Here is a 144,179-nt window from a genome sequence, read left to right on the forward strand (position 1 = left end):
TGATTCAAAGCTCTCTGAAATTGATGGAAGCCTCTCCATTGACAACCATGGGCTCTGGGTCAAGCCCCAAGTGTTCAAGTGTGTTTATACCTTTTAAAAAAGAAGGAATTCACTCTCCAAGTGTTTCAGTCCCTCACATTTATTGTCAGCAAACCCCTGGTAAAAAAATGCCTTTCTCTGCAATGAGACTCTCACTGAAGCCAGTAGGAGCTATATATACAGAGAAGGAGGACATAAGTTGAATGTAAAACCAACAGCGTACTGGAAAGAATCTTGATTTTGAAACTGCATGAGACAAAATTCAGTAATAAAGTGAGTGTTTCTTTGTAAGAAGTATAAAATAAGTTTTGTATACCTGCAGGTTAAGAAGAAAATTTTCAATGAGGCACACTGAATCTTCATAATATAACGTTAAAAAAGCCCACTGCTATAAATCTAATACCATTATAAACATCTTCCTTAAACACTGTAATTATATCCTCCAAGTTTAAGTACCCAAATGTTAATTAAATATGGCCACCTAAATTATGATATGCAAAGACTTTGTTTACTTATTAAAGGAATTTAATACTACTCATAGGTGTCTTTGTTAAATGCAGATTGACAATCAAGTTAAAGAATAAAACTTCATTTATTTTTATGCTACTTTATAAATTTTCTGCCCAAGCCCTCTCAAAATAGTGTACAGTAATTGGATTAAAACTACTTTCAAATACTTTCCACCACGTCTTTTACATTAAAACACCTTGCAAAGCCCACAATGTCTATATAATCATTTTACAGTGATTATAAAAAAAATACTACAGAATTAAGAAAAAAGTGGATTGATATGGATCTTCCTCCTCAACCAATGGAATCCTAGCACCATACAAAATCTCATGATTTAAAACTGAGTGCTGGCTCTCCTTCTCTCTTTCTTTCCTTTTAAAAACCAAACAAATTATTTTCCAAATCATGACTGTTAATACAGATTGGTTTCAAGAGTGTTTTTTAACAGTGATTTTTTTTCTGCATTTTGCTTCAAGAAGAAAAAATATGAAGTAAAAAAAAAAGGAAAAAGATACAGGAATTAAAGTCCTAAGGTCAATTAACAGTGAGTCCCCACAGAAGCGAAAGTCGACATTTCGCGACGGATGGTGCTGAACGGGGAGAGCTCCAGCTCTGTGGTGTACTCGTTGTCATTGTCATCACTCGTCACTGTGGAAGACTTCTGGATGCATTCATCACAGCAGCAACAGCAACACTCCATAAAAGCCCGGCTGAAAGGTTTACACAGGCAGAACAGGAGAACTGGGGTGACGCAGGACTTAAAGAACAAAAGGAACTGACTAATGAGATGGAGGAGGTCCATAGTCTGTTGAGAGACCCCTGTGGACATGTAGGCAGTCACAATGTTGCAAATGTTTTCAGGAATGATGCAAAATCCATATAAAATGGTCAATGCCACCACTGTGCAGTTCATCTGACTTTCCAGCTGAATTTGTCGCTTGTTCCCCCTCGTGCAGGCTTTTTCTGCCCTCCTGATTTTCCTCGCTGTCACCAGGGAGCAGGTAATAGTGAACAGGGTAGGCAAACAAAAATAGCAGCCGAAGTACCACCAGAGCCGCGCCCCATCGTAGGTGAGCGCCAGCACGTAGATGGTGTCGGGCAGCGCCGTGGAGATCTTCACCACGCAGCGCTCGCCCGCGGGGCTGCCGCTGTACTCGGGCTCGTCCCTGGCCAGCTGGCGCAGCACCACCTCGGGCAGGGCCAGCAGCAGGGCGCCCACCCAGATGACCGCCAGCTTGGCCGTCGTGGAGGCGCAGTTCTCGATCATCTCGTAGTACATCTGCACGTTGGTGGCGGCGCGGAAGCGGTCAATGCAGAGGGCACACAGCGTGAACGTGGTGACTCCCAGAGACGCCACCTGGGAAGGAGCAAAGGCAACACAGGTTAAAATAAGGGTGCTGTCTGGGGGAGAAAAAAACAATGTAGAGGAGAAAAGGGAAAAGAAAATGTGAAGAAAAAGTGGGGGAGTGTAACTACTGACAGTGGCCAGATTTTAGGCTTCAGTCACTGCTAGAGTCTGTGTGTAAGACAAGCAAGCACTCTCTCATTCTGGCCTGGGAAAATCTTAAGGAGGAATCCAAACATTCCTTGGGAGGTGAAAAACTGTTAGCAAGTGGGGTTTTTCTAACTTGTTTGCTGGCAAAGATGTTTACAAAGAAGTGTAGGCTCTGAATGACCAATCATATTCATTGTACCAAAGTACTGTATAAAAAAAATTTGGAGGAATAAAGATTGCTCTCATGTGCTGTAAGCTGAGAGTCATGTCGTTATTCCCATGCCGTCCATAAACCATAACAACAGTGGAGGGGGGAGGAAGAGAAGCAGTTGAGCACCGTGGTGCTGAACACCATCAAAAGAAGCATCACAGACGGCACTTAGCTTCCAGTGTTTGCTGAGCTACCATCCAGCATGCATTCCAAAAAGAGTACATGCTTCTATTTTTTCACCTACAAATTCTTATTCCAGCTTGGTGTCAACCTCTCCTGGAGATCCAAGCAAGCATCTGTGCAACACTGAGTGGAAAAAAAAATAGAGAGGAATTGAATAAAATTTAAAACTAAACTGCTTCCTCCCCACTTTTTTCTAAGGAGTGTTTTTCAGAAAGATTGGTTCCACCACATGGGTTGGAATTTTAAGACAAAATGGGAGAGATAGAAGAGCCTTCATTCAGCAGAACTTATGACCACATAAGTTCATCATGCATGCAGGGGATCAAAACATTAAACTTTCCATATCTACAAAACTTAGAAACCCTGGGGATGAGGCAACTACTGAATTGAGATGGAGCCAACAACTATTTTTGTGGACTTGAGCTTTTAAGTGAAATTTTGATGGGATGTAGGCGCATAAAGTCATCCGCTACCATGAGTTCAAAGAAACTGTATTTGGAATCCTCAGACTTCTAGAGCCTGTGCAAAACTAATCTTCAACATAGTAGTTAGGCTCTATATAACCAATACTCAATATTTCATTTAGAAAAAATTCAAGGAAAACCCAGGCTTAATTTCTGTGGGAGAGTATACTGTAAGCCAGGAGAAACGGAAGTTTCATTCTTTAAATGATTTAAAGATGAATTAGAGAGAGTTGTTAATGATATACTGTGAGGAACAAGTACAGAGCAATGCTTATGTCTTCTAGCTTTAATAATCATTATTCTATGCATGAACTGAAATATTGTGCTGTCATGAAACATCATTTCCTATCATTTCATCCTGTTTATAATTAAATTTCCTTAAAGAAATTTGCAAGAGGACTATATACATTTTGGCTAATTCTATTAACAATAAATTCAACTTCAGTTCAAATTTAAAGCAGAACGCCCATTAACTTCAATTGGAGAAAGACTAAGTGCCCTGTTAAATTTTAATTCACTTATTTTCTTGGATTTGCATGTGTTATGCTGAAAATGTGTTGATGCAGAAGGATCAAAAAAGTTAAATAATATTGCTAATAAATGTAAAGAATGCTTACTTTTATAATAAATGAACCATATCTGTGCAATTACTTGGGAGTAATATTAGCCAGTTCATTACAATTTTGCTTATCAAAATTCAGTGTGCAATGCTATATTTAAATTTCATATAGGCCAACTTCAAGAAACACTTTCTGATTTCCAACATAATATTGAAATAATATTGTTTATGCATCTCTGCAAAAAGTTCTGCAAAGATAAATAGTGCAATTATGCATAATTATATACACATATCATTAATTTTGGCCTTCAATATTTAATGGCCATATCAAATTGCTAAAACTGACTATCACTGAAAAATATTAGGCACTTGGGATTAGAACTGTAACATGCTGGCTTGGTTGGAGAATTCGTGGAAGCAGCTTCCTAAAAGATGGAATAAGTAAGATGCAATCTCTTACTAATTAACTTGCAGAAATATTTAATAATTACAAGGCACTACTGTAAACATTTTTAATAGACAGTCATTTATTTGGAAGTTAAACTGTCTGACAAGATTCAAAGAAAGCTTGGTAAATATAGCAAAAAATAAAAACATTTAGAGAAAAATAGTTACAGGGAGATCTTAATGAACAGTGATAAACTTCGCTAATGAAATATGATTTTCCTGTATCACAGCTCAGAGGCAGATTTTTGAATTCAAGATTAGCAACTTTGTTTCCAAAACATTTAAATGTGTGTGCACTCTTCAAGTCTCTTACTGATAGCAAAACCTTTAGCCTTAATATGCAACATGAATAACAAAAGAGTCAGGACTCAGCTTGCTACAATTATAAGAGACAGGGAAATAACTGAGATCTGGATACGAGCAGGGATTGAAATAAAAATCAGCAAAACAGAAGAAAACCTGAGTCTCTGTACATTAAGATGTTCCCTTTCAGCTCTGGCGTGAGCCTCCCCCATCCCACTGCAGACACTTGCACTGCTTCAGCATTTCATTGTAAACAGACTGCTACACAGTGGCCGAGACATTAAAACTCTGCAGCTCTTAGGGCTGGACTAATGAAAGCAGACATGTCTGCCATGAACAAACATAACCTACGGGGCTCCTGTCACATTAATTGACCAACAACTTGGAGGCTTAAAACAGGGAAATAGAGCAAGAGGAAACAACTAAGAATACTGGAAGGCTGCTTGGAAAACTCTCCCATGGATTTACTGATGAACTGAGCTAAACAAAGCCGGTGTTTCCCTGGAACAAGCAACAGTTTCCTATTTTCTGTAGTTTAGCGGAGCTAGCGATGCCATGGAAAAGCTCCCAAAAATCAAACAAAAATACTCAAGCAGATGATCATGGATTCACTCCAGCTGACTTGCTTAAATGCAGTAGAGCAATTCAAGAGCTGGATTGCTTACTCCACATAGCAGACTATAAGCAATAGCCAGAGAAATCAATGGGTGCTGCTCAAAACCTATGGGTGAGAACTGGGACATGCATTCTGCACGTTCACACAATTTCAGGTTAGATGTGTTTCTTCAGACCAGTCATACTAATAATTACAGTTAAGCTGAATGTGTGGAAAAAAATCACAGAAGTTTTCTCTTCTAATGTTATATTGCCTTGAAATAACTACAGAATTAAGATCATTAATTTGACAGGGAGAAGGAAAAGCACAAGTTAACAAATCATAAAGTGGTACAAAGCCACTGTAACAGTTGAGTGTCTGATATGCTGTTGCAATCTTAATTTCACCAACCTGGCAGGAAATGAGGCAAGGTAAGGGCAACTCAGGCTCAGTAGGTGTTGATCATCACTTAGTTGTCTGGTTTATTTCCATATTGTCCACTGAAGATTCTCCTGTTAGTCTCTAGACATTCATGATGACATCATTGTACAACTTTCTCTCACTATATGAAATCAAAAATGTCCCCAAATTTCCAACCGAATGACCATCAGTCTGCTTTGAGGAAGTGGTGAAGGAATCCCTGCTTTAAGGAGGTACCCACACCATTTGGGCAGAGGACTGCAGTTGAAGGGATTGCCAGAAATAGCACACACACAGAGGAAGATGTTATTGTTACAAAAGAGTATATTTAAACCCTGTTGCTCTTTAAAAAGCCTTGACAGGGTTAGTGGGCACTGTGATGCCCCTTCAAGACACTGCATAAAGCTTTGGTCATTAGCTCACCAGCTAATTGTGTCAAAACTGATTTGGGGAACAGAGGCCACAGAATGCAATAGCAAACTCATGAAATGCTCAGCATAATTGCTGTTCTCCTGACCATCTTTCCAACATACAGGTTCCCCTTTCACAAACTTCAACAATTACCAAAATGTTCCCAGGCCTTTCCTAGCCTGCCCTACTTCTCCTGGCTGTGATCCCATAGCTCTTGGCCCTGGCCTCCAGGAGCAGAGCCTCTGGCTGACCAGCAGAGCAGTAGATATATTACAGTGAGTTATGGCTGTGGAAATAAGACTCAGTTTTGTCCCACTAATTTCTAGTCAAAAGTAATGAAAACCAGAAACAAAATCAGAAAAGGTGACTTGGGTGAAAAGACCAAATTCTGTAAGTGAACATAAAAGAGGTTGGGTTATTTCATCCAGTAAGACAAAGAGCAAGAAGTGATATTACTGCTATCTACAAAAAAATCTATTCTGAGATACAAAAGTTACTTAAGCCAAAAGACAGTGAGGGTAACAGAATGAAAATCAACCAGCTATGATCAACCCCAGGTTGGAAGTGAGAGTGCCCATTCTGATGGAGAAGTGAGTGGAAACGGTGTAGACTAAGTTTATATTGAAGACGTTAAAATAAAGGTGTTATAACAAGTGGACCCTTCTACCAGCTGAAGCAGAATTTTTTAAAGAATATATTTTATGTTGATAACAAAGAATTTTGTAAAACTACATGGCACTTATCTTTCCTTTGCTACAAGACAAGATGAGTATACAAAACATTTTCCCATTGTAATAGGAAAGCTGAACTACAGAAGAGGTTGATGACTACTATCCAAGCCACCTCTAAGCTGTCAGTGACACCAAATACACTCTGTATATCCATTCCTGTTATATCCTATAAATGACTTTTTTATTTCTCGAGCTATTATAGTTTATCATTTTCTTATGGCTGTTCCACATCCACATTAAACTTCATAGCTTTCAAACATGTTAATGCAACATACCAGGGGGACTCCTGTAGGTTTGTCAGTTTTGCCTAAGATAAATAAATAAATTTAGCACAGAGTGCAATACTTTTTTGTGCTACTCTACACTTACAGTACAGAGTCCAGTAATAAGAACAGACTACTGCAAAATAAAAGATCAACCCATTGCAAACAATTATGTAATATTTATCTAGATTTCTGTTCTTTTAATAAAATGTCCCACTCCACTCCCCCCCAAAAAAATCCAAACAAGACAAAACAGAGAAAAACAGTCATAGTACAAAATAACAAAAATATATTTGTATTTCTTACAAGAAGCACCATTAAACATTAATGGCTGTATGCATTTAAACAGGGAAGAGTCACTCAGTGAAAACACTGCTGTGGTGTGGCAAGAATAATTCACTGGCTAAGATGATCTGGGGCCAGGGTACAGCTCTAACATTAGCAGTTACCTTCTGCATCACAAATAAAAATCTACATCACCTATCTAAAAGATGAGATGCTAATTCTGAAATCTACTGTCACAGAGATGATCCTACACACATGGAATAACAGGTACAACACCGTTGCTTCCTTTGAAGTACTATCAACATTCACACCAAGGAGATACAAAGCACACATGCTTTATGTGATATTTCTTCCTCAGTATCTCCTAAGATATACTTCTCTATATCATAAGATATACTGCTTAGAATCAGAATCCACTTTCATGTGCCACTCTTGAGTTCTGCTGGAAGCGAAAGCCAACAGACCATCAGGGTGCTGGAAATACTCACTAGTACACCACATGCTTATCCAGGGGCTTGGAAATATCACAATACACAAAAGGATTCCATTTTCATTTGTTTTCCTGTTTGCAATCTACCATGCTACCAAATAGGTAATTTTTTTCTTTTTTCTGTGTCACTCTCTACTGAGGATCAAGTTCTCACCACACTACACAAGGGACTCCTGCACTAATTCTTAATAGTGGCCACACAGAACTACTGCTAGAAATCTACTTCTTGCTCTTTTTGCAGGAAAAATCCTGTCATATGGAGTAATGACATGCTAGTGTTCAGCACAGAGTCAGTTGTGCTGGGATCACAGATGCTGCCTTTTCCTCTCCATACTCATGTAACTTAAATATTACTGACCCAATTTTAAACTTACTCTGACACAAATTCATTTCCATGAAAAATGCCACATGCAAAGTTTAGCCAAAAGCAAAAACTTAGAAGATCCTAAGGACAGGATTTGCAGAGGAGAGAAAGGCTGACAGAACAACCAACTCTTGGCAGTTACTATCATCGTGCCACTAACACCTAAAGGGCAGAGATATGTTAACACTCCTGTTTTAAATAATTATTTATTGTGTGATAAACACTGAAGATATTCTGCTCAGTTAGAGATACATCTAGCCATTGTCCTAGAAAACTCTCAGGATGAAGCTTTGAAACGGCAAACATCTCTGAGTGTCTTTGCCCGTGACCCAGACGACTCACTGGAGGTTCAGGAGCACAGCTCTGACTAGAGCCAAAGAAGAGACAAAGAAAATGCCGCACATCAAAAGACACGGAAAAGACAGATAATACACAGCTTTTATAAACTCCCATAAAAAATGTATTTGCTTCCCTAAAGTGAGACTTAAAATAGGGATCTCTTCCGACAGCTTTGGAACAGGCAGAGAATGGCCACTTTCTCTGTGCTTCCTACATACCTCTGTCAAGTCAAAGGAGAAATGGGACAAAGTCTCACCTCAAATTGCCCTGGAGGATCAGTTCCAGGGAAAGAGAGTTATTCGTATTTTGGCCTAAATCAATCCTTATGCTTTCCACTAAGAATACTGATTGTGATAGCTTTCCTGAGCTGGAACTTGCTCACCAGAAACAGGAGTGATGCCATAAATTCATTGGCAAAAGCACATGCAGAGATTGGGCATCACATTTCAAAGGCTTTTACTGTCAGCCTGCTCCAGAATCATGCCAGTCTTGTGTGTATGATATGGTCCAGATGAGGACACCACAAACTTTGTCCTGTTCTTTGTGAGATGTAGGGCAAAGGCAGAGGGCTTCATGTTTACTAGCACCGAATGCAGGGCTGTGTACCACCCACTGACCTCAGCAACTTCTTGCTCTGTGCTGGACTGCACAGCATGCTAAATCAGCCTCTCCAAACCTTCATGCTAGACCATTCCTCAATTCTAAATCCTTACTTGGCTATAAGTAGCTTGATTCAATCTGTTGGCGTAGAATGTGACCCCTTCAAATGCATAAAGCTTCTCATGTAACCTCCAAAAGCAAAATGCACACAACTCAATCATAGTTCCTTCTTAAGCCTGAAAGAAGGTTTCTAGTCCCACCTGACAGAATCCATTTGTCATTTTGTGCAAGCTTCTCTGGGCCTTAAAGAATCTATTTAATCTCTTCATTATTGGTTTTCAGCATTAAAATAAAATAAATAAACACCCACAACTTCATATGACTAACAATTGTAAAATATTTAAAAGCACTGTAACAGTACAGATTTTGTCTACTTTTATATTTCTTTCTATTAAGGCCTAGAATAAATCTGTAAGTAGGGAAACTGGAACTATATTGTTCAAAAGACTATGTGTGCTTTGAACAAAACCAAAAGGATTCTACATCAGCAGGAATTAGCCAAAGTCATTGTCTTTCTATTGTCATTTACCTCATGTCTCCTGATTCTAAGTAATACTGACAAAAGGAGACAAAAGACAAAATAAACACAGTGTGCAGGTAAACACTTTAGACATGCATGCCAAAACCTAGACTTCTGAACCATGCAGAAAAATGGCAAAAATTGACCAGAGTATTAAAACAGCAGAGGAGGAGCATATCTCCACACATCCTTACAGGCAGAGTAGCTGCATCAGTTGTTCTAATTTCCTTCTCAATTCCTTTTCAGTACACTCAAAACTAGTAGTTAGAATTGGCCATACTGTGATACAATACATAGCTGAAATGACTACTTAATGTACTCGTCACAGAAGATCTTTATTAGGTAAACTGTCCTTTAAAGTAAATTTGTGGAGACATTCCTCTGCTGGAATCTCAGTCTTTACCTATACAAATGTGCAGGAAGATATAAAACATTTTCCCCAGACTGTGTGTGCATATGTGCTATCACTAGCAACAGATGCTTTGTTGGAATTCTGCACAATATCCATTAAACAGCACAAACAAAAACCAATTGGCCACAAGAGGCTGAACTAAGAAAACTCAAAGTATTTCTCTGGGATCACTTGAAACCTTCAAACAACATGAAGCATGCTTGAATTATGTTAAAATGCTGTGATTACTGCATCACTTGCTGTGGATAACCAGCCATTCACTGTTCTCTAGTTCTGAAAATTGAAAATACAAGCTGAGAAGACTCAGGGAAATAAGGGGTTTTGATGCTTGAGATATTTCTGGACCTACAAACCTGGGTGAGACATGTAGCTCACTAAACAGCACATGGAAAAAAAAAATAAAATTGAAAAGAGATGAAAAGAGACACTTAAAAGAACTAAACACTTTGAAAGCTTATAGAAAACGCAGACAAGAGGTAAAATTGTGCCCATCTTCAGGAAGATGATTCTATTTGTATCCACAATGGTCTGGAAACCTCTCCTGAAGATAGCTATCTAAGCTCTCCTCTCAAGGAGCTAAGAAGACTTCACATGTGTGGAGATGGGCCTGCCCAGGTGAGTTCCAAAGGAAAGGAGGGTGTTGTTCAGCTGTCAGATGAATGCGTTGCTGTAAACAATCCTTGACAGAGCAAGGAGCAGCAGCTGCACATGGGATGGATTTCATGACATGCTACACATCTGCATTGCTCCTGGTGGTGTCAGTGTCACTGTGTAATGATGCCTGTGAGGTCAAACAACACTTGGAAAGTGGCGAACCTTTGCTCTAACTGCCCTCTCTGTCTCAGCAGGGTCAAATCCTGATTTATAGGACAGTGTCCTTCTTTCCAGGCACCAGGTAAACTGTGAAGAGTCACAATCCACTCGTGTTCAGTATCTGCCACTCAGTGCCAGAGTTTACAGAGTGGGAAATCCAGCATTTTACTTGCTTCTCTCAGGGTGATGAATATCCTTTACATACATGAGTATTGTATTTAATGACCACTGAACAAAAAATATACAATTCTTGGAGCAACACAGAACCCTAAGGCTATACCTCTTTATATTTGTACCTTAGAACTAAGTTAATTATATTTCCTCAAGGACAAGGAAAATGCTTTATTTTTAGACACCAGCAATAATTAAGTCTAAGACTGGGACCAAGCTATTGGTTCATCCTGACTGGACTGGTGCCAATTCTTGAATAAGACCAAATCTAGACATCCACAGAACTTTAAAGTGAAAAAATAAGGTAACATTAAATAATAATGGGATATAGCAGCAGCTGAATATTTTTTAGGATTACAGTTTGAATTTCAGCAACTATATTTCACCTAAACTACTTTCAGTTTGACCAATTCTTTAGTGCTCAAAGTTGCAAAGCATAAACAACTAATTTTGAGGAGCACCGTGGTCACACATCATTTAAACTACCAATCTTTAATTAGATTTGACATTACAAATAATTATTTCAACTTTGCATGTGGATGCACCAAAAAGGGTTAGGAAGCATGAAATGTCTCATGAAAGTGCTTGAAACACAAACTAAACTATCTATTTTAATTGAAATGGTTACTTTTAAAACACTACTACTTATTTTATTGGTTAACACAGCAGCCCCAGAATCCAATTCAAGAATTTTAAAGCATTCAAGCACTATCAGTTTTTCAATAAATACATATTTACTACATCATGTCTTCTTAAATGCGAATCAATTAAGTGTACTGAGTTTTTTACATGCAGTGGTATAGTAGTGGCCTAGAATTCAACTAAGCATAGCACAGCTCCACCCTTTGTCCAACACCACCAGTAAAAAACTAAACAGGTGAAAGAAGAAGTGGCAATTTTATGGCTACACAGGTCACACATCTTTCTTAACAATTTAAAATACTGTAGTATCATTTGACAGGTAATTCTGTGTTACTGTGTAGTAATGTGCTGCTGAAACTGATACTCTCTGTATTAATAACAGGTTGGGTATTTGAAGGTTTTTTGGGAGGGGGGTAGAGGGTTGCTTTTTTGTTTGGATTTTTTTTCTAATAGCTCGTTCTTAGGGCAAGAGAACTACCAGTTGTTTCCTCAGTTCTCAGTTACAGAATAATGTTGGACATAAGGTTTTGGGAACACAAGAGAGGCAGCCAGAACTCCAGGCTACCACCCCAGCAGCAAGCCTCAGTGTTCAGTTCCAGTAAATAAATAAAGCAGACAACCTGAGCACTGCCGGCAGGACTGCGGCCAGCTGTCTGAGAGCTTCTGTGACAGAGCCTCTGAACAATTGCCAAGAAGCTGCAGTTTAAACGGAGCTGGTGTTTAAAAAAAAAAAAAAAAAAAAGCAGCTAAACAAACGTGAGATTTGAACGCTGAAATAAAAGTTAAGAGCCCAGACACTGATGGTCCTTTTTACAATCACCTCCTTACAAGCGACTCCCTCAAGCCCTTCATCCGCTTTCCTGACTCATCTTCACTTAACTAAAATAAACAAAGCAAAAAACCTGAAATCTAATTTTGAGAGGATCACTTGTTTTTCGGGGTCACAGGGAACAAGGAAAGTTTGGCAGAAGTCGCGCGAGTGGCGCGAAGCGCCGGACGCACTCAGCGGGAGCCACAGAAGCGGCGCTGCCGCTGGACCCGCTGCGGGCACTGCCGACCCCGCTCCCTCCGTCGGAAGAGCACCAGGAAACCCGAACCAAGGCACACCGGCACGTCTCGGACCGGCAGCAACGACGGCGAGCAGCGCCGGCCCCGCACACGGCTCTGGCTTGCGGCGGGGAGCGGAGCTCGGGGGTCCGCGTATCCCAACCCAAGGACATTACCTCGATGTACGGGACGATTTTGCAGGAGAAATCTTCTAGAAGCCACTTCTTGGTGAGCTCCTGGAAGATAACCAGCGGCAGGCAGAAGAAGACGATGAGGAAGTCCCAGAAGGCCAGGTTGGCCAGCAGGGAGTTGGAGATGCTCCGCATGTAGTAGTTGTGGCAGACGATGCACATCACTGCCATGTTGCCCATGATGCCGATGCCGAAGATCACCACGGAGAGGCACATGACGGCGTAGGCGCCGTATGACTCCTCGGTCAGCGGGTAGAAGGGGTTGCGGATCCGGGCGCGGCGCCCCGTGGCGTTCCCGCGGCCCCCGGCGCTGCCCTCGCCGCCGGCCGAGCCGTTCAGGGGCAGCCAGCGGGGTCCGCCCGCCGCGCCCCGCCCCGCCGCCGCGCCGGCTCCGGGCTCGCTGCTCCGCGCCCGCCGTCGCCCGGTGCCCGCCGTCCCGCGGGGCGCGCAGCTGCCGCCGGGCCCCGCCGCTCGGCCGTCGGCCCCGCGAGGGAAGGCTCCGCGCCCGGGCAGCGTCGCGGCCGCCCGCCGGCCCGGGGCGAGGGGCGTCGCGGCCGGCGGCGAGCGGGCGCGCTGCGGGGGCGCCGGCGGCCCAGACGCTGCGACGGCGTGCGGGGCCAGGGCGCAGGCAGCCCACGCGCCCAGCACCTGGCAGAGCAGGGCGAGGGGAGCGCGGAGGGGCCGCATGGCCGGGAGGCGGCGGGGCTCACCCGCTCTCCTTCAGACCCGGCGGCCGCCTCGCTCGGCGAGGCTGGGAGCAGGAGACATGCCCGCCCGGCTCCCGGGGCAGCCTGCCCGGCCGGGGCCGGCCAGGAGTAGCCGCGACGCCGCTGCCGCCGGAGCGCGGCTCCCGCTGCCGCCGGGGTCCGCCGCGGGCAGCGGCCGGCGCTGGGAGCGCGGCGAGCGGAGCTGCGAGGAGCCTCTCGTCACCGACGCCCGGGGGAGACCCGGAAAGTTGTGCCGGCGTCTCCGACGCGCCGAGTTAATGTAGCAAGTGCAGTGCCGGGAGAACTCCCCTCCGGCGCTCCGCCCTTTCCCGGGACCGCTGCCTCCTCGCCAGCAGCCGCACCGGTCTCGTGCTGCCCATTTGCGTCCTCTCGCCTCCGCGGGCAGCCAGTGCTCTACGGGTCAGTGAAGGTCCCTTGAGGAAGACACCTCCCCTCGCCGGGCGGTCGCGAACACTAACTCATCTCCAGCACCTCGGGGAACACAGGTTGTTGCGCGCAGCCCAAGGTGTTTCAGAGCTTTGCAAAACTCTTGCCGGGATCGATCACTGCACCCTCAAGCACTCGCACGCGGGCAGGGAACGGCGAGCACGGCCGGGGCGGCAAAGGTGCTGCCGGCGCCGGGCGGGCAAGCCCCAGTACGGACCCCTCGGGGCTGCTCTTGCCTCCCGAGTCGTACGGGCACCGGGTGAAGCGGGGCGGCGGCCGCGGCCCCCCGCGAGGGAAGGGGTCGGTGCACGGCGGGCTCTGCTCCTGCCGCCGGCTGCCCGCGGCTCCGGCCCCGCTCAGCCCGGTGCAGCTCGCTGGGCTCGCACCGGCTCCGCCGCGGCTCCCGGGGCGCGCCGGAGAGGCGGGCGAGCGGCGGCGGCCGCAGTGCGCAAGCGCCGCCCGGCGGCGCCGCGGGGCCGAGGCACCGCCCGCCGGGGCGGACGGGGCGAGGCGCGGCTGTGGGGTCGGACCGGGCCCTGCGCTCCCCGCCGGCTCCTGAGCTCTCCCTGAGGGGATGCGGCTCCGGGCGGGGATGCGGCACCTGCTGGCGTATCCCTGCCGCCGGCTCTCCGCAGCCCACCGGCGAGCTCCGGTCTCAGCCTCTGGCCGCCCTTCTCGGGCCGCCGGTGCCAGCGGGACCGAGAGAAGCGGCAGGCGAGGCAAGCGCCCTGCTCTGGTACCGGGAGCCTGGCCCCGGCACGGAGCCGGCGGAGCGGGGGTGGCTGAAGGCGGTGGGGGAAGCTGTGGGCACAGGGAGGGCAGGGGAGCCCTGAGGGCACCTTGTGCGGGGGCAGAGGGCACGGACGGCGAGAAGCGGAGCGTGTTCCCCTGGGAGAGCGCAGGGCGAAGCAGCGGCTGAGCGAGCGAAGGACGCGGTGTTCACTCATCATCCCGCAGTGCAACAGCTTCAGAAGCGTCTCCACTGAGCTTTCCTGCTATGGACATTTGTGTATGGTTTTATTTCTAGCATTTGTACAGTCAGATGAACTTCATAGTTCCTTCTTCTTGTTTCTCTGGGTTTTATTTCATTCAGGTGTCAGCTTGCCGAATTTGGATGCAGTAACGCTGTAAAATTTTAAGTACCCTTAAGGATTCTCCATTGCCCAAGCCAGTTCGCATGTTGTAGAGCTTTTGTGTGAAGTATGCCCAACTAGTTTAAGAGTTTAATATTTTCCCATAAAGCAGTTTGAGAAGGTGTTGTGCTATTTTTTCCTTTGAAAAATGTCCATGAGAGTTACCCAGAAAACACAAACTGGACAGAGTGTTTCCTTTTCTCAAACCGTTCTGTCACACATGTAGGTGAGGTGTAACTGTGGAAACCATAAGCTTCAGTTTCTAAGCTCATGGGAGTGTGTAGTAAGTTAGGCACTGCTATGTTGCATAGCCCTAAATACAAGTCAAGCCATTTTCTTCTTTTTCCTTAGCAATGTAAATACAATCCCATGGAAAAAATGACCAAGATAATTTTAAGAATTCCTAATAAATAATCAGTTTATTCTAATAAAGATATCTATGAATGTTAAAAATTAACTAAGAAGTGTTAAAACCTACCAGAAAAAGAAGAGAATGGCAAATGTATTTAACCTTTTTTTCCCTTACATTTTTCTCTCATTTGTTCCTTCTGAGCTCAGCTGGTGTATTAAAGGAGTTAATGATGATAATGAGCTTACATTTACAGCGCCTTTCTTCCTGAAGAGTCCCAAAGGGCATTACAAACAGATATGATAAATTCACTGCTTGTTTTTAAAGGGTACTGGGGATTGTTGCTGCTGGCGTTTATATGAGAGGAGCCGATAGGAGCTAGCAAACATACTGCCTTTCTACATACTTCTGCAAGAAATATGGATCATCAAGAGGAAGGTTAAGCAGTGTTTGGTTGACATCACTGATCCTGTAAGGGTGAGATAAGAACTGAGTTGTTCATAGGTTTTTCCAGTGTCGGCATTTCACCTGCTTTGTAATGGAGAAAAATTATTTCTGAACACAAAGAAAAGTCTTAAAAACTATTATCTTTGTCACATTGTTTTGGTTTATTAAGTATTTTGTTTGTTGCAAAGAGCAGCATGTACAGAAAATTCGGATTTTGTTGATTGTATTCAGCAAAGCTAAAAAGGTCTTTTGCTGGCTTTAAAAACAGTTGGTTTGCCATTATGATAGTCTCCTGTTTACTTTTGCTGCTCTGCTAAATACTGGAAGTTAGTGTTTGAAAATTACATTTTTCAAATATCTTTGGTCCACAATACTTATTTGAAATTTTGCTGCAGTCCATATAATTTCTGAGTTCTTGTTTGTGGGGTTTTTTGAGGCTGATGGTGCATTCATCCCATGTCTTTCAAGTAATTCTGTTACTTCTAATGATAAGATATTCCTTTAGGATAAAACTCCTACTCCATTATTTTCTGATACAGCCTACAGCTCATTCAGGCTTTCACAACTCTGCTGAAGAAGTTGTACATGTTTTGACGGTCTTTCTACCAATTCATGCATCAACCTAGAAACTATCTCGAAAACCACAAGCAGACTTTTATATTTATAACATGCTTAAGGAAAGAAAAAACAACCCAGAAACACCCAAAACATTTTTCCCTATTAGATGGGGGAACTAAAATTCATAGATGTTTTTGCAGCCAAAATCTATAAAAAGAACACCAATAAGCATGTTCCAACATGAAAAAAAAAATAAAATTGAAAAGTTTCCAAATACATTCATTCTGTTCTACGATTCTGCTCTGTTGGTGTTCTACAATTTTTCATCTATGATAAAAAAATCAATAGGCATTCAATGCCTGCACTGCTGGGTTTTTTTGACATCTCCAGTATTCATTACCTGAATAAGTAATACTGAACATGTTATTGTGTTTCAGCAAGAAGAGATTATTGCTGTTCTTTTTGCCTCTCCTTGGGGTTCATAGAATCACAGAATGGTTTGTGTGGGAGGGGGCCTTCAAGATCATCTGGTTCCAGCCCTCCTGCCATGTACCTTCCATAGACCAGGATGCTCAGAGCCCCATGCAATCTGGCCTTGAACACTTTCAGGGACAGGGCATCCACAGACTTCTCTGGGGGACTTGTTCCTCACCACCCTCACAGTAAAGGATTTCTTCCTAATACCTGATCTAAAACTACTCTCTTTTGTTTTGAAGCCTCTCCCCATTGTCTTATCCCTACATCCCCTTGTGTCTCTCTCTAGCTCTCTTTAGGTACTGGGAGGCTGCTTTAAGGTCTTCCTGGAGCCTTTTCTTCTCCAGCCTGTCTTGATAGGAGAGGCCCTCCAGCCCTGTAATTATCTTTGTGGCCCTCTTCTGGTCTAGCCCCAGCAGGCCCATGTTCTTGTCACGCTGGTGTCCCCAGAGCTGAGCACAGTGCTCCAGGTGGGGTCTCACAGGAGCAGAGCAGAGCAGAGGGGCAGAATCCCCTCCCTCAGCCTGCTGGCCACACTTGGGGTGCGGCCCCGAATACTGCTGGCAGTGTTCAACAGTTCATCCCTGAAGAAGAAAGGGTGTATTTCCCAAAACAACTTCTCTCTTTTTGGTTTTGAACTACGGTGTGCTCAGCTACTTTACACTCGTTTCTTCTTTCTCTTTTAGACACATTTTATAGGACAACTATTTTGTCCATAAAAAAGGTAGATTTGTTTATCCTGCCTTCTTCCATCTCACTGGATTTTGTTGTGTATTCTGTCATAGTAATCTGAGTTTGAAGGGAGCATAATTACTGGGATGTGGTATCATTGGGCTTTTTACTTCAGGTAGATAAACATACTCTAATCAGCAGGTGGAATTTTGTTGTTGAATTCAGTTTCTGATTTGGTTGGGCCAGGCTCTGTAACAATAAACAAATGCTGAAAATTTTGAAATTTAAATTCAAAAAGAATTTGAAGTTTAATGATAATAAGTTTCTTTAATTAGTATTTTGTGCATTTATTGACACCCATTAGGAAACCTTCTGATAGCTCCTGAGTATAGATTTCTCTTCCTGTCTAGTTTCACATTTTAAATTATAATGCTTTTCCCTTTAACCTTTCTCATTTGCTGAAGTTTGAATTCTATTTTAAAGGATAAATGTCAGTGCTTGTGTCATACAGTCCAAATAGATTTGTTTGATAAGTTATCCATGTTTTAACACAGAAGTTTCAGCAACTATTCAATTACAATTAGTAATAAAAAACCCCAAGTATATATGTTACATGGAAAACTGTGATGTGGTTGATACTTGCATTGCTGCTTTTCTGGTTTTTTTAATCCAAAAGACAGAATGATGTATTGAATATTTACCAACAGTGATAATTGGATTGAGAAGTCATTTTTTTAATGTGACTTGAGGAATAAGTTATATTTATATGATGTAGAACTGTAGGAAAGAGTATCTAGTATTAGTGGGTATCTTTGATAGAACATAGTTTGAGACAATGAGGGCAAAGCCAATATGTGATGTCCATCCACAAAAAATCATTCTATTTCAGTCTCCTCTGTTAGCATCATTCCTTTTACTTTTCCCAAGTTTCTGTACAGAAAGTGCTCAAACAGTAAAGGTCTAAATACTAAAGGTGAGATGCAAAGACTTCTTTTTTTTCTTTGCCTGGATATGAAATTTAGATCAGTGAAAAAAACCCCAAACCTTTCCTTCTTAAAAGCTTATCTGAGTTTTTTGTTCTGTAATTGGCAAGAGGTGTCAAAAGGCAATAAGAGTCATCTGGACACAGTTTAAACCTTTACAGACTTTGAAAGTGTTGGGTCATGTTCAGCCTGAGAGATTTTTCTTTAAGCAGCCACCATGGTGAAATTCTTTTGATCATTGCATTTCAAAGAATTCTTAGATATTTTTTAATTTGTTTGTTTGTTTGTGTGGGGTTTTGTTTGATTTTGCTAGCTGCTTTATACAAAATATTTTTTTCTATATTTGCCAGAGCTTGACTATTTCAACTCATTTGAACTGGAGCCATAAACTCTAAAAAGCACAAACTGGTATTCCAGGTTTCAAGTCAGACTGTTGTTGTGACATAGCTACTCAGCATGAACATTGCTCCTGTGAGTCAGTTCTTGCCCTAGTTTGTTTTTTAATTCAAACTTCAAGTTCAAGGGAAATTAAGGTCTGAACTGTGGTAACTTCTTAATTATGCTCCATGAACTGTGGAAGATCTTTGAGGCCATAACAAAGGTTTCAAAGCTGTTGTGGAGAAACTGATGGAAGAATGAGAGCTCCACCATTTCCAGTTGCAACCATACTGAGAAATTCCAAAGAATTTCAAAAGATTTTGGCAGCACTGCTGTCTTGGGATGGCCAAGATTGCCCAGCACAGCAGCACCTCCTCTCATCCAGCCTGCAGTCCAGGCAAGAGTGTGTGATCACATGTATCTCAGAGTGGCAGAGGTCATAGAGTGGCATCTCAGTGGCTGGTTTTAAGCAGCCTTGTGCAGCTATAAAGAGAAACTAAGAAAATGAGAGGAAGAGGAGCTGAGAAAGACTCTGAAAGACAGAGAGAGAATTCAAGAAGGTTGGCAGAAAGAAAGAACGGATTCTCTTGAGAGAATATGAGGAAAAGAAGAAGAGCTTAAAGAACAGAATGCAGAAGGGAGACACTATAGTATAGACACTGCCTCATCCCTTGAAATCAAGGAGCAGATATCTTGAGATTATTTGTCCCTAGCCCCTGTTGTTATCTCCTGGTGTTATGGTCCCTGTCTCCATTACGTGTGCATTTCAGGATTTTTCAGTACTTTGGTATGCTAAAATGTTTAATAGTTAACAAAACCTTATGTTTCTTTACAGGCAGATGATTTTCTCCTTTCCCATGCCACCTTAAACTACTAAATATGTGGCTTGGACATTCATTAACTTTTGTGTACAATGAAGTGCACTCCAAACAGTCATATGTATCATAACATATATTAAGTGCCCCTTCATTTCTAGCCTAAGTGTAAGCCATTGCTTTGACTGCAGAAGATGCTTGATTTTTCTGCTCTGCACTCTCCCTTCTCCAATGCAGCAGCTTGGAACTTTTTTTTTTTTTTTAGGTTTTTATTTTCTGCCACTTTAACATTACTCTCAGTCGTTTCATCTGCCAAGGTAATTTACATATTGTCATATTGTTTACCTTTTCTCTGAGCTTATTAATGAAGTTATTAAAATAAGAAACCACTTCATACCTTGAAGAATGCCTACCCACTGCCTACTTCCCCACAACTTAGTGCAGTTTGCTGCCATTTCTCATCAGCCAGTGTTTGTGATCCTTCAACCTGTTTTCAATTTACATGACAGTGCTTAGGTCCAAAGCAATTTGGATTCATTTTGGGAGATTTAGTAAGACACTGTATTAAATCCTTTATTAAAATCATGCTGTGTATCTCACATCCAGGATTTTTGTAGTCCTATCAAAAAACCAATCACGTTTCCTTGGCACGACATGTTCCTTATGAACCCATGCTGCTTATTGCTCATTGTACCATTATCCTTTGAATGTTTAGAGGAGTGTTTTGGAGTCATGAGTTTTGTTTCTTTTTTCTGCTTATTTTCTTTTTCCCCTCAGCAAATGTTCTGTTCTTTCTCATTACAGGATATGCTTGAAATTAAACTCCTTGTTTAATAAACCACACTTCTTCCCTTTATTGATGTTTGAGGCTATATTTTCTATGCTATATGACTTTTCAGAAATAGTTTTTGAGGGCTTACTCTTTTCAGTGTGCAGTCAGGGATGCCTTTAATGTGGGCTAATTGACTGGATACAATTGTTTTTCTTACTTTTGTGCTATCCATAGCAATTTTTTCTTTCTTGTCCTGATTTTGGCTAGGATAGAGTTAATTTTCTTCCTAGCAGCTGGTGCAGTGCAGTGTTTTGGATTTAGTACAAGAAGAATGTTTTAACACATTGATGTTTTAATTGTTGGATATTACTGCTTTCCCTAAGTCAAGTACTTTTCAGTTGGCTGGTACTCTGCTGGTGAGGGAGCTGGGAAAGAACATGGCCAGGGCAGGTGACCTGAACTGGTGAAAAGGATGTTCCATGCCATAGAACATCATCCCTGTAAATAAAATGGGAGAAGTTTCCTGGGAGCTGCTTGAGGTTGGGCTGGGCATTGGTCAGTGGATGGTGAGCAGTTGTCTTATGCATCACTTGTTTCTCTTGGGTTTTTTTTCTCGCTTGGTTTTATATCATTATTATTACTGTTGTTACTATTATTACATTTTACTTTATTTTAATTAATAAAATGCTCTTATCTCAACCCACAGGCTGTACCTTTTGGTGATCCTCTTTCCCATCCCACCAGGGAAGGAGACATGGGGAGTGAGTCAGGGGTTCTGTGGTACTAAGTTACCAGCTATGGTTAAACCATGACACTTGTTTTTAGGGAAACCTGCTTTCAATGAGAACAAAAAATAAATACCTATATGTGGGAAACATGAGTTTTGCCCACTTCTCTCCCACCAAAGTAGCCCTACATTTGAACCATGTTTGCATTTATTTTGTATCTTTTAACAATTCCCTTTGGTATCATTAACTTGTTCTTGGCTTCATCCTGAGAGCCATTAAACGCTTTGACAGAGGCCTATTGAAATTGTAAGAACATACTTCCTTTTCATTGCTCAAGTTGTCCTGCAGGAATTTGGATATTTCCTGTTTTGGGGAATATTGATACATTAGGTTAAGCACAAGATTTTATGCTTTACTGTTGCTCATACAAGTTCTCTTCTGCAGTTCATCTTTTCCCTGAAGAGTAGGCCACTGTACGTACTGTCTTCATAAGTAAACACAACACCCTAGGGAGAAGAGTTATTTAAAACTATGATAAATGTCATACACATTCTCCCTTTCACGGCTTATTTGTTCTCTGTTCAGGACAGATACAGAGTCTGTTAAAGTTGTAGACAATTAATTTTTATCACACCCTTACTTGTCAAATGTCATATTTTGGCTTAGGGTTCTCTTTTCTATTTTGGTTTGCTTTGGCTTTTTATTTTTCCTATGTTTTTTTCTTTTTCCTCTCTTCCACTTCTGTATTCCATGATGAATTGATAGTTTCTGAAGGGTGACAGGGAATAAGGAGATCAGCTAACTGCATCTCAGCAGCTGGTGGGTTACTTTTCATGCATTTTTATATTATGACCTTGTGAGAAACATTTCCACAACCTCTTATAAATATTCTGTATTAGAAAAATTTCTGTATTTGTTTCAAAGGCTGAAATCCCTGCCTGCTATAGCATTGTTCCAATTTGCAGCATCTATTAATGAGGACATAGTATAAAGTGACTGGTAATGTCAGCAGGTCGTTAAGGAGAAGAAGCAGTCAGGGATGCCAGCTCTTTTGTCACTGGTCTTAGGAATCACAGATGTCCAGGACCACAGAAGGCATCTGAGGGTGTTGGTAAAAGCTGCCTGTGGTGATGTTAAATTAGGCTGTGCTGCATAAATAGCATCAGCACTTGTCTCTGTATAGGTGTAAACCTTGATTTGCTGCATGAGTTAGTATATTCTCTTAAAATCATCAGCGAATACCCTGATTTAAGCAATGACCTTTGGTACCAGAACGTGTCTGTCAAATAAAACATCATTAGGAGGCCCTTGTTATTTGTGCCCAGTAATAAATTCTAGGATACTTTTTACAAGACTGAAAATATCTTGACACTGAGAGCATGGCCATTTCCTGTAGCAGAAATGTCTTTACTTGAGTGGTAAGTAAATTACTTGTACAGTGGGACACTTTTTTGGCTGTGGCTGTTCTTTTCTCACCAGGCCAGCAAAGATACAGAGAGTTAAAGTAAATTTCCTTTTAGCTGCTTTGACTCTAAAGCTTCTAAAAACTGCTTTGAGGTTCAGGGATGCTCACAGAAGTAATGCTCTGGACTGTCATCTGCAGCCCTCTTTCCTCCTGAGGGGTGTCATAGAGCCATGCTAGATGATTTTTGGTAATCAGCAACTTTCTTAAATCAGGGAAAACTCACTTGCTTTGTTTTAGCTGCATTTTAATATGTGTAGTTCATAGCACAAGGAGACCAGAAAAAAAAAAGGTCAAGGATCCAGTCTGATCACTGTAAAGAGCTTTAGAAAAGTGCTATTGACCTCCCAAAGAACTTAATTCCATGGAAGCCTGAACAACAGAGAAAGCCATATGTTTTCTGGAAGAAAAATATATTATTGGCTGGAAGAGGTTATTGAAATTTTTTTTAAAATGGTATTTTAAATTTCCAAATAAAATAATCTTGATTCCCCTTTCAAATGACTGTGGTTTGAAAGAAAGCTAATGGCAATTATTTTTCTCTCTGCCTTTAGTTCTAGAATGAAAGTTAAGGGTTATTAAATCTAATTGTGAAATGAGTATTATCTCTTTTGATAAGGTTTTTTTTTCATAGCATCCATTGTGAAACCATATTTCATGTGGGTGCTGGCAAAATGTTAGCTTCCTGTGGAGTGAAACACATGCATTTCATGTGGAACACATGTATCATATATGAGCCTGGCTGAATTGTATCTTGCTGTGAGCTAAGCCTTCTGCCACATCCCCTCCCACATTTTAAAGGTAAGGAATAACAGCAGTGATTTATGAGAAGAACTTTCAAAATTTATTTAATTAATATTTTAAATAGGAAAGGGCTGGGCCATTATGTTTGTGAAGATCCTTCTGTTTTCAGGCTGAGCTTGTCTGAAAAGCACTCATCGTTCAGCTCAAGTCACTCACTGGAACATTGCTTAAAATGAAGGGCTGCTCCTTCTAACCTCTTGCAAGGAAGGCTTTAGCCAGAGCCAGAAAACAGAGCACAACCAAAGCTGCCAGCTTGTTAGCGTGAGAATCCCGCCTCCATAGAAGTCTTTGGATTAATGACTTCAGACAGACAGATGTGAGACTCAGAGGCCATGTGTGGGGGAAGGGGTTTCTTGTCAGAGGGCCCTGGAGGGTTCTTGGTGATGAGAGTGGCTTTATTCCCTGAAAAATACAGAATGTTGACTGAGCAGCTCTGAAGGAGGGCTGGCAAAATGGAAGGAAAAATATAAATATTGCAGGTATCTTTGTGCTGGAAAGTAATGCACAGCAGCTGCTCTGAGTCCATCCAAGAAAACAGCCTCCTTTCTCTGTGTTCACTGTAAAAATCTTAAGCTGAGTTCTCCACATGTGAATACAGTAGTGTTACCAATGCATGTTGCTAATGGAAGTGATCCGAGTTTCCCATGAGCCATCATTGCAGGAAAACCAATTTCTGTGGGGTAGATGTTATAAGCACCAAATCTGTCATAGCAAATCCATCAAGATTATCCTCTGCACACTAGCCTTCCTGCTATGCTATCAAAAATAAATAAAATCAAATGCAATCTAAACATCTTCATCAAGCCCTTATAATTGAGGGAATACCCTGTGGGACACAAGTTACAGTATGTGCCTTGTACAATAAAATATTTGCATGTTCTGTGACTTCTGTAGAGTGCAAGGGTCTATAGTCCTGAACAGCATTTGGAATGCACACAGAAGAGGCAAATAGAAAAGTTACACAGTATTTCATAGTGTGCTTATAAAATTATTATGGGAATATAAAAATGCAAAACACTGATATCCTGAAATAATTTCTTTACATATTGTGCATTTCAATTTAATATTAAATTTTTATAACCTGTATGTTGTAAGTGCACATATGCACATGCACTGTTTCACACAAACACGTGTTCTGTCATACACTTATAAAGTATATGTCACACTTTCTATTTTGTGTTGTATGTTAATGTTAAAACCAAGAAAGTAGAGGTATATTTTCAGTCTAAATTCATAACATTGGGAATGGGTAATGGGAACAGATGTGATGTAGAAGGAGTTTTATTCGGGAGGAGGGCTGTCATAACAGAATTAAGCTATCCAGCTGACTTCATTTCAGTGGTAGAAACTTTCAGCAGTGGGTGGTGTATGAGCACAGAGTCACACTAGTTTAGAGCTCAGTGAGTATCTCTTAAATATAGCTGAAGTACAGCCTGATGAAAGATTTAGGAATAATAAGCAGCAGCTGATGAAAAAAAAAATTGCTGGTGGATATAGTGTGTCACAATAGCCCATCACATTGAGATAATGTTCAGCTGCAATGATGTCAGCTGCCCTGTGGAGAGCCCTGTGATGGGATCTTGGAATGATGCAACTGAATAAAATAATAACAAAGGCTCTGTCAGTGTGTGCAGTGTGGCAATAGGCTGCAGACTTCTGAGTGCCCTCTTGAGGCGTGTGACCTCCACCAAGAGCACAGATCTATCTTCTCAGGTCTGGGCACTAATAACTTCTGATGCATTCAGTTACCTGTCTTTCAAAATTTCTCATGGACCAGGCCCTGTAGCTACAAGGCCAGGAAAAGGTCTTGCATCATCAGCATAATTGTAATACTCTGTCCTTTGTTCAGTAATGATCTCACCTAGAGGTTTTGTATTTACAGCATGGGAAAGGTAAAGAGCCTTGAAGGGTGTCTCATTTCAAATTCCTTTACTCTGACACATAATTAACCAGCAGAGCCAGTTACCTCCCATTTTTCAGACAGCTGGAAGAGGAAGGATGCTCTTGCATGTAAGATCTTGGGAAATACAAGCTCAGTAGCTGGCTCTGAGAGCTTGTTTAGTGTGCCCTTGAGTAAGTTCTTCAACTGGCCACTATTTTCTCATTTACAAGAGGATGCCTATTTCTGGTCTTCTAATTTTCTTGATATTTCTAGGCCCATGGGTTGACACCAAACACCTACAAAGTATCGGACACACAATGTTCCAATGCTATTTGGACTTGCATGCACTTCCAAGCACACAGTTCTTGCACTGCATGCAGTTCATTCAAATGAACAGTGAACAAGACAGCTGGAGAACAGCTTTAGGAACACTAGCCATTTCCCCTGTCTGCTAAAAAGGAAATATTATGGATTATTATTAATCAACAATTATTGTTGATTTAAGAATCCCAGGAAAAACTAAACAGTACTGAACTTCTTGAGGGACTAAACAGGTAATGACAATTGTAATTGATGCTTCCCTCAAATTTAATTCCAGAGTTTTTCCATTTTCTAGAAGCTGGCAAAATAGATTAGGATTATTTGCTGAATTTTTAGATCATTTTCTTGGAAAGTTTCTGAGTAGAGTATTAAGAAAATTATCTATTGTTTTGATCACTATGAAATGTTGATACCTGTTTCCCTTGGAAGCTCTCAAGCTGAAGCTTGAAATGTATTGCAACAGGGCAAAGAAAGAGGAGGCTCCCTTTTATTATTTCCCTGAAATCTTATTCTGCTGGGGCTGTTTTTTCTCTCTGCAAGCAACAAGCTGTGCCTTTCTCTCTTGAAGGTGTAAAGGCAGGATCTCTAAAGGCACTGCAGGCTCGTGACAGGGCTGTACTTGGATACTTGGAGTTCTCCCCTCACACACCCACCCACACACACACCCACATCTTGCCTTGGGTATGCTGCCCCTGAGATATCTGTCAGGACATTTCTCTGTGTCTGCTGGTAATGATACCAGTGGTTAGTCACCAGAGACAGGGGAGAAAGGACTGCAGGGGAATCAGAGGAGGTGATGCTGGTGAGCGCTGCAGCGCAGGTGTGTGGGCTGTTCCCTGCTGCAACTGCAAAGGCTCCATTAGCAGGAACTCCTCTAACCCCATACCTGCTTCGTACAGTGAATACACACTGAAATGGCTTGTGAGCCATCAGACACAAGGTCTTTGCCCTTCTGAGCAAAATGCCTCTTGATCTCAGCCATATATGCTGCTAAAGATCTTTTTCTTGGATCTAAATGATTGGTATTCATAAAGTGAAGGAGAAAGGAGGGGCCATGGCTGTCAGCACGAAGTAGAAGCAGCAGGACCTTGGCTGCAGTGAGAAGAGTTTAAAAGTCTGAATGCTAACATCTCCTACAGCACTTTTGTGAAACAGTAGCCTAGAGAAAATAAGGGGAGCCTTGCTAATATTTTATGGAACAGCCTGTTAAATAAGTGACTATACTTTCAATCTAACATGTTGTTGTTTCTGATTACCACTTTTTGATGTATTTCTTTCCACTTGTTCTGACATACCTATTATATCAGATTGACATTGACTAATAGCTTGATACATTATCAGAGCAAGTAGACAACAATTAAGAAAATTATCTATGCCTATTAATACAAGAATTCTATTATGTTAATTGTGTATTCACAGAAGAGCCAGAGGACAAATATATTGTACCTTCATGTAACAAAATGTTTCAGGTGAAGCTGTTACTGATTATATTTCAATTCATATTTTTCAGAACACTTGTGCTTTTTTACTTAGGTGCTTCACAGAAAATTTCTAAAATTATATTTGGTGATAAATCCTGGTACCAGCTGTGCAGGGTCTGCAGTAATTTGTTATCCTGGAGAGTCACTGTCAAGTCGGATAACCCAGCTCATAGAGACAGGACTTTTAGGAATGATAATGTCATTTATTAGCATATTCCCTAGTGCTTTCTTTTTAAAGGAAGCTGCTTATCCCACACAAACACACACAAAATTATGAATGCTGCATTGCCTCTTCAGGAATATATCTATTATATTTCTGCTGTGACGTTATGTCACTCATTGGTGATGGTATATGGTTCTGTATAACTGAGACACCCAAATTCCTAGTTTTTCTTGCTGATTTCCCCTGCCACATATAATCATAACAAGCAATAGAGCAGCTCTTTTTTTGTCTCCTGTTAACAGAATTATGCTATATCTGACATCTTGATATCTAGACAGTGTAAGGGAAGACTAGACACAGCACCCTTGTCTTAAACTGCCACGGTGAGATATCACTGTAGTATCCTCTTCTCTAGATCTGGTGACTGGAGAAAGATCTTCAAACAAATCTCATTCTACAGCAGTTTTCTGGGTTAAGTAACAACTGGCTCCAGCAGATACTTGTGAGGCATGTTTACAAAATTCTCCAGCAAAGATCTCCCAGCCTCTATGGAAACAGCCTCAGAAAACAGGATTTTTGCTTTAGATTGAGATGTTAAGGGAGCCTGTTCTAGTTTGCTTAAAGCTAATGACCGAGACAGGAGAGTGTAAGCACTTAAAGACCACAGTTACCTGTCTCAGACACTGTTTAAGATGCAGAAGGACTTTGCCATGGGATAAGCAGAGAATGGAGTGGCAGAATGGTGCTGGCTCTGGTGTGGTGAGGTCTGCCTAGCACAATCTGGGGAACACATCAAGACAAAAAATCCACTGTGGCAAACCATGTAAGGAAGCAACTGCTGGTACACATATCACTGGTTAAACCAAGGTCATCCCAATTTATGGCACAGATGGCACCCGTGAATACCTAGGAACACTGAAGCCCTCCTGAGTATGCCTCCATGCATACCTGACAGGGACTGTAAGTTAAGCCACCATCACAGGAGCTTGAGAGAAGGTAAAGATACCTGGGTGTTATCTCAGAGCAAGCTGGTTAGCAAAGCTGGGAGAGACGAATATATCACTGATAATGGCAGAATTTATGGGACACAAGAAAACCCAACTTATAAACAGTGCTGAGATTAGCCTGGACCGGGTAAAAGGTAATTCTGGTGGGGGGAGACTGTGACTGCCAACTCACAGCCCACTCACTCCAGAAACCCACCAGCTCAAAAGAAGAGAAACACTGAACATGGCACTGCTTAGCATTAGAAGTGAGGGAATAATTTGGCCAATATAATAAGAGAACTGTGTAACCAATGGGCATTAATTCCTTTGTCTGATTAAAAATATAAATAGCAAAAAGTGTTGAATGACCTCAGGATCCCCACCACCACGAAGCCCAGGGTGAAGAAGGACCAATGAGACAGTGTTGGATCCACAAATCCTGACTATCTTTTGCTTGATAGCTCTCTTTCCCCCCTCTCCTCCCCCACCCCTTTCTATTTCTCTCTCTCTCCCTATCACATTTTTTTGTTAAATAAATTCCGTATGATTGACTTCACCATATGGTCTCATTTGAACTTTAATTTGGGTAGAGGCATTTCTCAGCAGTCAGATCATAACAGAGAACAACTGTGAGAGAACAGAATACACCTGCAGAAAAGTGTTTCTTTCCATCCTACCTGTGGGTTTTGGTTTTTTTTTTTCCTGAGGCTACAAGAAGTTGAAAAGAGAGAATCTCTCTCTTAACAAGATATCAAGGATGTTTGAGGGCTCCTTTAAGATGCTCCTACTTGCAGTGGTTATTATATATATGTCGAATTTTTTGCCTGAAATCATGATTTTGTCATGATTGAAAAGAGAACTGAGGAGAAGAAGTCTGACATAAAAATACTAGTAAAATGTGAAGGGAGGAATAATGTGTTCTTCTCTTTCCCTGGGATCAGACCATTTAATCCACAATGGCGTTTTGAATACCACAGCACAGAATCAGAGTGAGAGGTTTTAACCATGTCTGCTGACATGTGCTTTAACAAGAGAATTTTTTTATCTGCTTTGTCAGTTCAAAAGAAATATACTCACTTCATTGCAAAACTGATGAAGTTTGAGTACCATTAGCAATAACCATCTCTGAAAATCTTCTAAGGATGCAACTGTTACTGCCATTGAAAACTCAGCAATCCTGCTGTAGCAGCACAAAAATTAAACTGATGAGCTGCAACTTAAGTGTTTAGCAATGAGATACCAAGTGAACTATTCAAATTTGCTGCAGCATAGCAATTCATAGCTGTAACTAACAGACGACAACAGGTATTTGAGAGATGAGTGAGAAGCATGCAGTGTGAATGATGAGGTGGCTATAATGGATGGCTGAACAAATGAAGCAGCAAAGAGAACTAATTAACTAAAGGGACAAGAGATTTTAGTAGCCTGTGGGATTGCATTTTATGGAAATGGTTTGCTCTGGCTCACCCTTGGAAAATGTATGGTTTATCCCAAGTCTGTACCCTCCCTGCAGTATCCTGTATCTGTAACCTCATTGGCTGGAGAATGTTACCGCGCCCCTTTGAACCTCTGTGATAAGAATGCTAAGGCAGAAGGCTCTGCCCCTCTTGCCCCTCTACCCCTGGAGGCCTCCTGATGCTCCCTTTCCCTCTCCTCCCTTCCCCCCCCCTTTCCCCCCCCCTTCCCTTCCCCTCTCCCTCAGTGAATAAACCCTCACCTCATCAGCATCCCACCGGCATCTGAGTCTCCTTGCCTGCCAGCTTGGGAACACCACGTCCCCATAAGACCCCGGGGGTCTCCAGGGGGCACTCCCCGGGGACCCCCCATAAATTTAAACAACAACAGATGGCGCCCAACGTGGGGCAACAGCATCAGCGACCCTGAGACAAGATGGACCATGGTAACTCCGTTTCGGTGCCGTCTCCGGTGGAGCGGCCGTTCTGGGCCATCGCGGCCCGGGGCGGCCCCTCCCCCACCGCGCGGAGACCTCGTGAGCCACCACGCGGCTGTCCCACCACCGCCGACCAGCCCGGCGCGGGCCCGGGTCCCGGCTCCTTGGGGCCCCGGCCCGCCTCGGTGCTGCGCGAGCTTCGCAGCCCCACCGGGCGGCGCGGCCTGGGCGGCGCGGCTCCGCCACGGCGAGGCTCCGGCGTGAGCCCTGGCGCGGCGGGACCGCTGCTGCAGCGCGTGGCTGCGGCGCGGCCCCGGCCCGCCTCGGCTCGGTGGCGCGGGCGGCGCGGCAGCGGCGCGGCACCCTCCGGCCCGCGGCAGCCACGGCGCGGGCGGCGAACCCGCGGCGGAGCGGCCCCGGCCCGGCACGGCCCCGGCGGCGGAGCGGCCCCGGCCCGGCGCGGCCGCGGCGCGGGGCAGTCCCGGCGCGAGCCAACACGTGGTCCCGGCCCCGCCGCAGCGCGCGCGGGCCCCAGCACCGGGAGAAGCCGTGCGAACAGGTGCCCCTCCCCCCGCCCGGCAACAGCGGCGAAGCAGCCCTGGACAGCAGTGAAAGGAACTCAGCCAGACAGCCATCAGAGAAGGAAAAAGCAGTCTTCAGTTGTGCCCAAGCCCGCACCTTCCAAAACTCGGTTTTGTAAATTGTGTAACCTCCTTCCTTACCCTTACCCCCTCCTCCCCTCGCTGCTCCTTCTCCCTAACCCCCTTTCCCTTAACAAACCCCCGAGAGTTAACCCCTTCCTGCTAAACCCGGCACGGCATGGCTGACACCATGTGCTGTGCTGTGACCGCATGGCCACCATGGCCACGTGCTCTCAGTCCCATCTTCCGCTTTCCAAGTCCCACAAGGTAAACGCTAAGAAACCAAACCCCAAAGCTAAAGTGAATTTGTAATACCAGTTTTGCAGCCTTGTATAATTGTTAATGCTACTTTGATTCCCTTTCCCTGTTTTTCTGCCCCTGTCCCTTGCTGTTCTGGCCAAACAGCAGGGTGTCCCAAACCCCTCCATTTCCTTCCCATCCCCATGAAGTAGTTTTTACAATCATGCCATTCTAGCTTTTGTGTGTGTTCATATTGCAGATTCCCCTGTTTTCTAATTTAGAAAGCAGAGGCCTTTTCAGGTCACAAGTGTGGATCCAAGGGAAGCAGTTTTTGGATTGTCTTCTTGTAAGGCGTGATTCAGTGGTAGACTACTGAATCGATAACGCTTTTTGGGTTTATACTGTCCTCAGTTAGTTCTGAGGGTGATTGATAACCTGATAGAGTGTCTGAGAAAGTATTTGACGGTTTTTGTAGTTTTTTTTCTTTTGTTTTTCTTTTGATGACCTAAAACTGGGGGTCTTTTGTTAGGTCTCTGACAGTTCTGGTGCAAGTATGGACGAAAAAAATCCCCAATGGGTACATATGGACGAATGTAAACAATTGCATGCAGAGTGTAGGTCCTTTCGGTTGAACCAGTTGAAAAGTGAAAGGAGTGATTTGGCTCAGATCCTTGGGTGAGAATCTGAGGCCGTGTGTGGAGCCCGGGGAACTCCACGTGTTTTCCTGTCCCTAGAGTGGGAGCAGAGGTCAGCGCCTCAGCCTAAGCTGGGGGCTGTGGTGGTCTGAAAAGCCAGTTGGAAAAGACTGGACACTATTAGGCCAGTCACGCTGGAAAGGCTCAAACAAATTTGTTAACTTGTTTCAAATCTTGCAATATAAACTCACATAACCCGTCTACTGCAATTACAAGGTCAGATCAACTGTTCACAGTATAACATAATCCTTACTGCAATTGTATTTGGTTTCATGCTGCAAAACTGTAATTACTGTTTCATTTTTTAAATTGTTAATTGTCATATGTCATATTTCTCTTCTCACATTTTAAAGAAAAAAAGGGTGACTTGTGGGATTGCATTTTATGGAAATGGTTTGCTCTGGCTCACCCTTGGAAAATGTATGGTTTATCTCAAGTCTGTATCCTCCCTGCAGTATCCTGTATCTGTAACCTCATTGGCTGGAGAATGTTACCGCGCCCCTTTGAACCTCTGTGATAAGAATGCTAAGGCAGAAGGCTCTGCCCTTCTTGCCCCTCTACCCCTGGAGGCCTCCTGATGCTCCCTTTCCCTCTCCTCCCTTCCCCCCCCCCTTCCCTTCCCCTCTCCCTCAGTGAGAAAACCCTCACCTCATCAGCATCCCACCGGCATCTGAGTCTCCTTGCCTGCCAGCTTGGGAACACCACGACCCCAAAAGACCCCGGGGGTCTCCGGGGGGCACTCCCCGGGGACCCCCCATAAATTTAAACAACAACAGTAGCCCTGAAGCTGACAGGTAGCAATGCATTAAATGACTCATCCAAACCGATGGGAGTTGATGACACTGTAGTAGTAGCAGACAATTTTGCAATTGTATTCTAATGGTTAAGGTTCTTGGCCAGAAGATGACTATTTCCAGACCAGTGCATCTTTTTTCTTCCTTTGTGTAGTCAGGACTGTGGGAATTTCAGGAACACAAAAGAAGAAAGAGTGGCTCCAGAAATGAGGGCTTAGACACTCACTTTTTGAATTACAGGTTAGAGACTAGTAGCTTCCATGGGGAAATAACAACCTACCTTGAGTTCCCTGCTTGGAGGGAACATTCAGACACCTGACTCCTGCCTACTTGGCATCCTAGGGCTAGGACTTTTCTGGGAAGCAAGTGAACATAGCCCCCATCTCTGCTCCCCAGGACATTCCTGCACGTTCCATTCTCTACTCACTGAGAAGAGATCTCGAGCACCAAAGGCAGCACCTGTGCCATAGGAACCTGCTGCTGAGTGAGCAGTGGCTGAGCAGTTTACTGCCTATCCATCCGCTGGGAGGACAAAGCTCTTTTTGAGCAGTGCTGACAATATAAATCGAAATGTGGATGGGAAAGGGAAATTATTTGGGATGGAGCGTATGAAAAACCTTGTCAGCTGCACTCTGGAATGGGGAGCTGCAATCCTGACAGTCCTGAAACCCTGGGAATGACGGAGGTCTGCTGAGCTCCTGGTGTTCTCCTGAGGGTACATACAAAGATTCAGGTGTTTGTTTCTAGCTTGAAGTCAGAACTCACCCTGGCACTCTAAACAGGCATTTCCCAGACCCAGAAAGACCATACAAAAAAGGAAAGGATTGACTGATCAGACACTTGATCTGACACTTGTTTGTTCCATTGCCTCCAGGCTATTTTTGCTCTTTTTTTTTAACTGAGGCAAATAACCATGAGTGAAATCAGAGCCAAGATGTTCAAGTTTAGCCAAAAGGATGGATTTTTGCAATGATATTGGGTTATTAATCAATCTTGTGGAACCCTGAACCTGACTTGTACAATGATTATTTATTCTATTGCTATTACTGCTTCAGCTGACAGAAGAGAACAAATAGAGCTTCATATGAATATCAAGAAAAAAGGATCCGTGTCTTTGAAGCCCTGAAGCTCCTTTTCCTGAGCCAAGAGAAAGTCCAATGCAAAAGTGAAACGCAGAATTTGTTAAAATATATTAATCACGGAACTGAGTGAATTACAAAAATACTTGCAGAAAAATACTCTACAAAAAATGGTACATTTTATAATATAAAATGTAATTTTGTAATAAAAATAAGTTTTATAATGAAAATATTGATCATTAATCTGTCTTACAATAACAGAGTTTATTTCCTCAGTAATGGTCTTAAAATGTAAGGTTACATCAAAATTATTTTTACATAGGTAATGAGTATTATTAGTTGGTGAAAAATATTGGAATCCAATATAGAAGCAAGGGATAGCTTTTTCTGTACCCTGTGTAGTAATGAGCATAATTTTCATGTTTCTGTTCAACAGTGTTATTCTATATAGATACAAATTGAGGTTTAAAGAGGATTCTGTAGGCAATTTATATGGGTGTTTGTAGCTGTTTTTGCAGGTGGAGAATTTGTACAGAAATAAAAAGCCTTTTAACATCCATGAGTACAATTGCCCAAGAGAGAAAAATGACAGAGAGGAGGAGGATGCCATTCAAAATTATGACTGTTACTGTAGAACTTGTTCTTTTTGTGTATTCCATAACAACCATCAGTCAGTGTGAAAGGGAATCTGTTCTTTATCACAATTATTTTCCTCTAATTTATGTCCAATTTGGCTTGCTGAGATAAACCGGTGGGCTTCTGACACTCATTTTCCCTTTGGAAATTAGAGAAAATGAAAAAAAATTATTAAAAATAAACAAAAAACCAAAAACAACAAACAAAACCCCCCTCAACAACAACAAAACCCCCTCCCCAAACCAAAACCAAAAAGAACCTGTAAAATTGCTGTAACATTACAAAGCAAAAATGAGAGCAGAGGAAGTTACATTTCAGGCCTGCCAGTTTCAACACTGTTTCCCTAATTTGAAATTGCAGTGGTTCTATGAGCTTGAGTGACATTCAAGTTTTTTCTTGACCTTTTGTAGAAAGGAGCAAGTGTGAGGGAATAGTCAGTTCCCAGTGTACATGTTATACTAATGAACACAACCTTAGGAAGGCAAGGCAAGGCTGGGGCGATGCTATAAACGCCAAGAAGTTATTTTCCATTCCCCTGCCCCCCATCCAAAGGGTGATCAGGGCTTTTCAGAAAGTGTTTAGCTGATACAATCTATCCTATTGTGATTTTCAATTTATGGTGCAAGTGATTGACTGACGTTGCTTGTTAATGTAGTGAAAATGTTTCTGTATGTGTTTTATCTGTGGGGTTTAGGCTGTGTTAAAATTGCATCAATTTACAGTGTTAACTGTTATGCAGCATAAATTGAGCCTGCATGGAAATTTGAATTGGGAACTAAATGAGCAGATGCAAAGATAATTCCAGCTGTCACTATTAATATTTCCATTTTTTTAAATGCATGTTTCTCCAATTTTAAATACAAGTTGGGGGCTATGTATGGGTAAAACAGGAATCCATTTTTACCCAGATGTTCTCCCACGTGCCATCTAGGCTGATGTACTCACAGAGCACAACCAGGGGTGCCACGTTCTGACTTGCACAGAAGGCACTGCCTGCCTGCCCTGCAGGAAACACCTGAGGTGTGCCAAAGAGCTGTGTGCTGCTGATACTGCAGATGAAGACTTTAACAACACACAAACAGATTCTCCTTCAGCCCTTTGTGACTTTCCAACTCATAGTTTAAGGGCTTGTTAGTGCAGTTTCCCCTTGGGGTCATACCAGCTGAGAAGGCACAAAGCTAAGATGGAAATCTGCCAGATGCCAACAAATGGCCCAAATTTGGTATAAGAATCATGTCATATTTTAACATTATATTTTGTTTATATAGACAGAAAAAGGAGTTTGGTATTAATGTCATCAAATGTGTGCAGACATTTTTACCTATAAACAGACCTGAAACCTCAGCTGGATATTCCTTCCTTCCTAGATGAGGTGGGGATATAGGGCAAAGCAAGTGGTTGGAACATATTGTTAAGGTGAAGGTCTGCAGGAAAGACAATTTCCTCTCTTATTACCATCTCATTTATCTGTTTTAATCTTGGAGACAGCACAAAATGTGTCCCAGGCACCCCTAACCTAACCAGCATAGCTGCACTTGACACATATTTCTCATTAGCACATTGATTTTACAGTTCTACATCCTAAAATTTGTAGGGAATAGCTCCCTCCCCTGCAAAAGATCAGGTATTGCTGCAAGTCAGTGAGGATCAATCTTGTACTTATTCCTTAAGTGTTAAAGGGAAAATAAGCCCACTGAATTGGATTGCAGTGGTAAATTGCACTTGCTGATATATTTTTACAGTATTTACTATGTTTAGTGTGTAATTTGTGAATTGTACTCAGACATCTAGGTTGTAAATTCATTTACAAATATAATGAGAGTCTTTAAGAAACACAATAGAAACAGCTCATTAAGGAAATTTTTCCCTAGAAAAAACCAAACTTCTTATAGACTTCTCTGATTGAAGGGCTTCTACAGTCTTTCAACAAAAAGAAGATAAAAGAAGCATCTGTTTCATAATCATCATTTAGACAGCATAATAGTGTCAGAATGCAAATACTATAAGAGCTGCAGATGCTGGGTCAGTCCTCAAAAAGTATTTGATATCCAAGGCTTTGAGAACAGTTAGATTAGCATACACAGAGAGCAATTTTTCATTACAAAAAACACCCCAAAGGCCTCAAACCACCACTTTCCTGTGGGATAAAGCTTTAGAGTTCATTTTCATGAATTGTAATAAGTCAGATGTTTGCAAGAAAAAGTATGAAGTACCGTAACAGATTACTCATCCTCCAGAAGAGGTATGGCCTAACAAGAAAATCAGTGGGTTTACCAAAGAAGAAAATTGATTTAGATAACATTTTCTCTTTGCATTTGCTTAACTGGCATTTGGGAATATCCATACTAATTGAGACTCCTGGGTACAACAGCAATAAAGATAATAAATGTATTGTGAACATAGATCAAAGTCCCCTTCTTCCCTTGTCCTAGGATTAGAAGTATGAAATAAGAAACATTAGAATAGATTTTTTTTAAATAGAAGTAATATTTACAATAATAAACTTCTCTGTTGTTATCCAGTACATTTTTAAAGGTTTTCTAATGGGCAGGCCAAGCTGTGGTGGCACGAAAGACTTCTAATCCCAGAAATTAAAATAGTCCCCTTATGGTTCTGTGTGGGCAAGAGGAGTAAGATACTTGATTTTAAAACCGGATAAAAAAGTTTATGTTTGACCCTCATTATAAATCAGTATAAGTTTTTCACATCTTTTGTATTTTGCAGGCCCACAGTTGTAGAACAGGCTATTTATTAACCTTGCTCTACTGAAGAGTCTAGAATTTTTATATCCACTAATAAGTTTCTTTTGGTTCTGAAAGCATAGTTATTAAGAAGCATGTCCTTACCTTTAGCAATACTCACTCCATCAATTGGTAAAACATACCCATGTAAGTAAAGCTATCAGAAGGAAACTGGCTATTTTAGGAACAGTAACAAGATGGTGCTGCACTAACAGGTTGTGGTGGGTTTTATCCTGCCTGGACATCCACTAAGCTGCTCTAACATTCCCCTCCTCAGCAGGACAGAGGGGGAAAATATGAGAGAAAAAAAAAAAAAGAAGTGGTTTGAGAAACAGGTAATTTACTAAAGAAAAAGTGAAGATTGCACATGTGGAAGCAAGAGGAAAACCAGAAGTTTTTATTCTTTATGTACCATTAGCAGCATTTTCCTGGGAAGAAAGGTTTCAGCACCCATAGTAGTTACTCCAGAAGTCAAACATTGTAAATAACAAATGCCTTTCTTTTCTCCTCCTTTATTTTAGCTTTTATATTTCTCATAAGGTAGGAAATATTCTTTTGGTCAGTTTGGGCCAGCAGTCCTGATTTTGTCCCCTCTCAAGCCTCCGGGTGGATTGGTGGAATGTTGGAATGAGAGCACGGATGCTGTGCCAGCACTGCTCAGCAGTAACCAGGAACTGGGGTGTTCTCCACACCTTTCTGGGTCCCAATACAAAGCACAGCACTGTGGGGGCTCGGGGAGGGAAATTACCCTTTCAGCCAGAGCCATGCACAGGTTACATGTCCATTCTCATTTCCATGAGAACTGGCTACCAGGCAGGGTACAGGGTACAGAGCACTTCAGGTCTCCAGCTGTCACTGCTGACATCTACCATTCTCACTCTTTGCTTCTTGATGAGTCTTTATAAAGATGGAATAGGAATTCAGATCACAGTCATTTCCAGACTATTCCTGGAATATGAGAAATAAACCTGGAAGAATTAGTAACATTGGATTCTGGATGCACTGTCCTGTGTTTCCTTTTCCTTTTTTCATTCGTCAAATATTTTAAAACCTCCAATTACATTTTGCTTGTTGTAGGCACTCTTTTGCTGGGTTTCACTTCATTCTCTGGAGTCTAATTTTTCAGCCACAATAAAGGGCATAACCCTACTGAGACTGATTATGATGCCCCAGATTCTTACAAATTACACACTGGCCCACAGTTGAAGACAGTGTGCAAATTTATAAATACACACATAGCTTGCAGTGCTGGTCTTTCAAAGATAGCCCATAAGCAAAGACAAAATAGTGAAAATAGTTATTGATATAAGAAGCCAGACCCATATTATATAGCAAATCAAGACTTTTAAATTAAGGTTGATGTCAATTTAGTTTATTAATTATAGAATTAATACACTATAGGCTGAAGAAAAAGAGAGTAAAATCTCATTAAGATTATTATCTTCTTTTTCATAAGACACAATTTTAAACTATATTGAAATATGCTGAGACTTACAAGGAGCAGCTGTGGTCACTTAGTTGGTTCAGTTGGGAGAAGAGAAGGCTGAGGGTGCCTAATCACAGTCTACAGCTTCCTCAGGGGGCAGAGCTGTTATCTCCTCTCTTTGGGGAGCAGCAGCATGGGGAAACAGAATGAACAAGTTCAGACTGAACGTTAGGGAAATGTCTCTCATCTGACAAAAGCTGAGGAAGAGTATAGGAAACAGCACTGATGAATAATGTCCTTTGATGTGGTTTAGTGGTTTAGGGGTATGCCGTGCCAGAGTTCATATTTCTAATTAGTCAGGAATAGCCTGGAAGTAGGAATTGCTAAGCAATTAACTGTGGGTGTAGAACCCATCAGGAATTAAGCACAGGGAAGCTTTTGGTGAAATACCACTTTTCCTGAAATTGAAAGCAAAATACACCTATTTATTTCAGCAGCATTGGCAACATAGTGACTGCATCTTTTACCAGTTCACCAGCCAGTCTGTCCTTGGTCTGTTTGTTTTTCTCATCCTTAATACATCTAGTGTGACTATCATCTCCTATGTCATGCTAGAAAGGCTGTGTAACCAGCAGCTTTTTCAATCCACAAAAGCAAAATGCTGAGAATTCCAACTGATGGCCTAAAATCCTGGCTCTATTGATTCAGTGCCTCCTGCAGTGAGGTGGCGAGGTTGCAGTGGTAACACCAACCTTGTCAGCAAAGCAATCTTCACTGCTTGTGGCCCTTGGGACTGAAAAGGGTTAAAGCCAGAAGGAACGAGGTGAACTTTAGAATGATGTCAGCCCTTGTGTGTTGCCAAATCAATAATTCCCTGTGGCACTGCACAGACTAAGGAGCCAGTGTGGGGAGTAAAAGGAATTGTGAGCTTGTGCCATGACTGCGTTCAACTAAAAGTTGGTGTTTTCTAGTTGCTTTGTTGATGGCAGCATTCAGAAAATTCCTAAATGTTTAAAGGAGAAATGAAGTATGTTATGGATTTTTCACAGTCTTTACACTGGGAAGAGTTATGTGCATCATTAAGCTTAAATTGATTGTCAGTGTTTGAGCACCAGCCTGGACAATGGATCCAATTAGTATCTACAGTTATTTAAATAGCAGAATTGAATGCCTGGGTTGCAACAGTTCTCTTCTTGGTTTAGAATTATGTTTTGTTAAGGAAACTCTTCTTATGGTTCTGAGAGGTGAATTTAATTGGGAACTGTAAATATCAAACAAAACCTGCCTTTGCTATTTAAGCTGTGATAGTTTTGCCTGAGTACTCAACATAGAAACAATGAAAACAGAAGCTAAGCCACCATAAAACCTAGCTGCCATAAACCACATCTCGTGGGAACCATAAATCTATATTTATAAAGAGCTTAAATTTGCCATGATCCTTTGTCAATACATTTGGTCTTTTGAGGTCTTTTCCACCAGCTTTGTGCAAAGCAGAAAACTGGCCAGAGTGGTACCTGTGGATCATCAGAAAATTCAAATCCATTACAGTCTAAATCAGAACTCCTTTCTCCATCCTGTGTAAAGAAGGTGTTTTGTGACAGAACAACTGCTAAAATGGTCCTGGGAGGGAACTGGGTCTCTGCTTTTATATTCACGCAAGAAAACAGTCCCACAGGAGCTGGTACATGTTAAATTTACCAGTTTACTCAGAAAAGAAAGATATCTGCCTCACACTGTGCTGCAATCCTCAGCTACTTGTTACATTTAGAGAAAAAACTTTGTGTTGCTATTACATGCTCATTTCCTTTCAGAGTGAGAAAACAAGACAGATTTATAGCTAAATGTGTATGACAGACTTCTCACCTAATCCTTCAGCTTCTGAATACCCTCAGTTCCCATCGAGATCTTGTGAAATACAGGAGTAATAGCACTTTGCGAATACATGAAGGAAAGACTATTCAGGGGCTGCAAGTTCAACAGAATCAATGACAGAGCTTTGGTACAGGGGTTACACCAGGGGTATCAGACATTTCCTTACCTTTCCTTACCTTTGAGTGCATTCTGGATGCAGTCTTATTTAGAGTGTGGGCTTTTTTCTCTGCACAAATTATGGAATTTTAATAGCAGCAAAGTGTAATGTTAACCCCTGTGATCTGAATGATGTTCCTCTAATTTGTAATCTCTTAATTAAGGTCTGACATGGCTCAGCTATTATTTACACTTATAGTGGTTGGCCATCTGGGCTTCACTAATAAATAAGCACTTTAATGGCCGAACTACTTAATAACCCTTCAGTGAAAGAAGATGGAAATTAAGGAAATTCTTTCATTATGAAAATATGCTGTGCCATCTAATTGTTCAAAAGCAGATGTCACTCATATTCAATTAAGCTGTTTAATGACCTGCATGCTTATTACTAACTTGATGGAAGGTTTGACACAATTAAAGTAAATACAAATGTCTGGTATGACTTTATCTTGTCATGTTTCAGCTTTTTGCTACTTTCCCAAAATATCCATGTCAATCTGTGTTTTTTTCTTATGATATATGAAAAATTTGCATTGTGTGGTCTAAAATAAGATTTTATGAAAATTGTTAACAGACATTCTTATTTTCACTTCCAAATGTGTAGTATTTGTCTCACAAAAAATGTCTCAAATTATTCAGATGTGAGGCAGTCATGAATGCTGTTGGTTAGATGGCCAGCAAAGCTCCCCAAGCAAGATCTTAGTTTAGTGATTTAGTCTCTTTTGGATTGGGAGAGATATTAATGCTGCTTTTTCTCTGTAAACAATGTCTTACAATATGCCAAGCTTTACAGCACATTAATGAAATCCATATATAAGTTCATCCTGGTTTATTAAGAAACAGACACGCAATATTCACTGATTATTAAAATGTTATTCAGCGCTTCATATTTTATAATGTGCTTCCCTCTCCCTTGCTTCCCTCATCCTTGTGACTTTTTAAATTGGCTAATTATTGCTTAGTACTTGTTATTTAGAAAATTAAGAATGGATTATCTTCTTTACAAACTTCAATCCATATTGCAGGCTTCCTGCCACACAGCTTTCATGACATTATGAGGTGGCTATTTCAGTCTTTCCTGACAGAAACATGAAGCTGTGTGGATGAGGTGTAGCTCATGCTGGCTCTGCAGTGGTGGGATGAATTTAGAGAAGGAAATGGTCCACAGCCATGGGTACATGCCAGCAGTGCTGCAAAATTTCTCCCCACAGAAGCCACAGCCCCAGTGCTTTCCCTGGCTTTGCTGTGGGCAGCGAGGTCAGCTGCATCTGCCCAAAGCAAACATGGGTAAGAAATGTTCATGGGAGTGGGAGAAGGGCTAGAATGTCCTTTAAAAAATCGGGGTTTGAGACTAGATCTGGTGCAAGTATCTGTTTATTATAAGCAAATCTAATTTTTCAGATGTGTTGGTAATTCTATAACAATGACTTAAACCCAAGAAGAAATCCTGAAGAGAATTTTAATGCTGATGCTCTGGGTGGACAGCTTCCTGCTAAGGAGTGAGGAAGAGAAGCCTGTCCTTCACACACTGATCTCAGATCCAGGATCTGATTTCCAGGCTCCATGAAGGGAAGCAGATGACCTGGGAGCCCTGAAGGCCCAGAGCCATCCACATGGTGACACAGCCCTGGAGCAATAGAGCCCGAAAAACAAGGCTCTTCAGCATCTGCTGCTGCCAGGCTGCTGGCAAGCCTCCAGCTGAGCATAGACATGTTCCAGCAGAAGGCTTTGAACAGGATCCATTTCTGCAAAATGCTTGCATTCAGACTTGTAATTTTTCATTTTATAAAACAATTTTAAGACTGATTTTGCCACATCCCAGCCTAGATTTTTGCTGTGTAAACAATCCGTAGTGGAACTTATGTCCACTTCTCTTCTTGAAAGAATAGGGAGCTGCCTGCAAAGTACTGCTCCACCCTCTAATTCTTAAATGTTCTGAAACAGATCTCCACATGTCCTTCAATACAACAGCTTTTAAAAAGTACAAATACTCTGTGATCCTCTTCTCAAGGCCTGTCCTGTCCACTTAATCTTTTTATCTGTGGCTACATGTCACTAAATGCTCATCAGCAAATCCAGTTCAAAAAGTGATATCCACCATTTCCATCACTTATTGCCACTTCTTCTTAGCTTTGATAACCCAACTTTTCATGTGACTCTTTTCACAGATATATTTGTGGAATAGCACAGACTAAGTGATCACTTTCAAACATTTCTTTTTAAGGAAATCTTTTATTTTAGGCCAGGAAATTTTACACTTGTTTGGAGAGCTCCAAAATTTTTTGGAGACCTGCCATGCTCATATCCAGAGGAAATGATAAACTTTTGGAGAGGGGGTGTAGGAGAACACAGCTGGGTACGAATGTAAATCTGCAAGTGGATTTGCTGCCAGTGCAATACAGCTTGTGTGGAGAGAAAGCTGCTATCATTTAAAAATTCACTATCATTTAAAAATTGAAAATTTTCAGTTAAGCTCTTTTAGCATTTTTCGTTGGTGAAATTCACAAAATTCAGAAAGGATTTCCAGATCAGGATGTTTAGGAACAGCTGCCAGGCCTTTAATGACTTCTGGAAGCAAGAAATAATCCAACAGGTTTTGGTGAGGAATGAACCCCTGCTTTATTAAAAATGAAAACTCTTTCTCTGTATGTTTTCTGGGCAACCCTGCCTAAATAAGAGTAGGTAAGGGAAAAAAAAGGTCATGTTTTTCTATTCACATGCCCTCCATTTGTCTGTTTCATTTATGGGTTGCATTTCATCATAAGCACACACAGCTTACAATAAAGACTGTCTCCATATGCCTGTCTGGGAGGGACATAACACATATGATTTCCAAGTCTGGCTGTGGTTCCTGCCTAGACTGGCTTAAAAATTATGTATTAGTCAGATATTTTCTGTCCATTGATATAAAAAAAGAAATAATTCAGATGTACTTCTAATAAGATAATATATTTATTTTTTGTGCAGGCTGAGCTTTGGATTTTGCCTAAGTGGACACATGGCTAGCCAAATGAGTGAGCCTATGGCAAACTTTATGCAAAAAAAATAAATGTCATCATTTTCTTGGACAGCAGTGCAGGACTCAGGGAAGACTTACTATGCTTGCATCTATGCTTGCCTCTTCTCTAGAGCAAATTTTCAGTCATCATCCTCAATTTGTGTATATTTAAGTGGATTTCCCTTTAAAAGCATCCTGATGATGCCAGAACAATAAGGGTAAACATGAAAAGCTTAAACATCCTCCAGATATATGCCAAAGAGATTCCCATTACAAAACAGAGGAGGAGTAAGAGGCTCAGGCTAGAGGGTCTGCCATAAAGATCTTACTTACATGGAAGGCACTTATTTTCCAGTATCTGCAGATAATAATAATATCCAGAATAAGAGAAAACTGTGAAGAGTCTCTCAATTCCTTCTTTTACACATTGATAAATAAAACATTTTCTTTCAAAGAGCAGGTACATCTTTGGGCTGCAGTACTTCCAGTACAATTAAAAGAGATGTGATACACATTTGCTAGATTTTTTGAAGTCCTTTCCATCCACCTGCATGTCTCTTAGTACTAGATGAATTAATAGATAATAGTGACACTGCCAGCAGCACAGCTGGGTAGAAGTTGGAGCTGATTGTCTAATTTCTAAGGGGTTGATTTAACCTTAAAAATATGGCCGTAAAATATGGCCATAAAAATATGGTCCCACACTATGGAATAGATGGGTAGTTTGTACAATTAGGCCTTAAGTGTTAAGTTTTCCTCTCGATTCAAATGCGCAAGAGCTCTGTTACCAACGATCAGTGAAGATGTGTGTGTCTAGTACAGGGAGGGATTCAACCCTGAGTGTTAAATAATGTGTTGGTCAGGCAGCTGGGGACAGAAGGGTAGCACACTGCATGTTTCTGCCCCACGTTATTCCTGTTCTTAATTTGGGAAATCAAACCATTTATGGGTCATAACAAATTTTATTTGTGTTTATCAAAATCCCACATCTCATAAAGGGCCTGAGTCTGCTCCATCAGTGAATATGCCAGAATTTTTGGATTAACAGCTTTCCAAGTTATTTATTATGCTTCAATTGTCACGCTCTTCTCTTTAACTAAGACCAGGACATCTCAGGCAGCAATGGCCAGACATCAGTGTCTTACTGCAAGCATCTGCTCCTGAGCCTGCAAAGTTACAGGCTGTACTGGGCACAGATGCACACCTGTCCATATGTGATTTGAAACTGTTCAGACACAGTTATTGTAAACTATGATTTAATCGGCTGCTTCTATTTTGAACCTGTTAGTGCTCTCTTTTAAATCTAGACCAAGTGTTGCATTTTTACATAACTAGCTTTTGAAAATTAATTGCAGGACCAACAGGAGAGTACTGACATATTCTTTGAAAATTGACGGTGTTTTATACCAAGGAGGTGCCAGTTCTTTAGGGATCTCAGTAAGAAAGGCACTGACACTCAGAGCTGGCTAGATGATTTATTAAGTATGGAAATTGGAGAGGAGGCAGCAGCAATCTGAGTCCCTCCTGAAGCTGGGAGTGCAGCTGTTGCAGAGTCAGAGGGGCCCCTCCTTTTGGCTCACAGCACAGCACACAGCGTTCTGCTGGGGCGGGGTTTGCAGCTCGGTGCTCCCTGGCACTCCCAGGTACAGGCTCACCCATCACTGACAGCTGTCAGGTTTGGAGTCTGGACTCAGCCCTCAAGAGTCCCGGGGACAGTGCACTCCAATGCTCTTAGCTCAGTAAAGGTATGGCTCTCAAAGAGGGCACCCATAAAATTATGGTTGAATACATATTGAATACATGAAGACTGGTTACCTGTGAATTTGTTATGCATACCTTGATCAGTTATGCTATGGCATAAAGCAGTTGTATGGTATCTGTAAGAAAAAAAAAATCCCTTTTCAATACAGTGCCTCCCCTGGGGCCTCTGCTCTATTTGAGCAAGTAGTCTTGTTGTGCTTTACATCAGATTAAGTTTTTATTTACTATTTGGTTTAAATTTCAGATGAAAATTCTTTATCAAAGCTGAATTACCTAAAGCAGAATATATCACTGTCCCATTTTTCCATGTGTCAGTTTCAATTATAATTGATTTCCAATTCTGATTTGCTTTGTTGCACGTGCTCTTGACAGGAGTATTTGGCACAGCTCTGTGCTTTCCTGACACATATCAGCCAATGACCTCGATATTTAAAATGAGGCTTGAGTACCTTTGCCATAGCCCCTAAGAAAAGAGTTCAGGATTCCCTGCTCCATCACATCACATCAGCTACCTCTTACCCAGACTGAAAAGTAGGCCAGACATTCACCTCTTTCTAGGCCTTACAGCAGAGCTAAATGTGTTTTGAAAATTCTTGCTATTTTTAAACTGCCTCGGTAAGCTTGCTGTGAAAAGGTACACTTAGAAGGTATCATTGTGGAATACCATATTTGCCATAAAAAAATGATCCGATATGAGTAGGTCCTAGCACTTGGTGAAAGACAAATATTGTAATTTTGCCAGTTCTTTTTCCATACAGTTTTTAAAGGATAAAAAGAATTTCTAGTAACTCGACCCAGAAGAATTAACCTTGTTTGGAAATATAACTGTGAATAAGTCTAGTTAATCACTTACAATAATACTGGAATAATATTCAAAATGCTAGTTAATATCGAAACGTATAGAGCACAGCAGTCAACAGATCTGCATAAGGATTTGCAAGGTACAATATCTGATTTATAGAACTGCCATGTTGGATATTTAAGGTTCGTTCCTCATTCCTCATTGCTCCTTCATGTGTATCTTCTGACCTTTCCCAACCCTTCAAACAAAGCTTTGGAAGTTTTCCTTTCTGCTTTTATTTCCTGCAAGAAGGATCCAAGCCACAGCACGTTGCTAAACAAATGCATTGACTGACCTGTAGGGAAAACGCAATTCTTCACCTTTCTCCTTACTTTTAAGGCTGCGTGGTTTACTTTCAACAAAACAGCAAATAATGGAAACAGCTGTTTCCCTGTAAGTCAAATGCAGTTTTCTGGGCAGTGAGACCTTACACACATGTCACAGTCTAGGAATGGCAGTTCCCAGTTCAGTGCCCCCACCAAGACTCTCCAAACCATGCTCTGCTCTCTCTCCTCCATATTCCCCTCTCCATCCCCTGCAGCAGAATGGGGAAGAGAACCAGAGACACAAAAGGCAAAGGTCATAACTTAAGAACAATTTACTGGAAACAACAATGAAACAAGAAAATGAACAGTAACAGCAACAGTACTAGTGACAGGAGGTACAAGAAAAGAAATTATCAGGAAAAAAATCCCCGATAATAAGCCAGGGGCCCTGCTCTGCCATGCTTACTCCACTGCAAGGAACCTCTTCTCCTCAGAAGAGAGTCCCTTTCCCCCACCCTGGCAGTGATGAGAAGTGGTACAGAATAAACTCTGCATCCCAGCCATGCCCACTACTGGCTACTGCAAAAAATTACCCCCATCCTGCCCAGAACCAGGACACGATGACACCACGAGGACCAGGGCACCTCTGCCTGATGGAGACCACAGGGCAGCATGTCTAGATGGCCTTTGACATCCCTATATCCCAGACTTATGTCAAACGCAATCACTCCAATGTTCCCATTCTTGTTAATGGGATTTTACTCCTTTGGCATACCAGTATCAACCTGATCTCCAACTGGCTCAGATTTTGAGTGTCCTTAAATATATATTTCAGTAATTTAAAAACTATTAGAGTAGACACTTAAACTTTTATTAATGTTTTAGGAACTGAAATCACACACCTGGTCAAGGAACTCACTAAAGGAAAAAGACTTTTATTTGTAATTAAGACAACTGTAGGTAATGGCTAAAAGCCATTACTGCCTGAGGTGCTCATCTTTCAGAAACCAGAGCCTGCTGGTGCTGCATGTTCAGGACACAACAATCTCAGGATTCCACCCACCAGGCAGACACTCACAATTCCCAGCACTGACCAGGACACGTAACTAAGGTCCAAGTCCCACCTCAGTGACTTCCACTGCTCCATACAAAGGCTACCAATGAGAGGCATTTTTAAATGTCTGTCCAGTAATTCCTTTCTATACAGTGATCTTTAGTATGAAAAAATATATAATTATTAATTTATTCTGATGCATTATATTTAGAAAAGGAATTAAACATGTACATTTTAATCCAACAAACTATACATTAATTTGGAGCAATATGTTGGATGAAGGCTACTGATGACAAAGTTTTCACAGTTATGAAACAGAAATTAAAAGTAAAATACAAGAAAAACCTCAGTATTTGGAGAAATCTTTATTAAACATTTTAATACAATATTCAATAGTAAGAAATCACATGATGCAGATGTAGAGTTTTTAGGCAGGGATCTCAGACAAGGCATGTGGTAAAATTGATTTATTTTCCACTGGAGTTCAAAACATCTTTTTATTACTTTACAAAGACTTATTTAGAAAAAATGTACAGTATCAATATCTAAAAGAGTTGTTACCAAAAATCTAAAAATAGAAATTCACATTTTCATACTCTCTATAAAATAAAAGCAAAGAAGATTGCCTTCAATTTAACTTCTAACTTGTGAAAACATTTGGGTATGGCCAGTGTCTAAAGTTTGATAATATTCATTTTTTCTAACTATTTTCTGTTGATGCATTTATGAAAAATTTAAGAAAACTTTCTCAAGTCAGTAGACTCTTTGATAAACTGCTGGTTCAATTCCAAAATACTTTTATTTTTTAGAGAATTTTAAAGGAAATACACTCCCAACACTTTTAATATTGGTTATTCCTACACATCGATCAATAAAGAACAATATTTTGGCTTACGATGTATAAACCCAGTATAATTTTTTACAGTACAAGAAAATTACCAGAGGATATTTGATGATATTTTAAGACAAATTGCATAATGTATGAAATGGCCTTCAAAAACTAAAAAAGTAAAGTGTCATCTACTATCAAAGTAATGATCTACTTACAAATATTCCATCTTGCTTCTCAAATTCTTTGAAAACAGCTGCTGTAAATACTAAGTAATTTTGCTCTGATGGAAAGCATTTGATTTGACAGGGATTTCTACATTAATTATCCTTACAGAAACATGTCCTGAACTTGTCCTAGAGACTTCTGAATGCAAAATAAAACCACTACATAGCTTTCTAGTCCAGCAGAATTTTCAATCCATGATAGCACCACATCAGTTCTTTATCTGTAAATTTAGGCACACAATCCAATTATGTAAGATGGAAAAGGCAGATTGAACCTTTGAAAAAACAGACCCACCTCATAAATATACTAAACTTTGATACCCAACAAGGCCACCCCAGAATCATTACCATCTACCAAATGTCTGTATTTATTTCACAATTTTACACTACCTTACTTTCATGGCTTGACTTAATTTTAGTGATAATCTCTACATGGTCACACTCACAACCCCATCAGAATCTACAGCTACTGGTCCATGTAGCAGTTACTACCAGGAGGAGTTTGTCTAAATGTACATATCACTACAAAATCAAAGACTCTAGAAACCAACCTCCCTGTCAAACTGAGAACAGTAATATTGGCTTGCACAAAGTAGTCTAAGTTTACTGAAGAGCTCTTTCTCTCTGCCTCTGCTGCCATAATTTAATACAAAAATCAACACACAGCATCATCCTGACTACATTTTTATCCATAAAATTCACTAATTTAGAGTAACCTTATCACTGCCTTTTTGAAGGATGGATGGAAAGTAGATTGCTTCCATCAACCTAAGCCAAGCAGCTTCCAGTGAAAAGCTGAGAAGCTCCCCTTGCCCATAGATCACAAAGTTGTATGCCAGGAAAACAGCAAACATCTCAAAGTATAATTCCCATTCATACATAAACTAAAAATTCATCAAAACAGGTTGAATTCCTAAGAAAGGAACAAAGCTTATTTTTTTAAATACAGTCTCTGATCCCAGCCCCCCACAGAAACTGATTTTTACTGGATTACTTCCCATTAGCAACACATAACTATACGACATCTTCAGCAATTGTAGTGTCGAAAATCTGGTAATAAACTTGATTTTTCATTGCGTCTCTGACATTATAGGACTTGATGAAACATTCCAGCCATGGCAAGTCACCTACCAAGAAAAACCAAATTACTATTCAATATTCATTTCTAATTTTTATAGCAGGCGAGTATAACTTGAACAAGAACTTAACCAGGATATCTAACTATACAATAGTTAGTAAGAAGAAAAATTAATTGTTAACTTTGAAATTCCAAAATTTTGATATTCCAACATTTAAGTTTCCTACAAGATCTGAAATGGTGTTCAGTGACAGTCTTCTAAGACTTGTCCTCCCTGCACCAGCACTCCACAAAACACTTGGACCCAGTAGTTGAGCCACAGTATAAAATACATAAAAATTCATCTCCATGTGTCTCAATGAGACTATTTCACTGGTCTCAAAGTAATCCTTTACAATCTTTATTACAGGACACCTTTTTCTAAGTGTGGCAAAGACTCCAGGGTGATTGCAGTAGTCAGCCATGTACTTGGAGTATGCTCTGGAGGCTGGAGCTGCATCACACATCCATCTACCTTGGATATGTGTAGTTTAGGCAGAGCTACTTTCTGCCACGACACATACACTGCACAAAAATCTCTGTAAATGGATTTGAAAAATGGATTTGAATTGAGCATTTGCTCGATTTCCATGGATGTTTCCCATGGCAAGGGATGCTCTAAGTCAGCATGTGCAATCAAAAGCAGGATATCACTCAAAGCATGTGCCATACACTGAATTTCCTTTCCGTTTTCCTTAACATGCTGTGACATTCAGTATGAGGGTGTTCTGCTTAACTTCCATATGAATACAGGTGGCATGTTAGTGCCTGCACAGGCATGACTGTAGTCACACACTACTGAATGCTACATGAGAATTTACTGAACCATTTCTTTTCTTTCTCAAAGGTAGAGTTAATATGAAACACATGCTTCAGAACAAATTAATACAAACTCTGTTTTAGGCTCCAGCATTTTTCTGTATTGAGTTTTGCCTGTGCATATTGACTTCTAAGACTTTGCATATGCAGTAGCAGATTGAAAGAGCCCTTCCCTTCCCCTTTTCCCCTTCCCCCTTCCCCTTTTAAAATAACAGCAAGCTGACCAAATTTTCTTCCTGGAGGACAGAGTGTATTCATGGTCATCTGCATCTTTTCCTGAAGAAAATTACTAGTTAAGATTTCAGAGGCAGGAATCTGGAAAAACTTCTCCTGCAAGAGAACAGAAGAATATGAGGTGTTGAAAGAGGTGTGAGAAATCATTAGCCAGAACCTTGATTGCATGTTCTTTCAGGAATTTAAAATCAGGTAACAGAACAGAAGAATAATATTATTTCAAAAAACTGTCCCAAAATAGAAAAAACACAAACTGTCTGAAAAAATTAAGTCTGTTTTTCAATACCCCTGAGTACTTAGGGACTACAGCTACCCAGAAAGCACATGTCAGCCTCTATGGATACACAACTGGCAGATATTCCTTGTGAAACTCCATAACCAGAAAACAGCAGACAATGTTATGGCCAGAGAGGATGGTCAGTCCCCCTCAACAGTCCCTCACATCTTGAGAGAAACAAAACCACTTGAAAACAAGGGGCAGCCTTGGGTGTATCCATGGAACTCTTAGTGCAAGTTTCATTTCTTGGCAGTTTTAGAAACTATGGAAAAAAGCCTTATACTGTGGGGTACACTCTGAATGGAGACAGAAAATAATAAATGGAACACAAAAATATTAAATAAAAATTTTCTGTGTATTACTAAACCACATACAGTAAGCGTGACTGAAAAAACTTCAAGTTTATTCTTTCCAAGTTTACTTGTTTGTTACCTGGATCTCTAAAGGCTCATCCTCTTATAACTTCTCAGAGTGAGCTAAGATTTTTGGTAGTAATTTCTCATTTTTTAAACAGATACAACTACAGAATAATCCGTCTCTCTACAATTTTTCCATGACATGTTTTATAACAATGATCAGAAGTTAGCAGATAATTCAGCAGCAAAAATAACACTGACAACTTTCTCTTCTCAATCTTCAGTCTTGTGACTATAGAACTTTTTCACTTTTTTCCTTCACTGCCTGTTCCTGTAAGGAGGGGAGGAAAGAAAAGCTGTGTTCCTTTGGAAGTGCAACTGGAAGTTAATGTAAAGCTGCACTTCAAAGCAGCCCAGCTCCTTCTCAGGTGGTGCTGAAGGACTGGAGTTTAGGCTTGGAAACTCTTGGCTTATTTTTGAAGTACCACCAGCAGGAATGTGAGCAGCTGGCACTTCAGAAGAAACTGTGGGTATTTTCCTGCAGTTAAACTGTAGTACTGAGCAGTATCTGATAAGTGAGCCACCCTGAAGTAAAAATTTTTGGAATTCTGCATCAAGAGATGGTTTAAGTCTTTTCCCCCATCTTCCTTTTGCAATTTAGTTTCTTGATATAAAAAGGAGAAAGGGCAGTAAAAGGGAAAGACGACTCACTGAAATAAGGATTGTAGTCTTTGATCTTACCTTTGCTGTTAAAACACCATGTATTTAAAAAACCCCACTTTTTTCTGATACTATTTTTACTTACAGTCTTAAAATTAAACAAAGAGCAGTGTACTCTTTAAAGTCCCATTCAAAGTAATTTAATATAATGGCAGAAAATTCCCAGACACATTAAACAACACTGCTGTGCAGAAAAAAAAATCCCACTAAATTCTTGTTCCACACCATTTTGTCACACCCACATGACAGAAAAACTATTCAGTATTCACTGTCCCTGGTAGCAGGATTGGTCTTAAGTTGCTTCAGAGAAAACTGAAGACAGTTAAATTCTAAGGTTAGCAAGGCAGCTGGATAAACTGCTTCTGAAATCCAAGATAAATATCTGTAAAGATATAGGTGCCTAGGGAAAGAGGGCCTTCTTACCTCATGATCATGTGAAACAAAAAAAAAAAAAAACAATCAAGCATTACTGAATGGAGAGCTTCTATTGAGAGTTAAAAAAAGAGATAATGAGATTTTAAACTGATGTAGAAGTTTGCTGCATAAATCCTGAAACATTCCTATCATTCACACAGCATTCAGGCTGCATAATTTAACATTGCCAATAAAAGAGAAATTCAGCCATAGGAATATATGGAACTTTATGGAAATATTAAAAAAAACAAATCTATCTTCAAGCTTCAGTTTTGTCTTTATGCTTTAATATTCAATACTCTGTACAGTACTAACAACCCTACAGCATTGTAATTATTGCCACAAAACACTGCAGGTAACACATAATGAATATTTGTGCACATACATTTGCTGTTTTAAAAACAAATAAAATCCGAACTCACGTCATCTGTACAGTCTACCTTTACCTAGCTTTACTTACATAATCAAAAAGGTATGCATTTAGTGCTCCTGTTTCATCAACCAGTGTAAACTTCATAATAAAAACATACTGGAGCAGTTCAATACCTAAAACTGAAGAAAAGAAAAATTGGTATTTCTCTGAGAGAATATGCAAGGCAAACTGTAACAACTCGGAGCTGAGAGTATCCCTATTTTAATAGCAACTGACTTTGAATACTGTCATTAGAAGTAGAAATTAAAAGACCAAAACAAAGAGGTTCTGAAGTCTGACAGCAAAATGTCATTTATCTCTTGAGACCACGTTGCAATTTTCCTAGAAACACTTTAATAGATGAGAATGTAAAACCACATAAAGATTTTTAAGCATTTATTCCCATGCTGGTAAACAAAAAGCTAATATTTGCTCAGATCTCACTTTAGTGGGATCCTCCTACTCCTGTGTTCTTTTATTTATGGGACATTAAAGAAGAGGTGCTCTTAATTCAGTGGTAATAAGAATTCCACCTGAAAACTATCTTCTGACAAAAACAGTTTATTTGATATGATGTAGTAAAAGCTACCAGGCTTGTTCAAAAAACAACTTTGCTGGCAGTTCTGAAAGAATTCCAGCGTAAGTAAACGACCACAGTCACTCCCTCACTGGCAGCAGTAACTGTTATACTGCAAACAAAAAAATAACTGAAACAAAGTTACTACAGCTCTGCATCAGTCTTTTCTGGGTACACCTACTTAAACGGGTGGTCATTTTATGTTCAACTGATCTGATATACTTGCAGGTTAGTAATTTAGCCTGAAGGTACAGCTGATAGAAGAATAATATACATAAAATAGTGTAACTGTCAGGACACAATTGTTTTCATTTTGAGAATCAAATGTCAATAACTGCCAGTTATATATTACTTTACAATTATTTAACAGGATACAATTATGAAAATTTATTTAGAAAAATCACTGTATTTTTGTAGAGTTTTCATCTTTTAGAAAGTGAATACTAAACTTACATACTGCTAGATATTCTAACTTAATATGTTAGAACATGAATTGATAAACATGCGAATATCCTTTTTCCTTAATGTGTTGTAAAGTTTGAAACTTCATTTACATCATTTTAACAGGTTGACTGCATATAGAAACACAAGGAACACATGAAGCACAGAATGCACATAATTGGTGAGGTAGAATTCCTTTCATTTGAATATTATTTCTTGCAGACTCTCTGGAACATGAATTTTACAGAAGATAAAAGTCTAACTTGTATGAGTCATTAAATAAGACTGTCTTTAGTTCAGGTCAGAAAAACAGTGTCTACAAAAGAAAAAGCATGATTGACTTCTAGGACTGTAAGTACGTACACAGTTTAAAAGTAACATCTACAGCCAAAAATTCATGACATCTGTACTACATATTACTACTGATACCAATGGTACAAGAAAGTAGTCAGCATATAAAAATCCTTTAATCCATACTGCAATAGTTCCAAAAGTAAATATATTTCAACTGGTAAAAGGTGAATGAATTTTACAGCCATAATTACATGCTTTCTGTATAAAACTGCAACCCAGAACAGCAAATCAAACTATTTCACATCAACATTTCAGAATCAAGACATAAAAGTATTTCAGGACAGTATCATGTCAGCTGACCTTGTGCTATTTCAGCTGGTTCCCATGATTGTTGCTGGTCTGCTGCAAGGGAACTTAGATTCTTCATAGGCTTTGGAGTTGAACACTGCTTGCACCTAGCATTTAAAACAAGATATCGAGACTAACCAAACACTGACGTATTTGTACCAGAAGTATTCAGCACAACCCTCTCCCCAAACTCTTCCAAAGTGGAAGTGCAGAAATATTTCTACTGCTGCTTGAAGTAACTTATTTCACCAGACACACCAGCTTTAGAGCAGAACAAACCCCTTAATACTGGTTTTGAACTATCAATGAGAAGAAATAGATCTGAAAAAAAAACCACTTCAGTGATTAGGCAGGAATACAACTACATCAAGGCTGAGAGAGCTGGGGTTGTTCAGCCTGGAAAACAGAGGGCTCTGGGCAGACCCTACTGTGGTCTCTCAATATATGAAAGGGGCTTATAAGAAAGACAGAGAAAGACTTTTAACCAAGGCCTGTCCTGAAGAACAAGGAGCAACATTTTTAACTGAAGGAGGATAGATACAGATTGTGCAGAAAGAAGAAACACTTCACAAAGAAGGAGCTGAGGCCCTGGAGCAGGTTGCCCAGAAACACTGTAGATTGCCTGTACCTGCAAGTGTTCAAGATTAGACTGGATGGAGCTGAGCAACCTAGTGTAGTGTGAGATGTCTGTGCCCAAGGCAGGGGGTTGGACTGGATGATCATGAGAGGGCTCTTTCAACCCAAACTATTCTATGATACTAAGATCACTACATTGCTAAACATGTTCACATGCCACTACTTCCCACTTTGTAGAAGTACGAATGAATCTGAACTTGTAGCACACTATAAACCCATTACAGAGTTACAGAAGAAATTTGGCTTTGCCTATGTTGAGAATATTAACTAAGAATTCTTAAAACAATCTATTTTATTACTGGTGTATTTACACCAGTTATTGTAAATTTTACATGTAACATAGTAAGCTAATGCTGCAAGTGGATGGAAATAATGAAGAACTGTTTTCAAAGTTGCTCCCATTTGCCTCAAGGAATGAATTAAAGAACAAAACTATTTGTTCCAAATTAAGCTTCTGTATTAGCATATTACAGTTAGAACTTGAAATAAACATTTTTTAGAATTATATGCAAAGCATGTTATAAAAATCAATAAAACTACTTCTGCTTAAGTGATATATAGTGAAGTCACTTTTCCTTCAAAAAACCCACTCAAACTCCAATAAAGTAACTTAACTGCAAATTTTGCTTTTTATATGCAGTGTGTCTATGTTTATTTTTATATATAAATGAATATACATGCAAATGCACACACATATAATTCATTCTATCATACAAACTCTTTTCTAGACTTTGCTCAGTATATGCCACTGATAAAATCATGCATGAAACACAGCTCTAAATGTCAGCACAGATGTGAGACTCCTTCCTAAATATCCTATAAGCAATCATAGAGTATCATACAAACCATTTACTTTTACAACCATTTGAAGAGAACAACGTCTGAAGGTGAGTTGTGTGTAGCTGGGGAAATTTATGGATTATGAAAGTGCAAGCAGAAATATTTTGTATTGGTGAAAATCATGCCCCAGTAGAGTATCCATATACTGCCTTTATTTAAAAAAATCTGTGGATAGCAATATCTGAAAAGGTCAAAACTATATATGAAAGAGAGAAACCATTACCTGTATTCATTTTATGGATGGCCCTTATGGGAAACTTTAGGGTTCACATGAAAGGTGGAATATTTCTGCATAGAATTTTTTTTACTGCCTGCAGACCTAGCACAGCACCCCGCTGCACTGTGCTCTGCCTGAACTGCTGAGAGAGAGGACTCAGTAGCTTGCATGGAGGAGACTGGAATTTCTGAGTTCATGTAGCTGCATGCTGCTGGGCACTTCTGGGGGAACACGCTGCTGACAGCTCTCACTGAGCAGGAACATGGCATTGCATGGCAGATCACAAACACCACACCTAGCTGTGGGTACTGTATTCCACAGCTTTGGAACTGTGGAATTCAGAAACCTGATGAAATCATCTCGACAGTGAATGACAGCCACAAATAGGTAAGGCTCTTTGCAGTGTTGTGGATCACAGTAAGTTACAAACGGTAAGGAAAGGCTGTTCAAAGTCCCTTACTGCTTCCAAACCTCAGTCTTTCCCAGCTCTAAGAGAGAGAATGAGCTGTAGATTGACAGGCTGAGATTATTTTCTGGCTGTCTATTTAAATATTATCTGTTATGTTGTGTATATAAACAAAATCCATCAGCATACAGTTTTAAAAACAACATATGCTTTGACTTTAGTCTAAGTGAGACAAGAAAATGGAAGATCTGGACTAGAAGAGGCATTTAGGCACATGCACTGCATGTCCATTTCCATTTCTACAGCACACTGCCCTACCCACACACCACAGACAAGACTGAAACTGGAGTGATGTGTAAGTAAGGGCTTAAGATTTACAGATCAAGAGCCAAACTGCAGTCAGCCCTTTGATACCAGATGCCAAATGATATGGCATTTCATCCCTGATGCCAGTACTGTGCATCATGCTCTGTATTTTACATCAAAGAATCTTTGGGTAAGTTACCCCTTCAAGCACTGCAGTGTGAATTACTCAAGAAAATGCTGTCTATTACTACAACTAGATATATCTACAAAATATCTACAAATACTTTTAACTTACCCATAATATTTTACAGTTCCTTGTAGAAGAAAAGGAGCTGAAAGATCTAATAATTCAAGATCATCTTCTGTAGATCTCACAGGAATAACACACTTAAATCTTTTTGAAAGCTTCCAGATTTCTTTTCGTGTTCCACCTATTAAAAACAAAAAACCCCCATGGTTTCTTTAACAGTAGTCAGAAATAAATTGAACAACTTACATTTCTCAGCTGATTTCAAGGCCTTCAATAATAATTGATATCCACAACTGAAAACTCAAAAAATAGTCTAATACCCTCTCACTTTTACTCAAAAACAGACTCAATTAAGAAACAGACATTTATCAAAGCAGATGCCTTAATATCTTCCTCATAGCTAACACTGTAACCAAGTTGTATTTAGTTAACATCACTTTCATATAATTACTCGTATGATTTTACCAGTCATTTTCTTAGAAAAAAACCAAAGCAATCAAGCTGACCTTTTATATCCATACACAGACATACTTAGTTGCTGACACGTTAATACTTGAAAATAGATTTACTGAGTTATATTGCTCAGCTGTTCTAGGAAAATGGAGAAGAAATAGATTCTCTTTCTTTTTACAAAGAAAAGGTTAGATTGAAGTCAGTTTGGAACATGTCAGAAATAACGCAGCTATCAGAACTACTCCATTATAAAAGAAAGCAGAAAACAGATGGGGTTTTGTCATTGACCCTCACACAAAGGAGCACCTGACTCACATCTGCTTATTCACATCACTACTTGAGCACAATTTATTTTGAACTCTGAATGGTGCTATATGCAATTAATTATTTTTATTATGTAAAAATTCCTCAATAGTATTCTTGCTAAATTGCTTTGTTTAAAGGTCAGTGGCTATTTCTCTTTCCTGAGGAAATCTGATACAAGACCACACCAAACCAAAAAAACTCACACTGAGAGAAGCTGTATTAATCTGAAACAACACTGACATCCAGAGGCTGACAAATTTAATTGGAGGCTTGTATTACCAGAAGCCTTTCAAAACTTTCCACACCAATACTAAAAATAGGCTTGTTTAGAAGACTTGGCAAGTTTTTAGATCAGAACTGAAAAACCAGTAAGCATAGCTAGAAAAAAGGACATATTCAGATGTTAATTTTAGCATAATCAACAATAAACAATATTGGCATAGTTCTAAAACAGACAGAAGCATCTTACAAGACCTTCACAGAATTACCATCTCCTGTCTGCACAACAGTGATTTATAGTTCCAGCTCAGTTTTTCTGTTCTTTGAAGATGCCTTTATGAATATTACTGCTTACACTGAACACAACTTCAACGTATCCTTACTCTGTACATACACAGAGCAGAAACAGTGCCATAAGAATTGATATATTTTTAATTTACCTTACCTTCTATCATAAGCAAGGTGTCTTCAGGATGTTGAAGCATTTCATCATGCTTCACAAAATGGATGGTGATTTCCCTCTGTTTCTGGTCTTGTGTAGTCCACGTTACAGATTCATACCAGGATGTATTGTGTAATTCTGGGTTTGGGGCAGTACCGGCAGAGCCACGTAGAACGAAGTCAAAGTCATCTCTGTCTGGAACTTCTTGCCTAAAACCATTTACAAACTGAATAAGTATGTTCTAACAGCTTCTCCTTAGGCAATCTACCAACAAGGATGACAGTAGTCCAAATAAATATTAGAATATAGTCAAGAGAGTTAAAGTACATACAGGAAAAATACCATCATTTTTCTATCAGTTTAAACATTAAGAGTTGTATAGTATATTATGACTCTCCATGTTAATAAATCTGCTAAGTAATATGCTAACTTACCTAGGAGCAGAGACAGCCTATTGGCTACATCCCACACAAATGAAAATCCATGGAAAACGAAACCCACCAGCTTTATGTGATTTCAGCTGGGCTTTAGAAGGACCACAAACTGTATACCACTTCACTAGAGTGAAAAGACTACATAAACTTATATAATTTCAAGTTTTATCTTTTAGTGTGTTTGACTTAACATAAATTGAGGGAGAAAAAAGAAAAATAGGACAGGACCAGAATAACTTCACGTAAGTACTGACAAGGGAAAATCTAAAACTCTGAACCACAGTTTCTATCCTGTCCTGCTGGAGTGCACCATTCCTGCATTTCCACTTGTCATACACAGAGAAGCAATAATGCAGGCCCATCCAAATTACACAAATAGTACAGAATCTATTAGGCTGTAAAAGGTTTGTGAGAGTGTTCAAAGCAGGGCAACAAAGATGGTGAAGGGCCTTGAGAGGAAACCACATGAGCAGCAGGTGAGGGCACTTGGTCTCCTCAGCCTAGAGTAGACTGAGGGGAGACCCCACTGCAGTTAGAACTCCCTCATGAGCAGAAGAGGACTGGCAGGCACTGATCTCTTCTCTGGGTGAACAGTGACAGGTCTCAAGGGAATGGACTGAAGTTGTGTGATTTCCCTGATATTTCTGGATCCAGAAAAGATGCCTTGTCTGGAAAACGCACTTTAGTCAAAGATACTTTACTAATTCACTTGGAGACTATTATACCTGTATGCATATCCTATTTTAAAACTGCAATAAAGAAACACTTAAGATACCTCTATAAAACTATGGTATGGAAGAAACTCTACTGCTGCATTTGCAAATGAAGAAAAATTATTCTTTTGGAAGCACTCAAAGGATTCTGTAAATTCAACTCATCTGATGATTTTAAAATTTCCTACTTATTATTAGTGGGTTTCAAATCTGTCTACAAAATGATGTATTTCTACATTCAGCTCATCTTACACAGAAAAAAAGCTGAAAACACACTGAAAATTGAGGCATCCCAAAACATACAGAGCAATTCCTAGTTACTTATCCTGTGTGAAACACTTACAAAGAGTTGCATTTGGAACAATGAAGTTTAACGGACTGATGGAGCTTTTGGGGTTTGTAAGTTCTCAGCTTTGCTCTAATGCGATACTGTTGAGGAGCTCTACTGTTTGTTATAGTTTTTAGTTCTGTATTACTCAAATCCTGATGATCTGTTAATACTGCAAAACAATACAGAGAGATGAAAAAGCATCATGCATACTATTAATTACCGTAATATTTGTAATACCAGAAATGGCAATCGCAGGTATGAGCTTATCTTTAATTCCCAACTTCTCTTTCCTTCACAGATGCAGCTTTAGTTTTATCAATACAACTTGTTATTACAGTCAGTAAGATAAATCTCATCAGGCCACAGGAGCACGGTGTACGTCAGGGTACAGAAATACAACATGTAGAAAAACCAAATGAAAGTAGAATATACAAATATGCAAACACTCTATTCCTTTAAACAACAAATAAACCACATACAACATAAATGCAGTTACACTTTTGGAATTTCTACTCTTAGAATAGCTCTTGCTATAATAACCTTTAAGATAATGTTTCAAAAATACTTTTATTCTTTAGCAAAATTAGAATTCACCTTAACGTCAAAGTGTTCCCTACCTGTAACAGATAACTGTTGACATCTCTGCAAGTGCAATTCAAGATCTAAAATCAAGAAGAATTAGTTCTAATTATTTTCCTTCCTTCTTTTCTATCACATGGACACATACAAACAGGTAGGTAGATACACAGGTAGGTACACACACAAAACCAAAAGCTGACCAAATTAAAATGAAAATCCCAATAATGTATGAAAACAATACAACAACAAACAAACAAAAGCAGCAAAAGTAAGCAGGAGACATACATTGCATATCAAGAGTTTATATACTAGAGGGGAAGTTAGCATATACGTTAAATAGGAGTGCTTATCAAAGTGAACACTTTTCAGAAGTATACTGTGAATTATCTGCTGACATAAATTGTATTTATCCTCTGTAATCCTTCTAGACAAGAACATAAATACATTATTCTAAGACCAATAAGGACTGCCTGGTCCCCCCTCAAAACAACCTCTACTACACAGAGAGAACGCAGTAATTAAGTGCAAAATTCTTTCTAAATTTTCAGTTATGGACTGGACATGAAGCATTTATTTTTTCTTTACTTTTGCATCCTTCCAGAAATGTTTTACGTTTTTATGTTAATAATGGCTGAGTAACACAGATTTTTAAAAGCTAGAAGCAAAGATACAGACTATGTCCAACCAGCTTTAAATTCCTTTTCGTTATTCTTATCCTGCGCTAAAATATCATTCTGAAAATAATATGGCCTCTGTGGAACTGTCTATAAGGTATCACTGTTTCATGGAAGTGCACCTTACACCTCTGCCCCAACTTTCCATCCAATGGCTTAAGAAGGGCTCCTCAAGAAGGCAGCTCTTAGTAGCATTTTCAGTGCCTGTCCCTGCAGAATCACCCTTTAGAGGGAGGCACTTATATAACTCTGCTTTGTGATCTAATATAAGAACACCATCTGTGTTTAAGAATTTATTCACTAACTCCTAAGTATCTTTCCTTGTAATATGAAATGCTTGTGCTGGAAGACAGAAAGAGTAATGTAAATTTCCAGTCTAATAAACTGAAAGCATTCTCCAAGGTTTTGAATGTGAAAGTAGTATTACAGACATAGAGAAGCAGCAACTGTGACCTTATCTTGACCATATATATATATATATATATATATATATATGTATATATATCAGAAAAAAGAAAATCAGCTTTCAGTTGCTCTTACCTGTAACATTGTCAAAAGTGCTGTCCACGTCCATTGAACACACGCTTTCCATATTCTGACTGTCTGCCAGATCCACAGATTCTAAGAATCTAAAGATAAACGGCTAAATATCTTATAACCTAGAGAAATCTTTTATATATCATCATACACACACACACACACATATATATGTATGGGATTACAAAGAAACCTACATGAAACCTATTTATTATCAAAACACAGATATAATGTTCAGACATAAATGTTCCAGCTGAGACATAAAACTCAATTGAGCCAGAAATTTCAGGAGGATGCAGATGAGAGACTTTCCAAATCACTTCTGGAACATGAAACACACCATTTCCAAATAGAGTAAGTATGTTCTAACAGCTTCTCCTTGGGCAATCTACCAACAAGGATGACAGTAGACCAAATAAATATCAGAATATAGTCATAAGAGTTAAAGTACATAAAGGTAAAATATCCTCACAGTTTTATGGGTTTAAACAGTAAGTGTTGTATAGTGCCAAAAGTAATATGTGCTACTGGAAACAGAACTCCTGATAATGGAACGTGGAATTTGCTTACTTAGCACTTCCTAAGGAAGAAAAAGGAGTTTATAACCTTTGGAAGAAGAGGCAGATCACTCAGGAGGATTACAAGGATGTTACACAGCCATAAAATTAGAAGTACCAAAATCTGACTAGTACTTAATATGGCTACTGCTGTATAAGACAAAAATAATAGCTTCTCCAAATACATCATTGACAAAAGGAGGACTAACGAGAATCTCCATCCTTAACTGGATGTGGAGGGAAACAATGACAAAGGATGAGGAAAAGGCCAATGTACTCCATGCCTTCTTTACCTCCATCTTAATAGTAAGACCAATTATTCTCTAAGTATCCAGCCTCCTGAGCTGGGAGACAGGGAGAGGGAGCAGAATGAAGCCTCCATAATCTAAGAGGAAATGGTGAATGACCTGCTACACTACTTACACAAACACAGGTCTAAGGGGCTGCCTGGGATCCACCCATGGATACTGAGAGAGCTGGCAGAAGTGCTCAAAAAGCCACTTTCTATCATTTATCAGCAGTCCTGGATAAGTGAGGAGGTCCCAGTAGACTGAAAATTACTGCAGATGGTTATTTATAAGATGGGTCAGAGGAGCAATTCAGGGAACTATAGGCCTATCAGCCTGAGCTCAGTGCTGCAGGTCGTGGAGCAGATCACCCTGTCTGCCATCATGTAGCACACAAAGGAGTAGCACATACCCAGGGGATCAGACATAGCCAGCATGGGTTTATGAGATATATCCTGCTTGACCAACTTCATCTCCTTTTATGACAAATTGATCTGCTTACTGGATGAGGAAACAGCTGTGGATGTAGTTCACCTGGACCTTAGTAAACCCTTTGACCCTGTTTCCCACAGCATTCTCCCAGAGAAACTGGCTGTCATGGCTGGGATGCATGCTAATTTGCTGGTTAAGCCCAGAAAGTGGTGGTGAATGGAGATCCCTCCAGCTGGTGGCCACTCACAAATGGTGTTCCCCAGAGCTCAGTACTGGGGCCAGCTCTGTTCAATATCTCAACCAATGATGAGGACAAAGTGACTGAGGGCACAGCACCCTGAGGAAGTTTGCAGATGACCCCAAGCTGAGCAGGAGTGTTGATCTGTTGGAGGGTAGGAAGGCTCTGCAGAGGACTCTGGACAGGCTGGACTGATGGCCAAGGCCAAGCGTATGAGGTTCAACAAGGTGCAGTGTGTTTGGGTCACAACAACCCCTTCCAGTGCTACAGGCTGGGGCAGAGTGGCTGGAAAGAGGCTCTGCAGAAAAGGGCCTGGTGAAGGGGCGGGAGCTCAAGTCCTGTGAGGAACAGCTGAGAGAGCTGGGATGATTTAGCTTGGAGGAAAGGAAACTCAGGGAGGACCTTAATACTTATCTCTACAACAACATGACAGGAGGTTGTATTTAGGTGGGATAAGCCTCTTCTCCCAGGCAGCAAGTGACAAAAGGAGAGGAAATGGCTTCAAGTTGTGCCTAGGGAGGTTTATATTAGATATTAAGAAAAGTTTCTTCACGGAAAGGGTTGTCAAGCATTGGAAAAAGCCGCTCAGGCAAGTTGTGGGGTGTACTGGTTTGAAAGCAAAACCAGTGAGACTCCAAGTCAGAAATACAATTTAATAGAGAGAGAAGAAAACAAAAAGAAAGATAAAAATAAAATAAAAATAAAATAAGACAAATGCAATAGTACAAAGGACCACTGACAGAGTCAAAATGCAAACCTGACACCCTGCTGGTCAGGGTGTTGGAAGCAGCCTGAAGTAAGTCCTCCTGGAGTGACAGATGTGGCTCCGTTGGAATAGAGATGATCCTCAAGAAAAGGGTCCAGTTGTCCTCAGGGAATCCCATAGAAACAGGCCCCCTTGGTGTTTGGAATTGCTGGTTTTATGCCAGTGGAAAGGCTTTGGCTCCTCCCACTGGGTGGAGCATCTCACAATTGAATGAAGTAATGTAATCAGTCATGTGAGAGGCCTTAAATGGCCCATTCACAGGTGATGTCCCTCAGAGGAGGATGGGTGGAGGAAGAGATAAGAAGGCACTGCCTTATCTGGTGTTATCAGGTGTCCCATTAACAGAAGGCATCTGCCCTCTTTCTACCCCTAGAGTTACAAGAGATAAAGAACAAAATCTCCCAAGCGACTTCAATAGATGAAAACAGAATACACATTTTTGGTTACATTTTTCAGCCCAGGACATTGGGGTCATCATCCCTGGAGATGTTTTAAAGTCATGTAGATGTGGCACTTAGAGACATGGTTCAGTGGGACACTTGGAAAAGGCTTACATTTGGACTTAATGATCTTAAAAGTCTTTTCCGACCTAAATGGTTCTGATTCCTTGTAAGACAGTTTAGTAAGTCTTGGGTTGCAATGCAAGATGTAACCAAAAGTGTGTAGTCTATTTGCCATCTATTGGAATGGGTTGGGAAGGTGTTTTTTCTTTATCTCCTCTATGACCCATTTCTTGTAACTCCATGGGGGAGGGGGTGGGTGCTTCTGTTAATGAGCCACCTGTTAAAACCAGATGGGGCAGTGTTTCTTACCTATTCCACAACCCAGCCTCCCTCCAAGGGGGATATGTGCTGTTAATGGGCCATGGAGGCTCACTGCATGACTGATAAAATTACATCATCACATTGTGAGATGCTCCACCCAGTGGGAGACCTCAAGCATTCCTACCTGGATAAAATCTGAGATTCAGAACACCAGGACAGCCTGTTTGCACTGGATTCCCAGAGGAAGACCAGGCCCATCTCATCATCACTGGACCTTCAGAGGAAAACTACACCCTTGTACAGAATCATCTCTGCTCCAACAGAACTGCATCTGTCACTCCAGGAGGACTTAACTGGACTGCTACCAAAACCCTGAGCAGCAGGGTGTCAGGTCGTATTCTGACTCTGTCATGTATTCTCTTGTGTTTCGTTGGTTTTTATTACTACTACATTTTTATTTTTAATACTCTTAGTGAAGAACTGTTATTTCTATTCCTGTATCTTTGCTTGAAAGCCCCTTAATTTCAAAATTATAATAATTTGGAGGAAGGGGTTTACATTCTCCATTCCAAGGGAGGCTCCAGCTTGCCCTGGAAGACACCTGTCTTTCCAAACCAAGACAGTAAAGAATGTAAATTATCTGCTTAATTTTGATCATCCTTAAACCTCACCACTTTCAAACAGCACATATGCCCATGTTTAAAATGAGCATAATTAGAATTAGGCTAATTATAATAAAAATCTTGATCCCTACTGTATTTTAAATTTGAAAAAAAATTGCCTTCATTTATTTATCCCTCAAAATATTCTTCATCTTAGTGGTGCTAAAGACATATTCTGTTCTTGACTTTCTGAATCTTAGATACATTTACAGTTCTAAACTGTACAGCTCTTACGTTAGCCTAGATCATTCTTGAAAATGATCTAGAGAGAACCAAACATCTACACGCCATACTTACGCTTTTAGTTCTTTAACATCTGGGTTACTTTCTGGCAAGACTCCTATTCCTCGACCATAACAGGTGCCACCATGAAGATGAAATTCTATATGTGAGACATCTTCATTGTCAGCACTTGCTTGTTTCGTATGAATACTGTAAATTCTCAGAAATCTTCCAATCTGAAAGGAAAAAAAAAACCAACACTTTGATAACACAAAGTTAGATATTTACATGTAAAATTCTAGTGTTCTTGAAGCTTCCTCCCTGTTTTAACTGAATCACAGAATAGCTGAAACTGGCAGGGACCTCTGGCAATTACCTCGTTCAGCTCTTGTGCCCAAAGCAGAGTCAACTAGAGCAGACTTCTTAAGGTTGTTTCAGCTGGGTTTAAAGTATTTTCAGGTACGGAAACTGCAAAACCTCTCCGTGTGATCTGTTGGTTTTGCTTTATCAGAAAACACTACTAGCAGCAAAGGGTGATTCAGAACCAGAATAAGCCTTCTCAGTAAATCTGATTCTCAAACAGACTTCAGAAGACAGATCAAGAGAGTCAATACATTCCTTTCCCAAGGGCACAATTTGCCTTCTGTATTCCCAACACAGCCCCACAGAGACTGACATCCTGTGCTTTGTCCTGGGAATGATCACATTTAGCAATTGACTTCCTGCCCATCATCGTGCATGGCTTACTATGTTTACATGTACATACAAACATATCTGCTTACTCAGATTTCTCCATCATATCTTATTCTTACAGATAACATTTTCTTAGCACCACAACAAAAGGCAATATACACTAGAAACTGAAAGATCTTGACATTTTTCCTCTCTCTGTTAGATCTCCTCAGGTACATGGGGAATATGCTTCCTGTTTTGCTTGGAATGATTTTGTGTTCTCTGAAACCGTTTTGTCAAGTTACACAAACAGATTTAGGCTAACTTCTATAAGCACCTACCAAAAAGGAAGTTATGGAGTGGTGAACACTGAACACATCTTTGTAACTTTGCTTTTATTTCAAAATACCACTCCCACTATCCCCTAAAGAAAGTCCACGCACTCAACCAAACAACCAAAACCAAGCCCAATATTCTAAACAGAGATAAAATGGAAACTCAATTACACAGTTACCAAACTTTTTTTTAAATATATAATCCAAGATCCAGATAATAGCTGGCAAGCTACACACACACAACAACCTGCTTTTATATTAATTCTAAACATCTTTTAAATAGCCTGACAGAAATGACAAATTATTTTAAATTTACTTCAATCAAAATTAGTATTACAGCAGTCAGTTTATTAAGTCATATTTCAGCTTCAGATTCAACTTTAGCAGTGGAAACTGAAAAAGTGTTCCTATTAGATTGGTCATGTCATAGTAAAACATTTTTAAACACATGTAGATATGCATAAAAGCAGATGGAACAGCAACCTGTGTCTAAAATCCTCCTCTGTATCAAGGAACAAACTATGACTACATAATGCTGGTATCAAACTGCTCTTTTAAACAATAATCACACTTGAAAATGGCAGCGTATTTTCTAATTGAGGCAGCAGGGACATTAAAAGTGCACTTCAGCCCGTACCTATTTTGCTTCTGGCATGGAGCTCTTACCAGACTTTTAATTGATCTGCACTGTTAGTAGGCTGCTCATTTTCTTCATTCAAAGCACCACCAGGACAGCTTGTGCATTTAGATGGCAGTTAAAAGGCTTATCCAAAGATTTTTTTTTCCTCTCAGATGCTGGTTTCACTTAATTATGAATATCCGAAAAAGCAAAGGACACTCATATCACAAGACTAATCTAATGCCTATGACAAATGCTTTTGGAGAAAGTTTTTTAAAAAGTTCTTACCTAAGTTCACTTATGGAATAACCTTATGTAAATAAAGCAGTGTCAAACTACTTCCCTACTGCTAAGAGTAATTTGCATACAAGCAGAAAAAAGTTGAGTTTAATTGACAAATTTCTTTGTTTTAAAAAACAGTACATAAAAAATAAGAATTTTTCTTTAAGTATAAACAGAAAGAATTGAATATGGGAGAGAAGAGCTCAGAAGAATACAAAGTGCTATGTCTGCCTTATAAGCTTGTGTGCTGAAATCCATACAAAAGTCAAATGAACTACGTTTTAGTGCAACATTCACTTTGCAAGATTTATCATCACTATAAAATAATCTAAATATTTATTAGATCCTCTTCTGAAAATGTTATTATTTTTTATGTATTTTAATATCACTTTGAACTACAAAAAAGAGATGTATAATAATCAGTATTGCTAAATACTGAAAAGGTCTGTAAGGTTCTGAATGTCAGCCCAGAGATGCCTGGGTGGACAGACTGCTGTTTCCGAGGATTCCTTTGGGAGGCAGCCTTGCTTACTGTAACAGCAGAGCGCAAAAGTGGACGCTATGGATAAAAATGTTACTGTATTTCTGCTGTTTACAGAATGCCAGCAGACTGAGCTCTTTATATACCTGACTCAGAAGAAATTGTGATCTACATTAAAGTAAACACCAAGATTTACAGAGCCATCTCTAAAATCTAGTACAAACCCAGCTCCTTACTTGACTTTACAGTTCTGTTTATAGCCTACCTCACTTAGAGGAAGTTAATTTAAAAGTGAAATTAAACTGAATAAAAAAAATCTTGCATTGAATAAAAATGTTTCTTTATGAATCAATTTCATTTATTCATAAAATAAAAAACTTTTATTTTTAAATACTGGTATACTACTAGTAATATAAAATATACTAATACCTTATTTTCAGTCAATTCAAATATGACTATTTAAAGAATACATATTAAGACTAAAGAGAATTGCAATGCTGAGGTCATATATGCAGTTCCTTGCAACTAGTTAAGTAGAATAACTTTTTAGCATAGGAAATTCTCATTATTATTTCAAAACATACAGGGTTGTGCTCACAATCACTCTGAAATTCAGTGAATTCACGAGAGCATGTGCCACTGAAGGTAAATATTCATATTTGTCCAAAAAGGCACACAAGAAGCTGTCTTTATCTACAGGAATCACCTAACAAATTCACCTGTACTCATTTTTTTGGCTATATTTATGGTTGATTATATTCAGTGCAATTTCCTTGTCATCCTTTTCATTGCATCAACAGTCTATTTTTACTGACTAAATAGTGCACAACTTTCTGCAAAAGAGAGAAAGCATACACATGGCATTTGGGCAGCATCTTGGGGAGTAAGAAATACCAACTTAAATCCATTTAAGAGTCTGAAGGACTTAAGAGTGGTGTCTTCTGAGTTTTTTCCCTTTTCAATGAATAAAATGACAGAAGTGAGGAGAATACAACTCACATGTCAAAGGAATGTTACTTAAAAAAATACGAAGCTAGATATTGCAGCCATGTGGTATCTCATTTGAGTTGCATGTTGAAAATGTGACTCTGGCACTAGGAAAGCAAACTTCTTAGTCCAAACTACTATCATGAAAGATATGACATGATATGGAGGGAGAAACAGCTGAAAATATACAAATTCTACTTCTGAAGATATGTAACACAAAGCAAATTCTGTCAAACTATGGACTATGACTCATATGTATGCTCAGGTTAATTGATTTAATTGCATTATCCATAGAATGCGTGGCAACATAGAATTGATGGCATCAAGCCAGAAGAGGAACACACTGGATCACACAGACAGTGAAAGACAGAAATAAGGCAATCTGACCAGCTGTGGGCAGCTGGAACCCTGCTGTGCTGACCACTGACACTCACTCATCTTGATGCTTTCCACCTAAGCAAAATGCCCCAGATGGAGAAACTCACATCACAGACCTATTCCCAAACTGCATGGCAAAGTCAGTGAACCCTGGGAAGTTCTGGAACACCGGCACAAGGCTAAAGAATGTGGAACAACTGTATTCCTGACAGTTCTAGGCTAGGGATCCTCTCAGTTCCTAAGAAAGCCTCATCTAGTCCAGGTACATTGCCAGAGGAAGAGGGAAATTCGAGCAACACCAGTAAACAACTGTTTTCTTTGCTTAGTTGTAGGTCTTGCCATGTCCTTATGCTCCAGGTAATAATCTGCTTCAGGGATGAGATTTCTGAAAATTCTTTTCGTGTTCTGTTAAGGCACCAAATGCTGAAAAGCCACAATCTTGCCCAGCAGGAAAGGGAGGCCAGTAAATGGAGGGGAAAAAAGTCTACTTATTTTTATCAAAGTATCAACTGCAACATACCTTCAACATACGTTTAACTAAAGTTCTCTCAATTGAAAATTTTAAGTATTATTTGTCATAGAAAATGAGATAAAGTGCTTCTATCTTCAGTGTGCTCTAGACATATGATCTAAACAAGAAGTTTTTAACAAACTCTTGTAGCAATATCTCTGACACTGTGCCCAAGGATTTGCCAAATTATTATCCCTGTAATATATTACCCACTTTCTCTGTTGTGTAGTACTTACGCAGAGCTTCCTTGTCTGAACATGTGCCTACAGATAAAATTTTAAAATAAGTACATGTATTTCATTTTTTTTTAAATCTGCCCTTCTTGTTATCAAGGTTGTGTAAAACAGATTGCTCCTACATAAAACATCATTTCCAAGTTGCAACTGTCATTGCAAATGGTACACAACAGCAGGTGAGTGTAACCTAACAATTGTAATAATAATAATTTACCTGTAATAATTTACCTTAAAAAAGGCCACTCTAAGAGAGTGTTAAGTGTAGAAGAGAAGACTGAAAAACAGTACATTTTTTACTGTTTCTGAAACCCCAAACTGGCAAAATATCTAATAACACTTGGGAAGGCGCATGTGGATACACTAAACATTCGCTAGTTCTATACTGCTACATATATGATTTTTTAAAAAAAACCTTTGCATAACAAGACCCTGAACTCAATAAAATATCATACATATTTCAATAATACTTATGATATGACATGATTCCACTGGTATTTAAACGCCTCTAATAAAAATCTTCCAGTTAAAGGAGAGTTCCCCCCCCACTTTATAACATATATATTTATACACACACATATATAAAAATTATTCTGTGAAATACAATTAATTCTGCATGTTGCAATCTGAAATTAATAAATATTTCTGAAATTTAATTGTCAGCCTATCAGCCCTTTTTCTTTGACTCCATTAAAACAAGCAACCAAGAAGTGGTGTGCAAAAATTATCTAATTTGAAACTTCTACAGCTTGTATGACTAAAACTACTGCAACTTTGGACATAGCCAGAAGGAGAAGAACACCCACAAGAGATCAAGGGGAGTTTCTTAACAATTTCCTTGGAAATTATTAAAGCTTTACTACACAGTGCAGTATCCAGCAAAGGTGAAAATGTTTCAGAAATGTGAAAGAGTAAGTGTATAAGAAGTAAAAAATTGATAGGATGAAGACATCCCACGTATCACATACTCAATATGTGATTCAAGTCCTGAATATAAATGGGCGAGTATAATAAAGGAAGTATTCTCAGCTACTCAAGAAAATATGTTTTATTAATATTAAAATACTTCTTTCCTTCATATTCAAAACATACCATTTCAGTAGAACATCAGTTTTTTACACTAGTTAGCAAGAGAAAAAAATCAGGAAGAGAACTTGTAAGTAATGACATACTTTTGTCAGTTTTGTTAGGAATTCCTACAGTTGTTTTGCTGTCTGGAATTTACTTACGAATGGGTGTTAATTTATCAAAATGATTTCATGTCCGCTGATAGACCAAGCATAAAAAAAAGTTATCACTTATTTTTATTTGCTGGTAAATGTTTTCTTAAAATGATCTTGACTACAGAGGGCAAGGCATGAAATGAAAGATGCATTCTCTGCCAAGTTCCTGTATTCAGAAGCAAGATGGCAGTATTGCTGAAGATCTAATGTTTAATTATGTTGTTGTTTTCTCTATCTAAGCATAATCAACATTACTGACCTACTAAATGAAGATTGCACTGCAAACTGCAGAAGCTTATAGAACAGAAAATCTTCTATTGACTTTAGAATTAAGGGTCTTTAACAGGACTACAGGTTTAACACTGCATTGTTTCATTTAAAAATAATTCTAAAGAATAGAATACATTTTCTGAGTGCATTATTTTCATTGTATTATCTATTATATTACAGTGTCTAGAAAGTGCTTAATTGGAAGAATATTTTTATGGCAATTTTCAGGTAATGAGCCTGTTTAACACATGTTGAAGAAGTTTGCATTCAAATAAAACGTAAGGGAAATACAGTGAAAGATAAAGAGACACATGAAATTAATTACAGCAGAACTGAATTGACGCATTCTCTGAAGCCATTTCTAAGCAGAACATAGGCTACAAACAGGGAGTGAAATACCAAACTGCACATTACCTTAAGTGATTCTGCCAGCTGTACATGATTATCATAGACTAGAATGTCCACCACTAGATTTCTCAGCTGATGAAGAAGAACTTTGTCTCCTTCCAGGTATTTTGCCTCCACAGGCACCTTCCATGTGGGGTAGGGACATTTAGTGCCATCCCAAACCTGCAACGCAAATGAACTATTTCAACGTGCTCAGAGTATTTTAGATTCAGACTTTAAATACCTTTTAAAAAATTATTTTGTTCGATAAAAAATTAGTAACAATAGGAGAGCTGAGTTGTAGTCTCAAAGTCCTTAAAATACTTAAATTAGACCTTATGGGATATTTTAGGTTGTTGCTCCTTACAGTGCATAAAACAATCTCCACATAGAACATAATCAAGTGTTAAGACTTGGACTTTGTTAATATTTAAACAAAAAAGAAAAAGTACAGCTCCAGCAAAATTTCTGCTGTTTATCCAGCACAGAATGACAGAATATTCTGAGCTGGAAGGGACCCACAAAGATCATCAAGTCTAACTCTTAAGTGAATGGTCCACATGGGGATTGAATCCTCAACCTTGGTGCTCTCAGCACCATGCTCTGACCAGCTGAGACTGTCTTAGGGTCAGCAGTTACAACAATCAGGATTCATCATATGCAGAACTGTCTGTTCTTAGTATTTTAATCCTGCTATGGGGGTTTTTTAACCATTCCAGCTACAGTATGTGAAGACTGAGAACACAGCATAGATTGACTTAATTACTGATGATCTCCTATATCGGCATACTCTGCTAGTTATCCAGAACATATTAGAAAACATCAATACTTAACTTATATTTATTAACAAGGATTCTAAAACTTGTTTACCTAAAGCTAAATCCTTGATATACTCCAAGTACTGCAATATCAGTAGTTATTTTTCAGCTATCAAAGCGCTGTCAAAAGGTAAATTTACTGACAAGCTTAACACCTTGAAACCAAAATCTTCCTTCTTAACCTAAATATTATTCTGTAAACTATAGTTTCCTGAGTTTCTGAAGATATACTCTTCTCAAAGACTAAAAAATAATGGTTTGATATATTGGCAGTGTGAAACAAAAATCTAGGACCATTTGGACTACACTTGTGAAATGGTGCTTTTCATAGGATTTCATATGTATAGGTTCAACAGAAGAATATATTTTCCAGTTTTCAGACAGTTTGTCATACCAAGCTGCTTTGTCCCATGAGTTAGGAGGGCAAGGAAAAAAGACACTAATATCTAATTTTTAAAGGATTTCTACCCGTTCTGCTTAACTGCTTTGGATCAACAGACCCACAGGAAAAGATCTAAGAATCAGCAAAGCCATGCATAAATGCACTAAGAATAACTTGTGGAATATACATCCAAAATCAAGAGATAAAAGGGAAAACTGTTCACAGCGAAAATGACCCATGACATCAAATTATGTTGCCAAATTAGAGTATATTCTGAAGGACCCAGATAATGAGGTGGTATATGCTGCCACAGATTAAAAAAAGCCTGTTATCTTCTGATCCTGCACCATGAAATACTTAAAACCACCTTTGAAAGAGAGGTTGTCTATTGCTTGAATTATCACATCTTTTCCAGAACTCAGCTTGAAAAACGATTTAGTGCATATATATCACAAATTTAGTCACTCTGACAAAGTAAAGAATCTTAAGTTTGTCAAGTTTTCCATTATTTTTCAAATGGCTTTACTTGGGACACTTTGGTAATTCTACACTGGAGAGATGATCTGACAAATGGATTAAAATAACCTACATGCTCCCCGTTCAAAAAAAGGGATGGTGACTTAGTTTAAAAATGTCCTTCACCAGAGGAATTAACAGGGCTGTCACTCAGGACACCTTTTAGAGGAATTTATAATCTATTGAAGTTTCTTTAAAAAAAAAATCCTTTCAAAAGTAGTTGAATTCGGTTTTTTTCCTGTACAAACATGAAAACAGATAAAGCTCTTTATCTCAGGAGCCTGGCAGCTCTACTTTACACAAAACATGAAAACATCCTGATTTTAAACTGTCCTGGTTTCCAAAATGAATACTGGAATAAAACTCAAAACTGGTTAAATTAATTCTGAATAACAAACAATTTTTTTCTATTACTAGTCATGAACAGACTGGAGGTAAAGAAAAGTTAGTGATAACATTTGATCACCATGACTGGAAAACACTGAAATGGGTGAGACAAAATACCTGTTTCTATCTTCAGCAGAATATGCTCATTGTACTTACCTTAATGTACACAATTTAACTGACAGAAAAAAGGAAGAATAATAATAAAACTCTTATGAAAGGCATAAATGACAGCATCATTTCTAGTATGCATACTTTAGTCTCCACCAATCTGAGTAACAAAATTCTCAGAAAATGGTAAACACCAACAGGCCAGTGATACCATCTTTATGCCATGTCCAACTCTCTTGCTGAGCAAACAGGAATTAATTTATCAAGTGTAATTTAAAAGTTATGCTACAGGTAATGCATTAAATTGCTTAAATTCATTTTAGTTGTCTTTGAAGCATTCTCCCCTTGGTTCAATATCCACATGAGATCAGTGCTAAAAATAATCATGATTTTTCATAGTATAATCAACCATAAATTTAACAGATATACTTGGAATAAAAAAATGTAAATCATTATTATAAAATGCATAACCTAAATAACAATAAAATAATACGTAATGATCACTCAATTTGAGCTGGTATTGAATTGGTTGTTTTGTTTGATTTTTTTAAATTTAGCAAATCAAGAAAAGAATCAGAGATCTGTCTACAAGTTTTTAGGAAGGTTTCTTTTCTTTCACAACCAGTACTTGATATCAGAAATGGGTTTTGCCATTGTTGAAAAATGGAGAAGATTAGCAACAAAATATTCATGCAGCATTTTTAAGCTTGTCCAATGTATTTCAATACATATTTATACTTAAGTATTTAATATGTTATGCTAAAAATTGATCTACCATTATTTGACCTCAAACTTTTACCTTCCTAAGTCTATCCTAAGATTTCCCCAAGTCATTGCCTTTACTGTACAAAAATGACAAAATCAACTTCAGGTCTTACAACACAGACAAGTGTAAAAAGAAATAATAATTTAAGAAAGCACTTGTCTCTGTCCTTGCAAAAGATCTTTCAATGCTGAAGATATACTTACTAATGAACAACTTAATTACAGCCCACAAAGTCATGAAAATTTACTGGGTCTCATTTGACATCTATTTCACAAGGCGTAATTAAATGGAAATATTTGTAGCAGTTCAGAATATGTTATAGCATGCACTTAAAGTTTGTTTCTGTGTACTAATGCAGTATGAAAAAAATCTTTGCTGCTTCAATGAAGGAATAATGCCAAGTGCTATTTCTAAAAATATTGTAACAATACAGTTTACACAGTAGACCCAATATATAATTTTATGAAGTAATAAAGTGGAAAATAACAGCTTGATCATTACTCATGTTTTAACAATCAAGTAAAAAAATAAATAAAGAGGAATTCTGGAATAACAGCAGACTGATACATCTGAACTAAAACTAGGAAACCTCCTTTTTATTAAGCTAATGTTAAGGATCACTTTTAGAAGTTGATCCTCTGTTCCATGGCACTTTGCATTTTGTATTTTCAGTGAGCACTGATGCACAAAGTGCTTATGTATAATCAAAAGAAGCTACCCGAAATCCATCATGATGACATAATCCATTCCTTCTTTTTCAGGCAGTGCTATTTACTGCACTAATCATATCCAGCAAATCTAGAAAAACAAGCAGTAAATGCTGCTAACTAGAAAACAAGGATAAACTTTAAAACTAACAATATTTTTCAAGATTAAGAAATCTTGTGATATTTATCCACAAATCTTTAAGAAATTATGATCTATATAATGCCATCTTACTAAACCTCTCTAAAATCCAAATAAGGTGATCAACTTCAAAGACAACTGGGCTTTCTATTTTGTTTTCACAGAAATGAAACAGGCAAGGATAACAGATTTGCTTACACTAAAAATATTTATCTACATAATATTATTTAAATTAATATGTCTGTTTTATTGAAAAATGTATCACAATATCTTAATAACCTTAACAAAATATTTTTAAGAAGGAAGTCTACCTTTAGAAGAAAGGAAGATCCATCCACTTTTGCTTTTCCTACCAGCTGGCAAGTGAGATCAAAGAACAGCATTGGCTGAACATCAGACAATTTTGCTGCTGGTCCAGAGGTGGAAATATTACTGGCTGCCCAAATACGTAATTCTTCTATTGTTTTCTGTTCTTCATCCGTGAAAGTGTACACTCTGCTAGAAGTTCGAGGAACTACTGGAGCTCCTACAGTTCCATCAAATGTTAAGGATGCAAATCCCCCACTGGTAATTCCCTGCATCTGTCCATTGTATTCCCTGATCTGTAATAAAATAAGAATGAAAAAAAAAGTTTGCACTGCTTGGAAAAACAAATATATTTCAGCTTTATCATGTGCCTGGAAAATGGACCATTGATCATTTCTGTTCCTGGTTCTATTGGGAGAATAGAGTCAAAATAAAAACAAAACAAAAACGTAAAATTAGTATTAATAAGAAAACAAAATGTATAAGCAGAAATATAATCTTACACAAGAAATTTTTGAAGAGGTAGACTAATAACTACCTGTAACATTCATACCTACAGCATCTTTGCAGAGTATTTTATTTGTACACGTCAAAATATTTGTGTGGGGAACATATCAGGATTACTTTTATAAATGGGGAAACTAAGGCACACGAGATATTTATTTTTAGGGGGTTACACAGCAGAGTAATGGCAAAGTTATTATGGATTCCTGTTTTTGGCCCCTCACACTAGCTCTGTTTCCCTATATAGTAGGACTGAAATATCAGTTCAAGAAGGTATTTTTTTCCATAAAGCAAACAGTGATGAGCTTTCATTCCCTGAATTATGAATACAGCTATCACAATTATTCAATGTCTGTTGCTCTACTTGTGGCAGGTCTCCAGAATCCTACAGATTTAGATGTGTATCTGCTGCCATTTGAAACACAGTACTTAAAGTCTGAAGCATTCCTTCAGGGGTCTAGTCTTGTCTTACTGCTCCCTGAAATTATAGATTTATCTATATCAAAACAGTGCATGACTCACCCAGAAATCTGAAACAGTCAGTTTTGATCCATCCCTTTTTAATCAATGCTGGGTTACCAAGTAAGTGCTAACACGCACGAACACAGCATTTGTGAGACAGTCTAGTGTGGGATTCCCAGGGCTCGATTTTCAAATGGTTGAAAACCTCACTGATTTGAAAACGCAGAGCATGCAATATGTGTCAGAAGTTCTAAATAGCAAAATATTGCCAATGATTTAGGCCTATATTTTATAAGCATGGTGAAATTTAAAAAGCACACAAATCAGGCATTCATTGACCTTGGAAATTCATGAACAAAGCACTTCCATCTTGGTGACAGAAACTCCTTTAATCCTTGCTACTCTGACATAATGCATAAACGCATCAAGGGTCCTCTCTAAGATAAACTTTTATTTACTTAAGCATTCTTCAGACTCAGCCAATGGAGTACATCAGTCCAGGATGTAGTTCTTCTTCAGTGAAACACTGAAAAGCTTCAATGTTTTACCCTTTACGTTTAAATTTTGAAAACACAACAAAAGCCAAAGAACAAGTAAGGGAAATATATGCTTTCATGATTGATTTGCCCCCCATTATCTATGATCTGGAAAAACATGTACCCCTGTAAGATGTTATCTAATAGAAACACGCAGCTTTACTTTAGATGCTATCACTGGCATCATATTCCATACCTTCTCTACACATGTAACATCCAGAGGGAATGAAAACTCTCATCACTTTTACCTATTCATCTTCTATCAAAATATACTTCAAGAGTATTTTCTTGTCTGACATGTCAAATGTTTCTTATTTTAATCTCTACCTATTCATTTATTTCTTCACTAGTTCTTTTAAATCATCATAAAAATATCTTGAATTCTTACTTAGTAACAATTCTGTCCTAGTCTTCTGTGAAGGCTCTAAGCCTTTCACAAAACCAGAAAGGAAGTACTTGGTCTTCCTGGGCTTTCACCAATATTTCACCGTAAGTTATTTTCCTCTTTTCCCAGATGCTTTAGGTCATGCTTTGAGCATTCAGGAGGCTGACATACTGTACTTCTGCCATCTCCCAGTAGCCTCATTTAGTGAATTTGAAATCAGCCTTAATGTTGGAAGGGGTAATTATAAAATAATAATAAAAAAAGAAATACAATATGTAAGAAGGTAGGCCTTGACTGCCATGATGGGAAAATTACCAACGATTTTTAGCAAAACCAGATTTCCTCAGGCACAGGCAAGTGGAGAAACCACTGAGTCCTCTAAAATGTAAACAGAACTCAACAATTTTACTTAGTGAACAACAGAAGAAACAGGAGAAGAAGATGTAGAATGGGTTACAGAACAAAGTATTTCACAGCTGGAAAATTACTTATGTTGGACACACAAAAGAGATGATGGTCAACGGAAATTCTCTGGACTTGTCCTTAAAATATTGCTAAAGTGATAAGGGATCACTCGAGTGTAAAATGAACAAAATCCATGGACAAATGTTGTTTCATTATAGCACTCTTAAGTAGATCTCAGATCAAGTTAAGCATTGATCCTGTCAACATGTTGTATTTTCCAGAGGATTCTGAAACTGAATTAAACTTATAGAAGAGTCAATCTGGGACTTTGGCATATGACAACAATTGCCCTTCAGTAGACTTTGTGTCATTTCTACAGGACATGGACATATTTTTTAAAAAAATTGCTGTGGGAGGGTGAAACAGGGGGTTAACAGGGAAGCAGGACAGATGAGTATCTCCTTAAATATTCCCTGAGAATTTAAAATAATTTCAGTAAATAATGGTTGCTAAATAAATATATCCTCTGGGACAAAAACAGAGCAGATAAAATGTATTCGGCTTGTTCTAAGCAAACAAATTCCAATACATATTGCACGAGTCTTTGGCATACTTTTGTAAACTAAAGAACAATGGGTGAAATGTCACCTTAACAGACTGCATGGACAATAAACTCTAGTGATTTCTATGGGTTACAACACTATCCAGAATATAGCTATTGAAAAGAAGCTAATCTTGAAATATTTATAAATAGATTTGCAGCAAAGTAAAATACATCCTTTTTGTTTTTTGTTTTTTGTTTTTTACTGAAGATGGTGTTGTTCATCTCACTAAATGGAAAAGTGTGATAGTAAGTAGTATATAAAGCTGGAATAATAGCATCTCCATGGCAGTTTTCCATCAAAACTGATTGTTAAATTATAGAAGCAAAGGACTATTATGAAACCACTGCAGTCACAGATCATCTTACAATATCAAAAAATGCCTAGGGAAACAGCATATACCAAGCTAATGTACACGTTTTTATACCAAGAAGGAAGATTTTATTTTTTTTATGATTGGTACTGATGATATTTGTATGAAGGAAAGTATCCTGTCAGAAAAAAACCCACCAGAATGCATCTAGATATTCCATTATATTTTGTAAATGTTTTCTCATCTTAAGTAAATAGTCTAAACAAATTTGGATAATACATGATTATATTAACTTATATTTTAATAATGTAATCCTGGTTTACTTGTACCTCCAGCTGTATGAACAGAGAGATACTAATGAAATAGAGAAGTCATTTGAAGTAAAAATAAACCATTTTGAATGTTTAAATATCACAAGAAGAAAACTGAACTACCAAAACTATCTCCAGGCACTTCCAAAAAGAAAATTAACAAAGATAGTCACATGGAAGTAAAATTTTTTTTGAAGACATGATAAACACATCTAGATATTAGGACCATGAATGACATGTTATTCTCTAGCATTCCTGAACTGCTGCCTGTAAAGGTTGTCAGAAACATCTACAGTAATGGAAACACAAACTAACGAAGAAAATGAGCAATACATTCTATTTTATTTACCAATTCTGAAGATAAAAGTATTTTGTGGAAAAATTTGTATGCAAAAAGTTTACATACTTAAGCCAATGGAAATAATTTCTGTTTTAATAATTTAAAAAGCCAGCAAGCACTGTGATACTGTTTTAGAAATATTCCTCAGAGAAAGTAGTATAGTTTACTTAAGGAGTATCTAATACTATTTTGGAATATTTTCTACGTATTTAAAACCAGATCCAGTAACTTGACCAAAAGTACTGATATAAAAATCATATGTGCAAATTGCAAAGACTTCAAATTACAGAAACACTATCACTGCCTACAGTCAGTATTTCCTGACATGATTTACTATAAGAAAAATACTTGTTTTTAATTTAAATTCCATTCAAAGTGAGTTGTATGCCTGACAGAACTTTTGAAGGGGAGCCAAAAGCAATAGTAATACTGATTTTTCTGCAAAAACGTGTCATTTTCTACTGTATTCAAAAGAATCTCCTAACTGCTTACTAAAACATTTTAATTCCTTCCACTCTTCAGAAAAATAAATTGAAAACTAGTTCTTCAACATCATTTTTAGCAGAGAGTCTCAAACCTAATTTTGGCCAAGTTTACACATTTGGACCACATTTACTCAGAAGACACTAAGAGTCCAGGAGCTATATTCAGCAAAAGTTTAATGTTTATTCAGTGTGCCATATATCCAAGCCTCAGACTTTCCCCATCATCCTTATCAACCTGACAGCTACAGCTAGAGCTGCCCAGGAATAAGAAGTGTGCAGGTATCTCTGCTGTGTCTTTCTCTCAGCACCTTCCATATTGCATCAAGTAGAAAGAAGGAAAGAAATCAACTTTCATTGGACAAACTGGATTAAACTAAAGGAGAGAATATAAAGAGACAAGGGAACTGCTAACTAAATGCAAAAGTAAGATTGCTCCTGGAAATTACAGCAGATTGTTTAAAGATCGGAGTAACACAGTGGAACTAATGCTATGTTAAGTATTACTAGATTTAGGAGGGAGATGCACAAGAAGAGAGACAGAACAGAACTAGTAATGATGACAGAAAAGGGAGTGTGGTACTTCTATGTTGTTATGAAGCCATGCTCCATATATTTGACATTCAGATTCCCCCTCCTCTGGGGATAAACACCTTAGAAACTCACTAGCAAAACATACATCTTACACTTGTCTATCTACTGATGTGTGAAAGGAATAACCATCTATATTGTGCCTATTAAATCCTTTTGCTCAAAGAGACTATGCTTTTACATTGTAAACCTAAAGAGTTTGAATCAGATGAATATGCAATTAATAGCATGCAAAGAAATCGATTTTCCTGGTGTTTTTCTCCATTTTTTAATTCTAGAGATCTAGGATGCTGCATTGGGTATCATGGTATTTGGTCAAAGGCTGGATTTGATGATCTTGGAGGTAACTTTGAATCTTAATGATTTTTTGATTCTGTGATCTAACCACAAAGCTGAAACAGTAGGATTATAATCCATAATTATCCCAAGGTTAGTAGATGGCAGTTACTGATGTCTGTGCAAACTCCATTCAGCTCATGGTGCATTTATGTTATGGTACCATGTTCCATAACCCCCATGACTCTATTTTTCTACAGAACATTTTCCTACACAGTGCACAACTTGAGAAGTGCAGTAGTGATGCAATCCTAGTGTCTAAGAACAAGAGTGACAACCTTTCAATTCCTACCTCATTTGATATGGCAACTAGTGCCTAAGTACAGAAGAAGTTAAGGTCAATGAAAGTAAGAGAGAACAATATCAGGATTGTGTGACAACAAGCTCGAGTATTAAGGCTTTGTAATTGCCACAGAGTTTGCATTATGCCAAGGAAGCCGTACAAGTGAAGTTTATAATCTCAATCCTCATTCCCCAAGTTATGCACATGGCTCACACAGCTCTGCAATGCTGGGTATTGGGGAAAAAGACCCACCAGAACACATCCTAGACATCCTGACTGTATTAAACAACTAGAGTACACTGAACAAGATGAACACCAAAATAAGAATGTGCTTCACTTTTTCCAATTCTCAAACTTTAAAATGGAAATCAAATACCAATTCTCTTTACTGGAAGTGAGGAAATAAGTTCTTGTTTGTGAATCACTCCAAGGTAATAAGGAATACTAAAGAAAAGCCAATGAGGAAATTAACAATTCTATCATCATGGCAGGGCTTGAAGCATTTGAAGAAAGGCAGAATACCAGCCAAAACTCCTAAGTCAAGGGAGTATAAAACATTGCAGGCTCAGCCAGTACCAGCAGATTGCCTCTTTCTGCCCTTTAACAGTGGACCATTAGGCATTATTTCTAAGATATTAAGAGCATTCACAGTGAACAATAAACAAGAAGGTCCAAAAAAAATCCACCTAAGAAAACTCCTTTGCCATGAAGACTGAAGGAGACTAGACAAATAAATCACAGGCCTGGCTTTTATATTGGCAGATGGGAGGCTCGCCTTCCACAATCTCTGCAGGGATTGTGGCTAAAAGCGCAGCAACAGTACTGTAAATCACTGAATTCTATAATTCAAGAGAAATCATCATAAGATGACATGCACAAAGATGTACTTCAAGAAATATTAACAGAAATGTAATTAAAACTAGATGATTTTCAAGAAATATTAACAGAAATGTAATTAAAACTAGATGATTTTCCAGTTCCATTACTAAGACACTTAAAATTTTCCTTCTCTGCAACAAATACTAAGCAAATTAAATTACCCTCTATCCAAAGTAATTCCAACAGAATCCTCTTCATTAAATTCTTATTAGCTCTGACCATCAAATCTTGCCAACAGATCTGTTACTATGAGGAGAACTTACCTATTAGAAGCCAATGGCGTAACCGGGAGCAGTAATTTTTAAAATGTGTTTGCTGTAAATGTGAACTTCCTGGAAGTCCCCCGAAAGTGTATCTGGGGCAGAGAGAGCACACGCTCTAAAGGGCTGTATGTATCTATCTGTCTTCATTGGTAAGAAGAGCCTTGGCAGACTATGGCTTCTGCTACCCTGGCTTGCTTCCATGCAGCAAGCTAAAAGAAGGTGATTAAGGCCTGAAGACAAAAGCAGGAAAGAGTGAAGGAAGAACTGAAGAAAGTGTAATTAGAAGTCATACCTACTATGCTGCTTGTAGCTGAAAGAGAACGAGGTCCCCCCCTCCCAGTTCATTCCCACAAGTTGGCACCAGGCTTTTGTGTCAGATTTCTACCTGCTCAGATACGAAAATTTCCAAATAATCTGTTTCTTAGTCTGGGGTAATCAGAACATTGCCAAACAGACATCTTAGTGACTCCAGATCATTTTCACTTAGAAATTAATTACACAAGCTCTCAGCTCATGCATCTGAAGAGACATAGATTGTGAACAGCTGGAGGTCTTTTAGGACTGGAAACCATTTAGAACAGCTCAAATGTGATGAAAAAGAAGTGCGTATGAGAAGCAAATTGATAGACTCTCTTTTAAACTGGAACGTCATCTTGGAGAATGATAAAGTACCAACTGACAAGGATTCTAGAATAATCTACTCAAAAAAGTGATGCCAAATCAAAAAAGTGAGGTCCCTTACCTGTGCTATATCGGTAGGTTTCCTTAGTAAGTTTGTGATAATAATGAATACTGTGTTTGCATAAAAGAGAGTGCATACATAAATTCCCTGACAGTGGTCTTGTTTATTTTCCTAATGTGTACTTAGAAATCCAATACTGACCTACCACAGCCATACAACTTCAGTTTGAAGAGGAATAAATCACACCGATTCATGCCAGTTAAACTCTATCCATCTAGAAGTATCACATGATTTTTTGTCAAGTAGTTTAATAAATATTGTTGTTGTTGAAAAAATGTCATCGTTAACTTTCAGTTTTGGTCCACACCATACTCACAGCTGTTTTAACAACCAGCTGCTTTATCCAAAGTCTCCAAGAGTTAATTTCTGTACATGAAGAACTAAATTATTCCTATAGTCCTCTCACTGCAGAAAAGCAAGGACATAAACTCCCCATATCCTAGTACATACCTTTATTCTATGAAATCGAACAATATCTCCAACTTTGTAAATTTTTGGTAGACAATCCAGGTTTCCATTAAAAAGATTGCATGTTAACTTCACATTTGATGGGTCCACAAGTGTTACAACTGAGCAATAATCTGTAAAATATAAAAGTGTTTGGATGAGTAACAGGCATTACAGAACTATTAATACACAGATACTAAATTTGGGAGGAACACCCCAATGGTCAAATTTTTCCTGCTAGGATCTGTGCAACTTTTTCAAATATGATTTTTTACAGTATCATAATAACTGAAGTGTGGCCCATCTTGCCAATAATTAGCCCAAATAACTGAAAATTAAATGTGTGATTAATGTGTGCAAGAACACACAAACCTTTTTCTTCTGTCTGCAACAGGCTATTCTTTCATGTTTCAATTACTGGTTCTACAAACTGAGGAGCATATCTACAATTTTATAAAATCATTTTCTAAAATTTATTTTGCACAGCTTTCTGACAAGGGAATGAGTTCTACAAGCAAATTAAACCATAAATTACATATCCTTCACTTCAACAAAATATGCGAGATAGATATATATACCACAAGAATAGAGTCACACAGTGGTAGTTAGAAAGTAGAGTAAAAATATGAAATATGCCTTTCTGAAGTTAAACTTCATAGAATTTCACTTAAAATGATCTAGAAAGTAAAATCAAAACAAGATACAAAGATGACAATGCAGACCAGCCCAGAACAGAGCCGTATTTGTGGATGACCTAAATGAAACCTGTATTTTTGATTTCAGCATACAGAACATGTCTGCTCCGATACCTTACAAATATAAAACAGAGTAAAAGTATATTTGCTCTTTCTCAACATGGCAGTTGGTAACTTACCTGAAAAACCAAGGAGCAGCAAAAAGAAAGGCTACATCCTGACCCTGATCTCCTGTATCTCCTATTGTCTCTCCAAGAGACACCTGTAACCATAGCCAGAGGAACAAAGACTAGGAAGGAGGGATGAGGGGTGCCCAGAGTGAAGCTGAACCTGGAAAAGGTGGAGGAAAGGTGTTCTCCTTATGTGTTCAAATATTTCTTTGTTTCTCAATATCTGAGTAAGTTATTGGATGCTTACTGGCATCTAATATATGCTATATCTAATAAATGTTAACTGGCAATGAATTAAATTCCCCAAATCAAAACTGTTTTGCCCTGACAGACACCTTCTCCTCTCTTAAAAGAAAAACCCAAAGAGAAGAGAAAAAAATCTAAATGATCAAAACCCCCAACTTCCCTTAGCTGTAATTCTATGAGGCAATTAGTGATAATGACACTTTGCCAGTTTATACAGCTAGGAACTGAACAAAGGTGTTGTAGTTCTAAAACGAAGTCAGTAAAATCCCTACCATGCACATTCTAAAGACACAGACATGTAAATTGTTGCTAGACAACTCTGAAAGAGAATGCTATCAGTCTAGTAAAACTGACAGATTTGCCATATATATAGAAAGCTACAGGAAGACAGTCATAAAAAGACGATTATTATATGTAATCTCTCTGAACCGATTCCCTGAACATGAAGACAGGTATGTAAGACTGGATTAAAATACATCTTTCAAAAGATATATTCTTCCATTTCAAGTACATATGCCCCTAAATTTTGCTATCTTTTAAACTTAAAAGTTTAAATTCCCTAATGATTTGAGTGAATGAAGTGATGAAAGAAATCCACTGCAGGCTTACTGAGAAATAAAACTTTTCCTATACATACAAAAACTTCCTCTATTTCTATAAAATATCTAGTACTCTTCTTCCTTCCCAAGATTTTTACACAGACTCAATAATGATAAATTAACATCTTTTGCATTCAGAAGTTGCTGAGATCACTCTTTTCCACAATCCCACCAAAGGCACAATGTCCACATAGAGTCTATTTTGACTAGCAATGTCAAGAATAAACTCCAGTCACTGGCTGACAAAACTGCAAGTATTTACTACTGTAATCCAAAGACTGATGTATTTTTTTGGGAGGGGGGTATCAATTCTAGAGGTCAACTTAAGATACTTTGCAAATATGAGCAAACTGAGCAATTAAGAAGAAGAACCCATATGGTTCACAGATCTACAATCCTCTGGGAATGCAGAATAACATGCTACAGTGCACCGATATAATCCAACGTCAGAATCAAGGGGAAATAGCAAAAACACTCCACATTAAAATTGTGGTTACTCTTTGATGCTGTGATTACACAAACTAGTCAGCTTCGTATATGTGCAGCTGCCTATTTAATGGTAGAAGTTAACACACTGCCTCAATTTTCTGTGTAATTAGCATAATCATGTAAGACTGATAATCATCCTAGTCAAAGCAGTACAAAATAGTATGCTTGCTTTACAGAGCTAGAGAACACTTTCTCCATCATAGAGGTTCTCTGTCTGTGTGACTTTAATCTTCCACTCCTTACTATCACTTCAAAACATCACTTCTATAAATCTAATGACAATACAGGTCTTTGAGAACAAAGCATAAAACCTCATTTTTTCAGTGATATCCTCATTTTTTTCAATGAAATTCTCATTCAGCAAAGTCCTTTTAGAAGGTTAAAAATACAAAGCCACCTGTCTTTTCCACCTGAAATGTGAAAATTGTTTCCTGTTTTCCACAGTACCATTATAGATCAGTGAATGAATTCACTTTTCTGAAAAAATAGTGAGTCAAACTAAGCAGGATTGCTGAATCTAAATAATGTCCCAGAGTTAAACAAAACAATATAATGTCATTGGTCACACTTTTGATTTTTCTCAGTATAATTTCCAACAAACCAAAATCCCTTCATTACCAAGCTAATAAATAAATAAATAATAGAAATGTATATATTGGAGTCAATTTTCCCTTACTAGAGAAATTCAATCCACCGATTTAGAAAACACACTGATTTTCTTTAAAAGAAAATTTTTACCACTGGTAGGTTTTACTTGCAATAACCTGTCTTAAAAATATGACACAATGGATGCACAGTTCAGCAAATTTATATGCTACAGAAGAAAGCTTTTTACTTTCATACTAGATTGTCTCAGTAAAAGCATTGAATTTCGGCTGACACTACACAAAACTCCGAACTGCACCTACTTTTTAAAAAAATATATTTAATTATTATGAAGAGGTATTCTCACTTAGGCTTAAAACATTACGTGAGGAACCACCTGCCATTGTCAGCTACCTGTAAAAGGATGCTTGCAACATCCCAGAATTGATGTTACAAAAACAAGGAGACATAACTCATGTTTAATTTAAATGAAAGTACAGAGTGATGGTCTGCATACGTCTTACAAGCTTTTTATATTCTTTCAGATTAGTCCTTATTGTTCTTTAAAAATACAATTGCTATAACTTGTTAATGACTTCTTTATTTCATTAATAAATCCACAACTATTTGGTAATCAGTAAAAGGTTGCATCGTCTGCATGGAGAAGAATGGTGATTGTCAAGCTTCTAGGTCCTTTAAATAGTTGGAAATAGGAATCTCCTGCAGCCCTGTAACAGTTACTGAAAATGTAAAGTTGCCTCCACTATCATGACAGAAGACTACAATTCCTCAGGTTACAGCTTTCCTTTCATAATGCCATAGCATTGCCACTCTTTTATGGGAATCTCTGATACGCCAATTATTAGCACAAGCAGAAAGCCAGCATTCTCCACAGTGTGTACAGACAGATAAAAAACAAACACAAAAACCCCAAACCCTACAGGCTCACATACAAACTCATTTTTCAGTCATCCTAAGAAAGCCAGAATTGCTAAAACAGCTTTCCAGATTAATACTTATTGATATTGTAGGACCAACAAGTTGTTTAGTATTTACTCATTAAACATTTATTGTAGTTTTATGGAGGACTTCAGCAGTTCCTGACAAATATACTTGTATAATTGTTAAGGTGGAAAGCATAGATCTAATTACACATCCCCTTTTGGGCAATTACATATTTATTTCTCAATAACATTTAGTGAAAAACCACTACCCTGAACCAGTGAGTTCTCCCTTCCAAGAGATAAAAAGGTTTTGGGCAATGTTGTGAGCCGTCAGGGACTCTAATTAAATATTGCCTTCTGTTTATTTCAATACATACAAAAAAGAAGAGATTGTTGTAGTAAATTATTCTCTCTTCAAAACTAAATGAAACATTTAATACTGTTTTCAAGAATTACTGATGCCATTCAATATACAAGTGTTTGCACTAACACCAAGCAGCTGACCCTGCTAATTTACAATTTATATTTCAACAAGACAGGAAAAAATAATACAAATGTACACACACTCTTATATGTGTGTGTGTATATATATATATATATATATACATACACATACAAGCATATAATGCAGAAGGCCAAAACAAAACCTCTGAAGAATCAAACTGTTTTACCAGAGCTTGTTATTTCTAACATGGTGATACACTTTAGAGATACAATTTGATAACTACCAGAAGCATCTGGCTAAACAGATGTTTCAATGCTGTCATTTGTAAACTGTAGATCAAAGCAACTGTCTTGAGATTTCTATTAACTATTTATTCAATTGTTTGTTATTTTTGTTAATAATTCCTTTAAATATCTTTTTATCTTTTATTTGTCTTCTACAGTTTAAGATAAGAAACAGTGGTTATTTTAAAAAGAAATTCATATAAACCACTGTGAACAGAAGGGAAAACATTATTCTAATCTCTAGGGGTCCAGGAATGAAATTGCTATCTTTACCTCTGCAACAGTTTTTATTCTGTTCTGCAAAACTTAAATAAATCCTCAACATTCTGATTCAAAAAATACCCCAAATGGAACACTATACTTTGAAGGAAAAACTACTGCAGGTTTAACTGAGTCTGTTTCCTCTCAAATGGATACCACAACATTCTGTGATGGATTTGCTTTGCACTGTAAAGTTGGTTTGCTATTACTTGCTAAAATTTGACTATTGTAATTCAAGTTGACCAAATGGTATACTTTAAATTAGAGTTCGTTCTTTCAGCTACATAATTTTAAACAAATTCTGTTTGATGAACTTGGCTCAAGATCAAATAAAAACTGAAAATAAAAATACAACTTAGGGCTTCAAAAATTCTTTAAGAATCTGATTTGATTCTTAATCTGCATTTTGGGCATGTAGAACTGTTGACCTGGAAGTGGTCAAGCTTTTTAGATGTGTCTTTTCCAAAATTGCTATCCTTTATTAATTTTGATTCTAGGAAATATTTCATAAAAATAAAATAGTTACAATCTACATGCATGTCTAGGTATGATAAAATGAGATTTTAACTGAACATGTGACATACAAAAATACTGCACGTATCTATGATAAAATGTTAGATGGAGGTTTCTCCAGGAAAATAGGACATTAATTCTACGACACTGTCAACCAGCAGCAAGGATTCTTCTTCATTTTTCCCTGCTTTATGGAAAACACAGGCCAATATCTACAGGAAAAAAATGCGTTGGGGAAGCAGCAGGTGTCACATTGCAATGTCCTGAAACTTTCATGGTCAAGCACATAATCTCTGCAACTGGACACTACAAAGACAGAGACTCTTTTTTCTTCTATTTACTTCTCTTTTAAATCTCAAGGTTAAAATATCCTTAAGATTAAGGGAGGGGAGAGAGGAGAATATCATCTTTGTTAAAAATTTAAAATATCTTAAGACTATTAAATTATTGTGGAAGGAAAGTTAGAATATAGTTTTGAACACTTTCAACAGATCTTCTAGCAAACAAAATCCTATCTGTCTCTTGTACCAAGAGTACCCAAAGCCCTTTCTTGGACAGTTTTCAGAGCTCATAAAGTTCTCATATACCAATTTTTCAAACAGTGTGCCCTGAGCAAAAGCATACTTTGCTAAAACAACTTTCTCTGTAATAAATGATTTATGAACATACTGAAAACTCATTTTGTACATCAGTGTTTTAACATTCACCTAATGCAATAATGGCAACGGAAATTATTAAATTTTAATTATAGATTATATAAACCAACAAGACTAAATTAGGTACCAGTCCAGTGGTACCCACCTTCAGTGGGAACACAGTGCAAAGCCTCAGCTTTAAGACTTGATATCTATATGATGGAGCAGCATCTTAAACCTCAGGGCATATCTATAGTGAAGAAGGACCCATGTGGATAAAGTACAGTGGCCCCATTTTCCATGCTTCTAGTGGACATCAGCTTAAAGCTACATGATTCTATAATTACAGTGTCAGACAGAGAATGCATTGGTGCAGGACTGGGCCAGATCTAAAGCAACCACAGAATTTTCTGACAAGAGCCACTTCACGCCCTGACAATGCAGAACAATCATTGACCATTTTGTGCTCTCTCAAGCAAACTTCACTCTGGATTGCGCAAAAAAATCAAAAACCAACATTGAAATATTGAATAGTGAATATTTTTAGTAAAAACTCCAGACTAATTAAAACTGTTTTAAAGATTTTCATTATAAAGTAACACATGAATTACAACTATCTTCATAAATTAGAAAGATCAGATTGTGTCCCTGTTCTCCACTGATACTGTTGTGTTATTTTAATAACGTCAACTTGAAATATACAGGGAAGACACATTAGGAAGTTATTAATGACATTTAGGCAAGGACTAGTTGCTAAATAAATAATCATTTTCCCTATTAAATTTCTATTACTTAAGAAATTGAAGTGATTAACTTGACAAATAGCTCTGTAGAAAAAAGATTTCTCCTAGCTGCTTCAGACATGCTCCTTCGAAAGTCGGTGCATTTAACTTCACTGTTTTTGCATATCTGGAGAGAATGGCTGCCTTAATGATTTCCAGTAATCAGTGTTTCTCTAATTAAGATGTTCCAAGTCCTCCGTTCCCCAAAGTCTTGTTAAAGTAGCTGGAAAAACGACAAATCTCCTTTTAGAACTTTCTTCATTTGCTATCTCCACCAGTCTGCCTAAACTGCTATCTAGTATCTCTAGTATCTATTTATTGTTCTATTTCCTTGGTATTAGCTGGTCAAAGGATCATGTGAAATTGTTGTTCTAGTTGATTTTTAACAAACATAGTCAGAATAGTTCTGGCTGGAGAAGATTTCAAATCTCTTGAATATAGTACATACCAGTTCCTTTGCTAATATATGGAGGCTTGAAGAACTTCACAACGCCATACAAGTTCACTATAGTTCCATCTTTCAGGTGATTCAGGGGAGTATACACATACTTTGGAGCAACAGACTGAAAAGGCATAATATAATGAGGGAACAGAAGAAAAAAATTATTTAAACATTCACACAGAATTCTGTCTTTTAACATTATTCATCCTCTGACATATTTATTTCATCTTAAAAAAAGAAATAAAAATTACCTATTTTTTGTATCTTAATCACTTGAGACTCAGAAAACCCAGAGGACTTTTCTTTCTGTGATTGCATTTTTCTTACAGTAAGCCAACCAGTTAATTGAAGTAAGTTTCAATACATGAACCAGGTGAGTAAAAGTCATTATATAAAGAAGAATGAAAGACAATTTTTTACTGATCCATTTTACCATGTCCATCCAGAGGACTTTTTAAAGCACATACATAAATAGCTTTGAATTTCTGCTTGGCAGTGTCACTGCACAGAATCCTTGTCTTGGGCTGGTGGGGGGCTTACCTCTCACAGCCACTGTGCACATATTCTGATTAAAACACCCCAATTTCTGGAGGATTAAAGAAATTAGGGGCTACTTTCTACAGTTTAAGGACTATTCTCATCTTCAGGTTGTAGTACATGCTGATTAGACTCTTTTAAAGAATACAGTTTCTCTCAAACTGACTGATAACTTAGATTTTCAAGTACTATACTGAAAAAATGAAACTGTAAATAAAAATTGAAAATGAGCTCTATCACCATTGGTACTGAATCTTTAATATCATGATAAAAACATTAAAATTTCATAAACCAGTTCCTCTGCCTTTAAAATACTATTTCTTGTCGAATTTTAATTTAGACACATAAGGGCTTGTTCCGAACAGAAATCAAAACAAATGTTAAGACCAGTATCGGAAGTCTGATCTTAAATCCAAGAAAGTTTCATATTTCCTTTTTTCTTTTTACAACACAAGCATACAGTCTTATTTAGACTAATAGTTGCTTTTCTATTCATATTTCCTAAACCAACATGAGGTCTGTTTGGAGATTGAGATAGGAACTATATACAAGTATAGATAATGTATTACTTTTTTCATATTTTATTTTGTATTCTAGGTATATTATTTGCAGAAGTAAAAGCTAAATGACTGCTGGGATAAGAGTATGGAAGTAAATTAAACAGGAACAAAAATCAATTCCACACCTTCTTATTAAGATGCAGCTAATCTCATGTGATTTAAAAATATCCCAAATACAAACTCACCACAGATGCAGTTTCTGAAGCAGCAGTTGCTCCTGGTTTAGTGCCAATCTGTGGAGAAAAAATAACAAACTTTCTAATTACAAAACTAAAGGTACTGCAAATATAACAACATTTAATACCTTTAAAGCAAAGACAACACTACACAGAAATACCAACCAGCCCTCAAGAGACATTTTTGCTATAAGAATCATATCGGAATCTACTAAAATTTTAGCTACAGAAGAAAGTAGTATTTACTGCAATTACACGCTGTCAAAAGCTGCTTCAAAAAAATACACACATTTTCTGAAGTCACCTGGATGAATATGTTAGGTCACATTAACAGAGCAGCATTTGAAAGTTGGACACCACAAATTTAAAACTACACTTGCTTAACATAGACCTTAATTGAGTTTAAGCTTTTGTACATAAAGATGTACGTACATGTCAATGCTTAGAGCAGATCTATTCTCAGTGACTTGTTACTTTCCTTTGGGGGAAAAAATTCACCAGAATGGGATAAATTTTATTTAAAGGTAGTTCCTAAGCTTTTTAAGCCTTACTTATAAGCCAGACTTCTCTTCAACATAAGGTCTTTTAAAGAACTAATCACGGTGATTTGATGAAAAGCCAACAAACCCCACGCTCTGTGAGGAACACAGGGCTCAGCCACCATCCTGACAGCACAGCCCAGCCTGGCTCCAGACACGGAGCCCCGTGCCACAGCTGTGCCCTGCCCCACACTGCTGACTCCTGCTGGCGACACGCTTTTGCTCTCCCACCTCAGCTGCATTCCTAAAGCTGATTTTACTTTTAAACAGCTGAGTGAAAAGTTATGATTGAGGAAGTGAAGAACAAACCAAGTCTGCTCATTTGTATTAATGTTAAGCACCTAATACACATCACCAAACAAAGTGCCACAAGCTCCATTCTGAGGTCAATGATGAGATAAACATCTCAGCACAATCCAGGATTCAGGAAGCTGCACAGTGTCTTTGGGATTAGACTGTCAGGAGCTCCAATTCTCAGTTGAAGGCCTCGTATAGTTTCTAAAATTTAGACACTTAGTTCACACACACCTATTCAGACTCAGGGTGGTTTTGCTATCCATGATCTTCAATGAAAAATACTCTTTCTACCTATGTATCATCATTATCATCAACAGATAATCAATGTCATGAAACAGTCTGCACTATCATTTTAAATAACTTTGTTTCTCACTGAGCTGTGTGCCAAGTTTTAGTTTCCTATAGAGGTCAACTCCAAAACAAAAGTGCCTTTCTGAAATTTAAAAAAAAGTATTTTTCTCTTAAATTTAGGATTTAATTAGACTACTATATAGATAAACTAAACAGAACTGATGTGGGAATAGGACAAAAGAACAAATATTTTACTCAGGACAAAAGGATACAATTCTCTGTATAAAATTTAGATTATAGCAATTCATGTATTTGAAACGCAACAACTAATGATTTGAACTAAAACAGTACAAACTCATAGACCAGAGAAAACTAAAAATTAGAAACCTGAAATCACTCTTGCACCCTCTACCTTGTCTGCACTATTGAAATGTGTTATGCACAAGAGTAGTTTAAACAGCTCTGTCTAAACAGGAATCTAGCTAAAGTCAACTAAAGTCAAATTCTTGCACTCAATGAGTAGAAATTTACCTGGAAAACCATTTGGCTAGAGTTATAAAATAACATATGCACACACACAAACAAAGGTGTCATGTTTCCTGATTAACATAGAAAAATAATCTGTACCATTTCAGCTTCTAAGAGATTTTTTTTTCATTATAAAGCAAAATGTTAATGTAAGCATTTTGGAAATAAAAAAAAAGAAAAAGTTGGGCAACCACTTACATAAATGGCTGATCCAGCTTCTTCAGACACTTCCAGGTGACAACCATGTCTACCACCCTCTCCTACTGGAGGCAATTTTATCACCTTAAATCCTGCAACTATCAAGGTTTCCTATGGGGACAGAGCAATAAACAGAAAATTACACAGACTCTAACACATGCTCTATTTTAAGACTATATGATGTGAAATTTCACCCCAAAGTCTCAAGACACTGAAGAAACAAAAATCCTGAACAAATTGTACAAATTGTCTTCAAATTTCCTAATTTAATTCTTCTACCCATGGAATTTATATTTACAACAAATGCCAGAAATCTTTTCCTTTATTTCTGCTAACGTTTTCACACTTGTGATGCTAGTGTAGCTGAGTGCTATTTTTGACAAAGCCTAGGGAGAAAGATTCACACTGAATAAAGTAAAAGAATCATTCTTCTTTGAATACACTTAAGACTGACTCCTTTCTGATTAGCTTAACTAAAGCAGAAATCACACATCAGACCAGCAGCGATAAAACATTCTTTTCTTAGAGCTTCTTTCTCATTGAAGTACAGCTGTACTTTTAAGAAAGTCTCCTATAAACTCTGTTTTGGCTGGTCCAACATCTTCCTTAAGGGTTAAATAGATAGGTCAATCAACAGGTAGGTTTCTGGTAGCAAAAGAGACCTTACAAACTTCTCTGGCATCACTCCTGAGATTCTGACACAGAAACCAATTCTAACTATTTTCACTTTTGTACAAAGTTCCTCAGACACCACCAGATAAATAAGAAAAAGAGGATTTAAAGGGTGCATGATTCAAGTCCCAGCAGTAGCTCATGTTTTTAGCACCAACCTCACCAAATCAAAAGAGAAAAAAGAAAAAATTAGAAAGGAGAAGATAGAAAATATGTTAAATATTTTTAGGTAATCAGAGGTGATTAAAAAAGCCATCTGATACAATGTAAAGCTCCTTTATAGTCACCTGTCTTTCTATCAGAACTGTTTAGCAGGGCTGTGTCAGTGTGCTCCATTCCAATAAACATATTAGACTTGGAACCCTATTTCTATTCAAGCGTCTATCAAAAGCACTTCCATAAACTTTTACTGAATAACTTTACTTCATGAGTTTATTTGATTACAACAAATAAAAGAGTTTACTGATTAAAGTTGACAGTTTTAGCCAAATACTGCACTATGACAGCGCTTTTTTTGCTATTTCAGCAATCTGACAATGTTACACTAAATGATTTAAGATCCAAAACCTTAATGTTTCTGTGCAAGAAAAAGAAAGGCTTCTGGACTAAGTGACAGTGATATATGTAGTTATTAAAACATTGGGGAAAAAATTTCTGTACAAAACGTAAGTTTAATCACACAGTTTAACTCACTATGAAACTACTTAGGACATGGTGATTTCAGGTAGTGTCACAACGTATGCTTTGACTAAAAAGTAATCTATAAACCTAGAAGTAAGCCATACTCAAAGCTAAGTCAAAACATGTCAAAACAATTAGAACACTCAGTATTCTTTGCATCTCTGAAACACTGTCCTACTAACATACATGAAAGTTGCTTCATTCTTTCCAGATTCAGAAACACAAAAATATAAACTTAAGGAAACTCCATGAATTTTGCCGAAATCAGATGTTCGTACATGTCTTTCACTGTTAGCTGATGCTACACAGAATGTTCCTCCAACAGTAAAATCAACCTTTATCTAAAAAGCTATGCCCTGCTTATACATTATCCCCATTTCAGCTTTTTATTAGAATGTAGACTGCACAAGATTCTGGGATGTTGCTGCTGAGTCAGGAATGGAGCTCTGTACAGGTAACTTCTCTTGTCTTGCTCTCCTGTGTCAGAAGCAACTTCAGAATTACACAGACTCAGCCTTTTAACAGGCTGATAATAAATGAAAAAACTTTTGAGTAATATTAGGTCACTGGTGGTTACTGTCATGTAATATATATGCCATACAGCACCACATTAAAAAAATAAACAAACCTTCTCTCAAACTGTGAAAGGACTGTCCAATTTCCATGAGAAAAAGACAGCACTGAGCTCAAAACCTAGTTCTACAGGTAGAAAGAAGAGACACATTCTCAGATTTTTTACAAATTCACAGTCACCTTTGACAGGTTGTGACTTGCAGTTTCTAAATATGCAAAAAAACTCGTAATATTTGTATGGTGCTTTGAAATTTAATGTTATATTAGTTTTCAAAATAGGTTCGTTTCCATTTCACCTTTAGCTAAGAAGACCTTGCAATTGGCTTGGGAATCAAAGCTATTTACATAAATTGGTGGATTTTCATGTCAACAGAAGTGTATTGTATAAACTACAAGATTCAAACAACATTTTTAAATGGCAAAAAGAAATTCTACTTCTCTCATTCAAAAAGTGTGAAATACAGGAAAGACAATGTTTGTCATGATAGTTATTCTGCTACAGATCGACTCAGGAGAAAACATGGTTACTCACATTTTTGGAAATCGCCAGCTCCTCCATCTGGCTACTTAGCCAAAGTTCTTACAGGATGCCAAGAATGGTATGGAAATTAAAAATACTAAAATCTGAAATGGTATGCAGTAAATAAACTGTACTGGACCTTACTGAAGTAATTCTTTATTGGCTAAAAAATGGGGTTTTTTTCAAACTCTGCTAGTTTCAGAAATCATTGTTTCCTCATATTCATATTCTTCCAAAATTAAAATCTCATTTGAGACATGAGGGAAGCACCATGAAGTTTCGGTTCACTGAGGAGGAACAAACTGGGGTTTCAAAGCACCTTAGCTGTCTAAGGGTTGTGCCTGTGGGTTGTAGTTTCCTACCCAGCTCTTTAGTAATGATCATTTTATCTTCTCATTGCTGCTCAGTGATTTGTCCAAGATTTGTATTTTTATCAGAAGAAAAATTAATTGTTCATTGAATTTAAAGAGATTCTGCAGCTTGTATATTTAGCAAATTAGTTCAAGAACTTTCCACTCTGGCTTACTCATCAAAACTCAAAATTCCTAGGAACAGAGAAATCTGTAATTTGCCCAGAGAAGTTGTGAATGCCCCATCACTGGAAGTGCTCAAAGTACTGTTGGATATGGCTTTGAAGCAGTCTAATGAGGTGAAATATGTCCCTGCCCTTATGTCCCTCCCTGTGGGGGGATGGTTGTAACTGGCTGATCTTTAAAGGTGCCTTCCAGCCCACACCACTGTATGATTTAGTGTGAGTTTGTATCAAAAATGGAAAAGCAGTAACATGAGCTCATAATGCATCATATACTAATTGTACTTTCGTATTTGGCTAATATTGAAATGTCAGTAAACTGATAGGAAATCCCATAAAAAGACTGAGGTAATTGTTTTTATCTTGTTTTCCCTCTTTAGTGGTAACACACTGTCTCACAAACTCACAGGCTGACCAGTCTAAATCTTTTACCTGGAGCTAATCAAACCAAACTTCTATCTCTGACAAAGCAAGACCCCAGCACAAAGTCAGTGAAAAAAACCTTGAATGCAGAGTTTTGAATTTTTAATTTTTTAAAAAAATCTTTTAGTGTAACTCTCTTTTAAGTGATTTTAATTCTAAAATATATCTTATCAAATGACAAAACATTCAAAATATGAATATAAAGGGGTGACTTCTCTATTATCCATATTCATGATCCTTTGCTTGCTAGGTAAACAGCACTGATAAAACGAATTGCTTTACTTCAATATTAGTGTGAGAAAGAATTTACATAAGTAAATACTTTTTTTTTCTAGTTCATATTTAGAGATTTGAAGGGACTGAACAGACTATTTCTAGTTTTAGGGATCAGCAGACTAAGACAAGAAAAGAAGTCAACATACATCTGTGAAAAACAATTCCTAAAACAAGAATATATATGTATATATGTTTCGGTGGTTTTTTTACCCCATGGTGTATAAGTTTTGCACAATCCTCTGCCATTTTTCCATATATTAAAACATTGATGCTGTTGATCTGGGAAGACAAGTTATCTGAATCTAGAGGAAAAAAAGCAAAAGTGATTCCAATCACTATACTTTCTCCAAAACAAAACAGCAGTAGAAACAGACTTACAGAACAAGTTGATCTACAGAGTCTAACACTTTTCAATTAAAGTAAAAACATGAAATGTGCTAAGGTATACTGCTCAGAATATTTTTCATAAGAGGATTAAAATCTGCGTGTTGCACACCAGTGTACAATTAAACTGAAATGAAAAAGGTTTCCACTTGTATAATTCAATGTATAGTGTTAGAGAGGAAATATCCAATCACAATAACACAGATCCCACTGTAGAATCTATTATAAACTGAAGATAATCTAGGACATAGAAATAATAATTAATAGTCTTCCAGGAGGACTCAAGCAGAATGCATGTTGTTATTTTAAGAGTTTTTTACTTTTTACTGTTTCAGTGATTTAAAGTGCAAACTGAGGTTTCCACAGAGAATGTGCATAAACTCTCCTCTCCTGAACAGTCACTGAAATCAGCAACACCCAGGGAGATTAGGCACCCCTCTGAGAACCCTGGAGCCAGCAGAAGAATGACTGAGGTCCCAACAACTTCATTCCCTTCTGCTAGCACCAGGCAGGACCTGCAGAGCCCAGGTTGCTGCTCGGGCAGAGCAGTCACGGGCCTCAGGGGGAGCACGCCGTCATTCTCTAGCCACTGTAAAGAATAAGCTGAGAATGAAATGGAAGGAAATGGAAAGTTCCTTGAATCCAACAGAGCCTCAACAAAATCCCTCCTCCACCTTCCTGAATGGAAGGGATGATAAGCTTAAGACTTAAAAAGGATCATTTTATTTTTTCATATCATTTATTACATGACAAACAACTTAGGTCTTTCAAAGTGCTAATCTAACTACTGCTATTCAAATACTTGAGTAGTCAGGTGAAATTTCCTTTTCTTAAATTAAAACAGAATGAAACACAAATATTTTGCTGCTAATCAAGATACTGACCTATATTAAATGTGCCCTTTTATGTGGTAACTATTCTGTGTGCAATTTTCTTGGTCCTTCTTATGAGAAGCAGCTTGAAAATACACTATTAAAGCTATACATATAGCTAATAAATTTCCAGGACAGTCTTTTAAAAAGTTATGCAACAAGAAGTCTACTAAAATATAAAGACTGTATTGTTACCATTAACTCAACTGGCATAAGTTTATCTTAAACTTTTTTTTTTTAATGGAAAATGAACAGTTTTAGAGTATTTTAAATCTAACATTCTGCTGAACACTATACAAAAGCAGGAACTACTGATGTAGTAACCATAAATTTTAAATGTATGCTTAAATGTAGTACCTTGAAGAACAATCTTGAAGAAGTCTGTTCCATCTGCGAGTTTTGTTAATGGGTATGAAAGAGTAACTATTCCCTAAAAAGCAAAAAATAAAATAAAATGTTGTGAACTAAGACTGCATGCCTCTCAGCTACTGAAATTCTGATAACAGCTAAAATATCTGTAAGATAAAAAAGGCAGAATTTAAGGAACAAGCACAAATTGCCATCTACATTCTCAACAAAAAACCAAAAACCAACTGCTATAGACAGCAGTAAACAGCAACATTCTTGAGATATAACAAAATATTACATGTCAATACTATTTAGATGCTACTGACTAGATTATAAACTTAAACAGTAAGACAATAGTTATGGAACTATACATGTAACTTTTATCAGTTACAAAAACAGCAAAAAAGACTAGAGTATTAGCACAAAACCTGAAAGGCATCTGACGAGGTAGTGATCAAAATCCTAAAAGATACAGCAATTTCTCCAAAAATATTGGCAAAGGATTACAATATAAACATCAGGGCAAAATCACAGTAAAGATATCATAGATTCATATGAAGATAAATAATCTTCTGTGAAAAAAAATAACAGCTGTGAGAAGAGTATTACAAAGTTTTGAAATGGTCATGTCCAAATTATTTGCCAATAATACAAATGCCCTAAGAGATGCTATGATTTAACAATTAATTCAAAATACTCTTTTTTATTGTGATGGTGAAGTTATAATGAAGAAAAATCAGCAACATCAGTGATGTTAACATCTCCTTGGAAACAACACATCTGGTTAGAAAGATGGTATCACCAACAGTACCAAAAATATCAGTCAAGTGTATTCTTTCACAGTATAGAAGATAAAACACTGTAATCTTCTCAATGATACAACCACAAAAATTGATTCAATAAAGAAAAATAAAAATATTGAAAATAGACTCCATAAAATACTTAAAAAGACCCCACACAAACAGCACGAAAATAGATTAAAAGACTTCTTGTAAAAAGAGAGCAGGGCAATATATCTATAAATGCAACATTAAGAGGACAGTCAGATAAATCACAGTGATTTTACAGTACACATATTCAGTGGGAAGACTGACTTAAATGCTAGCAAATGCTTCTTAAGCCAAATCAGGATAAAATATGCAGGAGTGAATTGTTACTCTAGAGGCCTTTCAGAGTAAAATTTGTCCTACATGCTAACTGAGGAGTAATCCAAATCAAATTCTATGAGATTTTACTATCTGTTTTATAAAGAAATAATATCACTCCCCAAAACCTCAGTATTATTTACAGATGCTGATTTCCAAAATGATTTGATAATTAAGTCTCCTTACAAAACTCATTCGTCTTCTCTGTGAAAAGCAGGAACGTGTTGAAATCAGAAAGGTTTCTCACTTGTTTTCAAAATTACAGCTTTGTTTAGAATTTCACTATACATATATGTGTATATTTATATATATATATATATATATAAATTGTTCTTGCTGAGATTGTCTAGACTTGTACTCACAGGTAAATAAACTACAGAGTATTTCTTGTAATAAAGTCTTTGCAACTAAACAGCCACCTCAGGAACACTCAACATTTACATATATATTTTTTTCTTAGTAAGAAATTTCGATCTGCACCAGCACAATACTTAAAAATAGAATTTATTGATGCAATAGTGACTATGTTTTGATCACCTTTACTTCTTATTTTTCCTTTTACATCCTAGTATCTTCCAATAGTTTTCAAATTCTGGGACCACATTCTCTGCTATAGTGGTCTGGCCTCTCCACTTCCCTTTGTATCCCAAACACCTACAACAACAGTTCTCTTCCCCAGCTACTGCCCATTTCCTCATACAGCCCTGCTGCCTTCTCCACATGCCTGGAACTCTTGAGCTTCAAAATTCAAAAGAAACTACCTTGGCAAAATTTGCTCAAATGGACTCTTCCCTCACAGATCTTGCACTGCTTACTGAGTTCAGAAGCAAACTTTTTCCAAACCCCTCCTCATTCCATATGCCATCAGACGCACTCTCAAACTGACCGTGTACAATTCTTCTACCGGAGGCGACCCCTTCCTTATAAGGGCTCGCTCCCTCAGTTTGGTTCTATAGCTGATTTGGCAGCTGATTTTCAGGTTTGGTTCAGATCTGCCACAGTAAAATCCAGAGGATGATGAACTAACAGGAGAAGGCATCGTGTTTAGTTAGTAGACACGATGACTGAGGAGGTACAAACATTGTTTTGCTGCTTTTCCACAAATCTGAAACTTGCAGTTTTCAAAGAGGTGCCAGGAAGATAAAAGCATGCAGAAGAATGAAAGGACTGAGGCACACAAGTCAGACAGAAGCATTCCAGTTTTTTGCTGCTTTTGCAGAACACATTTCATAAAAATCCTCCTCTGCCCTTCCCTCCTTGTCAAAGCAGGACCTGATCCCTATTTTGGCACGTCTAGAATGACAGTGTGCCACTACTAAGATAACCTAACATCAGTGCATTCTAAGGTTCACTTCAAGCTCAGCCTGCAGAACTGGATTTTCCTTCACATTTAATGGTGCATTAGCACCAGCTTTATCAGCTCTCAGTTGTGCTGTTTATGCCAAGCTGGTTTAGTCACCTACTAATCCATGCAGTCAGCAGCAGCATGAAGTTCTCTTAACATAAGGCAGAAGCCTTGAGAAAGACATTCTACACACTTTCCCTTTCAGAATCAGTTATAGCACTGCATATATGCTTTAAATCATAGTCTGGTAGTAATTGCTTTCCGAATGGAAACATTTATTTTGGCAGAAACATTTTCTAATTTATAATGCATTTTTGTGTCCTCCACCACTTTCTTCCGAACAAGAATCCCTGTTCTTCCATGTCAGAGTTGCTTGCAGACACAGCTCTTCAAAGCAGGAAAGTCTATATATCATGCAGGTGAACAGGGACAGGAAAATACACCCTGTGGAATAAACCCCGTTTGCTAGCAGCAGTGGTTATTGATGTTTCCATTTGTTCCTTTACAAGACCTGAGGGAGGCTCATTCTCAATCAAATCACCTCCTATACCACTCAACTGCTGCCTGCTTCCAAACAGGGCAGCTCTCCTCCTTTGCTACAGCGAACTGCCCCACTCCTGGCATCAATCAACACCACAAGGAACCAGTGCAGAGCGAGAGCAGCAGATAATTATCCTCTCTCCAGCAATATGGATGTTCTTCTGCCAGTTTCCTTCTCATGAATGGACTCAATCACAGTGTCACATAAGCACTAGAGCTGGAACTGAGAATATACAGCTGTGGCAGCAAAAATGTTTCTTTTGGATACAGAAAAACATTAGATCAGTTCAGCTCATATTTTTAAAATGTTTCTGCCATTTTTTGAAGGATTCAAGACAACTTAGGTTTTCTACAAAACAAGATTGCCTTAATTTTTTTCCCATTTTTTTTAATTAACAGATTGAAAGAAAGCCTGGGTTAATGCTGATTTCCTGACACATACGCATCAGCGATGCCTAAAACGATTCTCAGAGCCACAGACAAAAAGAATTAAACAGGATAAAAAAAGAACACTCAGGAACTGACACTGCATTTTACAGAGAATAGTTGTTTTAGGCATGAAAAAGGGTATTTCTGCATTTCACTAGTATAGCAGGATTGTATTTCCAATCCGAAATGGATTTAGGATTACTGTCAAATATAAGTGCATACTTAGTAATGATAAAAAAAACTTAATTGTGTCTTGATGCTGGTAGTTGCTACAAACAACACTCTTCATAAAACTGAATATTGCATCATTTCATATAAAAGGAGAACTACTTTAGAAGTTTTTTTAGTTACTCTGAAATCTAACAGGATTGAGATGCCTACAAAATACCAGAACCTCCCCCAATCCCTCCATTTTCAGCAAAGCATTCTGCATATTACTGTGTTTTTAAATTAGTCCACAGCTTATAAACTCTGAAAAGAGAAACTCCTACAAAATTTTATTCTGATAACATAAGAGAAAGGGACAGGACTGTGAATCAATGAAGGCAACAGCAACATGCAATGAGGTTCAAAAAGGCCATAATTTTCCACTGCTTAAAGATACACAACAGATGAACACAAACACACCCTGTTGCAGAAAGTCACCAAATGAGCTGGCATACAAAAGTGCCTTGCTAATGTAATAGGAGCTACTCCAATGCAAGAGAAATTTTTTTACTGGTCAGTTTACCTCAATGTATTTGTTGGTATGATCACAGCCTTCTTGCAGATGTTGCAAATCCTCCTTCTGCAGATGGCTTGGTAGAGGTGTCTCAGATTGTCCTTTAACAAGCTTCAGCAATTGAACAGACATAGTTGCTTTATCTAAGAAAAAAATCATAAAGAGTCCTGAAGCTCCTGATTTTGTTCAAATTAAGAGTTACTAGAAGTTGCATCTTACTCAGTATTTCATAACTAGACAACTTAATTATATAAAAATAAGAATTTTAAGAGGGATTGGCCTCATCTCTTAGTACCATAAGCAGCAAGAAGAAAGTAACATTTCCTTGGCAACAGACTACCATCCAAATTACTTGATTTTTCAAATATTCCAAGACACCATAAATGGCAATAAAATACTGGGTTGCACATCAATAAATAGAAATACATATAAATGCAAAGGGCAATGTAAACAGTGTTAATATTTTATGTGCAGAAATGCAGATAAAAACCATGCAAAGACTTTGGATGATTCCTTCATGGACAGTCGCCATAATCAGTTTTTTCTCTATAAGAAAATTTGACTGCAAGAAATTAAAACATGTTATTTTAACTTAAAATGAACAAAAGATGCTTATGTACAGATTGAAAAAAATTCTCAATGAAAAAATATTGAAGAAAATAAGATGGGTATCTACAGGTGCTAAGCATGGAAGGCACTCAGAACAAGCTAAGAAATGTATCACTGTGTCATCTGTGGTCTGCCCTCACTGTGCTAAGAGTCAATGAAATAAATGAATAGTGACAGTATTATAATGCTGAGAACAGGGGAGATGAAGAGTAGTCTGTTGCAGTGAAGTTACACAAAGGCAAACAGAAAAAAGTGATCTAGCAATAAGTAGCTATTGCTGTATTTTCTCATTACATGGTCATCTCATTTCTTCTGGGGGTATCTTAGTCTTTCAGTATAATTTTTATTTCAAGTGGGTATCTACAGAAAAGTCACAACATTTTCCATCTTCTGTTTCCAGTAAGTTTTATTAAACTAAACAAAAAATGCTGTTTTCTGAAAATACAGATGGCAGTATTACTGCCACAGCCCTAATTTCAAACAGCTTTAGTAATTTTTATTTGATAGTAAAGAACAGGAAAGAAAGTATTTCCTGTATTTTTCAATGGACACAAAACCTTGGTATTCTACTCAGTAAAAGCTTAAACTACATTTCTGTTACAGTTCAAAAGAGCTTTTGCAGTGCTAAGCAGACTGAATTCCTACAAAATATTCAGCTATAATGAAATGGAACTGGGAAACCATTGCAAAATGGAAAGACAGTGAGTAAGTTACAAACATAAATCAACACATACAGGTGCAGAGAGCAAAATTTTACACATTCTTTTTAAAAGTACCTTATTCTTCAGAAGAATCAAAAATCCATCTTATTTTTTGTTACTCCAGTATCCAAAAATCTCACACTTCACTAATAACACATGACTATTCATCTTGTTGTGAGCGATCCTTTTTTATTGTTCCCCATTTTCCAGGAAACTCCCCAGTGCTGTTATTCTTGTCTAACAGATATAAGTAAGAAGTCCCAGTCGCTCGTGACAGATCCATAAAATACTTTGGTTTGAGGAAGCTGCACACATAGCTTTTGTTTTTCCCTAGCTTCCAGCTTACATGAGGAGGAAGGAGGCAGAAATGAAGCATTGTGAGCTGACCACAACCCCCATTCTCTGTCCCCTGCACTGCTCAGGGGGAGAAATTGGTAGAGAAACTGGAGTGGAGCTAAGCCCAGAAAATGGGAGAGGTGGGGGAAAGGTCTTTAGATTTGTTCTTATTTGTCATTATCCTACCCTGATTTGATGACCAGTAAGTTAAATTACTTTGTTTGAGTGTCTTTTGTCCATGTAAATGGTGAGTGATCTCCCTGTCTCAGCCTGCAAGCTTTTAGCTGCATCTTCTCTTCCCTGTCCTCCTGAGGGGAATGATAAGAGCGGCGTTGGCAGGCACCCGGCTTCCAGCCAGGGTCAACCTTTGACAGCAGAAAGCTGGGAGATGCAGCACCAGACAGGTCTCAACTTCTGCTTGAGTTGAAGGAGAAGTAAAAGACTGCTACAAAGATGCAGATGCTGTTTCTGATTTGACTAGTGAGGTATTAGAATTTCTGTAAGATGTTACTAAGTGAGGAAAAAAAGGATGCCTTTATCTGTATGTTTTCAAACACACACCACAACGGCGTTGTCATTAGCGTACTAGGATTTCAGGTCTCTAGTGAAAAGAGCAACTAGAAGATTTACACAACTTTTCAGTTCAAAGTATTTACTTCACACTTTATTCTAGCAGACTGATAAGCTGATCTGTTCCACACAGAAAGAGTCAACTTCAAAGTTAATCAGCAATATTGATCTTCACACAGCAACACTATAATGAGCCAGGGAGATATACAATGTAACAGATTAACAATTTTTTATCCTGTTTCTCTCTGTTACACTACTTGAACATTTAAAAATAGATTTTTCTGGGGTTTTTTGTTTGTTTGTTTGTTTTCTCCATGAAGATGTCTTAACAATACAGAGCATTTTGTTAGAATTTAAATTTAGGTAAATAACATTACAGCAGAAAACAAGTGGGCTGTTTTTACAGATCTTAAACTCCTATATATATAAAACTAAGGTCATGTTCTCTAATCTCTGAAGCTTTCAGATTCTTGTTCTCAGCAATTAAAAACCAAAGATATGAGTGTCCAGTTCGAAGAGTAAATTTTCCAAAACAAACTTGAGCACTGGCTTTCAAAATCTACATGAAGATATTGTTAGTGGTGTCTTAGTGCTCCCAATTCTTCTGGAGAGTCTAAGTGAAAATAAATGTGTCAAATATCTATGTTGCTCTCAAAAGCCTGACTAACACCAACAGGAATCATTCCAACTTGAGCTGAAGAGGCCTGTAAATGATGTAAATGGAGCTATACACAAAAAAAAAAAAAAAGTAAGAACCCCAAACAAAACCAACAGAGACTGCAAGAAAGGCAGACAGCAGCATGGGACACTCCCTGAAGAGGAGTGAGACACAACAGATACACACAGCAGAAGGAAGAAGACTGTGAACTACAAATACCTTTTGCCTCCCAGTAATTAATTTGACAAAAATATGGAGAGTGAGCAATAAAAGACCTTAATAATTTTAACAGAGAATTATATGAAATGATGTAGACTGTTTAAAGTACACTACCTACCGTATATCGGATGTAACCCACAATTTAACACCCCCAAAGAGAATGTGATATGCATCACTCAGGTGAAATGTAACACTTAGGATGGCTATGGTCTTAACTCTTCTGTGCTGCTCTGTCCACTAACTAGAAAATTTAGTCCTTTCTCTACTACCAGGAAATACCTCAGCTATACACAAAAATTACACGAAGAGAATAATGTCACTTTGGAAAACAGAAGAGAATAAAACACGACTGTGCGGACTTCTGAAGGAAACCTCACCAAAGTCTCATGAAGAATGAAGGAATAGCCAAGAGCATCAGCAACTTATTCATGTGGTCAGACACAGTGACCTGTAGCCCCTGTAAACACAAATACTAGTAGTCAATGCAAAATCTGAGCTAATCGTGCAAAAGTTAAAGTAATTATGAAATAACTCACGTTTCATTATAAAAGTACACACATTTGTAGACACATACATTCCTACTATATATTATGCAACACTTTGGCATAAAAATTAACATTTGCGGCTTGAACAGAGTAGGCAGTGCAGAACTACCACAAACCCAACTTGCCATCACAAAGCTTTTGTCTTAATGAAATTAAGAAGACCATCAGTGACCAAAGTGTGTAGTCTGTTCAGTCCAGAATTTTTTCAAAAGCCTAATTTTGTAATTTATTAGCTCCTTGAGAATTCTCATGAGGAGAGAACATTATGTCAGATTAACTAAAAAAGAAGAGATCAAGTCGGAAGCATGACACATCTTATTCCCTTAGCTGCAAGGCTTCAGCTTGCTCTTGCTGCAGATCGTCGGGCACTTATCTTTTTTGAGATACTCCTACTCTTAATTACACGGGCGATACTCAATTTCATTAGCATACAGCTAGGTTTCTTAAGCAAACAAAATTTCCTTTATTTCAGATTAAAATTTACTCATCTGACATTGTACAAGAGACTACAATCAAACATTACCTGAGGTAAAGGGATTCTTACACAGCCATTATTATCTCAGCAGTACTTCAGCTCTAGAAAGCAGCAACCCACTGCACAGCAGCGGCCTCAGGAGGACAGGGCTACTCTGCAGAGCCCACACTTCACAGGATATGAATTAAACGCTTCAAAAACTCAATCCACGCCTTATAAGAAGCCGAGACGTTTAAAACCATCAGCACAGGCGTATTACCAACAAAACTGCCACTTCGGCTTACTCAGTGCCCGGAAAGAAACTTGCAAAGCCGTGGAGCACTGTGCAGAGACTCAGTTCCCGGAGCAGAGCCCGTGTACAGGGCAGCTGCGGGACGGAGGGAAGCAAAGCCGGACCCGCTGGTCCCCGTGTGCCGTCGATCCCTGTTTGTCCCTGTCCCTGTCCCTGTTTGTCCCTATCCCCGTCCCTGTCCCCGTCCCGCCTGGCCGCCGCCTGCGCCACTTCCGCCCGTCCCGCGCGCCGCCCGCGCACTGCGCATGCCCGGGCAGCGCGCACGCGCAGCGACGGGGTTGGCCACGCCCATCCTGCAGGGCCAGAGCCGGGGATCAGGGACAGGGGCAGAGGCAGGGATGGGGAGTGGGCTCGAACTCCCTGAGGGTCTTCTCTTGTCTCTTCGGTTTCTGTTTTTTCATGTCTGTAAAAGATCTGTTTAGCAGGTAAAACCACAGGGAAGTGAAATCATGGAAAGCTTTTTCATTATAGGTGAATTAAAATCATTTGGAAACATCAAGTTGCGCTCCAGATAATTTAAATGATTACTTGTTTTTCTTTGTGTAACTTCTCTCCTTTTTTGCTGTTTCTTTTTCCAATTCCTTTTTTTTTTTTTAATAAATTTACTATTAAATTCTTTCTACAAAGTAATTTTAAGCCTGGAATAAATGGAGAGTTTTATGCCCTGTCTTCAAAAGAGGGAAAAAAAAAAAAAAAAAGAAGCAGAATTTTGTTAACACAATATCCCAGTTTTATGTGTCAACGAAACAATAATTGGCTCTTCCAGAAATCTAGCCTGAAGTCTGTTTTTCTTTCATTTTTAATACTGTTTTTGAATGGTAGTCATCCTCCTCTTCGGGAGGATGGCAAGGGGCGGGGGCGAGTGAGGAGGGTGAGGCAAAAGCGGTGACGGCAAAACGGGCTGGCTGTGGCCGGGCTGTCCCCGTGCCCCGGTGTCTCCGTTCCTCCGATGTCCCCAGTGTCCCCGTGGCCCAGTGTCCCCGTGCCCCAGTGTCCCCCGTGTCCCGGTGCCCCGGGCCGCTGCGGCCCGTCCTGCAGGAGCTCCCGGCCCGGCCCGCTCCCGGCTGTTCCCCGGCCCCGCTGCAGCTGCCGGCGCGCTGGGGAAGCGGCGCTCCCGCCGCCCTGGAAAGGGATGTTCGCAGCCGGCAGGGCCGGACTCACGCGGGGTAGCTGGTAAAACAGGGTGCCATGGCCGTGTTCAAGCGAACTTAAAAGCTGTCACCTGCAGCAAGTTAAAAAATACGGAGGAGAAGAACACCCTGCTGTTTGCTGGCGTCTGTTGTTTAAATGGCTTTGGAAACCTGTATTCATCGTTGACAGCGACACGGGGTCCCTGAGGCTTGCTGGTGTTTGGATGCTGCAAGTTGACATGTGCCAAGATCCCACTGACACATGCCAAGATCACGTTTGCAGAGCTTGCCAATTCAAAATTACAGCATTCGTGGCTCAGCATTGCAACAGTGACGCTTCTTCCTTCAGAGACTTCAGGGTTTTGTCTCCAGTACCTCAGAGATATGTCTGCTGCCAGTCTATGCTCTCTCTCTTTCTTTCCTATCTCTGCAGTCCTGAATATCTGGGACAGCTTTCTTTTTCTTGTTTCCCATCAGTTAGTGATTTTAAAAAAGTCCCACTGGAAACAATTTTCTCCTTTCTCTACCTTCAAATCATTTCCTTCACAACCCTCCTATTTTGAAACTCTTTTAGTTATGTCTCTGGAGTGTTTTATAGTTACATTTAGAATTCAAATCCAATTCAAAATATGAAACTTGGATCCATCCATGTTCAGGAAGCCTCTGGAGGGACATCTATGCTTTGTACTCATTTTCACCGTTGACAACCTTTCCTGGAACAGGCTTCTCTTCTTTGATCATCACAGTTCTCAATAAATTTTAATCCTGTACCTTCCATTGGGTATTTATGTACCATGCTTGACTATGAACAAAAATATTATTAAGACCTTGTTATACAGGCGTGATAAAAGTAGCCCACAGTCAGAGCTAAGACAGAGCTGGGAATTTAGGCACAGCTGCTTACATGGAGGACTATTGATCTGCTGTTTGAAAAGCCAGCTATAGCAAATAGCCTGAGAAGGTTAGTGTGTTAGTTGCCCACATCCTTTGTTTCCATCAAAAGATTTTGAGAAATCAAACTTATCTTTAGACTATTAAGTTCTGTCCAGCAAGCATTTCTGGTGAATATTGTCTGTTGTCTTTTATGATCTCTATTTTTACATCTACATTTTGAAAATAATTTTCAATATAGAAAACAATAGGAAAAATTCATCAGCAAAAAAAAAAAAAGATCAAGTGGTAAAGTATACATTCAGAAATTAAACATTTTTAGACCCTCATGTCATTCAGTAAAAGAACCGGATAATTTGAAACAATACAGCAAGGAAATTGTGCTTTAACCCACTGGTGCATTTCTCCTTTTTATTCAGTTTCTTTTTTTCATGTCGCTAAAAGATCTGTTTAGCAATTAAAATTATGGTGAAGTGAAATCATGGAAAGCTTATACGTTATAGGTGAATTAAATTAAAATCATTTGGAAACATCAAGTTGCAATCCAGAGTAATTTAAATGGTTACTTGATCTTCTCCTTTTACTTCTCTCTTCTTTTACTGCTTCTGCTTCCAGTTACTTTTTCTAAATTTACTATTAAATTCATTCTATAAAGTAATCTTAAACCTAGAAAAATTGGAGTATTTTATGTCCTTGTATACAATCAAAAGAGAAAAACTGAGAAAAAACTGTATATAAGCAAAATTTTGATTTTGGTAAAAGAATACACTAGTTTTATGTGTCAACAAAATAAATTGAGTCCACCAGAAATTTAGCCTGAAGTCTGTTTTTCTTTAATTTTAACCTTGCTTTTTGCAGTTGTTACCTCCCTCTTACTAGTTTTAATTCAAGAAATTTTATGAGAAGTTAGATGAATTACATCACAAGATGATTTTTAATGTTCCAGTAACTGTGTGTACTCATAATACTTGCAGTAATCTTGAAATGTGCTGCAATTTATATGTATCATAATAGAAAATGGTATCTCTGCAGAGGAAAAAAAATCACCAAAACCATAATTCTGATCTTAATGTTGGTTTGCTTTGTGGCTTTTAATAAACTGCTTACACTACAAAACAAAATTCCATTAATAAATAAGATGCTAGCCTTATTTCTTGAACCCATGTTTTGGCATGGCGTCCACAAGTAAGTTACACGTGCTCTTAACCAGTTTAGGAATCCTTGAAAATCCCCAAATGCAGCTGAAATTCTGATCTCACTGAAAATAATAAAAACTTTCCCCACACTTGAACAAGACCAAAAGGTCCCCCTATGCATCAAAATTGTATGTAATGTGAGACATTGAATCAAAGCTTTCAGGAATAGGAGCCTTATATATTAAATCAATACCCAGTCACAGGAACTCCTGAAGTCTGTTCTTTTAACAAAGCAAGAAGTAGATAAGGGTTTCAGAAACTAGCCACAAGTTCATGGGTTTTATAAAAAAAGAAGAACAAAAGACCAGAAAACCAACTCCAAAACCCCTAAAAACCAAAAAAAAACTGGGCAAGTTTTTCAAGTATGTTTTTCCAAACACACATTGCAGTGTCAGTCAAGTCCTTAAGCAATATTGAAAATTCTATCTCTTTAATCTTATTTTCCTCAGATATCTTAGTAAACAGTAGCAAAAGAATTGTCTTATAGGAATACAGGCTGTTTTTATCAGCAGCTGCCTTGTTATAATGTTTTCCAAGTTCAGCATGAGACATTTCACAGCCTAAATGAAGCCCTTTCTACTCCTTTGACTTTGCTTTGCTTTGATGATAGCACTTGATTTTTACTTGAACTTTTATGGATACTGGCCAAATTCAGGCAGAGATCCTTTGCAGTACATCTGAAATTATGTGTTGCTTGCTAAAATTGATAGGCTAAGGGAAGTCAAAAATCCAGATTTATTAAAATTACAGAAATTATTACAGTATAGATGTTTAAGAATTTCTAGATTATTTCCAGGAATGAATTTTAATTGCATCTTTATAGAAATAGTTAATGTGTAGTCCTCAGTAAGAAATCATATGGCTATAGCATGCTTCTCATTACAAAGCACTGTGGTTAAAGGATTTTCCTTCTGTAGAGAACAGTCACATCCATGACTTGTAACTGCTGGGAAATCTGAAATGCAGAGACCAGAATTAGAGTATTTTGAAATGGAGTATATATGAAGTACTAAAATGAGTAATTCTTTGTTGTTTATCTTATAATAGTGTTCTGTGTGATTGAAGCTCACTTACATGGATATAACTTATGTGGGTGTAAAAATAAATAGAGCATATGTTTATAAGTCTGTAATGAGTATGTTATGGTAATTTAAGAAGCAAGATTTGCAGAGGAGGATAGATCTTTTATTAGACCAAATTGTATAGGTTATGATATGTATAAGTTATATGATAGCATGGAACACTTTCACAGACTATTACTTATATTTCAGTAGCTCAATCACTGAGCAGATTTTTGACTGGCTCCCTGATCAGAAGAAGCCAGCTTTAAATAACTCACTAATGGAGTATTGGGTGAAAAAATTCTCATTTTGAGCAGGAGACAATTTTCTTCTGTACCTAAAAGATATGGAAAAAGAAACGGGAGAGGATCCAGGGAAGAGCAAGAGACTGAATGTAGGCAAGGGAATGAAAAAAGTCTCCACTGACGTGATCCTGAGAACACATCTGCTTGTGGTAATTCTGTAGTTCAGCAGCTCTAAAGTATATCTGAAAATCTCCAAGTCTGCATGTAAAAGAAGGTGGTATGTGATACATGGAGTCTCTTGCAAAGGATTCTTGTGCCAACTGGTGACTTAAAAATTTTTGGAGTTTTGAGCATTATTAAGATACATGCTAAGAGAATATATTGGGTTATTGCAGTTAGTGTAAATTTTGGAAGCTGGCATAAAGTTGTTTGAATTCAATGTTAGTCTTTTCATTGGTTCCAAAGGTTTCCTATTTATTGAATCATCACAGATGCTGTAGATTAGATTTCTGTTTGCAGGTATTAAATATGCTTGTTTGTTTAAAATGAGACATTTTTCATTTCTGAATTTGATACACTCATTAAGTATGTTTGTTTGGTGGTTGTGTTTTTAGCTAATTTTCTTAGCAATAGTATTTTACTACTAATAAGGCATCTATCCAAAAGCCTTCTATAGAAATCAATGATGGAAATTTATTATCTCTTTGCAGCTTTTTTCTATTTCAGTTGAAATACTCACTAGCTCTAAGAATGATGAAATACTGGCCTTTATTCTAAAGCCTCAGCTGTCTGACTAGCTATAGAAGTTTGTTCTTCTTTCATTGATGTTTATAAGCTTACACTGTCTAAGAAGGCTTCTGCAAAAAATAAATCTGATTTATATCATTTCCCAAAGAGTTGATGTGTTGGTGTGACACATATCCTGGGAGTAAGATAACAAAGAGAAACCCCTACACTTCAGAAGCACTGGATTTTTTCTTTTGTTGGAAACAGAAATAAAACCAGGGATGTATTAAGATATTTCATGAGAAGAGCAGAACATCTATAACTACAAGGTAATTAAAAACAAAGTGGCATCACTGGAGTGTTTAATCTTTTGATGTCGGAGCATTTGTTTGTATATCCATTCATTGCATGGGAATTTTGGTTATGTGCATCAATTGTAGACAACAGTGGGCAGGAATCCAGGAATATATTTTCAAAAAACTCACTAAAAGAGCTGATTAAAGGGTGCAATTGTGTGAGTGCCATAAGGGGAACTATTTCTATAAAAGATATTTGTGTATTACTTGTGAAACAGTAAAGTGTTTCTTCTTCTGTTATTTTCAATAACTGAAGCAATTTCTTTTCTATGATGTACTAAAATATGAGGGTTTTTTCTTTGGAAAATATTCTTTAAATAGATTTCTTTATGAACCAGTTTACCTGGGAAATTCAAGTTCTTCCATTTCAAGAATGAGAGTCTAACTATGGTTATTATCAGAGGCATCACTTTCCTCACTGTGAAAATCTGTAAGTGCCATCATGAACTGAAATCATCGTGTTTAACAATGTAGTGGTGAACAAAAGAGTCCATTTTCACCCCACCAAGTCTGTAGTGAAAATACACCAAGAAAATTAGAATTGGATTTAATTAAATATTTAGTGAGCTGCTTACGTTGAAACCAAAAACAATACATCAAGAAGCTGAAGGAGACTTGGGAAGAGGTGTTCCTGGGAAGCCTATTCCTATTATTTTTCATTTGGGTGATGATGATGCCAGTTTTCCAGACTTCTGGAGAAACCTTCTGTACATAAAATGAATTATAATTTATTAAAATATGGACCTTTTGGGATATATAAAATACCCCCCAAAGCGCCAAACTCATTTATTCTCTTTCTTGAAAATCCTTTAGCTATTAGGGCTCAATTCTGATAATTCTGTCTTCATTGACTACAGCGAGATTTTTCCAGGGTTTTTTTTCCCCTGTTTTTCCAATGTTCACATTTAATTCTCAATTCAGCTTTGCATCGACGTATTTTTAATGATATATTTCTTTTGGCTTTCAGTAAAATAAAAGTAAAAGGAAAATGAAATTAAAATTAAAACAAAGGAGGAAAAACTTGTGACATAAACAGAATGACTTTATGTAGACACCCTAGTCATATTCACATCTATCCTGAGATATTCTGAATGTTTTCTAAGACATCCTTAATTCAGGTTTTAACTCAAAGGGTCTTAAGTGCTTTTCAGTACCCTGAAGCTAATTTGGTCTCAGATACTCTCAACCTTTTTGGCTTCAGTGTTCTATGAAAAACTGAACAGAAGTTGCTCTACCAGGAATAACAGACCATCTTATTGAAGAAGTTTGTAACTTGGAAGATGTTTGTCTTTAACATTTTTGGCTATTTTCTTGAGTTAGATGATTATTTTTTAAAGCTTCCTTGTTACAGAAAAACAGAAACAGCATTTTCCAAAACATGGTAAACATAAGCCTTATTTTACATTTGGAAACAGCCAAAATATTCAAAGTGAGGCAAAACATGCCGGGGTATTTTTGAAAAATGGAAGTCTCCCTTAGCAACTGAATAATAGGGAAGCACAAGAAAAACTGACCTCGGTGTTATTGTCTAACAGTTTAGTGATGAGTTTGCACTCATCTTTACTTCTAGAATTTGTATATGCCATGGCTTAGGAATGGTACTCCCCAATTCAGTGCCCCCACCAAGACTCTCCAAACCATGCTTCACTCTCTCTCACTCTGCCATTTTCCCCTTTCTCTCCTCTGCAGTGGGATGGAGAAGAGAATTGCAGACACAAAAGTCAAAAGACACAAGTTGTGGTAAGAACAATTTACTGGAAACAGCAATGAAACAAAAAAATGAACAGTAACAGCAGCAACACTAATGACAGAAACTACAACAAAAGAAACTATTCACATGGAGAAAAAAACCACAGTAACAGACAATACCAGCAAGTTCCCTCTGCTACTATTTTTTTGAGTAGCAGAAACCTCTTCTCCTTGGAAGATAGTCCCTTTCCCTTGCTCCCAGCAATGACATGAGCAGATATAGAATATACACCACCATCTGTCCCAGCAATGCCCTTTCCCAGCTACTGCAAAAAATAAACCAGAACAGCATAACTCAAGAGTGCTTGTGATTTCATTCACTACTGCTCACATTTTTTAGAGAGCAGCTGTGTTGCACTTGATGTTTTATATCCTTGTGGACTTCAATGAGACTTAAAGCCACATGGAATCTTGTGGAAATCAGATTTTTCAGGTGTGTCAAGACCTTATGTAACAGACTGCTGAGCTCTTAAGAGGTACTGCATGAGCTCAATTTCCACAGAAATCTCAGGGCAGATGTTCAGAATTATGAGAACGTGCTGGTATGTTCTTACAACCTTGGCAATGGTCTTGTTGCCCTACTCTGTAAACTACAGCACACCTAGGAAGTAAGGTAAATGGAAGACTGTTAAATAATGGCACCTATTGATAATGTCGATTCTTCATTTTCCTACAAAAGTATTTAGTTGAATTGAAGAAAATGGTTAAAAAGTAAGAAGCAGTCAAAAGGGACAAACAAAAGATTCTACACTTAACCAAAAATAGTCACAGTGTAAATACACAAGGAGAAAAAGTGGGCTAAGTGGAAGTTTTTCAGAGAAGAAAAGAATGAATCACAAGTGAGTCAGATATTTCATTCTATTCTAAAAAAAAAAAAATACACAAATAACCTGTAAGGTGCATAAATTAACCTTCATGTTCAGGAATTCTGATAATCTAAAGTAATATGTCACATTTCTGTTATAAAACTTGAAGAAAAAAACCCACCATAGATCTGGAGGCACTCTGAAGGACAGCAGTGTGAATGAGGAAAGTCTTAGGGAATACGACCACTGAAGATGGATGGAAAGAGTTGGGGTTATTTAGCCTAACTTTTTTCGAATGTGGAGTCATTAAAAAAGAGTGCATATAAAAAGAGAAGTATTTTTCTAGAAAAGGAATATTTGTGTGTGTGTGTGTGTGTGTGTGTCCATGGTACAGAGGAGAAGTAATAACCTTAAATTCTGTAATGAATAATTTGTACTTGAAAATAGGACAGACTTTCTGACCAAAAAAAAAAAAAAAGTGAGGCATGGAACTAATGCTGAGGCATGAAATAATTTTTCTGAGATCTGCATTACTGCATGGATTTTTTTAGCTGGGTTAATAAAATATTTAGTTTAGCTAGATGATTTGTCTCAGAGAAGATGGATAGATAGGTAAGATACCTTCTGAAGGTTGTTTTAACTCTATTCTTCTATGATTTTATAAGATTTGGCTTTAAACCTTTCCTTACTTTAAATTTATTTATTTATTTATGCTGTATTATTCTCAATTAGTATTCTCAGCTCTTTTATGTGAACTCAGAGTAATCACTAGACAAGGATGGAAATCTGTTCATATAGAGACTGTGAAATATTTACAATTTGTTGCTTTTTTGTGACTTAGTATATGTTCATTGTATTTGATTGGATGTGATTGATATGAACTTAAGAGCTGCCATTTAGTTTTATTTTAAACAATCTTGCTTGATTGTTCATTGCCCCATTTTCATACTACATTAGTTCTTTGTTCTTTTTTTGTATATTGACAATGTCATTCACTTTTGTGGTTTGTGTGTTTTAATGTTATTAGTTTATCTGTCATTTTTTAGATAACATAAAATCTACAAAATGCTAAGAAGTTCCAAAAATAAATTTTAAAATTTCTTTGATAGTTTGATTAGTAGCAAAAAGAAATAAGCATTGTAAACAGCATTTTCTGATAGATCATAATTGCAATTGCATTCAACTGAATTGACTAAGACTAGGTGCTCAACCAAGCATCAGTTATTTTGAAAAATTGCAGTTGGATGCTGCATTGTGACATTGAATATAGATAGAGCTTCCTGATACTGACTTGTGCATTTTAAAAAAAGCAGTCAAGCATGAAGGAACACAATACCACACCAAATTATAGAGCTTACAGCTTCTGCTAATAGAAATAGTATTTTCTTAAATAAGATGGTCAAATTATTTGCATATACTCATTATTTTTATTATTTATAACGATAGAGAGGATGTCCAAGATAGTGTTTTCTAAGGAAACAGGACACTTTTCCAAGAAGACATTGGGAAGAGTCATGTAGATCACATTTATCTCAACCTGGTGAATATGAGTATTTCTTTGCTATTTTCATGCAAATCTTTTGTGTCATTCAGTTTGCAGAACTTTGTAATTGATCAAACCCTACACATCTGAATATATCATCTCAAATGTGAAGCTATCTCTGAAGCATCTACAGCAGTGAGGATGGCAGGTTTTAGCTTCTCTGTTGGTAGGTAGATTACTATAAATAAGGTTCATTGTTATTTAAGAAGGGGGACTACTGAGGAGGTCAGCAACATTATGCAAAAGATAATTACTAAAAAGGTCTGTGGTGGACTGATCCTGGCTGGTAGCCAAGCACTCACACAGCTCCTTCTCACTCTTCTCACCCTCAGCATGGCTGAAGAGCAAACAGAACAGAAGCAGCTAGCTGGTGTTTCAAGATAAAGGAGGTCACAATTGCTGTGGCAGGCAGAGTAGACTCAAACTGGGCAAATTATTTATTGCAAATTAATATAAATGCTTAATTACTCCTTCAGGTATTGAGAAACAAAAACAAAACAAGAAAAAATCATTAAAACATTTAAGGAAAATACACCGCTTCTTTTCCCAAGCTTCACGTCGGGCACCTCTCACATCCCAACTCCTTACAGCTGCAGGTTGCATTCACTACTTTCAAAGAGGCAAGGAATCCAGTAGTGGAGGAGTGGCAGTGTTTGCAAGTGAGGACATAGTGGTTCCTTTTGATGCTCTTTCTTTGCCTTTTTCCTCTGCTTTGTCATGGGCCTTCCAAAGGCTCTGTGCCTTTGGGAATATATGCTCTGCCATGGAACAGCTCCAGCCTCTCTGAACTCGGTATTCTCTTGCTGTTTCCCTCAGGTTCCCTCCACCTATCTCTGTTCCCTCATTGTCTCCATGTTCCCTCCTCCTCTTTCAAGAGTTTCCATTTTTCATAAAAACATTTTTGCAGAGGCAACACCAAATTCAGTGATGGGATTGTCTTTGGCCTATGATGGATGGAGAGCTATCCGGAAATGACACTGAGTGTCCAGTGCAGGACAATCTCTGACCTTCTTCCACAGAGGCCACCCCTGCTACTACTCACCCCCAAAACCTTGCCATACCAGCATAGGTTTAATCCACATTGCATTTTCAAAGAGAAAATCCATATCCCCTTGTCCTCTTTGAGAACTCAATACATTCATCAGAAATCTGAAATTCTGCATGCTCTCATCAGCTTTAATAATTCCTTTCTTCTCAACCTCCCTCACAGCTTTTAATTTAAACAAATAATATATAAACTGTGTATTTTTAGCTATTAGTCTGACTTAGACAGACATTGCTATGCATTGACAATGATAAATTCATTTGTATTGACATCCAATTATAAATTTCTTTCAGGATGGGCAAATTTTATTCTTATTTATTAGTTTTATTACTCTAGCAAGTAGAAGAGTTATCAGAAACTAACATTGCATTGTCCTGAGGAGAACGCCAGCCACTGACAGTAAGTGCTTTCAACTAGCACAAGAGAAGGCCAGCAATGTAATAAGGTCAGCTTGATGAGAGGTAGTTTTAACACAGCAGCAAATTAAGTTTTGCCATGGTCAGCAGTCCAATTTCTTACTGAGTTATCTGTCCATTTTCTTGTTGGTCTGACAGAAGCCAGTGTCCACTTGTGATAAAAAGTCAAGAGGGAGAAAAAGTCAAAAGGCATGAATTGTGAGGAACAATGTATTAAAAAAATCATAATAAAGAATGTTCGATATTACCTCCATTGGAAAAATAGGCAATTGCAATTTCAGAAGATTCAAATATCTCACGGCTAGTATATTTTTTTAAATGATGATAGAAATCATAAACAGAAATAAAAAAAGCAAAAAGGAATTGCAGTAGTGATTGAGGATAATTATTTTGTATATCTCTTAAACTCTTGAAAATGCCATCACTACCTACTCTGCCTTTTTTCTCACCATCATTCTTCATAGCAGTTTCATGAAATTCTTGGGATCAGAAGAGGAAATGAAAATCTTTAGCCAGGGTCTCTGGCCTCTATGGAAAAGACTTTCTTTCTACAGAGTTGTCTTAGGGCAATGCAGTTTGGCACATCTCACAGGTAAAAAAAGATTCAGAGATAGCAATCATGAAGTTCGTAGGCAAGATGACAGCAAGGCATTGATTGATAGGTAGTCTATTTGCTACCATAATCTTACTTTAAACTTAATAACCACTGAAATGCAGAGTGATTTCCCACATGATGTGCTTGCAAAAGAAAGTAATACACTACTCAGAATATTAAAAATATTCCTTTCTTACATTCATTTCAGGAATCAGATTGTTCTGGAAGTGTTTGTTGATTGCACTGATAAAATGGAAATTTTGCCAGTACCACCTCAAATGATAATGTATGACAGAGCACAGCTTCCACTGGTAGCAACAGGTGTTGCATGTAGTGATCTGAGAATTGATGTGGACTCTCTATATAGAGTGACATTGCAGAGATTAATGGATATTTATGGAAAGTCATGAACAATCCTTATATGAATTATTTAACTGTCATAGGCATTTCTACATAGAAAATCAGAGAAAGTTGTTATGAAGAACTGAAATGGAAAACAAGGTAACAAAGCAACAGAAAAAGAAAAAAAGGTTATAAACCAAATAAAAGATACAATTAACATTTTACTATCTGACCAGACATCTAAAACTTATTGTAAACTATACAATATCCCTTAGGGAATAAACTAAGATGATTAAGAGCTCTAAAACAAAGTAGAGGCTGAAAATTAGCCCTTTAAGTTTATTGATAACTAAAGAGGAATATTCCTACAGTAGGTTTTAAAATTTTATAAGGCTCTTATGAAAGCCAAAGGATGACAGTAGGTGTTGTGAAACATCAGAGCTTATCAGGTGGGGCCCTGCCTCTCACACAATACTTTTCCTTTAAATCAGTGAATTATTAATTACACTTTTTAAAAATACTACTGGAAATTGTTCACAATTTTTCACAAAGAAGAGAAACATCCTCAGAAAGGAAGAATAAGTAACTGCCATTGTCTTTTCTAACTGTAAGAAAAGGGAAAACAAAAATTGGAAATTTTGGAAAAACAAAAATTGGTCTGAGCGAGTAGAAATCACATTCCTCTCTTGACTATTCCAACTGTGGTCATCAGGGCAAAGTTCTGCAGGAGGACACTTGTTAGTGGAATGAACCAGCAGTTGATATATTTTTGCTCAAAACATTTTTGTTCGTGGCCTGGACAAGGGGATAGAGTGCAGCCTCAGCAAGTTTGAATATGATGCAAAACTGGGAGGAACAGCTGATTGCTGTGCTACTTACTCTTCAGGAAGACCTCAACTGGCTGGAGAAGTGGGCTGAGAAGAGCCCAGGAGATGAGCCACTTCCATGAACTCATGGAAGGAACCTCACCTGTGATCTCTGAAGGAGTCTCTGGAAGAGCCTGTCCCCAATGGCTGAGAAAAGAGGAACCTGCCTAGTTTGGTTTTTGTGCCTGAAGTTACACCTAGGGAATATGCACCTTTTAAATCAGCCAGTTTGTAGAGCCCTAGCACATAAAATCAATCTGACAGAAAGAATATTTCTTATCATATGACAACCAGTTCTCAAGAAGTGGAATACAGAGATGAAATGACGTTTCCTCACTGTGGTCACTGTTCCAGTCCTGAGTAACGCTACCTGGGGCTTGTCCAGCCACTGTCCTGACAGCTTGTCAAGTGGCTCCTTGGAAGTAGTTTTCACATGATTCAATGCATCAAACAAGCTGTCTTTATGTTCCAGTTCAGGCTTGACAAATTTGTCAGTTTCTCCAATCCATTCACTGTTCATAAAGTCAACATTTCTGTGATGCAACCTGAGAGACCTGCAAGGAAACCCCTGGAGATTGCTTCAAGTGTGACTAATTTAGAAATAGTGCAATATATTTTTGAATCTGAACAAAAGAATGAGGCTTGGAAGCTAGCGGGAGGTTTTCATTAAAAGCTATCTAACAACATCTGAGAGTTTTCTGTTCAACGAAGATTTATGTTTGAAAATTCTCACTGGTCTAGGGAAACTCAGGGCTCCCCTTGAGAAGGTATTTTGTTCAGATTCACAAGCCATTAGAGTGTGAGTTATAAAAATGATGAGGATAGAACCTTTAAACACTTGGCTGAGCAAAAAACCCCACTTCTTTTGCTGGCTGGATAAACAACTTAAGTACTGCATTCCTTAAATATTGTCATGCTTTTAAAGTTGTGTTAGCAAAGAAGTTTTCCACTTAATTTTTTTTTTGCTATTTTTTCCCTATTGCAGAGAAAAGCAGGGTATTAAGCTGTTAGAATGTGTATGTCAGTTAACCAGGAAAACATGAATATTAACAGTTGTCTCTCCTTCTTCCTTTTCACACGATTCCTATTATTTTAATGGAATTGTTTTTTACCATCTTTTAACAGATGACACAAAGTTAAAAGAAGTAAAATTGTGTAAATTACTAGAATGCCCTAGTTTCAATTAATTCTCCTCACTAGCTGACACAGTGCTGTAGTTTGGACTTGGAAGGAGAACAGTGTGGACAACACTGGCTGAAGGGATGTTCCACACCATAGAATGTCATGCCCAATATATAAACTGGGGGAGTTACCTGGAAGTGGAGTTGATCTAGGTTCAGGAATGGGGTCTGGCATCAGTCAGTGGGTGGAGTAATTTTATTGTGCATAAATCTTTTGTTGTTGTAGTTCTTTCCCCTTTTATTGTCATTATTATTATTATTTGCTATTATTATTGTATTTTACTTTGTTTTTATAATTGAACTGTTTTTATCTCAAGCTACAAGTTTTACTTTTGATTCTCCTCCCCATTTCACTGCAGGGGAAGGAGAAAATGCCATTGAAACAGAATTCAGCAGAGTTTTCATCGTAAAATAAAATGAGAGAATTGGGATTTGGGACATGTTCTCCTCCCGATCCTTCAAGCCTCATGATGTGGCTGAACTGTGCACTGGGATGCTCTAAGGATATGAGCAGATCTTCAGGGTGCTCTAGGCCACACAACCTGGTGAATTTAGCTTAGCAAAACTGGAACAGCCACTGAACTGACAAAGGCCCCCAAGGCTAAGCCCCATCCCTTGACAAAGCTATTTCTGAGCTCCAAGTCAGGCTGTTCCACAGGGAGGGCAAACTTCAGCTGAGGCTGCACACAGCACAGGCATCACTGCATCCCCAGCTCGGATTAAAACCATGACATAAAGGAAAAGAGGGTGAATAAGAGTACAAATATATAAACCAATTGGGACTGTATGGAATTCTAAACTGGAATTAAGTTTTGTCCACATCAGTGTACTTTGTCAAATGATACAGCCTATTCACAGTAAAATGTCATGATATGACGTAAAAATATTCAGAGATGGAATTTTTTCATGTTTTTCTGTACTGATTTAATCTCTTGCATGAAGTGATCAGGTTTTTAAAAACTGCATTGGGTTTTTCTGAAAAACAATAGCAGGCTCTGAACAAAGACAAAGCAAATATGTTGCTTAGCAGAACAAAATATATATGGTGATGCTTCAGAGGACAAAATCTTTTAGTACTGGCCAAAGCAGTGACAGGAGTATGATCTTGGATTACTTGAATGTGTGGGCAGAGATTTGAAATTGATATTCACAAAATCATAGAAGTGTGGATAATTTGTGGCACAAACAGGACAAGAAATTACTTGCAATCTTTTATACAATTGCTTCTGACTCACATTCTCAGCACTAACTTGCATGCTTGGCCCTGCTGTGCAGATATATGTCAGACATAACAGAGTAACAACAAAATTCTTTTATTCTTGAGACATGCATGCAAACATTACTTGAGGAACTTTGCTTTGTGCTACTACACCTGAAATTTTCTCTGTCAATAGAGAGAAATATCAAATTTGACAAATCGAACCGCTCTTGCTCAAAAACCTTTTCTGGAAATCAATTTGTCTGTTTCACCTGGCAATTTCTAAATTCCCCAGAGCTGATGTTCTGTCTTCAAGTGAAAAATGCTTCAAAATATCAGGATGGTTTTTCTCTCTTTGGGGTCCATGACATTAAACCAGCCTGTAACTTGTGAAGCAGTTTGTTCACAAAGTCTTCAACAATTCCAGTTAATCAACTGGAAATAGCTACAGGAGATGATCGTAGCTGGGTTTGGCCAACAAGAGCCATAGTGTCCTCTTTTCTATTACCAAGAAGTGTTTGATAGTCTCCTGCAATGTCTTGTCCATACGTCATGATCTGCCCACTCAAAATATCTTCCAAAGGCTGGGCATAATAGAACAGGTCAGCTGCAAGTAGCCAGGCAGTTTGGATTTGGCTGGAACTGCATGGAAACAATTTTTTTTTTTCAGTCCAGCTGGGCTTTATGCATGAAAATATTTGCTGACTTTAGAACAACAGAGTTTACCTAGACAGGATAAATTCCCCATTGTTTTGTGTTATCACAGATAGCGCTTGGAGCCTGCTAATAGCTACTGGTCTTTAGCTCCATATTCTCCAGCTTTGTCCATGTAAGATGCTGTTCTGCTGGACAATGACCTACCTTGAGAGTACTCTGTGATCTAGCATGGTGAGTTAGAGGATTTTCTTGGAGAATGGCCATAAACGTGAGAGTATATGTGACTAAAGGAATGTATGAACATTGTTGTGCTTTGCCTCTGTTTCGTGTGTGCTCTGTAGGTTTGAAATGTGAAAATGCAACAAGTCCCCTGTCCAGGGGGTTCTTCAGTTGCAACTTGAAGCAGAAGAGTGGTGTGAGATCAACAGTGAATGAGTAAACAGCATTAGAGCAACCCAATATAAGGCAATGATGTAAAATTGAATCAGGATGAATGAACATAGTGTTTGAGACTGCAATGTACATAGGAAGCCAGAGGAGCTGTTGCCACATTATATGGCTGTTACAGCATTTACCTTTTGTAGGAGGATAGCTTGTATCATAAGGTAGAGCTATCCACACCTGGGCCTCAAACTAGGCCTCAGACCAGGCCTCAGGCCTGGTCTAGCAGGCCTCAGTACGTTCAGCATACGTACTGAATGATAAACTTATCTGCTACTAGGAATGTATTAAGATAGAACAGTTACTAGCATAGAACAGTTACTGGGAAGACACGGTGGCTACCTTAAACTGCAATAGTTTACATATTTCTGTATTCTCACTGCCTATCAGAATGCACCTGTTCTTGTAAACTATTCTGTCTGTATTTAACCCACCATCTCACAGAATAAATCGGATTACGTGCTTAGAACCATATTGGTGTGGATGCACGTTATTCTAGTCCCCAGTCTTTCCAGGGTTCCACGTCATGTGGCGCCTGAATAGAGACAGAGCCCTGGATTTTAATGAAATATAAAGCTTCGATGCTGTGTGATTATTTAGCTTAAATGCTGTGGATAATTTAGCTTCAATGCTGTGGATTATTTAGCTTCAATGCTGTTAATTAATTAGCTTAAATGCTGGAAGTCCTCGCTTGATTTTGGACGTGTGTGTGTCGCTTGCGAACTACAGTCTGGAATTCCCGAGGCAGGCTGGGGAGCGTCTGTCGATTGGATTGATCAGAAAAGGCGACAGTACCACCTACTGTCAGCAGAGAGAAGGTAAGAGCGGCAGACGCGAAGGGATTCAATTATGGACCGGTACCTTTTGGCTGCCATGCAGCTTGTAGCGTCCATTGTCTCGAAAAGAGGCGAAAATATCAAAGACTCTGATAGAAATCACGTAATCCTATGGATTCAGAAAGAACAAAAGCGAAAGCGGCCAGCATCTCTTTGCAGAGAAGCAGGACGGAAAGAGAAAGGCAGATTGCTATGGGACGTTGTAGTTTTACCCGGAAAAAGAGCAAAGAGACGTTCAGAGTTAAGTGTAATTTGGGAAAAAGCAATAAATACCTTGCAAACATTCACAGAAAAGAGCAAAACCGTAATTTTAGCCGGAGAAAAACAGATTCCCTGTCCCTCTGCTTCCCTCTCCAAGAAAAAGGAACAACAGGAAAAATCTAAGGTAGCCAGACGCTTCAGTGGAGATTCCATGCATTCCACGCATTTCGAGAGTGAGAATGCAGCTTCGCTTTGGCCCTCCCTTTGTTCGTCTCTGGCTGTCCGTGCAGGGAAAAGGCAGGAAATGCTCCCTGCACCTCTCGGGCCGAATGAAAACAAACAAGAAGTTACTCAGCTGCCAGACCCGGGAGGCGGTGCGAAAGATGAGAAGGCAAGAGGGGCCGAAGGCGGAACAAGGAGGGCACAAGTGATGCAGCAAGGAGGCGGATCTCAGGGCGGCAGCAGCAGCGGAGCGACCGGCAGTGTTCCTGGCTGAGCCGTTTTTTTTTTTTTTTTTTTTTCTCTCTGTCCCGCTCAAAAACATAATAAACAAGATGTCTACTAATGAGAATGCCAGCACACCGTCAGCTCAATTAGAGGCTCCTATGCCCCCGCAGTCTGCCAATCAACTGCACTAGCCGACGGACTGGGCTCTGAAATCTTCTTACCCCCCCCCCTTCGCTGAGTGCAGAGGCATGTCAGTGTCGTCTTTGAAGATAAGCAAGCACTGTAACTCGACCCTGTGTCGTGCTATTACCCAGGAAGCTTTAAAGATTGTTAAACAGAGAAAGTGAAAACATGCAACAAGTGGACATTGCAAGAAAAACACCAGAAAAAGAAGGGAAAATAGTCATCTGTCCCTCTGTTGTGAAAGAATCCATCACTGTGTGAGAAATACAATGTGAAAAAGATACATCCTATCATGAAAAAGATAGAGCAAAAAATGAAATAGAAATGAGTTCTTAGCTAGAGTTATTAACTCTGTGTAAGGATGAGTTGTTTCTACATTTTGATGTTGTTAAAATTAATTTTTGTGTGAATTAATTTGAGTTTGAGTTAATTATTGTTAAACATATAGTTTTAAAGCTTGTTTTTAGGAATTGGGCCCTGATAAGTTTAAGTTAAGTTTAAGTCTATACTTAAATGTTAAGGAGTTTAATTAGTAATGATTTTTTAGTGAGTTACCACACATATAGAGTTTATAAAGTTAATGAAGGTTGTAGATTTTTGTTGAGACGTACTTATGTTAGATTTAAGAGTTAGTTGATTTAAAGAGTGTTTTATAATTTGTAAAAGGTATAGTTGTTTAATTTGTAAAGTTTAGTTAGAACAAAAAAAAAAAAAAAAAAGAAAAAAGAAAAAAAAAAAAAAAAAGAAAGAGAAGAGAAAAAGAAACTAGATTTAAAATTACATGAAAATAGTTATTAGTGCCATGCTAGCTGCATTTGAGTAAGTGGTGCTGAGAGGGCTCTAGCTGACATCTCCAGCTGGAGTGGTCCCCTGCTTCACTGCTAGGTCTTCTAGTAGTTGCTTTTGAGAATGATTCTCAGAGCTGAACAAAGTCTCATCTCAGAACTCTCAGCGTTGTTGTCCTGCCTAGAGAGGTGGGTGCAGCTGGCTGAAGCCAGCCCCTGGCACATCTGTTTGGGCAGAGAGGCTGTGCTACTGCTCTTGAGTTTGGTCTTCTGTGCTAGGGAGAGAGATGAGAGAAGGCTGTCTTGCACATTAGCTTTTAGTGCTTTGTCACTCCTGAGGCTGGGGAGTGAATGGCCTGAGAGAATCTGTTTTTATGACCCCTCCTTGGCGGGTTGAGGCGGTGACCAGCGGGTCATTTTTCAGGGAGTTTGTGCTGGCTTAGTCCCAGGCGAGCATGTCCTGTGCTGCAGCGATGGGGACGCACAGTAGTGTGCCTCAGGGGATGAGTTTCAGAGCCTGAGGACTGTGGTGGTGTGTTTTGTTCAGTGATGGCACTAGTGAGAGAGCTGAGAGCCGTGATGTCCCCATGCCTGACAGAATGGGACAAGGGTAAGGGACTTTAGCCAGTGAGACTTTTCAGTCAGTGTGAATTTTGAGAGGATCAAGATAAGTTATAATAGAGGTAATTTGAATTCAGGGCCATGACAGCCCAGCCTTCTGCTGAGCAAAGTCATGTGGCACAAATTCTCTCAAGCTGAGTGACCTTCTCCCAGGTTCTCCAAATAGCAAATCTTCCCAGCTTCGACCACAGCCAGTGAGTTGAGAATAATGTTTCCTGAAACAGCTAGGTAATCTACAGGCTGAAATTGTACTTGTAAAGTCCACGTTTGTCGTTTGTCAGCCACATAAGAGCGTTTGGAAACATGATTCACAGCATTTTGAACTACCTGACATTCAAGAGGCAGTTGAGAGAGCCAGCAATCTTCCTGGGCAGGAGGATGCCAGGGCAGTAGAAATTCACTGATAATCCTGCCAGCAGTAGCAGTAGGGTCAAGAAATCTTTGAGAAAGGTCTTAGGGCAATGAGTAAATGAACAGTTTTGCCCAGTGGAAACAAGTTTGACGTTATAACTGTGCATAGAACCCAAAAAAAAAAAAAAAAAAAAAAAAAAAAAAAAAAAAAAAAAAAAGCGAGAAAGAGGGAAGAAACAGGTTTAACTGAAATGATAATAACAGAACATTGATAAAGAAGATTTAAAATGATGCAAATTGTTAGATCCTTAATTGTATTGTTAGTTGTGAGTTGTCTTAGTGTATGAGAGTTTTAAAAGATAAGAGTTTTAAAATATAATTCGATGACATGTTAAGTATATAAATTAGTAGCATTAGTAAGTTGATGTTCAAGTTTTTATGTTGTGTTATTTGTCTATAGGGTTTTCTAACAAGTACTTGTCATTTTAAATGATTCTATTCATCTTTTTAGCCATCTAAATATTTCATGAATGTTGTTAACAGATATGGTTGTATTATTAGGTGCAAGTCAGAAATTTTTCTTAAGTGTCATGTTAAGTATATGGTTTGTCTCTTTTGTAATCAATCTTGTATGTTTTATGCAATGTTTTAGCATGTCCTTTTGAAGCTTCATTTGATTCTTTTAACTGTGTTACGCATTTCGATTGAAATGAGATTTTAGGCTTGTTTTGGTACCTCTTGTGTGAGTTGAGACATTGCATTTCAGTTTGTTAAATCTTTAAGTGTTTTTCAGAAGGTCTTGGAGAGAGGTACCTGAAGCATCATTGATGATTTTCCTATCAGGTGTTGATCCTGTGATTGCTCCAATTGGTACTCAACTGTCTTCAAGAAGAGTTCCAAAAAAGACGAGTTCCCGAGTGATCGGAACAATTTTTTATCTTAACTTTTAAATGTCTCTTTTATGTAATGATATTATGACAGTTCGTTGTATCTTAGGCATTTTATGTTTATTGTTGTTAGAAATTGTCTTTAAAAGATATGCTAAAGACATCACTCCATTTTGGAGTTTGAGTTCTGGCCAAACTCTAACTCTAACTTGGACGGATGGTGTTTGTTAACGAAGCCCAGAGGTTTCTGCTCCAAAAAAATAATATGCAAGTTATCTTAACTTGACAATTCGATCCGATCAGAATGACAGCTGAATCAGCTTGGAGTGAAGATTGTCATCTTTACCCGGGAGGAGATGTCAAGGTTCACTAAAGAAAAGCGTTTCAGCAGTTTGCAGTCTCTGGGGTGATAGAAGAAATAGTTTGATAATCGCTTATCACTTTCATTAGTAAGCAAAATTCCTATTCTATTTCCTTGTCTCTGAGAGTGCTAACTCACATACCAGGTCTGTTTTAGTTTCTTTTCTGCAAGCTGTAGACTCGATGAGATACTAACGAAAGCTGAACCAGACAGCGAGACAGCAACACAGACGCAGCATTGCAGCTGCGTTGACAGAAGTAACCCTGGCTGCTCAGTGACAACAGAAAAGTCTTCAGCTGTGAAACATCATCAGGCAACGCAGAAGAGGAGACAGCAGATGATTTGAAACTTTAATCTAGAACCTGCGTATGAATGAAGAGCAAGGACTGAATATAGTGTGCTCTCATCTTTTTGCTTTTAGCAGCTAAGATCTTTGAGTTTTTCTTGGGTAACTCAAGTAGTGCTTTGCTCATAACAGTATATGTAGAAGCAGCCAACCGTGTCACAGACCCAGTTTGGATAGCTCTAAAGAAAAAAGGGGGGATGTGTAGGAGGATAGCTTGTATCATAAGGTAGAGCTATCCACACCTGGGCCTCAAACTAGGCCTCAGACCAGGCCTCAGGCCTGGTCTAGCAGGCCTCAGTACGTTCAGCATACGTACTGAATGATAAACTTATCTGCTACTAGGAATGTATTAAGATAGAACAGTTACTAGCATAGAACAGTTACTGGGAAGACACGGTGGCTACCTTAAACTGCAATAGTTTACATATTTCTGTATTCTCACTGCCTATCAGAATGCACCTGTTCTTGTAAACTATTCTGTCTGTATTTAACCCACCATCTCACAGAATAAATCGGATTACGTGCTTAGAACCATATTGGTGTGGACGCACGTTATTCTAGTCCCCAGTCTTTCCAGGGTTCCACGTCAACCTTTTATATATTTATGTACCTCTAAAATTTTATATATGCATATTTCATGCAATCCTAATACTTCATAAAAATGTCTAGCTCTTTATGCAGTATGTAATGATGATTCTGATTGTTGGAACGCAACTGCCAATGCTAGTAAGCTTTTATCTTTTCAGATAGTGTTTTTGGCAGGATTTTTTTTAACATATATGAGTAACTTACTCAAAGAATTCCTGGGCTTGATGCTGGAACTGAAAGGTTCTGATAAGGACTGCCAATAGATAGTTTGCATGCAATCATCTAATTTCCCAGGATAACAGTGGTTACTTGTGTAGAAACAAGCTTTTCTGTACCACCTGCTTTCAAGACCAATACCAATATACTGAGGAATACTCTCAGTAAATTTATTTTACTAGCATAATTCTCAGGTGTCTCATTTTTCTTTTCTCTTAATTTTTAACTTGATCTCAAAAAAAATCTGTCTAGTCTTTTACAATCTAGAATTTCTGAGACTGCATTCAGTACCAAGATTGCATGCAGCAAAGTGAGTTGGGTCTTTCCTACTTAGGAAACTGGCTGAACGGTCAATTCTGGAAATAAATTGCTTTTATTGCTTCAAGTTACCATAAGTGTTATAAATCAGAGGTTCAAGCTTTTCTCTGTAACTGCCTAGGTCTAAGAATTTAGTATTTTTACCCCTCATGAATCACCCAAATCCATACACCGATGCTTTGAAAAAATATTGTCAATAGACTTTGCTGTAAATGAAATATGCAACAAAATATCATAAAATGCAAGAAGCACATAAAGTTAACTGCACAAGTGCTTAAAAGCATACAGGAATCAATGTAAATCAATGAAAACATCCTTTTAAATTCTCTATAGTCACAGATGCAGTCATTTAATGTTACTGACATAACTAATCCTTCTGAAATCAGTAGGACATCTCACAATGGCTGATATAAAGGAGAAGCATTGGTAATTGCAACAGTATCACATATAGGGTAAGGAAGACTTTTCTTTTTTTTTTTTTTCAAATTATATAGTCAGATGGAGCAGACTTAGTGAAAAAATCAGAAATTTTCATGACTGCAAAATAAAAAACAACAAAAAGGGTTAGATCTCTTAAAAGGAGATACTGATTTTGGCGTCTCTCTTTTAATGGAAGTTCATATAAGAAAGGAAAAACTATCTTCTCAGAATTTCTCCTCAGGTTTTTAAAATGTAATTTACAGATTCTCATGATGTAAAATTGTGATTACACTCAGAGGAAACAATAGGAATTTATTAGGGACCAGAAGTAAGTTATTACAAGACCTTCTGTGTAGCCTAGCGATTTCTTCTTGAGTTTTTTTACTATATGTGATCTCCTGACAGAAAAGTAATTGCAATTGTTCAGAGAGATATGGATCCAGCTGACAACATCCAAAGTTAAAGCTGTCAGTTGAAGTACAAGAATCTATCCTTTCTCTATGGGATTTTTACTTTTCAAAAATGCAGTATAGTTGTATTAACTAATACTTGGACAATAAAAGACCAGAGCAACTAACTAAAAAGCTTCCCTTGAGTTCTGGTGAACAATGGTCCAAGGTAGATTCCTGTTTCTGCAATATTGGCAAGCCAAAGCCAGTTTTTCATCTTTCTAATATCTTGATGTTACCCAAATTTACACAGCAATTCCACCACTTGAGCAGTACTCACATACTGAGAGTATTCCTGGGTCTTGTAACCATCACCAAAGAGCCCTAGTGTGGGTACTAAGGCTGTACTAGTGATCTTTCACTGTTGAGAGTACTGATGTAGCATAAAGAGAAATTAAATATAAAATAGAGAGTGGCAATGGTCAGATACTTGAAAAATGCAGAGCTGGAGGAAATAGAATTCTTTTAAATGTTTTTCCATTACTGGACAAGTATTACCATATCTCTGCTACAGACTGGAGAACAGTTGGGGAAAGGAATGGAGAATGATGCAAAATTTATAGGCAGAAAACTCTCACTATTCTTGAATTTCTGTTAGATGGAGATTCCCTCTACCATGATTACTTACAACACTTCAGTGCTCTGTAGATGTCAAGTGAAGATGTTAATTTTGATCAGAACATTTTTTCAATTTGCTTAATAAACACCTTTGAAAGAGGCTTAGTGCTACTTCTGAGGAAATGGTGATCATCTGATCATCAATCCCTGCCTGACAGGATGAGACCTTGTTATCCGCTGTTTAATGGTCTTTCCTTGTCACAGATTCAGATATTGATCACATTCTGTTTATAAAATAAATAACATTATATTACCAGTCATAAAATCAGCCATTTATTTTAAAAAATTTATCAGGAACATTTGATTGTAAGAGTTAATAGTGTCCACAGTTTCACATCCTGACTACAGCCTATGTAAAAAAAATAGCTTGAAATAGCCTTTGAAAAAACTGTGATGGCAAAAACACCAATTACTTCAAACACTAAACTAAACTAAGTAATTTATTAATTACATTATAGCGCAGAAACCAAGGGGGCTAGAATCAGAGAGCAGGATAGTCTTTTTTAGTCTATATTTCCAGGGTTTTAATAGTTTTAAATTTAACTAGCACTAATCATGAGTGAAACAGGCAAGATGGGCAATGCTGTTGCATTAGGAAGGAAATGTGAAATTTATGGTTTGTGTACTGTCTACTTTCCCAGGAACCAGTTGGCATCGTAATCCAAACACTATTTTTTAGACCAGGATCAATACTGAAAATGGGAGAGGTAATAAGCAGCTTTAATTCTTCACGTAAAGTCAGAACACCATCTACTAAATGATAAATAGGCTCAACCATTGCTCTGTTTTCTGAAAAGCTCCTCATCCACAAGGACCTATTTAATTATTTCTTTGTTTTTATGGGTCTGTCTACAGTCATTTACTTTTTCTTCACAGTCAGTTACCCAAGGTAATTCTAATTCTAATTCTAATGACACTGGGATGTTTTGCTACAGACATTGGAGGACAGTTTAGAGACCCTGCTGAAAGTATTTTTCTCCTGCTAATAGTGAAACCTCCTTCCTCTGGGCCTCCCAAGTCTCTTTATGAAATGTTTCTAGTGCCCTGTCAAGCTTCATGTTGGACCCCTACCCACCCACCTTCCCCATGGCTAGAAGTCTCAATCCAGCTGCCTGAATTGCCTGGGCCCCTAGTCTCACCTCATCTGCCTGTCTCCAGCCCTGTCCACATCGTTCCCCAGCTGTTGATTAGATTTCCTGGACTGTTATTAGACTGAGTCATTACCTCAGCTTTCTTTGGATGGTGGGTAGGAACTTTCCCTGCTGTGCTCACCCTGCTCAAATCCCAGTCTGGGATCTACTGGTGGGGATGCAGTGATGCCTGTGCTGTGCACAGCCTCAGCTGAAGTTTGCCCTCCCTGTGGAACAGCCTGACTTGGAGCTCAGAAATAGCTTTGTCAAGGGATGGGGCTTAGCCTTGGGGGCCTTTGTCAGTTCAGTGGCTGTTCCAGTTTTGCTAAGCTAAATTCACCAGGTTGTGTGGCCTAGAGCACCCTGAAGATCTGCTCATATCCTTAGAGCATCTGGACTCCCAGAGCACCATTCAGCTGAGGGATCGGGAGGAGAACATGTCCCAAATCCCAATTCTCTCATTTTATTTTAAGATGAAAACTCTGCTGAATTCTGTTTCAGTGGCTATTATTCCTGCGATTTATTACAAAATTATTTATCTGTGCTTATTTTGACTGGAGTAGAATTAGTTTTCTTTTCAGTGTCTTGTATGGGGCTGTGGTTTGTATTTGTGCTGAAAGCAGTGTTGATAATACAGAGATGTTTTTGCTATTGCTGACCAGTGCTTGCACAGTGTCAAGGGCCTTTCTACCACCCACTAGCAAGGAGGCTAGGAGTGCACAAGAAGGTGAGAGGAGATACAGCCAGGATTTCTGACCCAAACCAACCCAAGGGGCATTCCAGATCATATGGCATCATGCTCAACATATGAAGAGAAGGGAAGGAAGAGTGGGACTTGTGGAGTGGTGACATTTGTCTTGCCCAGTTGCCATTATGTGTGATGAAGCCCTGCTTTCCTGGGTATGGCTGAACATTCCTTGTTTTGCTTTGCTTGTGCATGTGACATTTGTGTTCCCTATTAAACTGTCTTAATTTCAACCCACGATGTCTCATTTTTTCAGTTTTCTTCTGCATCCTACCTGAAGAAACTCAGTCTGTATGAGATGAGTGCAAGGGGGAATGTGAATGTGTATCCTTTAACCAGACTATGTGCAATCAGTTCTGTAGCATGACAAACAAAAAAATTTGCTCAGAATAAAATCTAAGCATAGAACCAATAACCTGTTTTTAAATGGTAAAACCAAGCAGGCAACCAAATCAAATGGAAACACCATGCAGACCTTAAGATTGGTGCTATATTACATTTTTTTCTTGGAAGGTGAGAACAAATATGTAATTTTTGCTCACTCTCCTTTTTCCTTTGATTATACTTTTTTGTTTAGCCCTTTTGGTTTAAATTCTTCTACATAATTTCCATCTCAGCATCATTCCTGTTTGCTGTTGGCTTAAATGTCTTCCTTTGAGACGTTAACTGATAAGTTCTAAAGAGAATCAATGATTCTATTCTCTAGGGGAAAGAGATTAGTCATAAATAATAATAATATTTTGGAAGAAGTTGCTCTCCTCAGACTAGGGCCTGGAAATGTTTCATAGTACTAATGTTCTTCGATTTATTGCTTTGTTTCATAATTACCTCTGAAAAAATAGGCAAATCTTTCTTGCTGTCAGGAAGCTCTCATCATAAGCATATCATAGGTTCCCACTTCACACAAAGCATGAGAATATGAAATCATCATTTTAAACTCTGTTCTTTAATCATTTTATTATAATCCCTGCCAATTATACTGTAAAATATTGCGGCTACTGTTAGGAAATGTAGTAGTAACATGTAGGAAGAAAATATGTTAAAGCTTGCATCATCTGGCTTACAAGGTCTAGCTAAAGCTTTAAACATATATTTTTATGACTTAATTTCATTTTTTATTGCTATGTTTTACAGCATTACTAATAATACTGCCAGTCCTTTTTATGTAAGCAAATCACATAGGTTTGGGGTTTTTTCCTTTATTTTGATCCTGATTATTTTCTGTGAGTTTCAGCAATCAGCCTGAAATTCTAAGTCCAAACTTTCCAAAAGATCCTGTTAAAATGAAGCTTTGTTAAATTATTGGATTTTTTTTTCTCTGAAATAAAAACTCTGACTCTGAACCCTACAGCAGTTGGTTGAAAGCATATAAAATGATCAAATCACTGCACTCCATTCCTTTTTTCTTAGCTGCTGGAAAGAATAAGCAAAATAGATGTACAAGAATTTCACAGTCTGAGGAGGCAGTAAAGGTATTGGAACAAGAAGGTTTCACCTTTACCCTAATTCAATTAACAAGTTTCAGTTTCCTGAAACTGTTTCTTCAGTTGCCAGATTGTTTCTCAAATATCCCAAACCATATCATTTCAGATGAGGATGGCTAGCTAGAAAAATTAAATAATTTTTAGACTCTTGTATGTTAGCATATTTTTTTCTTTAGTAATGTCAGAAATTATTTTCTTTAATTAAAGGAATAACTCAGGAGAGGTGAAAATTTGGAAGGTGATCATAATTTAAAATCTTTTTTTTATTAACTTGTTACAATTGTCTACTTGGGTACTATAGTAGAAGAGAAATATCAGGAAACTAGAAAGAAGACAGTGGAGGGCCACTAAAGTGTTGGGGGCCTGCGGAATATAATGTGGAAGAGGGGCTCTGAAGCCAAATTTTTTTAGGGTTAAGAAGGTTTTCCCTCCTGAAATGGAGTTAGAGACAATGGAGCTAGACTCTCTGTGGAGGTAATTAAATGTCTTCACAGTGAGAGCAGTTAAGTTCAGGAACTTGTAGCACAGACCGGTTGCAGAATCCAAGCAACCCTTGAACACAATCCTTGAGCACAATCCTTGAGCAACCTGCTCCAACCTTGGAAGTTAGCACTGTGTTGGGGAGTAGTGTGAATGGGCTGCTCTGCAGGGATGTCTGATCATGCAGGGATGAGGTCAGGAAGGCCAAGGCTGACCTGAAATTGAATCTGGCAAAGGGATAAGAAGAATAAAAAAAGAAAGTATAATGAGAGTACATAAACAGCAAAAGGAATGCTAAGGAAAACCTGGCCCCAATGCTGCATAGGGAAGTGGAGCTTCAGACAAAGGGTATGGAAAAACCAAGGTACTGGGTGCCTTCTTTTCTTCACTCGTGACTGGCAAGACCAGCCTTTGGGAATCACAAGCCCCTGAGACCAGAGAAAAGTCTGGAGCAAGGAAGAATAACATTTGATGGAGGAGGACCATATTAAGGAGAACTCAAATATTCATGCAGCCTGAGTGGTTGAAGCCACATGTGCTGAGTCACTTGAAGCACAGTAAAGCATAAGAAGATGATCAACATGTTTATGAAAGGAAAATCCTGCCTAACCAACTTGATAGCCTTGTACAGTGAGGTGACCAGGTTGGTAGATGAAGGGAGAAAAGTGGGTGTTTACCATGACTTTATTAGGGTTTTATGATGGAATCTTCTGTGACATCATCACAGATTAGATGATAAAATCTGGGTTACATAAACAGACAGTGAGGAAGAATTAAAAGCTTGCTGAACAGCCAGGACCAGAGGGTTGTGATCAGTGGCACAAAGTCCATTTAGATGAAAGTCACTAATGGTGTACCCTCAGGAGCTCCCCTATCCACCACCCTCCCTTCACATGGGGATAATACTGAGAGAATATAAATTAAAAACAACAATTGACTAAAATCACGAGTAACAACAATAACATACATAGAAAAAGTACACAAAAATGTGCCCCACCCACAGAAAGACTTTACCAGTGGGACAAAGCTAAGACAGCTGCTGTTCCCACACGACATGGCCCCAAGGAGACAGACAATATGGTGGGGGCAGGGAGGCTCCTGCATTAGCCTACTCAGGCCAAGAGAAAACAAAGAAGACAGTGTGGTAAAAGAATTTCTGTGGGCCAATGCACTGCCCCTGGCAGACAGGTGATGAGGAGACAGACACAAAGCAAAAAGAAACCTGAGAAAACGGCACCCTCTGAAGGAGGAGCCTGCACTGCCGTTGTGCCGACCTGGTGAGGTCTGCAGGGTGCAGGGTCTCTGCTGGCAGCTCCTGGGGTTATCCCCATGGCAATGTCCAACACAAGAGCTGCCTTTTCAAGGCCTGGGCTCCACCCAGCTGGAAAAATGATGAATGTGCAGTGATGACAGTGCAGTCCTGGATGAAGTCTACTTCCCCCCAAGCTGCAGGAAAGTGAAGAGCAGCCATGCTTCTGCTTCCACCTGTGCTTTTAGAGGAACCTCCTCAAAAATTATGTAGATGATGTGGAATAGTGCTAAACTCCGCCTCCTACCTCTATAACTGAGACAATGATTTAATTTTTTTAAATTTATTAGATGGAAAGATATAGTTCAAAATGATAGAGAGCTTTTTGGTTCAGATTTCTGTCCCTGTTGTTGCAACTCCAACATGAAGATAGGATTTTGTTGATAGGGTACATCCTCACCCTTGGCAGAGCTGTTGCTTTGTTGTTTGTTTGCCAGATTGTTGCCTCTCTCAGTAAGTTTCCTACCAGGTCTCTTAACTGACTGTAAACAGCACAACGTCAGAGGGGTTAATATTCTGTTCCATATTCTGTAATAACATGTACCTAGTACAACTGAAAGGCATATAAATGGAACTAAAACATATGGGCTGTCAATAAAGACCTGTCACCTTAGAGTTATTATATACTCCTTGTAAGAGTCCAAGTCTCAAAAAAATCATAGTGTGGAAGTTTTCTTTCCCAACATAATTTCTATCTTTTTAATTTAGTCCTCTTCAGGAACAACTATATTTTATCATTTAACGCAGAAATTGGATGCCTTAGGGCTTGACTTTATCATGCACTAATAAAATGAAGAGAAACAGACCTTTAAAAATAATTGTGAAAATACAGTCTGTCAGCAAGGATTAGATTCAGCTGTGGCACTGGCTTGAAAAATGTTATTTTGCTCTAAAATACATTAAATATTTATTAGTTTCACCTGAGGTAAACATGCAGTTGTTTACATAGCTTCAAATTTGTATATACACACTTGTAAATGAATTCAGAAAGGAGCACCATACTCATAAATATATACCATTCTTATCTCTGTTTTGAAAAATAAATTATCAAAGTGCCATTAGCAATAGACCAGGAGTAGAAAGGTAGGATATTTGAGGAGCAGGACCCATTTCCTTAACCTGTCTAATAAAATCTGCTGTTAATCATTTGTTTGTTTTGTCTTCTTTCTATCTCAAACTCTTTCTCTCCACAAGTTTTGTCGATTGACTCAGGGCAGAAGTTATACACGGAAGTGTAATGTATTCTGGCTTTTCTCATACTTACCAGCAAGAGAAGATGACTTGAAGCCATAAGAAACCCAGAAGCCTGTGAGAAATGTCTCTGCTGTGGTCAAGAGATTTGTGAAATGGAAGGTCTCAACAAACTGCTTTTAAAATCTTGCTGAGTCCAGATAAAATTCAGGTCTGTGAACTTCTGTGACTGAACTTCTACAATTCCTTCTTATGTACAGAACCTTTTGAGAAAACTGTGCCTATTTCATAACCAGAGTACCTGTATTAACCAGTGGTCAGAAGTCCTCAGAGCACACCAGATGCACAAAAAAAGTGAAGAAGAAACAATTGAATAGTCCAGTGCAGTATAGGAAATCTGTGTTCCATCCTGTGTTCTCAGGACTGTTTTAATCCTCTGCATAATGTAAATGAATTCTCATAGGAACTGAGACAGCAGCAGTATTTAAAGTCCAAATATTTGGACCTTGGATCAATTTTTTTAATGTGATTTTCTGATACTTGACATAGTTTCGTCTGCTCAATCCCTTTTCTCTGGAACATTATTTACTTAATGTTTTTTCAGCACCTTTATTTCTACCTCTTTAATAATAGATATCTTTCAGAAGCTATGTTTTATTATTCTTATCTATCTACTGCTTGTAAAATATTTTTATATGTTCTAAGGCAGTAATTCAGATTCTTCTGTTTTGTTCCTTGCAAGAGTGCACAAGTTTTCTTAGCTTTTTACTGCCCTACCAAATTTTCCAAGTATATTAGATTTCAGTCTATCAAAGATTGTATCCTTAGCACCTTTTAGCCTATAAATCTTATAATTTTCCTTCTCTTGCAGTCCATCTATTTCCTGTGTCTTTGCCTGATTTTCTTTTCCATTTGTAGTGAAATAACGCATGGACACCACATGATTTTTTAAAAATTTTCTTCAGCAATTTTGTAAATGAAGGTTTGTCTTTTCTATGTTTTTTCTCAGCTACTTACATAGATTTTGACAGTTGAGAGAATTAACCACCTTTTCATTTGAATTATCCTGTCCTTCCCCTCTATAAAAAACTTGGGCCTTCACTTCTGTAAGCATCTCTTGCATGTCTGTGTAAACTTCCATGTATCCCTCTGGAGGACACTGGCAGTCTTCACTGTGGTGTAAAGGAGTCAGGACACCTCTTGTAGTTACCTTTCTCTTCAGCCTTTCCAGCTACCATGCATATTTTCAGTCATGGTGAGCAGTAAGTAACTTCAGAAACATTACAGTGATATACTGAAAAAATATTGCTAAATATGAAGTTTCACTCTCATAGATATGGTCCTGCCAGGTGTTAACATTCTTGCTGATCTTCTCTTCAGAATCCTTTCCATCTACAGATCTCAGATACCAAATCCTTTTAGTTCCTGTACCTATTTATTATTTTTTTTCCTATATTGTTATAGCTCATTTAGGATTGTTGAGTTGACCACCAGCTGTGGTGAAATGCAAGAAATTTCTTACGTGACTCAGCTTTCAAGTCATGGTCTCCACCTGCAATTCCTAATCTTCAAGCTGAAACAAGTAATTGATACTGTCAGCTGTGACCAAAAAATCACCTGGAAATGGAGGAGAAGATTTTATTTTTTGCCTTATGGAACAAAGACCAGTTTCTTTTTCTCACTGTCATTCATTTGATTTAAGATTTAATGTATTTATGGAATGTCCAAATTAATATGAATAATGAAATAATTAGAAATATTAATAATATTTTACATCCACATCTGCCTTTGTGTCTTATAAAATATTATGAGATATTCTTCAAATAAAAAAATCTGAAAGATAGATAAATCTTACTGGAATTCATTAAATTAAAATAGAAAATTATTTTTTAATATATTTCTATGCTTTAACATTAAGGCACTCAATGAAAATGTTTCTGTTTCCCAAAAATCATAGTTTTACCTTTCCTTTAAGCTCTGATACAATGATCAGTTTCTCTATTTGGTGCAAAAGACTGAAGTGCACATTACAATACAAATGTCCTTGATCTGACACAGTGACAAAACTTTTTCATATTCAAATGCTTCTCATGTCTATGGACTAAAAGTAATACAGCATGTAAACACTGAAATAATAATTAAATTCTAATCTGTATTAAACTCTGTGATGCCTACATCACATGGCTACAAATAAACAATGAACTTGGTGGAAAAGTGTAGTGACACAACATTATACTATGCACAGCTAATTATGGACAGTCTCTCTGTTATAATTGCAGGGTGGGTGTGGTTTGTTGTTGTTGTTGTTGTTTGTTTGGGTTTTTTGTTTGTTTCTTTGTTTGCTTGTTTGTTTTTAATAAAATGACTTGGAAAGTGTGCTCAGCCTCCTCAGACCACTGTGGGATTTCTACTAAGGTGTCTTTCTATTCATTATTAACACATAGGTATGTGTTATCCATTGAGATCATATTATTGCTCAGCAGGTATAAGTTTGACATCACTTTCTTCATGTCAGTTGTATGCCTTTTAAAACTTGTGAATATCACTTATGAAGGATTTTGAGTCAAACTCTACAGGACTTTAGTTTGTTAAAGTGATTTACCCTATTCACATGTAATTTGAGCAAATTAATATGTTTGGAAGCATACTTTGAGGAAAACCTGTTAGTACAAGCATTCACACTGCTCATCTGTGTGGTATGTCTGCTTCTTACATAATGAGCAGGAAATAAAAGAAAAAGGAAAGCACTGATTATATCAGTTTCTTCAAGCTTCAGCAGTGTGTGTTCATACTGTTGTCTCTTTGTATGCCATCTAGTTTGTTGTCACAATCCTGAGTCAACAGAAAACATTTACTGTGTGTTTCTATGTTTCTATGATGTTTCTATGAAAAGGCAAGAATACATGAAATACAGTGCATGCCCATTCTGCACTATGGACTATTATACCCCTTCGACACACCTCAGACAAAGTAAATTGAAATTGTACTTTTGTAGCTCAGGGCACATAATTTTAGAAGATAGGATGCACCTCTTGACAGAAGAAGGCTTGAAATATGCATGAGCATTCTTCTGAGAATTTTCTGTCTTCAAGAATTAACATAGGAAGTATATTAACAGCTACATCAGGTTAAAAGAGTAAGAGAAGATATTCAGCCCTTGGTGTAGTCTCTCACTGCAGTAAGTCTTTTACACATAATGTACAAGTAGGCACAGAAGGGGGCAATAACACTCTAATAATTTTAGGGGTTTTTTCAGTTTTAGACATTAAAGAGCACCCTTTTTCTGCCAGACTTCATTTCAGGAATCTCAAAGCCTCAGTTCTTGGTCCTCTCCTCTTTGTTACCATATTCACAGCTCTTTCATGCACTAAAAACCAGACTGGGTATTGCCAGTCATGTGAACATGAATCATTAAAATTTGATCCTAAATATTTTCTGGGGTAACGCTAAATACCATGTAGATCAGAGACAGAAAGCATTACCTGACATACATTACCTAGAGATAACAAGAGAACATAACAGAAAAATAATTTGTACATATCTTGTGTTATCATCTTTGCAGAGCTGTGTTGACTGGTGCATTCATGCCAATAACATGACAAACATTTCACATTTCTTAGCTAAAAAAGCAGAGTTTTGGTGCAACTGTCACACAAAAAAGGGACTGCCGCCTTCCTTTTCAGCACAAAATCTTATAGTGATGGTGTAAATGATTTGACAGAGGACCTGCCATAAAAATAGAACCACAATCTCTCTGAGATGGCTTTGGAAAACACAGTCTGAGATAATTTAAAAAAATTTTTTGACTTACAAATTACATTTTTAATCTTCTGGTAAAAATGTAAATATATCTCAGATAGTGTTAGTCCCATTTAAGAGGATATTCCATATAAGACTAGATTAGAGAAAATGAAAGAAGCTTGTTTTGTGTTTGGCAATAAGGAAAAAGCACCTTGAAATACCATCACACACTCCTTGCATACAGAATTGCATAACACTTGAAAAAGATATCTCTGGATTTTCTTAACAGTTAGAAATTACTGTATGTTACTTAGAGGATTTAGTGGCAGAATACCTTTTTTCTTCTTTTTTTTTAATAAACAATAAATAGATTTATATTTTGCTTTGTACTTCTACAGGTTCTGAAGTGAACTAAAGAGGAAATTAGCAGTTTAATTTTGCCTGACTTATATTTCTGGAAGCAAGCGTCATAGACTTTGTCCCTGATGGCCATGTAAAAGAAGGTACAGGAAGGTAATTTAGATCCTCCTTTAACAACAAAAATACGTTATTTGCCATCCTTCAAGAGTCCAGATCTTTTTTACTGTGATTTTTCACTGTATAGGTTACATTTTAAGAATCCAGAGCAGTAATTTTTATGAATTTATTTAGTCACAGAACAATGGCTATTTTTGATGGAGGGCTACACACGTCCAAAGTGGAGGAGAGAAGGAAAGTAGGTGGCTTGATACTTCCTTGACAACTAGTGAAAACTTTAATTAAAAAAAAGTTATTTGTTGATAGCACAGAAATCTACATATGAATTTTGTGGATGACCATTTTCTTTTAGTCCAGAAAATGGTATGAACATAACCTCATTGACACTTTAATAGGATATGTCTCACTAGCTTTAGTTGTGTAAAAATTACATGTTCAGCCTAAGGTGATTATATAGACAGCTCTTTAGCCAGGGTAGATATTTTCAGTGTGGGCCATTATAGCCAGAAATAGATTTCTAATACTGAATGGGATTAATTCCCTGTGGGTGTGCTCATTTATCTCCACAGATTAGAGCACAATGGCGAATCCAAACGAGGCACACAGCTAAGTGACATAAATCCTACTTCTAAATTAACAGAATACACATAAAGGAGAGGATGAAATTTTAATTTTATTAACTCACCTTCTGTGAAGCAGCACGCAAACAACGACATGGAGGCAAGAGGTCTGCAGTGAAAAGCTGCTCCCCATAAAGAGGGCGAGCCTGTTTATTTTTTTCATTTTTATACATTTATGGATCTGGTTGTGGATTGGCTTCTGGGGTTAGTAACCCTCCACTCCACTGGTCAGACCAGCTGTCAACTAACATTATTTTTAAGCTAGAAATATGTAAACAAAGGACAATGAACAAAACCAAGAAAGGTTGTTTATATTCTAAAGGATGAGAAAGTGAAAAACTGCTTCTAATATTGTACAGAAGCTAAAGAACTGACTCCATCTTATGAACATATAAAAAGCTTTAAAAAAATTCGGAAAAACCAAGGCCAGAATTAGTCTGAACATACTGTCCTGAGATGTTTGTTCACCAGATGTTTGTTCACCACAACTCATTTATTTCGTGAAGATGTGTGCATTGACCACTAAAATGAAATTTTGTCCTGTGTTAAACAGAAAGTAGGATCTGGAGATGCCGTAAATTGAAACTGCTGAATGATGAAGAGATGCAGAGCTTGTGCACTATGACATGCTGAGTAGCATTTTCTCATTTCTCCAGTCAGGTAAAGAAATCCAATCCCATGAACTTCAAAGCAGGTAATGTCTCAGCCATGAAGCCCATTTGATTATCCAGATTTGCCACCACAGAAGAAAAAAACTTTTAAAATATACCCTAAATGATACCAAATTATACTCAGTCCTTTCCCATTGAACAGTAGAAGCTGAAAGAGTGACAGTACTTTGCAACATGAAAACTGAGAAGAAATCTTGGCTAATGACATATCATTTTGTTTCATGTCTCTTGATCCT

The 144,179-nt window shown here is 38.2% G+C and overlaps 2 protein-coding genes across 2 annotated transcripts in view; both read right to left on the bottom strand.

The window, feature by feature from the left end:
• The window catches only part of GPR37 (G protein-coupled receptor 37), a 16,650-nt gene extending 2,518 nt beyond the window's left edge, over positions 1–14,132 (bottom strand). The window contains exons 1-2 of the mRNA XM_063396785.1: positions 12,551–14,132; positions 1–1,906 (exon numbers count right to left, since the gene is read on the bottom strand). The exon at positions 1–1,906 is cut by the window's left edge and continues 2,518 nt beyond it. Of these exons, the coding sequence (XP_063252855.1) occupies positions 1,088–1,906; positions 12,551–13,252 (1,521 nt within the window). The 5' untranslated portion in view covers positions 13,253–14,132 and the 3' untranslated portion in view covers positions 1–1,087. The remainder of the gene's footprint in view (positions 1,907–12,550) is intronic.
• A 33,436-nt stretch (positions 14,133–47,568) lies between these two features.
• POT1 (protection of telomeres 1) lies at positions 47,569–107,920 on the bottom strand. The gene is made up of 21 exons (XM_063396786.1): positions 107,781–107,920; positions 107,090–107,169; positions 103,629–103,762; positions 99,449–99,521; positions 98,046–98,137; positions 94,159–94,269; positions 92,315–92,362; positions 91,039–91,153; positions 83,946–84,076; positions 76,067–76,357; positions 71,960–72,115; positions 65,630–65,790; positions 61,630–61,718; positions 60,454–60,498; positions 59,849–60,005; positions 58,362–58,567; positions 56,984–57,119; positions 54,296–54,390; positions 52,672–52,763; positions 50,435–50,540; positions 47,569–49,401 (listed from the first exon to the last, which is right to left on the bottom strand). The coding sequence occupies exons 3-21, from the start codon at positions 103,749–103,751 to the stop codon at positions 49,289–49,291; spliced, it is 2,340 nt and encodes a 779-aa protein (XP_063252856.1). The 5' UTR covers positions 103,752–103,762; positions 107,090–107,169; positions 107,781–107,920; the 3' UTR covers positions 47,569–49,288.
• Between the last annotated feature and the right edge of the window lie 36,259 nt (positions 107,921–144,179).

Source organism: Prinia subflava, chromosome 4 (genome assembly GCF_021018805.1).
Source record: "Prinia subflava isolate CZ2003 ecotype Zambia chromosome 4, Cam_Psub_1.2, whole genome shotgun sequence".
NCBI classification, from domain to species: domain Eukaryota; kingdom Metazoa; phylum Chordata; class Aves; order Passeriformes; family Cisticolidae; genus Prinia; species Prinia subflava.

What these genes read in the sequence shown, in the direction of transcription:
- POT1 (XM_063396786.1), bottom strand. Translation starts at nt 103,751, where the DNA reads ATGTCTGTTCAATTGCTGAAGCTTGTTAAAGGACAATCTGAGACACCT. An exon ending in CTTCAGAAACTGCATCTGTG is followed by an intron (nt 91,154 to 92,314) that starts GTGAGTTTGTAT and finishes ATGCCTTTTCAG; the next exon opens with TCTGTTGCTCCAAAGTATGT. An exon ending in GATCTTCCTTTCTTCTAAAG is followed by an intron (nt 72,116 to 76,066) that starts GTAGACTTCCTT and finishes TTTGCGTTGCAG; the next exon opens with GTTTGGGATGGCACTAAATG.